Consider the following 103,681-nt stretch of genomic DNA (forward strand, 5'->3'; position numbering starts at 1 on the left):
AATGATTTTTTTATAGCAAAGTTGTCTGAATGGTTTCAAGTGCATTCTGAGCAGTGCCTTGTATTGCAGCTTAATTAGAGAAACAAACAAATGATGAACTTTGCAAATTTATCCTAAGAACTTGAATATGTTTATACTATGTGTAGCATGCTTACAAACTGCTGTCTTCTACACCTTTATACTAATGTGCAGTGTGCTGACAAACACAGGCAGATGAAATGACACCTGATCTTCTTTTCAGTAGCTGCATCCAGGAGATTGAACTGCAGGGACTGCTCCACATTTGAGAGGCTATGGCTGTGGCAAAAGGGAAAACAAGTCGTGTTCATGATGAGAAATATCTAGGATATAAACATGCATTTACATTTCAGGTAGAAAATTAGGAACCAGGATTATGGATCCTCCTAATAGAATAATTCCTGACTATAAGCAAGAAAACCAAATTAGCCATTTAATCTATTTACTTATCTATCTATCTATCTCTCCATCCATCCACATCCACCTACCTACCTACCTACCTACCTACCTAATTGAGGAAATGATGTGGGGTCGGTGAGGCGAGGAGTCGAAAGAAAGATTTCTTGGACTCTCAAGGTCTGGCAGTGGTGCTCTTTTATTTAGAGAATAGTACAGAATAGCATGGGGACAGGACCCATGGGCAGTGAAGAGCTATTGCTGCTGCTGCATGGGGACAGGACCCGTGGGCAGTCAGAGCTCCTGCTGCTGCCCCGACTTGAGAGTTAGGGCTAATTTTATAAGGCATGAGTATGCGACTTATTTTTACTGGAAAAAGAAAAGATGATGTAAAAAGTCATTAAATGATTTCAGTGCAGATGGGGTCTGGTTATTGTGCGGTCATATAACTTTAGATATGAATCTGGTCATATAGATCGGCATGTAGGTGAGGATGCCCTGGGCTTCTCTCCCTGGGGCAGCCCTAATTCATACCATAAAAATCCACCGGGTCATATAGTTTGGCATGTAGGCCAGGTCACCTTGGGCTTCTCTACCTGGGGCAGCCTTAATCCACATCAAAACCTTTACCTACCTAGTTCTGAGAAGAACATAAAATGTCATCCAGGAATTGTGAAAAGTGACCTGACAGCTTTTTCAGTAATGCTTGGAGAATTCAAGAGAAAAAGGTATTTTCCCTGTAAATGGCACCCAGGTGTCCAGAGAGAGCATTACAAAGTAGAAAATTCCCAGGAGACAAAAGAGGACCCTGGGCTCCTGGTTGGAGCCTTCACATAAATGTGTTACGTATCTAATCTGTCTCCTGCTATCAAGGAGAGCAGATGGAGACGGCTGTCCTATGTCACTCTCAGAGCTGGCCTGTCCCATGTCCCACGGAGGAGCCTGTTCACAGTTCTGGCTTTGCTCACCCTGACAGAGGGAGGGACCTCTCTGTGGAGAAAGCAATTAGAAACTGTCTCCATTCTGGATTGCTTTTAGAAGCCACTCTTTCCTTGCCAGTTTGTGTTCTCACTCAGTCTACCTTCACATATCCAGAAAAGTAGGATCTGTCACCAGAAGCTTTGTGTGCTCTCATAAGGGAGCCACTCAAGGGCACTGAAAGCAGGGACAGGGAAAGCCATAAGGGTTTGTACACATGGCTTCAACTTCCTGCCTGTTTGGCCCTTTCAACCCACTCCTGCATTAAGGTTTACTTCAGAGCTGGAGCAAATGTCTACGGGGAGGAGCCCTCTGGTGCCTTTTCAGCCAAATCACAGTTTCCTCCTGGCCTGAAGCTGAAAAGCAGCTGACTTTTCTTGGCTGGGAGCTTTCAAAAGCAGCCTGTGAATGTATTTCCAATTTCTGCTGTCTGCAAAAGCCACTATGGCACATGTAGCTTTATATCACACAGGCAATAGGTCTGTGACTGACCTTCCTATTCAATTTAGCTTTGAATATTTAAAATTAAGTTCTGTAAAAGCTTTATAGAACTCATTTCTCATTTCACCTGGGCTGTCTGCTACTGGGAAAAAAAATGAGGGGTGGGGTATGCTCCAGATAGAGCTGCTGGACGTGCCACTGACCTCTTGACTAGCAGCTGGACCCCTACAGGACCCCAGCTGATGCGGGCTCGGTGAGTCGAGGAGTCGAAAGAAAGATTTCTTGGACTCTCAAGGTCTGGCAGTAGTGCTCTCTTATTCAGAGAATAGTACAGAATAGCTTGGGGACAGGACCCATGGTCAGTAAGAACTGCAAAAATGGGTTGAGGGTAGGGCTAAATTTATAAGGCATAGGTATGTGAGTTATTTCTTTACAAGACAAAGGAAAGAATATGTAAAAAAAAAAAAGTCGTTAAAATGGTATCAGTGCAGGTGGGGTCTGGTTATTGGGTGGTACTATAACTTTAGATAAGAATCAGATCAGATTAAGTAAATGGCTGAAGCCACCACCTTAAATATTATCTTCAGCTAAAGACAAAGGAGGATGTTGGTGGTGGGGGAGTCAGTTACATGAGGTTACCAGACAAGCACAGTAAACAAGAGTAAGATTATTATGCAGACTTAAGTCCTTGCCTTCCCCATTAAGAGTTTCTAGAGATAAGTTCATCCCCCCTTCCTCCTGGTGCAGAGAGGGAGACACCCCCACAGATGGAGACTTCCTTCACAAATGCAAATGTCTCTCAACAAAGGGCAAGCAAATTCCACCCTTCAGAGTTTCCTTCCCATCTGCAGTTTTTAAAAGTAATCAGCCCAAAATAATCCTCATCATAAACCCCCCCGAACCCATTTGGCCCCAAAATCTTTTGGGGATATGGACGATGGTCAGTCTTCTGTAACTGCTTCTGGCTGTACAAGGTCATAGAGCTGTCCCTAAATGGGGCCATAGGTACAGGTAGGAGGTTCAGTGGACCAGAAGTTTCATCTGTGGAGTCCAAGGCTGACAAGGTATACAGATCCTCTGGAGATGAGAGAATCATTTGATGAGAGGTGTGCAGGAGGTGAAACTTTGTTGACACACAGAAGACAAACAACAAAATAGACAACAAATTATAATAAGAAATACAAGCAATATGATTAACCCAATGAATTAAGTTTTGATAATAGTCCAGAAACCTGGTCCTGACCAAGAGTTCAGCCAATCATTTAGAGATAGGGTAGGTCAGATGTGGATTTAATTTGGTGGCTCATATCAGATAGGAAGCCAGAGATATTTTGATGGTAGTCAGGAATATAGACACAACATTTGGTTTTTATAATGGCACAAGTGCCCACTGTGCTGCTGTCAAGATATCCATTGCCATTCGGTTTGGAGGACTGCCTTGTGTATTTGGGATACTTCTAAATCAAGCAGCGAATGGCTATGTTGTGTATCATTTAATGCCTTCATAGTAAATTTGTTTAGAGCTTCTGTGTGCCAGATGACACTTTCAATTCCTAAGTGGTGAAGGAAATTGGGTCAAGGTGATCATACCAGTGGAAGACAGAGCAAGTCCAACATTGTCTTAGGTTGGGTAGGTTAGCAGGGGAAGATATGGTAAATGTGGTTTTACCTTATATTCAGACAAAGCCTAGGGTGCATCGTCCAAGCCATCCAGTGGCAGCCAAGGCCATAAGTTGCAGCCACATAGCCACTGAGTGCCATTAGGGGCTAACCAATGTGTGCTGGGCCGTCTATCCCAGTCAGTCCCAAACCAATCAGTATTTTTTAAGGCTATGATAAGAGACTTTACCTTAGAAACTCATTGTTTATGATCCACCTGTGACAAGGCAAATCTAGTTAGTATTTGGGCAGTAGAGTTGAAGGAAAAGGTTTGATTGTGGACAGGGAACTCCCAGGTATTAGAGATGGATGGCCACAAGGAGACATTATGATTAGTAATAGATGAATCTCGTAGAAGAGAAGAGCTGGAATCTAATATCCATGCATGCGTACTATAGCTTCTACTGAAACATCATCTTTCTGTCTAAAATCAGCTCATTTTTACAAAAGATAGCCAAATTAAGATTAACTGGTTTCAAAATAAGTGTAGTTTCAATACAGCTTGGTCCAGTTATTTACATAAGTGCAGCAAGAATAGCGATTGATTATACAGGCTCTTTTAAATCTGCTTTGCTGGAATTTTTTAATGAGGAATCTCAGATTGAACTGTAAAGGCCTCTTGAGGCCAGAAAAGCCAAGTCAAGGACTTGCCGTCAGATTTTGTCTGCAGTACTTACAGATTTGGGTAGATTCCTCTCTTCTAGAGGTCCCCCCAAAATATTGGTTCCTTGCACCTGCCAGATAAGTGAGCTTCCTTACTTACCAGGTAAGATTGCCAGAATCGCTGTAAACAAGGTACCAGGCCAATATTTCCAAGTGGCTTTATTCTAGAAAGTCCAGTCTTCCCTTCATGAGATATGGTCATCATTTAAAGCTATTATTTTGGTGATGAATTTCTAACAAACATGAGCTTATTTGACTAGTAAACCCAGGCTCCATGCCTGCATTATATGCAAATACCAACAACTCTGACAAGACTGGTTTAATCAAACCAACAAACTTAAACAAGCTTTCATTTACCAAAGGTTAATTCACATCACGTTAACTTGAAAGACATTGGGTTAATTTCTACTACATTTAGAATTTACGTAAGTGCTTACTTCAAGCCAATTAAACAGAGCTCTTGATTTTGGCCATACTATCCAGAGGTGAAATACCACACACATATAACATACATATAGACACACATAGACAGAATCTCCACAGCTATTGTTTTAAAAATTACTGCCATGAATAAGGTAGCGTAATACAAAGCTCACCAGTTATGAATCCAAACTTTGTTTTGAGACTTTTTACCAATATTTGTGGAGAAGACACTCAAGATGCTAGATTTTTTTTGGCAAGGGCACGCTTATGGCCATTTTTTCCTTTGTCCCTCTTTTTTTTTTAAATTTAGTCTTAGGAATTAGTGATGGGCTAGGTAGTCCCCAGAGGATTTGCAAGCTCTTTGAGATAAGGGAAATGGGTGAAACCTGAACACTTCTAGAGATAATTTTCCAGCTTTGCAAAGATTTTCCAAGGACAGTTGCTCTTGATTTCTCAGAAACTGGGTTGTAACTCTAACTCAAATGACATTATAGGTTGATCTACCTATCCAACTGCATCATAAAGGCACAGAGAAACCCTTCAAGTTTTCTCCCAGCTGGAGTTTCTGGGGCATAACCCATCCAATTGAAAGTGTTTCTAATTAGTTAGAATGCACCCAAGCAGTGAGTCTCCAGGGATGCTTTGGGCGTTCCCCATGGCAGTAAAGCTGGTGTCCAACTGACAGTGGACTGGAGAAGGGTGCAGAGTCCGATTGTGGGTGTCACCATAGTTAGAAGATTTAGCCAAGTCCCACTCAGCCTGGGCACTTAGTCCCTGAGCCAGCACAAGGGGAGCCAGGGAAGCATGAAGCAAAGGCTGACTGGGGGCCGGGGCTCCTTGTGCCCGGGGTTGATAGTTAAGTCCCTGGCAAAAGCATTTCAAGCTTTCAATTTTACAGATGGTCCAGGTTCTGCTTAGGTCCAGCCTGAACTTAACTTCCACTTGGTGACAACAGAGGAGGTGATGAGCAAAACAGACAAAGAAAGGAAAAGAAGAGATCATACCTCACCCTCATGGCCTCTTCCAGAGGGTTATCAAGATAAGAGTCACACAACAGTTCCCATGCCAAGGCAGGCAACCCCAGCAGGACAGTTCACAGAATGAATCACAGGTTTCCTATCCTCATAACTGACTCAGTAGGTGACTAAAATGCTCAATGAGTCAACTGCCAAGAGAGGGCATCCCACTTGGGGTCACCGGGGTGATCAGGCCTGGAAACCCAAAGTTGGGGCTCCCAGGGGTGGAGCCTTTTACTCATTTAAAGATTTCTTTGTTTTTCAGTTGCAAAGCTCGAAAGAAGACCAAAATGGTCAATGTAACTCTAAGAGAGATGAAAGAAAAGGGTCCATTACCTTGAAAATCCCACCTGAACCTAGGGCAGTGTCCTACCCATTGTTCCTCCTGTGGGGTTCCTATAGCAAGGGGTGATGGGGGCGTCCCTCAGCATTGCATCCCTTGTATACCCTCTGTATTTTGCCTAGCAGTAATAGGTGCCTGGTGAATGGTCCCTAAGATAAGAGAAGAACATTAAAAGAGACGAAAGAAAAGGATCCATTACCTTGAAATCCCCCCAGTGGGATTCCTATAGCAAGAGATGATGAGGGCATCCCCCTGCATCACATCCCTTGTATATCTTCCCTATTATGCCTGGCAGTAATAGGTGCCTGGTGAATGGTCCCAGAGATAAAAGAATAGAGAAAAACAGGGAGGAATTTTCCACCAGTCTGGGGGACATTCTACCTAATTGCATCCTGGAGCCATTCTCTCAAGAAGGGGTTCCCATACTCAACCAAAGGTTAGAGTTTGGTACTTTCCTTGAACTGGAGTCCCGATTGGGACTTTCCCACGGTTTGGAGTATGGTCAGGAGCCATAGGGAGGGATACCAATCCAGCCTTAGGAAAAGAAACCTGCCACAGGAGTCTTGGAGATTGGCGACCGTCCTAATGACTTAAGCAGTTGACCCATGCTCATATAAAATCTATATGTTAGAGATAGGATTAGGAAGGAATGGATTGATTCATTCTTCATCACCCTGAGGCTTAAGGTACTGATTCTCTTCAAGCTGAATGCCATGATTTGCCCCATAGCGTAGCCATGGGCAGCAAATGTGGATCCAAACAGCTGTCCGAGAAAGTTCCCAATGGAGAAGTGAATTTAGATCCATCCTTGAAAAGAGAAAGGGACAAGGAAGAAAAGGGCACTTACCAGAACTTAAGCTCACAAGCCGATGAAGCAAGATACCTGGTAGGGCCACCGGAAGAAGCAATGTGGGCTCAGCAAGCCAAGGAGTGGAAAGAAAGATTTCTTGGACTCTCAAGGTCTGCAGTAGTGCTCTCTTATTCAGAGAATAGTATGGAATAGCATGGGGACAGGACCCATGGGCAGTAAGAGCTACAAACATGGGTTGTGGGTAGGGCTAAATTTAAGGCATAGGTATGTGAGTTATCTCTTTACAAGGCAAAGGAAAGAATATGTAAAAAAGTTGTTAAAATGCTATCAGTGCAGGTGGGGTCTGGTTATTGGGTGGTACTATAACTTTAGATAAGAATCAGACCGGATTAAGTCAGGATGTCCTATGCTTCCCGGAGGATGTTGGTGGTGGGGGAGTCAGTTACATGAGGTTACCAGACAAGCACAGTAAACAAGGGCAAGATCACTATGCAGACTTAAGTCCTTGCTGTCCCTATTAAGAATTTCTAGAGATAAGTTCATCCCCCCTTCCTCCTGGTACAGAGAGGGAGACACCCCCACAGATGGAGATCTCCCTTACAAATGTAAATGTCTCCCAACAAAGGGCAAGCAAATTCCACTACTCAGAGCCTCCTTCCAGTTTTTAAAAGTAACCAACCCTTGGGGCCAGCTTGGTGGCCCAGCGATTAAGTGCGCACATCGCTTCTTGGTGGCCCGGGGCTTGCTAGCTCGGATCCCCGGTGCAGGCAAGGGACCACGTGGCAAAAGCCATGCTGTGGTAGGTGTCCCACGTATAAAGTGGAGAAAGATGATCATGGATGTTAGCTCAGGGCCAGTCTTCCTAAGCAAAAAGAGGAGGATTGGTGGTAGTTAGCTCAGGGCTAATCTTCCAACCAAAAAAAAAGTAACCAGCCCAAAATAATCTTCATCACAGCTAGACCCTGTGGAAGTTCGTAGCCACAGAGATGTCTGAATTTCCAGCAGCTGAACACCTCCATGCTGAGTGAGAGATGTCTGCAGCACTTCCACTGGGGTTTATACACTGATGTGCAAGCAAATGTTTAACAACCAACACTCCAGAAAAAAATTATATATATAATTACTATAAATATATTTATAATTATATATAATATATATCAGTTTATTATAAGTATATATAGTTTATTATATATAAAGTAATATAGCAGAATTTGCAACTGATAGTAAACTATGTAATACTCTGTTGTAAATTCCATGTAGTCAATATGCTTTTGCTGAGTTTTACTAAATTTTACATCCATACCCAACCTATGGTTGTGATTCGATTATAATTTTTTTTCGTCTTCCCAAAGCACCCCCAGTACATAGCTGTTTATTCTAGTTGTATGTCCTTCTAGTTCTGCTATGTGATACGCCACCTCAGCATGGCTTAATGAGCGGTGGTAGGGCCACACCCAGGATCTGAACTGGTGAAACCCTGGCCCTGAAGCAGAGCACATGAATGTAACCACTTGGTCATGAGGCAGCCCCTTGATTATAATTTGACAAATGGTGCTATATCCTAATTCACTGACTCTTTCTCCAAAAAATTTATTGTCATTAAATCTGATATGTGACTTACTATGAAACTATTTCCAATCCTCTTATGTTAATTCACTGAAATCTCTTTGAACTTTGGCACTACATATGTGAAAACTTCACTTGTTTGTTGACATGAGTGACTTCTTTGCTGTTTTGAAATGTACCCAGGATTTGTTTTAATCAGGAATGGTAAGATACAGACACAGAAATGACTGCTATGAAGGAAGAAGTTTATACTTACAGATCCCTAGAAACAGGAGGCATGTAATGCCATATGAGACCACAGGGGAAGCCCCAGGCCAGTCAGAGGAGAGCAGAGTGAGGTGAAAATGTAGGCAAAGCCTTTACTGTGGTTTCCATGGGAAGGAATGGGCAAGGCAAGGGGAGAAGGCTCAGGTAGCTAGTTTGAAGAATTTCAGCAGGCTCTGGGCAGAGAAGCTGTCCTTAATTGTCTGGTACATGCTCCCCTCACTCCTCTGCCTTCTAACCACCCCTGGTGCTTCCCCATGTGGCCCTGCATGGCATGGTGTGCCTGGCCTCTTGAAATCTGTGAGTATAATAAGCTATCTTTTCAATGGCCTTGCCATACCTAAATAGTACAACCTACATCTTAAAACAAATAGGCAAGAGCTCTTCATACATTGGAACTATAATGGACTAAAGAACTGGTTAAGCATTGGTACTGGGTCATCATCGCTAAAGCTCCTACCAATGCTGGCATGATAACTTTATATCCTGCGTTGACTGAGCTTCCACAAAGGCCAGTCCTACTATGCGTGGCCCAGAGGTCTAGACAAGGATGGTGAATAACAAGCATCTACTTGGACTCCAAACATCGTCTCGAGGGAGGCCTTTTGCTGCTTGGGCCTCTGGAGTTTATCATATGCCAAGGGATAGCTCAATGAACCTGGAGGAAAAAATCCCATCACCACTCAAGAAAATGTTCACAGGGTTATAAATGGAAAAAAACCATATTTCAGAACTACTATTATTAAGCCAATAACTTTGTCTAATAATAAACTCACCTCTGCACAGACTTTTACATTTCCCTCATGGCATTTGATTGATCACAATAAATGAAGAGCTGCCATAACTGTTTTTGTTTGACCTATGAGGAAACATAGGCTTGAGGAGGCAGATGAACTGGGCAGGTCATACAGCAAACAAATGAGAAACTGGGTACTGTCATTTCCGTGTCTTGATGGCAAAGCCTAAATACCTTCTCTCAACATCTCTACTGCCTGGAAGAGACTGTAAATTTGTACTACGAGTTTGGCCTTAATTATGATTTTAATCCTTGTTCCAGAGCCTCCTCGTGTGGGGTGCTTGAGAGCCCTGAGACTGCAGTAACCCCAGTCCTTGCTCCCTCAAATCCTTTTAGCATCAAATGGCTATTTCCCCTACTGATGCTTCATTCCTGCCCCTTCCCTCATTCCCAAACCCTTTTGATTACAGACAGCTTCAGAGTTAATCGTTCACAGTCCTGAAAGCTCGGAGCATGGAGCAGGGCCCCTCCCTTCACAGTCGGCCTCTCAGGTTGCTGGCGGTGGGCCGCAAGGTCTGGATCTGCCCTGGGCACTCCTCACAAGGCAGCTTCCCGCCTCAGCTGGCTCTGGACACGAATCATCGTTTTCTTCCTTCCAGCTGTCAACTCTGATCCAGCAGAAGTCTGGTTCCAGAAATTCTCTTGTCATGGAGCTGAGAGAAAGGGTTGAAAAGAACAAGGAGACGACGAATCAGAGGGCGTGTGCTTGCAGAACAGCAAGAGGGAGAGGGGAAGGCAAATAAGTTACTTCCTAATGATCTTTTGGCATTTCAGGAAAACCAACAAAACCAAGAAGAGCACTGGGCTGGCCACTATTGTTTGTGACCACACAAGGGAAGACAGTAAGAGGATGGTAAAATCAGTGCTGGCAAGTGACGGATGCCCTGAGAACATCCTCCCAGGGAACAGGCCTGTTTCACAGAAGGCCCTAAGGTTGCTTGGCCTGGCCTGCCAGTGACTCTGTCACCCAGCAGAGGCCTGCTGCCTGGTGTGCGTGGAAGCCAATTCCATAGCACCGGCTTTGGAGAAAAGAAAATGTTTTATTGCAAAGTTGACCAACGAGGAGACAGGAATCTCCCTGTCTGTCTCTCTGATCCAAGGTTTGGGGCAAAACTTAAGGAATTAGGGGCTACTAAGCTCAGCCGGGCCTGTGTAAGCTGATTGGCTAGTCTCAAATCAGTCCGTACATGGTAATCAATCTGCTGGAAGCCAGATTTTCCTTATTGAAGGACTTCACGCTTCATAAAGGGCTCAGGTGGAACATTTCTGAAGATTCTTGGTTCTGGGGTCCTCCTGGGGCTATGGGTCCCCACCTGGCACATGTGCAGTGCTGCTTTGGTTATTGAGCAAGGTTTGATTAACCAACAACCTGTTTTAAGGAAGCAAAACTAGTTTAAGCTGGTCAATGTTTGATGTGCTGTTTCAGCTCCTTAATTAGGAGGAGAAGGTCGCAGGGTTCCTGCAGGACCACCATCACATGACTTCATGTTCACTGTATTGCTTGTGAAGAGTGCTGATTGCCCTGCAGGACCCAACCTTACCCTCCCAAACCATTAAGGTCAATGGGGAGCATCCCCAGTTAAGTACCAGGTGTAGGGAGACAGTGTGGGGTGGCCCAGACCTCCCTTGCTGCAGGCCTCCTGGGAAAAGGGTGAGGAGCAGAAGCACCCCAGAATCCCTCCCAGGCAACAGGACAGCCCACCCGGTCCAGCTTTGTAGGATGCAAGGCTTGGGAGTGGCCCAAACCGTGGGGTCCCACAGCCCTGTGGACCACATGACATCATTTCCCCAAAGCTGAGGTTCTATAGATTTTTTCATAGGTATATAAAAATCAAACAAAACGCAGAAACCTGATGGAAAGTCAGTGCAATGCTAACTTGAGATATGTTTAAAGGGTAGGAGTACAAGTTGCTTATGTTGCTTTCATTTATTTTCCAATTTTATAAATAAAATAAATATAACTGGATATTTTACATTTTAAAAAGCAGCATTTTCTCTAACCTTTCCACATCGAAATATACTTACGCCATAGAATATATGTTTTTATTACCACAGCATAATAGTTTTTTAAAATTGAAAGGCATGGGCAAGGTTGGGTAGTTGTGCTAAAAAGAAAAATGCTTATGAGGGAAAAGGGAAACCCTACAGGAGCCTGCCCATCGTCCAGCACGGATCTCATAACAGCATTGTATTGAGTGGAGGGTGCAGGGGAGACAGGGTTGTCCTTCCACTCCTGTCCCAGGAGACCTGAGGCCACTTGCTCCTCACTCAGCCCAGGTGTGCAGGACTCGGACTTTTCATCCCTGGAGACCTGAGGTCTTCCCCTTTCCTCTGCGTCGTTTCACTCTCCCGGGCGCTTGTGCCCTGAGGCTGCCCTGCCGATCATCCAGATCACTCTGTGTCCCGCCGGATGACACCCTCAGCACAGAGCAGTAAACAGGCCTCAGTACCCTGTGAATCCGACCCGTGGGGATGCCAGGGGTCAAGGTCATCTCCTCAGGGCCTGCAGACCCTTCTGGATCCCACATACCCACCCCGGTGAGCCCCTCTTCCATCCCTTGCTGTGCCTTCCTATGGATTTCAGCACCTGCGTTTGGGTTGCAAATTGTGGAACTGCCACTTGTGAGGGTGACCAAAGGCCTCAGCCTGGGCCTCAGCGGGGCTGCAGCTTGTCCAGTCCTGGAGGGTTCCCTCAGCCAAGAGGCCAGCAGGAGCTGTGCACACGCCTCCCTGAAGGCCTCTCTCCCAAGTCAGCAAACGTGGCTCCAGGTGTTCAGTCTCTGAACTGTATGGATTTAGACTTGGTTTTGGTGATATTCTTCACATTTAATGTTGGAAGTGTGTACATTAAACAACCTTTATTACCAATTGCTTTAAAAATATTTTTAAATAAAAGAAGAAGAGTCCAAAACAAAGATAGCTCTTAATAAGTTATGATGAGGCAATTACCCTAGTGACCACCACTGAGGTGTGGACGTAAATAATCCATAACCAATCTACAAGAGAAATTTCACGTGAGTTTATTCTGAGCCAAATGTGAGGACTAGCTTAGCCTGGGGCCTTCCTTCCCCAAGGAAGGAAGGGCACCAAAGAAGTGGGGTGCACAGGGTGATTATATCCCCTCAAAGAACATGTGTCACATATGATTGAGATGTCCCTTTTGCAATAGTCAGGAGACTGCTCTGTCGGCACAGCGATTGATGGACTCAGCAAGTAGCTGGTCTGCTGTCTTGAGTTGGGTGGTCACAGGCGAGCATAGCAACCAATCCTTAACCTAGGGAGAGGTGCTCATCCTTAAGGAAATGCCAATGTAAGGGAGGTTGTGCCTTTATCTTGAGGCCATTTGTTCTTGTCTTTGGGACACAGCAAAAGTTTAAAGCAGATATACGTTGCATGCTGAACGGCCATGGCAGGCCCTTTTGGAAAAACAAAGTCAGGCCGAATGAAGTTTACATCAAATGGCTTCCTCATATACTCCAATACATCCTATTGCTTGCCATTTTTATTTGCCAGAGAGCATCCTGTCTCACACACACTTCGTTGGACAAAGTTGTTGCAGATTTAGTGTATGCCACCTGTCTTATGTCCTTTCTGGGCATGTCATGGTCTTCAGTGCGATCGTTCCTCTTTGAGGGATCCTGGGAACAATATCACCTGAGGTTCTGCAGGATGATTTGCATGTCAATATTTCTCTGTCTGTAAATCAGTGTTTCTACCTATGAAATCCATGGCTCACAGCTTATTTCCCTAGGTGTCTTTAAATATGTTACTCTGTTTTCTTCTGACGCAGAATATTGCCCTCAGAAATGTTCACAAGATCCTGACGTTTTTTCCTTTAGGTATCATTTGCTCTTATTTTCCTAGATGCCCAAGGACTTCTCCTTTTCTTGAAAGTCTAATAATTCCGTAATCTTATAGAATGTGTCTTGCCACTGGTCACTCTGAGTCAGTGCTCAGAGCGCTCTGTGGATATCAGCTTGAGAGCATTTCCCTATTTCCAGGAAAGTTTTCTGAATTATAACTTTTAATCTTCATTTTGTGTCTCTGCTTTGGTTTTCTCTTTCAGGCATTCCAATTATTCATCTTCTATGCTTATCTTCCAATTTTGACACTTTTCTCAAATCTCTGTAAGCTCTTGTTAGCTTCCTCCTCAGCGCCCCTTCTCCTCGGCGCTGTCTGCTGCTCCACTTCTGCTTCTTCACACTTCATTAGGAAGGAATTTCTCAATTTTTTTCATATCCTTTCCTAAGGTCTGTTCTTTTATTTCTGAGTTTTTCTAATTCTAGTTTGTGATATCATTTAATATGTTATAGCATTTCCTAATGCCTTTTGCTTCATTTTCGGAAAAAGGACATTTTGGAAAAAGGTTCATGAAATACATCAAAAAGTAGTCCTTTCATTTTCTGGAGTGGCATCATTCTGAAATTACTCCCCTCTTCCCCCTTTAGAACTGTTGAAGCCAGGCGCCTGAGGGTTCCCATAGACGCGCTGTAAGCGCAGGATGGCCTTTGACCTTGTTCCCAGCACAGACGTAGATGAATCTTGTTAGTTTGCTGTTTTCTTGTTTAACTTGAGGGGTGACCTGGGTCAGAGGATTTGTGAGCTTGTTTTGCAGGAGAAAGAGAATGCCTTCAGGGAGGTTGCCTTCACAGATGGCTGGCCCCAAGCAGCCTTTGCAGATTGCCCAGGGGCTTACAGGGAGTGACCCCTTTGTTTCTCTGAACCTCCTCCTGCCAAGCCCCTTAGCCCTAGAAAATTCCCTTGCGTTTTTGCTCTGGTGAAGGCAGACATGAGTGAACCCACGCTCCCGCCTTCTTGTCTTGGCCAACTCGAATGGGGCGTTTCTCTGTCTCAGCACCTGTGTCTCAGTGTTGGGCTCGCTGTGCTTCAGGCACAAGAACTTGAGATTAAGAGGTTCGGTATCACTATTGCCTGGGATTCAACATCAATATTTTGCTGTGACTAAATTTTATATGAGATTTGTTTTCTTGAATTCGTAGAAAGCAGTATGACTTAAATAGCTTTTCCAACCTCAGAGCTCTCCCCTGTTGTTGCTGAAATGCTCAGACGTGTGGTGGCTCTCTGTGGGCCTTTCCTTAGCTCTGCTCTCTGTCCTCTGTCTCAGGCTCTGGTCTCAGTGCCTCTGCTGCACTGCCCTTCTCTCCTCGATGCTGTTCTCTAACACAGGGAGCAACTTGTGCAGCTTAGAAGGAACAGCTGCCGCCGTCTTCCTAAAATCTGCAGTTATATATTTTCAGATTCATTTAGCTTCAAAGTTATTTTCGATTACATACATATTTGAAAATTATTTCATTTCTGAATTACTTTTTTAACTTTTTTAATAAGAATTCTTTTGTTTTATTGAGGTCACATTAGTTTATAACATTATATAAATTTCAGGTGTACATCATCATATTTCGACTTCTGTATAGACTGCATCATGTTCACCACCAGAAGTCTAGTTGCCATGGTATTTTATTCTTATAATTATTGATTTTTAGTTTTTATTATTTATTTTAGTCATGGATTTTCTTTGACTTTTGTTTTTTATATTTGAGTCATTTGATTTTTGAGTTGTTAATTTTCATCTCATTTCTTTCTTTATTTACTTTTTAATTATGATAGATTATTTAGCAAACACAGTCTTCTCTGTGTTAGGTTTTTGGAAAAAGTAAATAAGATGAGGATCCCAGCCCAAAGAAGTTCACAGTCTTGGGCAAACTCAAATATATTACAGTGTCATAAGTGTTGTTAAAAAAGTATACAAAGGACATTCTCTGGGGTGACCAGCTCTTCCTAGGGTAGCTGATGAAGACTTCCTGTAAGAGGTGGCGTTGGGCTCTCCAAACAAAGAATAAGGGAAGGACATTTTGTGCAAGTGCAACGTCTGAAGGTTATCATTGTGTTTATTTTAGGTTCATCTATTTTCAGAGGGATTTGGTTTTTATCATGGAAATTTATTTTTAGTTTTTAGGTGGTTCTTTTTCATTTCTTGCTCTTTAGATTCCTAGTCGTGTAGGTTTAGAATCATGTCTAACTGGGCCCACAGCTTTATCAGCAAATGGCTTTTGCTATTATCAGACACAGACACCAGGCTCCCCCAGGGGAACTTGTGTATGTCACAGGGCCCCCAAGTGCTTGTCCCCGCTACATGTAAAAGCACTGCTTTGGTAATATCCTCGAAAAAGGAAGAACTCTTTAAATTTTCTTTACTTATTTTTTTAACAATTAAGTGCACATAAAAAACATGTCTGCCACATTATACCATGAATCCGATGACTGAGCATCTAGAAAACACACACCTAAGCTAAGAATAATGTGACTCAAAACACAAAAATGTTAATCTCCTACGAATGCATGGGCTCTTGCTCCAGGACTTCAGAAATGTGCTCCTAGGCTTGCTGTGCCCGGGGAGGCCCTGCGGCTCACTGGAGTGGGCTGTCAGTGCGGGAAGTCACTGAATCAGGTCACAGCTGCCCCCAAAGCACCTTCTCGTGACATCTCTCTTCACCAAAAGAAAAGAACTGCTGCATGCGAGGGCCTTCAAGACCTGGCCCCTGCAGCCCTGCCCAGAATCTTCCAGTAAAGGCTGGCTTAATTCATGGATGATGGAGTGTGTGCCATGGTAGATGAGCACTGAGCCAGTGTGACTGTGTCCCTTGGGCAACTGTGAGCATATTCTTCACCATTCTGGGCCTAGGCAGAGCTCGCTGGTAAAACTCTTGGTCTGAGTCACTTAGTGACTGATCAGCATTTACAAGCTTTGTGCTTGTCCTACACTTGCTTTCCTAATGGTGAGCAGAAGGCCCTGATTGCCCCAAGGGCAGGCAGAACCAGAAACAAGAATATCAAGTCAGAATATTGGAGAAGCGCTATGAGCAGGGGATGTGTAGCCAAGGGCTCAGGCGGTGTATACTGGGGGAGAGGCGGTGATGGCCAAGGTTCCCACCCAGGCGGAGTCCTGAGAAGTGGCAAGAGGAGGGCTGCGGCACAGACTACCTTCAAATGTGCACTCCAGTGGCTGTGGGATCAGAGTCTTTCCCTGGTTATTGAGGAAGGCAGCAAGTAGGACAGGAAGGCAGGCCCAGCTTTGCAGGCATGTGGCACAGCAATGCTTATCTTTGAGCTTGTGTTCTTTGACCAAGCCTCTGTGTGAGGACAGGAGTGGACACGCTCCAGGTGGGCACGTGCACCTGGGGGCTCAGGCCTGCAGGCACAGCAGGCCGTGGGAAATGTGCAGTGGAGCAGTTGGCCTGATCCAGTTAGATTCGGGCTCCTCTGCAGGGATGGTTTTTGAAGTGAACGTTTCAGATTTATCCTGACCCCAGGAGGGCCCTTCTTAGCTGTCTCTCTCCCTGGTTCTCTCTGGTTAACCAGCTGGCCTGATAAAAGTTATTTTTTATTTCTAATGAATCTACAAGTCTCCTCTTAATTGCTTTTTACCACAAGCTTCTTTACTTTTGAGGAGCTCTTCAGCTTTAACTTCTCCACATTCTGTTGTGCGTAAAGTCAGCTCCTTTGGGAAGAGCTTCAGATCTCTGTTGTATGCCCTGCTTCTCTCCCCGGAGAGAATCTCTGAGCAAGAGCTCTGGAGCTGAGGGTAGGGACAGGCACACTTCTCTGTCACCCTGCGTTAGGAGCTCAGCGCTCCATGATGTAGGCGGTAGAGCCGGTGGGAGCCTCAGGTCCTCCTGACCTGCCAATCCTGGCAGGGATGCTTTGCTTCACAGGCCAGGCCAAGGACAGCGGGGGCTCCCATGTTCTCAGTGCGCCACACCCAAGGCAGAGCCTTTGGCCAGAGTAGGAGCTGGGTGTACGAAAGAGCCCCAATCTCATGGCCACACTTGCCCCGAGCTTTCCCTCTGCAACAGGCAGCTGGGGGCAGGATGAGAAGTGCTGACATCCTGCCCCTCCCAAGAGGATGCTGTGACTAGGAGCTGGAGAGAAAGGGAGCCCTATGTCCTCACTGCAGCCAACTGGAGTGCACTTTCTGTCATGGTGGGCGGGGATGGGGAGGAAGCAGGCTGCAGGTCAAATACCACAGACTTGCTAGTCTTACCAAGTTTTTGTAGATTTCCTTGAATAATTTTTCTCCATTTGCTATATACCCATAGGACCATTTCTGGAGACTTCAATTTCTTTTAAATAATCTGCACAGTTTCCCTAGAGAGTTGGTCCACAGAGCCATGCTGGAAGTGGCACTCCTAGCCAGTAGTTTGGAGGTCATTTGCTATTCAGTAAAAGCTAATAGATACAGCGTAATAAGTACCAGTACTTTATAATTTTGGGCATTTACCAAGTCTGAAATCTTTGTCCATTTCTGCTTTCTCTTACTTCTTCTGGTTCTTATTTAAGGAGTTTTGTTTCCTTTTGTGATTGGTTATGTTTGACCACATGCTGGTTATTATTCTTGAAAAAATTAAGGATGAGGATTTCCTCACACCAAGAAGGAGGGTCCCACCCTCTAGAGCAGCACTGCATTTGTCCTTGCCAGGATCCTGGAGCCCCGTCAGTCACAGGCCACCTCAAACCAGACTCACAGTTTGATGCTGCTTGGCAGGCCCCTGGCAGTCCAACTGCAGGTGCAAGCCTACCCTTCCTTTGTCTTCTCCTTTCGCTGGCGGGTTCTTGGGCTTGAGGGTGAACACCGTGTCTTATCCTGTTAGGCTCTTTGGGATCCCAGTGTAATGTGGGGAGTGTTTCCCATACAAAGCCTGAAAATGGTTAATTTTATGTGTCGACTTGGCTGGGTCACCATGTCCAGACATTTGGTCAAACAGTACTCTGGATGTTTCTGTGGTGGTGTTTTTGGATGAGATTGACACTTAAATCAATGGGCTTCAAGTAAAGCAGATTGTCTTCCATGTGGGTGGGCCTCATCCACTCAGTTGAAGGCCTGAGCAGAACAAAAGACTAACTATCCCAGAACAAGAAGGTATTTTGCCAGCAGACTGCCTTCAAACGTGAACTGCAACATTGTCTCTTCATGGGTGTCTAGCCTGGTGGCCTTTGGACTTTGTATTAAAATGGACTTGTGGAATTTTAACTTATGCAGGTGACTAATGATGACACAGAGAGGCTAATGCCATTGAGAGAAGATTTTCATTACTTATATTTCCTGAGAGGAGACGGCACGCCGCACCACATAGGGCCACCCGATGGAGCACCAGTTTGGTCAGGAGACACAGGCGGGGGAGGGAAAGTAGGGCCCAGAGGCTTTATTGTGGTTTCCATGGAAAAAGCAACGCCGGGCAAGGAGATGGCTTAGGATTGGCTAGTTGGAATAATGTCGCTGGGCTCTAGGCTACGGGGTGTCTGCAGTTATCACGTAGCAGCCCTGCAGTGATTTAGGGCAGGGGAAATATTGGCTTGGTGTGTGACAGTTAGGTAAAGGAGGGGGCTGGGGGTATGGACTGGTGGCTTTGCATAGGAAAGGTGTGTTTGCAGGTGTTTATTATCTCTAGGAATGGGGCAGACTCTCCTTGGCCAGCAAGGCCCCTCAAGGTGTCAAATCATCATAAAATACAGAAAATAAAAAATATGATTAATACAGACTTGAACTGCAACATCGGCTCACCCTGGGTCTCCAGCCTGCCAGCGCACTCTGCGGATTTTGGATTGCTAGTCTCCATAATCACATGAGCCAATTCCTTAAATCAAGTCTCTCTCTCTCTCCTCTATATCTATCCTCTAAGATAGATGTGTACATATCCAACCGGTTCTTTGGAGAACCCTGACTAATACAACTTCCTTCCTGTTGCCTCTGCAAATGCCTCCTGAAGCCCAATTATGAGCTATAAGAATATACCTGCAGCGAAAGCAACTTTGGGTCTCAGATATTTTGGTTATACTCTGATTTCAGGCTTTCCCCCAGAATTTCGCCTGGCAGATTCCTACTCTCTTTCTACCTCTTCCATGCCTTTATGAAGATTTTTTTAAATGAATTAATCAAAACTTGTAATTTCTTTTTTTAGGAGGACAGTCGATCGGAATAATCTAGCCCGCCTGTAGCAGTGATCTCCCGTTGGCCCTCCGCTCGTACTCTCCCGCTGCTCCGTGGGATGGGGTGGGCAGCGGGAGGCATCAGCAGGTTCCTGTGCCCTCTGGCTGCACTTGGGTTCAGCCAGTGGGGAGCCTCAGCTGAAGTTCTGAGGAGGCATAGAGCAGTCAGGGTGTTTATCCCCATGAAACCCTTTTTGTGAGGTTTCCTTGCTGGCTATGTCCCCTAACTGCAGGTCCCCGCTCCTCTCAAGGCAGCCCCTCTCCGAGGCTCTTGCACCCTGTCCCTTAGGGCCCAGGGGTGGCAAACACTCTGCTCCTGCTGCTGGTACAGGCTCCTGCATTGGACCTGCTCTTTCCCTTACACTCCAACCATATGTTTGCAGTTAGTTCTTTTGTAAATAAACACTCCACAAATCATCCTACTGTAAGTGTGCCAGCTCCGTACTTTGTGATGTCCATGCAAAGTAATGATTGCATTCTTCTTTCATTTCTGTTGATCCTGTTATTCACCCATCTACTGTGAGTTCAACTAATAGTTCAACTATTATATTTTTCATATGGAATATTTTGACTTGCTCGTTTTCTGTGGTTTCTTTTCTTGGATCTTATTACTAATAATATTTTCCTATATCCATAAGGATTTTCATATGTGCTCATTAAAATTTTTAGTCTATCTCTTTCAATAACTCTATTTCAAATCACATATAATGTCCAGTCTGTTGTATTTCTTGTGTGACAATCACACTGCTCAGGAATGTGGCTGTTCTGGCATTTGTGTTCATATTCCCCAGTGGTTAGCTACCATCCTGTCACTCTGTGTGATGTTCTGCACTGGAGAAGGGCTGAAGTCCTGAGAAGTTCAAGGGGGAGCGGGATGGCCCCAGAGCGGATTCTTTAGCCCTGAAGAGCCAATTCTTCACTTCTTCTCCATACGGCCACCCACAAGGCAATTCCCATAGTTGGGGCTTCAATTTTAAAGCTTTAGAAGACATCACACTGGAAGGACCAAGTCTCCCCAGGCAGTAACACCTTGCCCTTGGGGGTAGAAGCAGAGGCATGGAGGGCACTGCTCAAAGGTGGCTGGTGAGACCTACACATGGCCACGCTGCAACACACTGGCACCCGAGAAGGATTAGGCAGCATTTACCACGAGGCTGCGGGTGGCGAGAGGCAAGAGCCGAACACGTGAGAGCTGCAGGCACATCCTCTCCTTGCCCTCCCTCTCCCCCAGCCACAGGCTATGCAAGAGAACCTGCGGTTCTCCAGGATTTCCTCACTGATTCTGGTTTCTGAGATCCATATCTTCTTTCATCTCCCCAGCTCACCCAAGGTTGATTTTGGGGTGCAAACCAGAAGCCCACTGGGAGCTCCTAGGGGCGGATCTGTTGAAACCCACTACAGACGCCACTCCCAGCCTGTCCCCCAGTCCCACACTCACTGGCCCTGCAGATCTGCTCTCTACCCTGACCTCGGTCTTGCTATTTGATATCTTTCCTTGCCACTGACCAGAGGGAATTGTGGGTCACACTTGGGACAGGTCAGCCCAAGCCTCTCAAAGGTAGCCCAAGAGAGGAGGTTGGACAGGGTCTAAGGTGTCTGGGTGTGGCCTCACCAAAGGGAAGGACAAAGACCTCTCAGCTCTCTTAAGAGATCTAAGTTGAAATCCATATTCTACTGTTTACTAACCGTGTGACCTCAGATGAGTTGTGTGACCACGTTAGGCCTCAGGTTCAGATCTGTGAAAACAGATCCAACCTGGATAATGATGCTGAGCACTGAGTGTGGTTCCAGATAACAGGGAAATGGGCGGGGGTTGAGCTGTGATTTGGCAGATCTGCAGAGTGGACTGGAAATGTATGTGCCTCTACTGAGTTATGGGGGCCCCAGGAACTTCTGGAAGGGCAAATAGTCCTGTCCCTTCATGCTCCACACAGAAACATGGCTGTGGATAGGCAAAGCAGAAGTCACCATGGGAGAAAATCCAGCACAGCCAGCATGAGGCCACCATGGGCTGAAGAAGAGTGGCAGTTCTGGGGACAGCGGGTGGCCACTGCTCCAAATCTGAACTGACCAAGTGTGGCCTCCCACCTCTGGGCCCAGCAGCCCTGCTGCAGAGCCCACAGTTGAGGCTGCTACCAGGAGAGGGAAGGCTTTTCTTCTCACTTCCGGACACTGCTGAGCTGGGGAGGAGATCTCTGCACGAGTGGCAGAGGGCATAGAGCCAGCAAGGTTCTGGTGACTGCATGCACGTGGCTTCACCTGTTCTCACCTGCTGGTGAGAGTCTGGGCTATTTGGGTGACAACAGGATTGTAAAGAATTTGTACAGGACACCTGATGGTGGACACAGTGGACCTGCAATGACTAGAAGCTGCTCTCTGATGATCAAAGGTTTGAAACTGGGGGCCAACTTGTTTTAACTGTCCTCAGTTAGTAGTCTGTTTGCAAAAGTAGTTAGATAGATACTGAATTACTAAAGCACACCTATAGATAACATCTCTGCTGCCTGGGTCACCATGGTAACGGGTAGAGTGCTTAAGTTTTTCAGGAACTGAAAGTAAACTCTTTGTCCCATTCAGGCTGGTTGAGACCACCAACTCATCATGCATGGATGACTGATAAGTGGCCTCCTGATGTCAGGGAGCTAAAAACTCCACCCTCAGATCATGGTGATGCTGCCATTCTGTGAATATGTGTCCTGTGAAGAGCCATGGAGTCTGACTACACTTGTGCAGATCAACAATTACCTCACCTCTCCTCACCTCCAATCATCTATCCCCACACTTAAGATCACCCTGCCCCTCTACCCCATAAATATGTCTAATCCCCATGTTTTGGGGAGGCAGATTTGAGACTTGTTATCCCATCTCCTCACTTGGCTGCCTTGTGAATAAACCCTTTCTCTTTGCAAACTCATCATCTCGTTTATTGGCATAATCATGCAGCGGGCAAAATGAACCTGATGCGGTAACAGGTGCAGATGGACCTGTGCAGGTGGTGGAGAGGACTTTCTGAGAGTTCTGCTGACTAGCGGAGATTCAGTGACCCAGACATATTTGCAGGAGGCAGCTCAGGACATGGCTTATGGGCTCAGTGCTGGGCCAGCAAACCTGGGGTGAACCAAGCCTCAACCACTGCAGGCCATGACAAGTCCACAGGGGGTGGTGGGCCCTGGAGACCGGGAAAGGATAGGGCTGTGGGTACAGGAGGTATAGGCTAAGAGCTGACCTCTGGAACAGAGCTCTGAGGACCACTGACCTAAGACTCTGGACCTCAGCCTGATGGACAGGGTCCTTCGCAGTCTACTTCAAATAGAACCTGTCAAGCAGAGGCTCTGTGACCTGTAGCCCTGAGAGATCCTTTTTCATCCCCAGCTCAGGACAAATCATTCATCTCCAGGAGGACCCCGTGCCCATTGCACTGGCGATCAGCACCCCGCTGGCCCTAGAGCTTGCTACTTCCTCCTTGGGCTGAGGCTCTGGCCCCTGAGCTGTGCTGGCTCTTTTGGAAGACTGAGGAGAGTGACTCAGCTCCAGTTAGCCAGCCAGCCCCTCGGTGTCCCTGTCCTTCCCACCCCAGCCCAGGGAGAAGGGAGACCTCCTGAAGTGAGGGCAGAAGTGGAGGGTTGCTCTGATGGGTCAGAAACAGGAGCAAGAAGCTTCTTTGATTATTTTTATTTTTTCAGGCCTGGAGCAGGGCTCAGATGGACAGGAGGGTGCAGAGATGGACACATTTAGGGAGAGCGCAGAACCCACTGGCGCTAATGCACAGAGGTTTGTTGGGGGAGGGCCGGGAAGGCACCATGGAGTCTGTCACAGAATCCTGAGGCACAGCCACCATAGGAGGAAGGTCTGTGAAGACACAAGGATGACGCAGGTCCTGTGCTTGTGGGCAGTGCCCAGAGAAACAGAGTTACCCAAAGCAGGAGGTGGTTCCTCAGGAGGAGCAATACTAGGGTCGGGACTGGGCGAGGAGCTCTGCTTCTCTCTGATCCAGTTGGCGAAATAGCTGACTTTGGAGAAGACGCTGGGGCCCACAGGATCATTGCACGGTGCGCTGAAGCTGGACAGCCCCATCAGAAACCAGGTGTTGTTGAGGAAGCAGACCAGGGGGCCCCCAGAATCTCCCTGAAGAAAGAGAGGGCATGAGTTTTGGGGACCAGGATAGAAGGGCACACATCGTTTGGGCAGTATGAAGAGATTGCCCTTGTCCCCCTCCAGAGTGGAGCTTAGGAGGCCTCATGTCAAGGTGGGGTTGCAAGTGAGCTGTTCTCATCAGAATCACCTGGGTGATTTGAAAAGTCCAGCCACAGCATCCCCCTGGAGACCTCTTGGATCAAAATCTCAAGGGTGAGGCCCCGGAGTCCATTTCACAAAGCTCCAAAGGGGACCCTGAGCAGCCTTCCAGACTGGCAGTCTTAGACTTACAAGAATACACAGTAGGACCCCAGGCATGGGATGCCAGCCTTCTGCCCTCCCACCCCCATGTGGGAGAAGGCACCACCTGAGGTCGCACAGGGCAGCTGTGGCAGGTGTGGAGGTCTGGCCTGCAGGCCTCCGGCTAAATCCTTAGCCCAGTATTGCATCCTACCTGGGCCTTTGTTTTTGACCTACTAAGGTCTCTAGTTTTTCCTCAGTTTCTTGGTTGAGCTTGTTTAAAAATGCCAAGCTCAGAGGAAAAGAGGTGATACCTGTTCCCAGGTTGGGGTGGGGTGGTTGGAAATGCAGGGATGCCCAAGGGGCTCCCAGGAGAATGCTGGGGACTTTGAGAGCAGGACTCTAAGGCAAGAAGGCACCTGCCACCATGGAGCTTAATGCTTCTGTCTCATAGACCAAAAAGTGGGGATCAAGGGAACACGGGACCCCTCCAGCCTTCTGCTGAAAAACATGATTAAGCACCCTCTGTGTGCAAGAGACACTGAGGTGACACACAACACAGATAATTCATCACACGTGTCTGTAGATGTGAGAAGCAGAACAGAGGCGCCCAGGGGATAGGAAATAACTGGGAAGAGCTGCTCTAACTGGGCTGTCAGAGAGCTTCTCTGAGCCAAGACAGGAGGGATGAGCAAGCCTGACTCTGGAAGATGCAGGCAGAGGTGGCCAGCATGCTGGCATGAGTGAGCTGGAGGATTGGCAAGGCCAGTCCTCAGCCCCCATAAGCTGGCGGGGGGAGGGGGGGAGGAACGCTGAACGACACTCAGCAGGGAAGTGATGTGATATGATACAGATTCCAAAAGGATGGCAGGATGGTCTGGGGCTGGTGGAGCACAGCCAAGCACAGTGCACTAGCTAATCAGGGAGACCAATCAGGACACGAGCGCAGCAGAAGGTATGACAAGGACAGACAAAAAATGGTGAGACAGGATTTGCCATATCTGACCCCTTCTCTCCATCTAAGGAAAAAGCAAATGAAGCCAGAAAAGCAGGATGAGTGCTGACTGGTGGGTCCTTGGTCGGAAAGAGGAGGAAGAGAGCAGGAGACACGGGACGGGCAGCCCTCAGAGTCTGCTGGAAGCTGTGCAGGGTGCACTGCTGAGCGTTGAGTGAGAGGAGGTCTGAGTGAGACCAGCAGGCCTGGGGAGACCCAGGCCTTTGGTTATCGTGGTGACTGTGCTCTGGAGTGGGCTGAGGCAAGACAGAAGTGAGGAGGCAAGAAAGAACAAGTGCAGATGCCCCTGGGCAAACACTGCTAGGAAGGCAGGCTGAGAATCAGAGCAGTGGGCAGGGTTCTGGGAGGAGAAAAGGTGTGTGTGGGTGTTTTAAGAGGGGGCGTCACAGCAGTATGTCTCTGAGCTGTTGGGAGATGGTCAAGGAGAGAGAGAAAGAGCTAGAAAGAGAGCTAGATGAGGGAGGGGAGGGAGGGGAGGGTGTAGGGGGAAGCCTGTGGGGCCACAGCGCCAGGGCGGGCACGGCTCCTCTAGGTCTCACCACGGTCACGCCGCCTCGCCTCGGGCTACCCACTTCCCTCTCTGGGCCTGTTTCCCCACTATGAAACAGAGGGTTATACAGAGTGGAAGAAGTCATTCAGAATACGTATATCCCATAATGCACCTATAGCCTACCATTCAATATGAAAGACAGACAATCCCATAGAAATCTTGGCAAAAAACTTGAAGAGATACTTTACAAAAAAGGAAATACACATATGAAAAAGCACTTATCTTCATTATTCACTAGAGAAATGCAAATTAAAAATCACACGCAATGGTTAAAAAGAAAATGGTGGACAACACGAAGCCCCCTGGAGCAACGTGGAGCGGTCTGCCCTTGCGCCCTCTGCTGGTGGAAGCGCGGACGGGCACCCGCAGGTGTGAGGCGGCTGGCTGAAATCTATGAGAGATGAACCTGTGCACATCTGATGGCGCAGTAATTCTACTCCCAAGCTTATACCCAACCGAAACCGGAGCCCATGTGCACTAAGCCCACACGCTGGAGTGTTCACGGCAATGCTATTTGTAATGGTCTCAAGTGGAAACTATCCAAATGCCGCCAACACTAGAATGGATAAGTAAAATTACAGCACATTCCCACAAGGAAATACTGTCCAGCAATAAGATAGACAATATGAACTACACACAAGATGGGTAAATCCCACAAACATAACATTGACTGAGAGAGATGGACAACAGTGCAGCCTGTGTGACTCCGTTTATCTAAAGCCCGACCCGACCCACAGAGCTCAGAAGCCAGGGCAGGGCTATTCTCGGGTAGTCAGTGACAGGAGGGAGGTATGAGGAGGACCCTTTGGGTGCTGGGGAGGTGAGTGAGTCAATTTCTAAAAATGCATCAAACAGTACATTTGTAAATTTGGTCCTTTTCTATGTATGTTATGCTTCAACACAGTTTTTTAAAAGATATGAAGACAATGAATGGAATGGACTAGTACTCTTTGGGGGCTTCTGCCCCTCGGCTCTGACATTCAGGCTGGGGTGGGCTTAGGAAGAGGAAGTCAAGGGCTGGGGCAGGGTCTAGAGAAGACACAGAGGGAGAGAGGACAGATGTCACAGGAGAAGAGAGGCAGCCTGATCTCCAACGGGAGAGATGGAGCCGCTCTCACTTACTCGGCAGACGGACTTTCCTTTCATCAAGTCCCCAGCGCATATCATATCCTCCTGTACAGGCCGTTGACCGGAGTTTGGATCCGCCAAAAGCATATTACAGGCGTCGTTGTTCATGATACCCAATTCTGCCTGTTGCAGTTGGCGGGGCGAATGCAGTACAGCTGCAGGGAGCAGGTGGTGGTCAGACGTGGGGTGGAGCTGGGAGAGAAGCTCGCTCCCCCTCTAACCTGCCTGCTAGTGGGGATGCTACTAATTCTAGCTAGCAGGATTGGGGAAGCCTCTCAGAGGACTTGCAAAGATGAGGGGAAAAGATGTTCAGGGCAGACAAGACAGCAAAGGTGAAGGCCTGCAGTGAAGGGACCAGGAGGGAGGTCATTGTAGCTGCAGTGAGGTGAGAGTAGGAGGTGACGAAAAGGAGGCAAAGTCCTAACAGGTCCAGAGCCAGCAGGGCCTCCTCACCAGGACATGGAGTTTGGGTTTCATTCTAAGCACAATGGGAAACCACTGGAGGGTCTACTTACATTTTAAAAACAATTAATCTGGCTATGTGGAAATAGAAGTAGAGGCACAGAGGGTGGAAGCTGGGAGTCCTGGCTTGGCCAACGTGTAGCACTGATGTACCTAATGAACGCCAGGTGGAGACAGGTACCATGACAAGAAGGACATGGCCCTGCCTCAAGGAGCAACTGGTCTGTAGGCACTTTCTATGTGGACTCTATCTCCAGATATCGCTCACAGGTCTGACCTGGTGTCCCCACACAGCAGCACAGTGTTACGGTGACAGCTGACTACTATGGAGTGCCTGCCCTGAACGGCCCTCATATGACCTCGGGGGCAGCTCAGGCCCAGCAGCCGCAGGCAGGGGAGGGTGTGGACGAGTCTCTCATTGACTTCAGCTGCTCCCTTTCCTGGTGGGTGCTACAGCCCATGACTTCCCCTCCTGCTCCAGCTCCTACACTCTGACCCATCCTGGGGAATTCTCCTTGCTTTGCCAGTGGTTCTTAATGAATGACAGTCCATCCCAGGAGACTGTCTTTAGAAATGTTGGACAGTTGGCTGTTCTCATGACCAGGCAGTGTGACTGACGTTTAGAGGCCAGGAGCTGGGATGCTGGCACTGGCCTGTCCATGGAGACACTCTGCCAGGTCAGGATCCTATAAGTCATGCCAAAGTTCATTCTACTCTTTTCACTCAAAGTTGTATTTTCCTAAATCACAAGCATTCACCCTTGTACAAAAATCTTTGCCCAAAATTTCTGCTCTCTCAGTCTAAAAATATACTAGCCCAGGAAACTGGCAGAACAGGCAGGTTTTTCTTGATTTAAGGGATGAACGAAGTGAGGTTCACAGAGGTAAACCTTAAGCCATAAACGCCCCAACTTCACCTCCCAGGCCAGAGAGCAGGCCTGCCTTCATTCCTTCCTGCAACCCCGCAGACCTTCCGTGGCACTGCAAGCTGTCAAGAGGTGCTGGATGAAGCCCTGGAGGGGGCTGACCCAAGCAGGACTTGCGAGTCAGGGAAGAATCCTGTCTGTCTGGGAATCAGAGAGCCAAGGTTCCTGATTCCAAAAGTTAGAGATGCTCAGACTTTCTGAACCATGGACTGAAGGAAACTTGAAGCTAAGAAGGACACGCTTTCAGGGATGGAAGGGCCCGCAGTGGTCACTGCACCACCCCGCTCCTTGGCCCTTGCCCTCCTCACCCGCCCCTCCCCTGCTCACTGTCCTCGGTGATCATCCCCCAGCCAGTAGCCCAGCAGGAGGAATGGGCAGGCACCGTCATGTTAGCCCCTGGGAGGCAGACAGGGAGGACGTGGGAAGTAAACTTTGCAGGCCGATGCAGTTGCAACAGGGTGATGTCCCTCGACATGAAGTACTTCTTGTTAAAGTCATTGTGGACGAAGAGTCGATACACTGTCATCATCATGCTGTGCTCGGTGGGCTTTTCTAGCTTGTGGTATCCTAGCAGGACCCGATAGTCCTCTGCTTGATGGGACCTGTTGTGGGGAGGCTGCGTTATCACCCACTTTCTCTGAGTCCTGAGCCAGCACCCTCACACTGACTGCCTGCCCCCTCCCCCCGCCCCCAGTAAGCAACGAGACCCCACCGTTATTCCAGAGGTTTCTCTTTCCTCCCTTACTAATATTCTCTTCAGGGGTTTGATTGCTGCCCATAGCATCAGGACATCGGTCCTTTGAAAGTTTCTGATGCCTTCCCAGCATGCCCCAGAATCAAAGGAGCAGAGAATCTTCATGCTGGAATGAAACACTGGGGACACAGCAAAGTGTACCCCTTCATTTTACAGGGAGGAGACGCGGCTTATTCCCAGCTCTGACCAGAACCCTTGGAAGGTCCCACAGCCTGGAGTGATTCTCAAAGACCCCATTTCCCAGCTCAGAATGATCCATCCCTCTCCTTGCCAGTCCTCACACGCTTACTCCTCTGAGAGGTGGTCCCCATCTGGTGACTGGTACTGAACAGGTCTTTGAGCAGCAAATAGAGCAGTACGTGGAACTGGACTTCTTGTTTCTGGGACACGAACAACTTTCCGACTCACACGTCCTGCTTGTGCTGTCCCCTACCAGACTCCACATGCTCAAGTCCTTCTCCCATAGGCCTCTCCAGCTCCAGTCCCTCCTCTGATGGGACCTGTGGCACCTCCCCTGACGCTGGCTCAGGGTCTACACTCTCGCACAATCTGGCCACTCTGTCTTGCACCACAGTACCCCCAGTGTCTCTTTCCTGATAGGACAAAAGCTTCAAGGTGGGTCTTGCATCTCCACATCCCCACAGGGGGCCTCACATGGGGCCTGGCACCCATGGGTGCTGAATAAATGAATAGAACCCAGTGGGGTATCAATGCCAGCTGATGCTCGCAGCTCTGGCCTCCAGACTTGGAGTGTGGCATTCTCTCTACACACTCTAGGCACGAGTAAGCCCAGGACGCACCTCAACAGCGGCCTACTCCCTGGAGCGTCTGAACCCCGTCCCCCAGCACCAAGGCTGTTTGCTCTCGCCTCACTCTGGCCTGTGGGCATAGTGTGGACCATAACTCCTCTTAGACACACAGTTCTACAGAAGTGACAGGAAGAGTCAGGTGCTGGTTAGACATGCAGAGTCCCAGGATACCTCCAGAGAGGAACATACTGGAGTGTGCAGGTGGTCAGGATCCAGGGAAGCCTCTGACAGTTGTGCTGGAAATGGCCTTCGGACAGCCTGGTTGGCAGGGGCAAAGTGCTTGTCCACACCAGGCCCTGACTGATGCTCCCCAGCCCTGGGAAGCGGGGACCCTGTGTCTATCACTCTGACTGACAGACTGAAGCCTGTACCGAGCACGTGGCCAGGGACACTGCACTACCATTTGCACAAGAGGAAACCGAGGCCCACTGCGATCCTGTGGACTGTCCAGAGCTGGGCAAGAGGCAGAAACCAGAGTGCACCTTGAGTGGGAACAGGATTTAGATTCCTGAGGCTTAGGGAAGATAAGGAGTGGGCTGGAGCAGTTACTTTGGAACTAAAGTCCGCTTTCCAGTATTTACTGATCATCACAATTAGAGTTCATTTCCACTTCGCTGTTTAAAAGTACCATAAAATGGCTGAGACAATCACACCATCTTGGTAAGTATTACCAAAGTGTGAGGAGGGGGCAGGACAGGTGCATCCCCAGAGGGAGCGATGAAATAAATGGCCTCTGTCCTAGGAGATGTGAGTCAGATATTCAGGAGACTGGAGACAGGTGGTGAGCAGGGGGCAGTCCAGGTAGAGGGGACTGCTGAGGCAAAGGCAGGGGCAACAGCACACACAGAGACACCTGGTGGCAGCAAGCCATCCCAGAACAAAGCCCAGGAAAGAAGCCTAGGACACCCCTCACCTCCTCTGTCCTGTCCACCTTGTGCTCCCTCCCCCAGCCCTCCCCAGCAGCTGGGCCATGGGGGAGATGCACCTTTGGAAGCAGTGGGCAGCAGAGATCACCCATTGGGCATCAAAGAGGGAGGCCCCACAGATGTGCTGGCCACGGAAGAGCAGGCTGGCCTGCCACGGCCACCGCTCGTCAGGGGCGTCCTCGCCATGGTAGATCTTCCCAGTGACTCCAGGCTGCCCGCACACTGTGGAGACAAGCCCAGCCGTGAGGCACCCGCATTGCAGACGCCAGCCCTGGTGCCTCCAAATGTCAGCATCAACAGGACCCAGGGCCACCACAGCCCCTCCTCCCACTTCACAGCTGGGGAATCTAAGGCCCAGGGTGAGGGGGGTGGCCCACATGACAAAGGGTCCCCAGCTTTGCTAATGACAGCAGTGCAAAGGGAGCCGCCCATGGGTCTGGAGGGGCGGCAGCTGTGGAGGGGCAGGACAGCACACGGGGCAGAGGCCCCAGCTGGAGGTAGTGCTCCCAGACACTTCCCCAGACCTTCTTTCCCGGAACTGGCACACTAGTGTTTGAGGTCCCAGAAACTGAGGGCGCAAAGAGGAACGCTACTTGCTCAGGGCCACTGATGATTAAGTGGTTGCACCCTTCCCACCTTAGCCCCCTATTCTAGGGAGACTGAGGCCAAATGGAACACACTCTGCCTCACAATTCCCCTTCTGAAGTAGTACTTCCCCATTCTTAAAATGAAGAGGGTGTGGGGGCCGGCAGGGCCAGGCCCCCGGGGACAGTGTGGGACCTTGGCCCTTGGACTGAGGAAGCTTGAGCTCCAGAGGCAAAGAGGCGGCCCGGAAGAGGAGGCGCCCTGGTCTCCTTGGCCTCGGCTCTCCCTGCCCCCACCTCCCATGCCTCCCGGGGACTCAGGGACTCCAAAGCTGGACCGGCCACATAGAGGTCCTCTTGCCTGCTGTGGAGGGTGGCGTGAGGGGAGAACACAAGAGAGGCGGGCGACTTGCTCCCTTCACTCGGGTCCACCCACTCACCGCTCGTAGTGTTCGTGGGTGACTGAGCGCACAGCAGCTGTAGGTGCCCCCAGAGCAGGGCCCCGGTCAGAGCGCAGGCTCCCCGCCATCCTGCGCCTGAGCCAGGAACCCTGGCGCTCGCCATCCGGCCGGTCCGCGTCCGGGATGAGCGGACAGCGCGGCGCGTGGCCGCCCGGAGGCTGACGGGCAACTGCCTCTTTCCGTGGGGAACTGCCCCCGACCTGGGCCAGGGCCCCAGCCTGCATCCCACGCGGGTAGCTGGAGAAGGCAGCGTACCACGTGCGCCCGGAGCCCAGAGCCGGAGCCTCAGGTCCGTGGAAGGCAGTCATAACCGGGAAGCCCCAGGCTGATGGGGGAAGCAGAGGGCACATAGGGTCCCTCGGTCCGGGGGGCCTCAGTTTGATGGCAGAGACATCAGGGCAGTTACGGCGTATGCCCAGGAATATACACTAATGGTCAAAGGTCAGATGCGTATATAATGTTACCAAATATTTCCAACTTGCTTTCAAGATCCAGTACACTCATTTAACCCCCTCCCCACCCCCACATGATTAGGTCAGTCCCACCAAGGATAATATCCCCTTCTTAAACTCATTCATGCAACACAGTATGACATAATTGTGGGGTGGATATCTCATCGTACTCTCAGGCCCCTCTCACACTCAGCAGGAGGGAATTATGCAAGGGTGTGGGTCACTGGGGGTTCCAACCTCTGGCCTCTAATGACTCATATCCTTCCCAAATGCAAAATCATTCCCTACATCCCCAGGTTCCCAAGAGTCTCATCCCATGACAATATCAACTCAAAATTCAAAGTCTCATCTGTTGGAGGAGGTCACCTAGAGGATGTCACTGCTGGTTGACCTGTAAGGTGGACCCTGGCAATCAGAGGCTTCTCACCCCCTCCCCTGTCCTTAGAATGTCCACTCTGCCCACTGTTCCCAGAGTGGGAGCTGCTTCAAGGACACAGCCTTGAGAGAGTAATGTGGTGTTGAGACCATCTGGACCGTGTACATGACTGAACCCAGGTAAGGCCTCTGTATAAACTTTTAAGATTCTGGTGGGCAGGTGTGGAAATCTACTCGTCTTGCAGCTGCCCAAGACAAGCCTCATAAGTAAGTTCCCTTGTTTGTTAAACCTGCCACCTACCAATCTGGAGTGGACTGCCTCATTCTTTGGTCTCTCCTTGCCCTCCGTGTAGAGGCCAGTTTGCAAAACAACATCATCATCTAAATCTAAGTATCATTATCTCATCAGCTCAAAGTCTAAAGTCTCATCATCTAAATCTTCCACGTCAGGTAAGGATGACGTTCCCAGCTGCAAGACATTACATACAGCTCTTAAGCACAAGTCTTCCCTGTCTGTGGACTCGAAAACTAAGGAAGCTACTTACCCCAACATTCATTGTATGTTGGGACACATACAATGCTGGGGCATGCATAGGATAACAATTGCAGACATTCCTGTTCAAAAAGGAGAGGGAGGGAAGATGGAAAGTAAAAAGGAGTTACTGGTCCATAAGTCTGTATATCCTACTGGGCAAACTCCATTAGATTTCAAGGCCTGGGGAAAATTCTCTGGGACTCTTGGCTCTGCCCTGTGGACACTTGGTCATCCTTGGTCATTTTTTGAATACTCAATCCTTTTATACTCTCTGAACTGTTTTGTTTGTTTGCTTTTCTTTCCTTCTTCCTTACTTTTCTTGCCCTTTAATGTTTCCTTAACCTCAGCAGGAAATCTTCAAAATCTATGAGAACAATTGTAGTATTCAGAGATTTCCATGAATGGAGTTCTAAATTTTTCTGTATAGGTCATTTAGTCCTAAATTAATTTCTAATTATTATGAATTATGCCTGCAATTATACTTACTATATTTTAAAGAAGAACTTAAAAATCTCGTTCTAAATTCATTTGAAATAATGGAGACATTGTGAAAGTCGTGAAGAAAATGATAATTGCGGACACGTGTTCTTTTTTATGGATGATAGCACACATTTGCACTTGAAAATTTCTCTCAGCTTGCTTCCCACTCGTAGAGGTCATTTTGTGCTTTCATTTTGTCCTTTCTTTGCCCCTGCCAGAACAAGACAGCAGTGTTTCTGTTGACACAAATGTCTCAAGAACTTATGGTCCTTGCATGAATTTCACTAGGTTTCACTCCATTAGACAAAGCCACATCCACAGATATTTTGATGAAATTCCTTCTCTAACTTGGCCTCCTGTTGAGATGTTATGTATGTATCACCACAATGAAAATCTGGGAAAAGAAAAAGCAATATGCAGTGTGCCTCTCCTTAATATAGTCAGAGACATAGAGGAAAATGTTGAGAATTTTGAAGAGAAGCTGGAGGAAGTGGACAGAATGGGGGCGGGGGGCAGAGAAGCATGATGACTGGGTCTCAAAGGTGGCACCCAGTAGTGAAGGCACTGCAGAACCCAAGAGTGGCACCTGGGTGGGAGCCAGGCATACCAGGCGCTGGGTCTGAGGACGAGGGGGCTGCCCACTGAGAAGCTGCAGGAGAAGTGTGTTCAGGGACGCTGGGAGATGAGACGGCCTTTGGAGAGGACAGGGTGCTCAGCATCTGGGCTGCTACTGAGGGTGTTCAGGGGAGGGAATGGCATGTCTGCCACCAGGACAGATGCCTTTCCTGCCTCCCACATGTCATCTTAACAACTATGAGCATTCCCAGTTTGCAGGTGAGGAAACTGAATCAAAGGAAAAGCGAGCCTTACACAGGGAGCACAGGTCCAGGACTCAAGCCCAGGTCTGCTGGCAGTTTGTCCCCCTGTGTCCTGCTCCTGGTCGATCAGAGCCCTAACCATTACCCCACCTGCCCCAACTCCAAGCTGTTTCTAAGGCAGTGCAGAAGACAGCTCATGTTCAGCTTGGGCATGGGCCAGGGCTGCCAGGGAGGCAGGGCTGAGAGAAGCCCGCTCCCCTACACGGGCTCCCTGTGTACATGCCCTCCATGTGACCTGGGGTCACACAGCTCGTCCAGGCATCAGGCCTCAGATGGGACTATGTGCAGTGTTACCTTCCCTTTCCAGAATGAAGGGTACCCCTCCCCGACCTGCATGGTGTCAGAAACAGGAAAATTCTGACAAATGTGTGATTCCTCGTGATAGAACAGTCACACTTCTAGAGAAACAGCGCGTGTGCACATCCAGAGACTTGGTGGAGCCTCCTCATCGCTGCTCTGCTTGTAGTATAGTGGAAATGGCATAATGGCCATCAACAAGCAAAGGGGAAAGTGGTGATGTGCTCAGAGAATGGACTGCTTTGGGGCATCTTCATAGAATGGGCTAGATCTGTGTGGTAACAATGTTGGCCTGCAAGGTGTAATATTGAGTGAAAAATGTAATAGCAGAATAAAATGACAGTACAATACCAAACATGGAAATCAATACTGTATACAGTTTGTGGATCATACATTTGCAGTGAAAGTTCAAAAACATGAACAGGAGGAACACAGAGCGAATTCTGGGTAGGTGCTGCCCTAGGAAGGTAGGGAGGGGATGGACCAGAGGATAGTGACAAAGGAGACTGTTACCATATGTGAAATGTGTTGTTATATGAAAAAACATATTTATCTATAATGTATGTGTGTAATGTATGTGTATAACACATATTTTATAAAAAACATACATTTTATATATATTTATGTATATGTAAAATATTGAAATGTTACATAAAAATGATTGGAAGCAAATATGGTAAAATATGAACATTTGTTAATTCTGGATAGTGGATGCATGAGCATTTGTTAATTTGAATCTCTCTGCACTTTTCAATTTTTCAACATATTTAAAATAGTTCACAGTGATAACAAAAGAACAAAGTGTTGTATATTAATCTTTAAAATTAAATACGTGAACAAAATAAATTCCAAGTGTGAACTAAGTCATAAAGGAAGCAGCAGGCTAACACGATCGAAAGGACTGTGAGCCCACAGAAGGGGGCGGCTCGGGAGCAGCTGGAGGGATGAGCTGGTGGGCCAGGCCAGGAGACGGCCAGGGGTGGGCTGGCAGGGCAGACGTGGGCACGGGTGCTCAAGAGGGCGGCGGGCGGCTGCCATAGGGGAGGAGCAGTCACTGGGCTTCTTCAGCTGGGGCAGCTTTTCAGGGTGCTTTTCCAGGGCTTTTGGAACCTTTGGGAGGCTTCTGGAAGGGGATGGACATGATGGTCCGAAGAGAACTATGAGTATGGATTAAAGAGGCTTTTCAAAGGTGTCACCTGCTTGCTAAAATCCAATGAAATAAAACTTACTCACTACCCCAGTGAGTAAACGAACAAAGAGTTCCTCTGACTACCCTTTGGAGAAAGAGTGATGGACATGCTAGGATGTGGACAGGTGAGATGTCAGTCCACCATGAGGAGCAGGAGGCACTCAGGTGTGATGTGGGCAGTGAGGACCAAACACTGAGGTCTTCCTGCCCCAGCCTCCCGCACCGTCATCCATTTATTCACGCATCCCCAGATTCCCTGGGTAGGCGTGCTGAGCCAGCAGCCACCGTCGGAAGTGGGAACTGGGCATGGATGCAAACAAGACCGACCCTGCACTCAGGGAGCTCAGTGTGGTGGAGAGTCAGGCCAACAACTGAACACAGAGATAGAATAGTAGGGGCTACAGAAACTATCAGAATTTTAGTTTATGTTTCCTCAATATATGTTATTCAATTATAATGCAAATCTGGGTTTAACCAGGAGATGCAGACAACATTGCAACATTCTTTGATATGGATTGAAAATCCGCTAATTCAGAAGATGTCAATATGGTCAAGATCTCTAGGACCTCAAGGAAAGTTCCTGAAAAGCACTGTATCTACCGATGGAAAGGTCAATTCAGGACCCATCTTTGGAGGAGATTTCTCTTCTATAAATCTAAATCTGGCCCGTCACAAAGAGACCTCCTCCTGCTTCCAGGCCTGCTCCAGCCCATCTTCCATCTGCATGTCAGTTCCATCCTTGTAGATGATAAGTCTTGTCTCATCACTGCTGTTTCGGTTGCCTCCCTCCCTCCTTCTTGCCACAACAACATTGCCCACATGCAGGACCTTGGCAGTGCCAGGACCTTGATCCACCCAGCTCTGCTCAAGCTGAGTCTCTCACCTGCCGTTTCCTCCCCCTCTTTTTCAGTTGTTTAAATCCACTGGCCTTAAGGACGAGCCATTTTAATCCTCAGTCTGGCATTTACACGACCCCTCTGTGTGACAGGCACTGGGGGTGAGCCGGTGAACAGGACAGACTCAACTAGGTATAGCAAAGTTAGACGCGACAAACACAGGGAAACACTAAGACAAGTTGTGGTAAACGGTATAAAAGAAATAAAGGGCAATATGTGAGTATAAGACAGAGAACTGTGGTCCATTCTAGGGGTCAGGAGACATTTGCCAGAAGAGTCTTTCTAACTGACATCTGGCTGATATGCAAAGAGGGTAGCAATTTTCCCAGACAGCAGGGGTCATGCATCCTTTAAGGAGTGGAAAGAAGGCAAGGGAGCTGGAGCAGAAGGCTGAGCGGGGAGGGACAAGGGATGGGCTGCACTTGGTCTCATCTATCAGGACAAAGATCTTAGTCTATCTTGAGAGCAATGAGAAACCAGTGGAGAGTTTTATTTAACGTAGGAGCAACATGCTGATGATGTGATGTCACGGTGATGGTGACGTTGGTGAGGAGGAGGAAGATTTTGGTGATAGTGATGACGGTGATGATGGTGATGATGAGGATGGTGAGGAGGTTGATGATGGTGATAGTAATGATGACGTGGTGACAATAACGGTGATGATGTAGATGTGTTGACTGAGATGCTGATGGAAACGGTAATGATGATGAAGAGCCAGTAACAATGTCTACTAGGAAGGCAGAGGCAGGAAGACCATCCAGGAAACTAGTGGATTGAGGATGGAAACAACATGATTTGGAGTGAGACACACATGCTCTGCCACCTATTTGCTGAGTGACCTTGAGAAAATGCATTGACCTTACATGTGCCTCAATTTCCTCATCCTCAGAAGGGTTCCTGAAGATGAAACAATGTGTTAAAAAAGTGCCTGGCACCTAGTAGTTGCAGTATTAGTTCCCTTTGCTTCTCCCTGACACACATGCTCGCAGCCAGCCTGTGATAATGAGGGCCTGGGATGGAGGGTCCCTCCACTGCCTCATTCCTGTAGCCTGGTCACGTGACAAGGCTAGTTGCTGAGGGACATTGTATTGCTGCCAGGAGACCAAGAGGCCCTGTTTAGATCATTCCTTCCAACTGGCTGCCTGTGGGAGCAGCTGTGTGAGTTGGGGAGTCTCAGGGCCATCTCTGCCACCCACCATTGTGCACACCCTCATGCCTCTAAGCTTCATTCTGATACCACAGTAAGTAACTCCTGTCCCACTGCCAACTCTGGGAGACACAGCAGGGGGACTCTACATGTCTTGGGAAAGATGGCTTCTGACTTACCCTAAGTCTTCTTGCAATGTGACCTTAGGCAAGGCACTTTTAACCTCTCTGGGCCTCAGTTTCCCAGCTGGAAACCCTCTTGCCAGCTCTAGGCGCAGCGTGGTGCTCCTCTGGGTCACCAGGCCCATCCCTGCAGGCAGTAGATGCTCCACAGTGAGGCTGTGTGCTGTCACTCTTGGCTCACTCCTCCACAGGGGGCAGGACTTGGGAGCCTGTCCATTTGGCAGTTTGAATAGATTGGCATCGAGTCTTTCGACAGTTTCGGTTTATCTCTAGCTTCCTGGAGTGTGCTTTCTGGCTGGTCCTGGGACAGGGCCAGTCCAGCATCCTGAGGCTTTTTCAGCACCACAAATGGTGAAAATTTTATTTCCCAAGTGATACGTAGCCTCACTAACCTGCGCTGCACACCTGCCCTGTGCCGGCACACAGGTGGTCTCACGGAGCACCCGGCCAGCAGGTGGTCATGATGAGTGTCGAAAAGGGAGGGGGACAGAGCAGTTAAAAGTTGTGGGGACAATGGTCAGAAAGGGGCAGTGCCAGCTCATCCCCATGGTGGCCAGCACATTTCAACCTCCAAGCTGACCCCAGGGGACCCCATGCCTGTGCCGGTCCGCATCCCCAGGAAGGGCAGCTGGGATGCGTGCCCTGGGCAGGTGAGACAAGTAGGGTGCTTCAGATGCTCTGTGGGTCATAAAGTGACTCTCAAGTGTGTGGTGGACTCCTGCTCACACTTAGAGGCTCGCTCATCGTGGGAGTTACTCCCCTCATGTCTCCCTGGAGCTATTTCCTGTCACTGCTATCAGAAGGATTGAGCTCCTAGCCACGTTTTTACTGGGGGGTTGTCATTTAACGGGTGTCCCTCTCCCAGGGAACCTGCATTCTAGAAAAGGTACCAGCAGGGAGCAAGACTGACAGGCAGGGGCTGGGAGGGGCATTCTGCTGGGCTGACAGCAAGAGCGACCTGCCTCCAGCCCAGCTGTGTGGCAGGCAGGGGCCCCCTCAGAACACATGTGTGGGGCAGTGCTCTGTTCCTCTTTGGGCCTGGGGCCAGTAGAAGCGCAAGGGGACACGCTGGGGGGTGCCAGTCCTGGCAGAGGGCTGGGGAGGCATGGTCAGCCCTCTGGCATTGAGGAGGAAGAGGGGGGAAGAAAGTCCTTAGTCTCCACCGTATTCTGCCCTCAAGACACAGGCACTGCTGCTCCTCCTGCAGAGGCTGTAACAGACGCTCACAGAGGGTACATCCCTGGGCTGGGGGGCTATCTGGGGAGCAAGGCCTTTGGCTGGCGCTAAAGGGAGGAGTCACTCATGCTCTAGAAAAGGCCCTGTAGGTGAGAAGAACGAGTCAGGGGTCCGACTCCTAGGTCATCATGCCAGCTGTCCTCGCTCTCCCAGTGTGACAGCCCAGGGCCGCCAGCCTCTCTGGGTCACATCCCTTCACTTCACCCCAGACATGTGCAGGCCGAGAGGCTCAGTCCATGGGCACACTTAGGAAAGAAGCCTTCTGGCAGTGAGTGTCAGCTCCTGGGTAGCCCACCGCAGGCCTCCAGGGCAGGTGCGTTGTCATCATGGACCCCAGCTGGGACCATGGAAGGCCCGAGGGACAAAGTGATTCAACCGGGACCACACAGTTAACGAGAAGAGGCAGAGCCAGTTTCCTCTGAAGTCCTCAGATTCTGCACTGGTGAGAAAGAGAAAGGAGGCAGGCGGTGGGCACCCCATGTGGTCAGAAGCCCATGGCAGAGGGAGGACACAGGGTTCTGGTGTGTCACCCTCTGGTGCTGGTCCAGGTGGCATTCATGAATGCGAGGCTGTGCCGTCTCATGGCTCAGTGTCTAAAATTCCTGCCTCCTTCTGATCCTAAGAGCATTCTGCCTGTGCTCAGGAAAGCACTGGCTCCCTGGCAGGTCCAGCCCCAGGCTAGGCATGGCGTCAGGGCCGGGGCCTGGAGACGGGCTGTGCAGGGGACGGCAGGCAAAGGCCGCAGGGGGCAGGGTCTCGGGAGCACAGAGCAGCGAGCGCAGCTCTTTCTGTGGTCATAACCAGGGGATGTGTGGAATGGAGAATGCGGTGGGAGGTGAAGGCTCACGTGTACCGAGCATTTCCCTCAGGCTACACACTGCACTAGGTACGTTAGCTCTGGATCTTTGCAACATATCCGTGAAGTCTGCAGGGCCAGCATTCACGTTTTGGAGATAAAGCAACAAATGTAGAGAGGTGAGGGAAGCTTCTCAAGGCCGCACAGCAAGGCTCTCCAGTGCGGGCAGCCTGCTCGCCTGAGCTGGAGTACCACCCGCCAGCCTCTCCACTGTGGGCCCCAGCTGAGTGCACAGAACTTGGCACGGCCCTGGACAGCCCATGACATTCCAGCTGCATGAGCCTTCCATTCTCTTCTCTCTCCCCACCTTCCTCTCCTCCCCCGTAGCTTCTATCTGGCCTCTGTCTGCCAGGCCGTGGCAGGGAACTTCCCCCACAGAGGGATCTTACACAAGGGCAGCTGCGTGCTCTCCCACATGTGGTCCTGTGTAGAATGGGTGAGGGACATACACACATATACACGTGGGGTCACCCCGATCTGAGGGCTGTGGCCCAGGGCTCCGTGAGGAAGAGTGTGAGCATATCTGGGCACCTCCAGCCTGCCCATCTCCTGAGACCCCTATCATGTGCAACCAAAGACAGAGGCCAGGCCCTGTGCACAGCCAGGCAATCCTAGCTCGCAGGCACCTGCCCTTCCCTTCTGGCAGGACGGCCTGACTCTGAATCCAATGTGCTGAGCATTCATGGTACACTCCTTGCTAGCCAACCAGACAGGTTTGGGGGACATTTATCAAGAAGTCAGTGACTAACCAGTCATGGCAATGGGCTGATGTATTTAGGTATACCAACACACACATGCAGGCAGGACAGCCAGCAGAGATGTGCATGAATGGGAGAGGCCATGTGTGAGCAGAGGTTTGCATTGTTGTTTCTATTTTTGTTCCACAGTCATTCCTAAGGCCTGCCTGAGCCCAGCATCTCTGCTGAGGAGTGGTGCCATCAGGGCCACTGCAGGGGACAGCCACCTCTGGGCAGGTACAGAACCAACCACCGGTGACAAAGCTTGCCACTGCTTCCAGGAAGCATGGGGGCCAGTGGGCACCTTGCCCCTTGGGCACCACAGCCTGACCAGACTCTGGCTGACTCACCAGCAAGCCCTCCTGCACACCCCAGGCAGCTAGCAGTGCCTCCGTGAGCCTCAGGGACCTCAGCATGCCAGTATCTGTGCTGCTCTGCCTCACCCTTCCCTCGAGCCTCCCGGCTGCAGCTGAGCTGGCTCCAAGCCCCCAGTGACCACCCTGCAGAGCCAGAGGCTGAAGCAGGAGCCCCACTGTCTGCTGTGGCTGATGTCCTGCTCTCAGATCTGGCCTACATTGTCATCCACATGCTCATCTCCTCCAGCAACCTGGGCAGCAAGGCCTGGGCTGCATCACCTGTGGTGTTCTCATAGACGCTGTCGGCGCTGCCCAAAGCAGCACCACACTGTCCTTCATGGCCACTGTGCTACACACCTGCCTGGCAGTCACTCATCCTCTGCACTCACTCTCCTTCATGCCCTGTAAGGCAGCCTGGAAGGCAGTAGACCTCATCTGGCTGGTGGCCTGCTTCTTCCTTACATTTCTCATTTGGCTCAGGGGGTGGCAGGATGCCAGGTGGGAGGAGCGAGGGACCTCATGTATCTTGCAGCTGAGCCTGGGCACGGAGCTAGGCTGTGGCTCTCTGGTCACTGTCACCCACACTTGGATCTTGTGCTTTCTGTGCGAGTTGTCTATGCACAGCTCTCACCACCTACTGCTTCTGGAGGATCTACACAGAGGCCAGGACTCCAGGTGTCTGGGTGCAGGGCTATTACTGGACCAGAGGCACCCTGCTTGACCACACACTGCTAACCACACTGTACGTTAGCCCAGTGGTAGTGTTTCCCTTGGACACTGTGCTGACCAAGCTCCACCACACTGGTGCCAGGCCTCAGGCATGGCTCATGGCAGCCAACAGTGCAGTGCTCATGGTGCTTCCCCATGTCACGCTCCCACATCTGCACACACTCTTGCCACTCGCAGCTGCCGGAGAGCATCTGGGGCCACTTCTCATCAGGAAACACAGTGACAGCTTCACCATTTCTCAGAGCTACAGGCTTCACAGTCTGGCAGTCTGAGGTTAAAAATTACATGTTGGATGCACCAGCATCCAATTATGGCCAACTCCTCAGAACTGTGAAATATAATTGTGGAACAGGACATTTAAGATGACCTCAATTGATGTTTTTCAACATTTCAACAGTTTTTAGGTAGAGAAATCTCTCTTTTATTGCTATTGAAACCCTACTTGAAAAAGGAAGGAAGTAAATGTGACTCAGCAGAGCTCTGGTCAAAGTGAGGGTGAGGTCCTGGCCTGTGCTCTCCAGCGGCTTCCTCTGCACCCACCGTGCCATTGACGGAGTGCCGTTGCTGGCAGACACACAGAAGCCAAAACGGTGCTGAAAGCTGGAACCTGGGAAGTAAGCAGCAGGTCTGCTGAATCGGGGACCATGAGCCTCCAGTTTGGCAGCTGCTCACACTGTGGGAGGGAGGCGAGCAAACCTAGGGCCCACCTATAGGGATGAGTTTCATGGAAACATCTATATAGCTGGGACCCCAAAAGATACAGTGTCAGAACAAGGACAAGTGACGACTATGAGAACAGCAAGGGAACTTGCCTGCCTTGATATTGGTGCCATGCAGAAGAGGAAGAAAATTCCTTGAGAATTTTTAAGCAGAGGCTATCCTTCAGAAAGGATTAGAGCTAGGTTTCAAACTATTTAGTGGTCAAAAAACCCTGCTTTGTGGCTGGTGTGGTTCTTCTGAAGGATCTGAGCTTCCACTCAGGCCTCAAAGAATTTCCACAGTAAAAGAACCTCAGAGAAGATGAGTGGCACTTAGTCAAACCCACAAAGCCACACAGGGAAATTAGGCATCACTAATGAGAGTGAGAAAGAACAAGCCAACAGCATCACACTCCAGCTGTGTGAATCATCAGATACTTGGTTAATACAAAAGTGTTCAATATGTTTTAAGACAGAAAAAACAACATGAAAATATGAGCAATGTGGGGCTGGCCCTGTGGCATAGTAGTTAAGTTTAGAAGAGGCAGAAGTTCACAGGTTTGGATCCTGGATGTGGACCCACACCACTCGTCAGCCACTCTGTGGCAGCATCCCACATAGAAAGTGAAGGAATGTTGGCACAGGTGTTAGCTCAGGGCCAATCTTCCTCAGCAAGAAAAAAAATATGAGTGAGGAATGATATATTTTTAAAATAACCAAACAGCTGAGGAAAAAGATTAGATAGAACTTTTAGAAATAAAAAGTCTAATAATTAGAATGGCAAAAGCTAGGCTAGATTTTATATGGGTTAAACAGTGTATTAGACACAACTGGAGAGAGATTTTGCAAACTGGAAGATAGGTTCGAATAAATTTTCTAAAATTCAGCCCAGAGGGACAAAGAGATGAAAAATATAAAAAAGAGATTAAGAGACCTTGAGGCTAGAATAGAAAATACTAACTTACAGCTAATTTGGGAATATTATAGAGAAAATGTGGAAGGGAAATATTTGAAGAGATAATAGCTGATAATTTTTCAGAATTGTTGGAATATATCAAACCTTAAATCCAAGAACTCCAACCAGTTACAAATAAGATAAATGACAAATAGTCCACCTGAAGCACATCATGTGAAACTGAAGGAAACCAAAGACAAAGACAAGATATTTAAAGCTGGCAGAGGTAAAGGAAAAGGAACAGGAATTAAACTGATAGCTGACTTCTAAAAAAGCAGTGGGAGCCTGAAGTAACGAAAATAATATGGTCAGTGTGATTAGAGACAGGAACGTTGACCTAGAATTCTATATACAGGAAAACGATCTTTTCAGAGAGCAAAATAAAGACAAAATAGAACACAAAATCTGAAAGACAAAATTCCTAGCAACACACATTAAAGAAATTTTAAAGGATGTATTTTTGGCACAAGGAAAATTGTTCCAGATGGAAGGTTTGAGATGTATGAAGAAATGGTGAGAAATAAACATTGAAAACTATGTGCATAAATTTGAACAATCATGGTCTGGTTGACTGTATAAAAGCAATAAAAATATCTAATTTAGGAGTTTAGAAAAAAGAAAAAATATTGTACAAAAATAGCACATGAGTTGGGAGGTATAATGCACCTCGATCATTTCAAAGCTCTAGCAGTCCTCAGGAGGAGGGCAGAAATACTAAGACTTTGCAGAGAAGCATGTTAGAATGCCTGAGGCAACCACTAACAGACTAGACAGAGAAGGTAACTTTCTAAATAATCTATGGAACAAATGAAATGAGTAAGAGAAAAAATAACCCAAAATAAGGCAAGAAAGGAAAAAGTATACAGAAAAGTCAGGACAAATAGCATAAAATAATATGATAGAATCCAAACCACAAATTTAAATGTACTAAAACAATAAATTTAAATGGACTAAAATTTGATGATGGGAAGACTAATGTCAGTTTTCTTTTAAATCAATATATGTAATTTGTAAGAGATAGCCCTAAATAAACAAGAGGGAATGCTTGAAGTAAAAAGATATGAAAGCAAATATTCATTAAATGTAGTCTAATAGAAGAGAGAAAGTTGACTTTAAAGCAAAAAAAGCATTATTAGAGTAAAGAGAGTTGCTGCATAATGAGATAAGGATCCCTTTATCAGAAGGATAGAAAAATTAACACACCTAATAACAGAGGCTGAAAATTTATAAAGCAAAAATTAACAAAATTATGAGGAGAAATTAACAAATCAACCCCGGTAGAGAAGAATTTTAAGAACATCTCTTCCTAATTGATAGATCAAGCAGACAAAATAAATAAGGATGTAGAATTTTGAACAACACAACTGTCAAGCCTGATCAAATGGACAAATTTAGAATATGTCACTCAACAATTGGAGAATACACAGTATATTTAAGCATGCCTGGAATTATTAATAAAAATGACTAGATCCTACTCTGTTAAGCAAGTCTAAGTAAATTTCAAAGAATATATACAAACCACAATGTCTGAGTCCAGTGCACTTAAGTTAGAATTAAACAATAAAAAATAATGAAATAAAATATGCTTGGAAATTTAGAAACCACAGATCTAAGCAACTCATAGACCAAAGACTAATTAATTAATAAAGGAAATTAGAAAATGTTTAGAATTGAATGATGTTAAAAATATTTCATATCAAAATTTATGACATGCCAGCAGAATTCAGAGGAAAATGCATAGTCATATATGGTCTATTCAAAAGGAAAAAGGCTCAAAATTAATGAGCTAGGATCCAGATTAAGAAATTGAAGAAAGAACAACAGGTATATATCAGATAGCTATGGCTGCGTCTCATAGCATCTTTACAAATATGATTAAGGATTCTGAAAAGGGAGGGTTGTCCTGGATTGTCTGGGTGGGCCCAATGCAATCACAAAGGTCCTTACAGGGAAATAAGGAGGCAGGAGAGTGAGAGAAGTAATGACAGAAGCAAGGGTCAGAGAGAGGGAGATTTGAAAATGCTACGCTTTGAAAATGGAGAAGGGGCCACCAACCAAGGAATCTGGGTGATCTGTAGAAGTGGAAAAAGGCAAGGAAATGCATTCTCTACTAGAGCCTCCGGAAGGAACAGCCCTGATATCATCTAGATTTTAACCCAATAAGACCCATTTCTGACCTCTGATCTTCAGAACTGTAAGATAATAAATCTGTACTGTTTTTAACAACTAAGTTTTTGGTAATTTGTTACTGCATCAATGGGAAACTAATACAGTGGGTTTGGTTTGGATGGCTCTTCTCTGCTCCCCAAAATGTCCCGTCTACCACAGGTTAACCGGGGCAGTTCACACAGCAGTGGAAGTTTCCAAGAGAACAAAAGTGCTCAGATGCTTGGCTGTGGCACACCATTACTTCCGCCGCATTCTGCTGGATCAAGAAGAGCACAGCACCACATGCAAGGGGTGAAACAATAGACTCTACCTCTTGACAAGAGGAGCTCCAAATCACATCGTAAGGGATGGAATGTCTTCATAAGAGCAATACTGAGAAGAAAAATTCGAGGGGGGAAAATATTAGGCTTATTGTAGTGATCTGTAACTACCTTGGAAAACAACAAGGTTGAAGATGCCCTTACTCTGTGACCCAGCAACTATATTTCAAGCTAGAGTCCCTAGAGAAACACTTGTCCAGGTACTCCATGTTTATAGCAGCACTGTTACTATTAGCTAAAAATGGAAAACAACCCAAATGACCAGGAATAAGAGAATGAGTAAATGCATTATGGAATATTCACACAATGGAGTACTAGACAGCATTGAAAAACAAATAAATAGGTACACATCAACACGGATGAATCTCGTAAGTATACTGTTATTGGAAAAAGGCAAGTCACAGAAGAATACATCCTTTCTGGTTCCATCAATAGAAAGTACAAAGAAATGGGGAAGCTTAAACAACGTGAAGTTTAGGAATACATGCTTATGTGGGGAAAGTATAAAAGATAGAGAATGTGATCAACACAAAATTCAGCAAAAGGTTATTTCTATGTGGGAGGGAGGAAGATGTGATAGGGCACAACCAGGTACTTCTGAACTATGGTTAAAATATTTTATAAGTAGGATCTACAGTGTTTGTTCCACTTGTTATATTTAAAATTACGTACGGTTTAGATATGCTGTTTAGTGTATAATGTGTCCCAACCAAAGCAATTAATAAAATAGACAAACTACAGTCTCTTCTTCCTCACCCTCCCATCTTTCCACCTCCCTTTGCCTATGAGAAGGTAAACACCTACAGAGGGGAAGGAATGTGCTCAAGGTCACATAACCGTGTACTGAAGACAAGACTTCTGGCTCTCCAGCTCCTGACCGTGTAACTTGCTGGTTTTAGAAGGCCAACAGTTAGTCTGTCAGTGTGGTGGCACTGAGCTTGACTCCCAGGCATGCTCCTCTTCAGTCCTGGTCAAGAGCATAAACTTGTCCTGGGCAACTGTTGTTGGTTGTTATTGGTCCAGAGGTGAGCATGTATCCTAACTTGTCCATCAATGGTGGGAAAGTCTTAGACCAGGAGACAAAACTCTCTCATCTGTGAGCTCAATGGAACCCATCTGTGGACACCAGAACAACAGAGTTCTGAGCTCTCTTGATACGTTTCAGGAAGCTGGAACATCCAGATACTGCTTCCCCTCCCTTACAGCTGGTCCTGCTAGGGTGGGCACATGACTCAGGCCTGCTCAGTGAGATGCCCCCACCCCAGAACTGGAATCAGGAGCCAGTGACAACAGAAGCAGAGATGGGAAGAGCATTTGGCTGCAACATCATCTTCCTGGGCAGCAAAGACCATCCTGTGCCTATGCTTTGTGGTCAGTGGTGCAGACCACTGCCCCATCTAGCCAGTGGCAGGGATGGGGCCATGGTTAGGGCTGGGCTATAGCTACATGGCCTCTGAGCCTGGTTCTGCAGGCCTGCTGGCAATTCTGAGACCTACGCAGGAACTTTCAGTGCATTTTTTCTCTGGATGAACCAGCCAGAGGAGTGTTCTGTTGCTTGTGACTAAGAATATGGATTTACGCAGAATTTGGTACCAGGAAATGGAGGTGTTATAAGATACAGGTTTAAACAAGAGCAAAGAAGACTTGAAGGCTTGGAAACTGTCCTGAAGATTCTACATATAAACTGGACAATTACCCCTACCAATTTATAAATTTAACATAATCCCAATCAATATTTATAACAATATTGCTCTTATGAAAAAAATGATGAACAAGGATAACCAGGAATATTCTGAAAAAGAAGAATAATGAGTGAGCACCAGTATTACCAGAGATAAAGAGCAATGTGGTACTAGGACATGAACAGTCAGGAGAAGAGAACAAAACAGAAAGTCCAGAAATAGTTCTAAATCCTATGACATGCAAGTTATTAAGCTATTGTCTCTCAGCAGAAACTCACTGTTTATACTTCTCTTTGTGACGCTGGGGCTGGGGACCACACTCTCCTTTGCCAGCTAGTCTCCTATTAAGGTCTGCCGAAAAGGTTCACTAGAGAGAGACTAGAGGGCAAGAGGGGGGATTAGATACTGATCCTTCCAGTTTTGCTCCCTGTTCTTATCTGCATCACCTCAACAACAGACCTTCACCTCAGCAGCAGAAATTGGGTCCACTCTTTCAGATTCTCTTTCTTTGTGGTCCCTCAGAAGTGCCTGCACCAGCCACACAGCACCTCTTCCTCAGAGGTCTGAGTTTCAGTGACACAAAACCCATTCTCTGAGCCTCTGGATTCTGATAACCTCAACTGCTTCTCTTTGTCCACAGTCCTTGGGGGGAACCTGCTTCTTTCAGTCATTGTCCCTGTTATTCTCTCAGGGTCCACTCCCACATATTTAAACTTGTTTACACAATTTCTTATATTCAATTATTTATGTTAAAATAATTAGTGTGGTTTTGTTTTTCTGACTGGTCCCTGACAGGTACTAAATGATAGATAGATAGATGGATGGATGGTAAAAGCACCATTTCATATCAGTGGAAAATGATGGATTATTTAATCAATCATATTAGGACACCTGGGAGGCCATCTAGATAAAAACAAATTTCACATGAAACAAATATTTAAATATAAAAATAAAACCATAAAAGGTAGTAGAATTTGTTATAATCTCAGAGTGGGGAAGACCTTTCTAAATGGGATACCGAACTCAGAAGTGTTACAAGGAAGTTAATACTTACAAGGAAGTATTAATTGATTTACCCATCTAAAACTATAAAATTCTACAAAAAGAAAAAATTCCGTAAGTGAAGTAAAAAGATAAATAGAGAATTGTAATAAAATATTTGCCACTGCTATCAAAAAGGGCTAGTTTCCTTAAAATATAAAGTCAATAAGTTTAAAGGTAAATAGCCAATTAAAATTGCCAAAGCAATACACAGAGTCCTCACAAAAGGAAATAGTCATGGTTCATAAACATATGAAAACGCACTTGACCTCACTCATAAAATAGAAATGAAAAATAAAACCACAGAGACATAATATTTCTCACTTATTGATTTGGTAAAAATCCAGTAAGTTTAAGAATACTTTCTGTTGACAAGAGTGTGATAAGCATAGCTTGTGAGAATGTCAATTGTTCTAACCTCTGGGGAGGGCAATTTGCAATAACTAACAATGTTTTAAATGCACAGAGTAATAACTCTGTGCTAGATACCATATCGTCTTGCCCATTTTACAGATTAGGAAAGTGAAGCACAGAGAATTTAAACACTTTCTGCAATATCACAGATCTAATAAGTGGTAGACAGTAAGGAGATTGAAACAGAAATCAGAAACCTCCCAAAAAATAAGACTTCAGGACCAGATGGCTTCCCTGGTGAATTCTACAAACATTCAAAGAAGACTTAATACCTATCCTAATCAAACTCTTCCAAAAAATTGAAGAGGAGGGGAGGCTTCCTAACTCATTCTATAAAGCCAATGTTACTGTGATACCAAAACCAGACAAGAATAACATGAAAAAAGAAAATTAGAAGTCAATATCACTGATGAATATTGATGCAAAAATCTTCAACAAAATACTGGCAAATCAAATACAACAATACATTAAAAAGATCATACACCATCACCAAGTGGGATTTATTCCAGGATGGTTCAACATCCACAAATCTATCAACATGATACACCACATTAAAAAAATGAAGAATAAAAATCACATGATCATCTCAATAGATACAGAGAAAGCATTTAACAAGATACAGCATCCATTTGTGATAACTCTGAATAAAATGCATATGGAAGGAAAGTACCTCAACACAATAAAGGCCATATATGACAAACCCACAGCCAGTATCATTCTCAATGGAGAAAAACTGAAAGCTATCCCTCTAAGACCAGCAACCAGACAAGGATGCCCACCCTCACCACTCTTATGTAACGGTGTTTTGGAAGTCCTAGCCAGAGCAATCAGGAGAGAAAAAGAAATAAAACGGTTCCAAATTGGAAAGGAAGATATGAAACTGTCACTATTTGCAGATGACATGATTTTATATGCAGAAAACCCTAAAGAATCCACAAAAAAACCTTAGAAATAATAAACAAAATGGTAAAGCTGCAGGATACAAAATCAACATACAAAAATCAGTTGAGTTTCTATACACTAACGAGGTAGCAGAAAGAGAAATTATGAATACAATCTCATTTACGATTGCAACAAAAAGAATAAAGTATCTAGGAATAAACTTAACCAAAGAGGTAAAAGAGCTGTATCCTGAAATTATAAAATATTGTTGAAAGAAATTGAACAATACACAAAGAAATGGAAAGGTATTCCATGCTCTTGGGTTGGAAGAATTAACATAGTTAGGAAGTCCCTTACTTCCTAAAGCAATCTGCAGATTCAGTGAAATCCCTATCAAAGTTCCAATAACATTTTTCCCAGAAATAGAACAAAGAATGCTAAAATTTATATAAAACAACAAAAGACCCAGAATAGACAAAGGAATCCTGAGAAAAAGAACAAAGCTGGAGATATCACTCCCCCAGTTTCAAAATATACTACAAAGCTATAGGAACCCAAACAGCATGGTACTGGCACAAAAACAGACACACAGATCAATGGAAAAGAATTGAGAGCCAAGAAATAAACCCACATATCTACGGACAGCTAACTTTTGACAAGGGCGCCAAAAACATACAATGGAGAAAGAAAAGTCTCTTCAACAAGTGGTGTTAGGAAAACTGGGCAGCCACATGCAAAAGAACGAAAGTAGACCATTTATCTTACACCAAGCACAAAAATTAACTCAAAATCGATTAAAGACTTGAATGTAACACCTGAAACCATGAAACTTCTAGAAGAAAACATAGGCAGTATACTCTTCAACATCAGTCTTAGCAGCATATTTTCAAATACTATGCCTGACTGGGCAAGGGAAACAGTAGAAAAAATAAGCAAATGGCACTACATTAAACTAAAAAGCTTCTGCACAGCAAAGGAAACCATCAACAAAATGAAACAACAAACTAACAATTTAGAAGATATTTGCAAACCACATATCTAAGAGATTAATCTCTAAAATATATAAAGAATTCATGTATCTCAACAACAACAAAACAAACAACCCAATTTAAAAATGGGCAAAAGTTCTGAACAGACTTTTCTCCAAAGAAGATATCAAAATAGTCAAAAGGCACATGAAAAGATGTTCAACATCATTAACTATCAAGGAAATGCAAATCAAAACTACAAAGAAATATCACCTCACACCTGTCAGAATAATTAACAAGACAGGAAACAACAAGTGTTAGAGAAGATGTGGAGAAAAGGGAACCCTCGTACACTGCTTGTGGGAGTGCAAACTGGTGCAGCCACTATGGAAAACAGTAGGGAGATTCCCCCCAAAATTAAGTATAGAACTACCATATGATCCAGCTATTCCACTTCTGGATATTTATCCAAAGAACATGAAAACATGAAAGCATAAAGATACTTGCACCCCCATGCTCTTTGCAGCATTATTCACAGTAGCCAAGACTTGAGGCAACCTAGGTGCCCATCAAGGGACGAATGGATAAAGATGTGGTATATACACACAAATGAATACTTAGTCGTAAAAAATTATAAAATCCGGCCATTTGTGACAACATGGATGGAACTTGAGGGTATTATGCTAAGCGAAATAAGTCAGATGGAGAAAGTCAGATACTGTATGATCTCACTCATAAACAGAAGATAAAAACAAAGACAAACAAGCACATAGAGACAGAGATTGGATTAGTGGTTACCATAGGGGAAGGCGGAGGGAGGAGGGTGAAAGGGGTGATTATGCACATGTGTGTGGTGATGGATTGTAATTAGTCTTTGGGCAGTGAGCATGATGTAATCTACACAGAATTCAAAATATATTAGGATGTACAACTGAAATTTATACAATGTTATAAGCCAATGTTACTGCAATAAAAAGAAAATAAAAAAAGAAAAAGTAAATGTAAATAAATAAATCTAATAGCTCAATCAGAGTGTAATAAAAGATAGGCTTTCTGATCTAAGAATCTAACCCTCTAGGAAATAAGAATGTATTTAAATGAACTCCTAAAAAGAAAAAGTAGGTATTTAGTTAAAAAATAATAATAATAAGTGGTAGAATTGGGAGTCAAATTCAGGGAGTCTGGCACTAAATGACATACTCACAAATACTATACCATATGAGTGTTTTACTCACACACATGACCCAGGTATTCTAGTCTTAGTTATTTATCCTACAGCTATAATTGCATATGCACATGTTATATATGTATGTATGTATGTATTTGTGATATAATTCACCCACAACATTGCAAGTGTTTAAGGTGTACAACATGTTGATTAGATACATTCATATATTGCTATATGATTACCAATACAGCTTTAGCTAACACCTCTGTCACAACACATAATTATTATTTCTTTTTGTGGTGAGAACATTTAAGATCTGGTCTCAGCAATTTTGCAGTATATAATACAGTACTGTTAACTGTAATCACTGTGCTGTGCCTTAGATCTCCAGAAATTACTTTCTTCTAGTTGCCAGTTTGTACCCTTTAACAACCTCTTCCCAATTTCTCCACCCTGCAGCCCTGGTAACCAACATTCCCTTCTCTGTTTCTACAACTTCATCTCTTTTGAATTCTACACATGGGTGTTATCATACAATTTTGGTCTTTTCTTTGTCTAACTTATCTCACTAAACATAATGTCCTCAAGGTCCATTCATGTTGTTTCAAGTGGCAGAACTTTCTTCTTTTTTATAGCTAAATAATATTCCTTGTGTGTATGTGTATACGTGTGTGTGTATGTGTCTATACCACATTTTATTTATCTATTCATCCATTAAAAAACAAAATTCAACTGAGTAAATTTGAAGATTTAATAGACTTCGTTAAATGATTCATGAATCAGGCAGCATCTCATCTGGCAAGCAGAGAGATCCTTAGGGATTACAAAACATGGAAGGCTTTTATAGTAAGGAGGGTGGGACAAGCACAGGAAGTTGTCAGCAAGGAAACAATGAAAGTTCATTGGAGGAAAGCAAAAGTTCAGGTGATGACAGCTTCCCGTTGGCTGCGCTGCAGCATTTTCCATTGGTTGGGCTTGTTGCTGGGCAACAAGGAAGTCTTGGAGTTAGGAAGGCCTGTAGAGGGAGCTCTCACAACGTACAACTTGTGGTCAATTATAGACCCCAAAAGAAAGAGATTAGTTACTGACACCAACAGGAATACATGCACCTTGCACTCCCAAACGATAAGTGCAACTAATTTACTACTCCAGTAGGAGAAAGAAAGACTTCCTTCTTGCCCAGCAACAAGCCCAGGTAATGGAAAATGTCTTCTTTAATCTATTTTAAGTTAATTTTTGTGGGTGGTCTAAGATAGGGTTTCAATTTCTTTTTTTTTGCATAGGATTGCCCAGTTTTCCCAGCACCATTTATTGTAGAGACTTTCCTTTCCCCATTGAGTATTCTTGACTCCCTTGTTAAATATTAATTGCTTGTATATGCAGGGGTTTATTTCTGGGCTCTCTATTCTGTTCCACTTGTCTGCTTGTCTATTTTTATGCCAGTACCATACTGTTTTAGTTACTATAGCTTCGACATATAGTTTGAAATCAGGAAGTATGATGCCTCTGGCTTTGCTCTTGTTTCTCATGGTTGAGTTTGGCTACTCAGGGTCTTTTGTGGTTCCAAACAAATTTTAGGATTATTTTTTCTATTTGTGTGAAAAATGCCATCGGAATTTTGATAGGAATGCATTGATTTATAGAAGGTCTTGGATAGCCTGGACATTTTAACAATATTAATTCTTCTGATCCATGAACATGGGTTATATTTCCATTTGTTTGTGTCTACTTCAATTTCTTTCATCAAAGTCTTGCAGTTTTCATCGTACAGAGCTTCACTTCCTTGTTAAATTTATTCCTAAGTATTTTATTGTTTTTGTTGCTATTGTGAATGGGATAGATATTTATTTTTCAGGCATTTCATTGTTAGTGTATGAAAAAGCAGTTGATATGCAGTTGATATCTGTATGTTGATTTTATATCCTGCAACTTTACTGAATTTGTTGATTAGTTCTAACATTTTTTGATGGAATCTTTAGGATTTTCTGTATAAGATCATATCAACTACAAATAACAACAATTTTACACCTTTTCCTATTTGGATTCTTTTTATTTCTTAGTCTTGCCTTATTGTTCTAAGACTTCCACTGCTATGTTGAATAAGAGTGGTGAGAATGGGCACCCTTGTCTTGTTCCTGATTTTAGAGGAAAAGCTTTCAATCTTTCACCATTGAGTAGGATGTTAGTATATTGAGGTATGTTCTTTCTACACCCAATATGCTGAGAGGTTTGTTTTTTATCATGAACGTATGTTGTATTTTGTCAAGAACTGTCTGAGTCTATTGAAATGATCATATTTATTTCATTTCATTCTGTTAATGTGGTGTATCACATTGATTGCTTTGCAGATGTTGGAGCATCCTTGAATTCCAAGGATAAATACCACCTGGTCATTCTGTATGATTTGTTTAATGTATTATTGAACTCAGTTTGCTAATATTTTTTGAGAATTTTTGCATATGTATTCATCAGGAATATTGGTCTATAGTTTTCTTTTTTTGTAGTGTCCTTATCTGAGTTTGGTATCAGGGTAATGCCTGCCTTGTAAAATGAGTTAGAGATTGTTCCTTCCTCTTCAATTTTTTGGAAAAGTTTGAGAAAGATTGGCATTAATTTTTCTTTAAATGTTTGGTAAATTCACCAGTGAAGCCATCTGGTCCCAAACTCCTCTGTGCTAGGAAGTTTTAGATTACTGATTCTATATCCTTACTCATTAGTGGTCTGTTTGGATTTTCTATTTCTTCATGCTTCAGTTTTGGTACATTGTATGTTTCTAGTAATTTATCCATTTCTTGTAGGTTATCCAATTTTTAGGCATATAACTCATAGTAGGCACAGTTCATAGTAGTCTCATATAATCCTGTGTATCTCTGTGGTATCACTTGTAATGTCTCCTCTTTCATTTCTGATTTTGTTTATTTGAGTCTTCTCCTTTTTTTTTCTTAGTCACTTAAAGGTTTGTCAATTTTGTTTATTTTTTTTTGAAAAACCCACTCAGTTTTATTAATCTTTTCTATAATTTTTCTGGTCTCTATTTTATTTATTTCTCTCCAGTCTTTATTTCCTTCCTTTACTAACTTTGAGCTTAATTTCTTCTCTTTTTTTACTTCCTTGAGGTGTAAGTTAGGTTGTTTTTTTGAAATCTTTCTGTTCTCTTAATATATGCATTTATTACTATAAATGTCCCTCTCAGGACTAGTTTTGCAGTATCCCATAGCTTTTTGTGTGTTGTGTTTTTATTTTTATTTGGTTCAAGATATTTTTTGATTTTCCTTTTGATTTATTCCGTTACCCATTGGTTGTTTAGTTTCCACGTGCTTGTAAATTTTCCAGCTCTTCTCTCATTGTTGATTTCTAGTTTAATATCATCATGGTCAGAAAAGATACTTGGTATTATTTCAATCTTCTTAAGTTTCCTGAGATTTGTTTTGTGACCCATCATATGCTCTATCCTGGAGAATGTTCCAGCTGAAGTTGAGAAGAATGTGTATTCTGCTTCTGTTCTTTTTTAAATTGTATCAGTTTCAGGTGTAAAGCTGTATAATTCAGCATCTGTCTATGCTACAAAGGTGATCACTGTTGTAAGTCTAGTCACCATCCATCACCATACAATTGCCCCTCTTCACTCATTTTGCCCATCTCCAGCCCCCTTCCCCTCTGGTAACCACTAATCTGTTCTCGGTATCTATGAGTTCTTTTTTGTGTTATTTTGTATGTTCATTTGATTTTTTTAGATTCCACATATGAGTGAAATCATGTGATATTTGACTTTCTCCATCTGATTTATTTCACCTAGCATAATACCCTCAAGATCCATCCATGGTGTCACAAATGACAACATTTCATTCTTTTTTATGGCTGAGTAGTACTCCATATATATACATTCATCCACCTTTGGACACAGGGTGTTTCCACATCTTGACTATTGTAAATAATGGCACAATGAACATAGGTGTGAGTATGTCTTGTCAAATTAGTGTTTTCAAGTTCTTTGGATAAATATCCAGAAGTGGAATTCCGGATTCTATGGTAGTTCTATTTTTAATTTCTTGAGGGTCCTCCATACTGTTTTCCACAGTGGATACACCAATTTACATTCCCACCAATGGTGTGCAAGTGTTCTCTTTTCTCCACATCCTCTCCAATACCTGTTATTGCCTATCTTTTTGATAATTGCCATTCTAACAGGTGTGAGGTGATAATCTCACTGTGATTTTCATTTGTATTTCCCTGATGGTTAGTGATGTTGAGCATCTTCTATGTGCTTGTTGGCCATCTGTATGTTCTTTGGAAAATGCCTATCCAGGTCCTCTGCCCATTTTTAAATTGAATTGCCTGTTTTTTTGATATTGAGTTGTATGAGTTCTTTATATATTTTGGATATTAATCACTTATTGGATGTATCATTTGCAAATATCCTCTCCTATTCAGTTGTTCATCTTTTCGTTTCCTTGATAGTTTCCTTCACCGTGCAAAAGCTTCTCAATTTGATGTAGTCCTATTTGTTTATTTTGCTTTTGTTGCCCTTGTCTGAGGAGACAGATCCAAAAAAATATCTCTTAGACTGATGTCAAAGAGCTGACTGCCTATGTCTTCTTCCAGAAGTTTTATTATTTCAGGTCTTACATTCAAGTCTTTAATCCATTTTGAGTTTCTTTTCGTATATGGTATAAGATAGTGACCTAGCTTCGTTCTTTTGTATGTAGCAGTCCAGTTTTCACAGTACCATTTATTGAAGAGAATGTCTTTTCCCCTTTGTATTTGTGCCTCATTTGTCATAGATTAGTTGACCATACAAGTGTGGCTTTATTTCTGGGCTCTCAATTCTGTTCCATTGATCTATGTGTCTGTCTTTTTGCCTGTCATACTGTTTTGATTGCTAAAGCTTTGTAGTATAGTTTGACTTCAGGGATCATGATTCCTCCAGCTCTGTTCTCCTTTTTTAAGACTGCTTTGGCTATTTGGGGTCTTTTGTGGTTCCATACAAGTTTTAGGATTATTTATTCTAGTTCTGTGAAAAATACCATTCATATTTTGATAGAGATTGCATGGAATCTGTATACTGCTTTGGGTTACATGGAATTTTTAAGATATTAATTCTTACAATTCATGGGAACAATATAACTTTCCATTTATTTGTGTCACCTTCCATTTCTTTCATTGATGTCTTATAGTTTTCAGGATACAAGTCTTTTACCTCCTTGGTTAAGCTTATTCCTAGGTATTTTATTCTTTTTGATGCAATTGTAAGTGGAATTGTTTTCTTAATTTCTCTTTCAGATAGTTTGTTATTAGTCTATAGAAATGTAACAGGTTTTGTACATTAATTTTTTATCCTGAAACTTTACTGACTTCATTTAGTAATTCTAACAGTTTTCTTTGAAGATTCTTTAGGGTTTTCCTGTCATTTGCAAATAGTGACAGTTTCACTTCTTTTTTTCCAGTTTGGTTGACTTTTACTTTTTTTTCTTGCTTAGTTGCTGTGGCTAGGACTTCCAACACTATGTTAAATAAAAGTGGCAAGAGTAGGCATCCTAGTCTTATTCCTGATCTTAGAGGAAAAGCTTTCAGCTTTCATCATTGAGTATGATGTTGGCTGTGGGATTGTCATATATGGCCTTTCTTATGTTGAGGTGCATTTCCCCTATACTCACTTTGTTGAGAGTTTTTATCATAAATTGATGTTGAATTTTGTCAATGCTTTTTATGCATCTATTGAGATGATCATATGATTTTTATCCTCCGCTTGTTTAATGTGGTGTATCACATTGATTGATTTATAGATGTTGAACCATCCTTCCAATGCTGGAATAAATACCACTTGATTATGGTGTATGCTCCTTTTAATGTATTGTTGAATTCAGTTTGCTAATATTTTGTTGAGGATTTTTATATCTATATTCATCAAGGATATTTGCCTCTAATTTTCTTTTTTTGTGGTGTCTTTGTCTGGTTTTGGTATCAAGGTAATGCTGGCTTCATAAATTGTGTTTAAAAGCTTTCCTTCCTCTTCAAATTTTTAGAAGAGATTGAGAAAGATTGGTATTAAAACTTTTTTGAATGTTTTGTATAATTCACCAGTGAAGCCATCTGGTCCTGGACTTTTGATTGTTACTAGGTTTTTTATCACTGTTTCAATCTTTTTACTAGCAATTGGTCTATTCAGATTTCCTATTTCTTAATGATTTAGTCTTGGAAGATTGTATGTTTCTAGGAATTTATCCATTTCTTCTACGTTGTCCAATTTGTTGGTATATCACTGTTTTGGCAGTCTCTTATGATCTTTCATACTTTGGGGGTATCAGTTGTAACTTCTCTTTCATTTCTGATTTTATTTATTTGAGCTCTCTCTCTAAGTCTAGTTAAAAGTTTGTTGATTTTGTTTATCTTTACAAAGAACCAGCTCTTAGTTTCACTGATCTTTTCTATTGTTTTCTTAGTCTGTATTTTATCTTGCTCTGATTTTTATTATTTCCTTCTACTAGTTTTGGGCTTCATTTGCTTTTTTTCTTCTTTCAGTTGCTTTAGGTGTAAAGTTAGGTTGTTATTTAAGATTTTTCTTGTTTTTTGATGTAGGCCCGTATTGCTACAAAATTCCCTCTTATGATCCCATAGATTTTGATGTGTCTATTTTTGTTTTGTCTCTAAGTATTTTTTTACTTCTTTGATTTCTTTGATGACTCATTGGTTGTTCAGCAACATGTGTTTTAGTCTCCACGATTTTCTGACTTTTCACATTTTCTTCCTGTAATTGATTTCTAGTTGTGGTTCATTGTGGTTGGAAAAGGTGCTTGATATAATTTCAATCTTCTTGAATTTGTAGAGACTTGCTTTGTGGCCTAGCATGTAACCTATCCTGGAAAATGTTCCATGTGGGCTTGAGAAGAATCTGTATTTTGCTGCTTTTGGATGCAATGTTCTGTACATGTCTATTAAGTCCATTTGGTCTAATGTGTCATTTATGCTGATGTTTCCTCATTGATATTCTGTCTGGACGATCTACCCACAATGTAAGTGAAGTGTTAAAGTGTCCTGCTATTACCATATTGATTCTAAATTCTCCCTTTAGGTCCATTAATATTTGCTTTATGTGCTTTTGTGCTTCAGTGCACGTGTATTTATAAATGTTATATCTTCTTGCTGGATAGATCCCTTTATCATTATGTAATGTCCTTTTTTGTCTCTTGTTAGTCTTTGTTTTAAAGTCTATTTTTTTCACATATGAGTATAGTCATACCAGCTTTCTTTTCATTTCCATTTGCGTGGAATATCTTTCTCCATCCCTTCACTTTCTGTCTGTGTGTCCTTACTTCTGAAGTGAGCCTCTTGTAGGCAGCCTGTAGATATGTCTTGTTTTTTAATCCATCCAGCCACTCTATGTCTTTTGGTTGTAAATTTAGTGTTCTTACACTTAAAGTAATTATTCACAAATCTGTACATATTGATAGATATGAAAACAATTTATTAATTGTTTTCTGGCTGTTTTTAGTAGTTCCTCTCTGTTCCTTTCTTCTCTTTCTCTCTTCCCTTGTGGTTTTATGACTTTATGTTGTGTTTAGATTCCTTTTTCATTTTCTTTTGTGTATTTACTCTAAGTTTTTCCCTTTTAGTTACCATTTGGTTCACATATAACCTCTTATGTAAATAGCAGTCTGTTTTAAGTTGATAGAAACTTAAATCTGAACACGTTCCAAACTTTACCTTTTTACTACCCCCCAATTTATATTTTGATGTCACACTGAACATCTTTTGCTTTTATACAACTATTTGTTGTAATTTCAGTTAACTTTACTACTTTCATCTTTTAATCTTCATGGTTACTGTACATATAATTGATTTACTACCTTTACGTGTGATTGATTTATATTTCCCTTTTCCAGTGAGATTTTTACTTTCATGTTTTCTTATTATTAATTAGTGCCATTTCTTTTCAGCTTAAAGAATTTCCTTTACCATTTCTTGTAAGGCCAGTTTAGTGGTGATGAACTCCTCTAGCTTTTGCTTGTCTGGAAAAAATCTCTCCTTCAATTCTGAATGATAACCTTGCTGGGTAGAGTACTCTTGGTTGAAAGTTTTTTCCTTTCAGCACTTTGACTGTATCATGCCACTTCCTTCTGACTTGTAGAGTTTCTGCTAAAAAATCTGCTGATAGCCTTATGGAGTTTCTCTTGTATGTTACAAGTTGTTTTTCTCTTGCTGCTTTTAGGGTTCTCTCTTTATCCTTAGCTTTTGCCATTTTAATTATAATGTGTCTTGGTGTGGGTCTCTTTGAGTTGATTTTATTTGGAAATCTCTGGGCTTCCTGAACCTGGATGTCTGTTTTCTTCCTCAGATGAGGGAGGTTTTTAGCCATTATTTCTTCAAATAATTTTTCTGGCTCTTTCTCCCTCTTCTTCTTGTTCTGGGATCCCCTATAATGCAAATGTTATTCCATTTGATGTTGTCCCAGAGATCCCTTGGTGTATTTCACTTTTTGAAGTTCTTTTTTTATTTTGCTGCTTTGTCTGAGTGAATTCCATTGTTTCATCTTCCAGCTTGCTAATTTTTTCTTCTACTTCATCCAGTCTGCTGTTGAACTCCTCTAATGCATTTCTCAGTTCAGTTTTTTTTTCATTTATTTGTTTGTTTTCAGACGTACATCATAATATATTTCAAATTCTATGTAAATTATATCATGTTCACCACCCAAGAACTAATTATAGTCCATCTCTCAGTTCAGTTTTGACTTCTATTTGGTACTTTTTTATATTTTCTATCTCTTTGTTGAAGTTCTCACTGTGTTCATCCATTCTCCTCCTGAGTTAAGTGAGCATCTTTATGACCATTATTTGGAACTCTGTATCAGGTAGATTGCTTATCTCCATTGTTTTTAAAGATTGGCACCTGAGCTAACATCTGTTGCCAATCTTTTTTTTCCCCTTCTTCTTCTTCTTTTCCCCAAATCCTCCCAGTACATAGCTGTCTATTCTAGTTTTAGGTCCTTCTGGTTGTGCTTTATGTGACAGTGCCTCAGCATGGCCTGATGAGTGGTGCCATGTCCACACCCAGGATCTGAACTGGCAAAACCCTGGGCCACCAAAGAGAAGCACACGAACTTAACCACTCGGCCATGGGGCCGGCCTCTTCATTTTAGTTCTTTTTCTGAAGATTTGTCTTGTTCTTTAATTTGAAACATATTACTCTATTTTACTCATTTTGCCTAGCCCTCTGTGGTTTTTTTCCTATATATTATGTAAATCAGCCACCTCTCCCAGTCTTGAAGGAGTGGCCCCATGTAGCAGATATTCTGTGGGGTCCTGAGGCACAGCCCTTCTGACCACCAAAGCCAAGTGCTCGAGGAGGGTTCCCTATGTGAGCTGTGTGCACCCTCCTATTGTGGTGGAACTCCAGCTGTGGTGCAAGAAGGGGTGGTATTGGGATCCAGTACTATTGTCAGGCATGGCTGAGACTCCTCTGGTGCATTGGTGGGCAAGTCTGGCCTCTCAGACTGGCTGTGAGGTGTGCCAACAACTGCTGTGGTGCTTTGGTGGGCAGGGTTACTGCCCTTCCTGGATGTAAGGTTCCACTGAGGTGCAGAGGTGGGCAGAGTTCTCAATGGGGTGCATTCACTGGTGCTAGCAGGTTAGAGGGAGAATTGCAAAATGGCACCTGCCTGCACTGACATTTGCAAGGTTGAGTGTGATTGGAAAAATTGCTCCAGCCACTGTCTCAGTCCCTGGGGAGAGTCCTGACTGGCTCTTGCCTCTTCAGAAGATGCTTTAAGGTTAGTAAATGGATCTCCTTTACCTATGGTCTTTGCACTTTCAAACTGGTGTCTTTGCACTGGTTTCCAGGTAGAGTGAGTCTGTGTGTGAGTCCTTTAAGAACCCGTGTTTTGTTCCCTGCAGTTCTATAGTTCTCCTGGACATAATCCCCTTTGATTTTTAAAGCCAGATATTTTGGGAGCTCGTCTCTCCTGTGCAAGATCTAAGGGTTGGGCTGCCTGATGTGGAGCTCAAACCCCTTGCTCCTCAGGGCAAAGTTTCATACCTTTTAGATCTCTCCTTAGTGTGGATTTCCATGGCTGGGGTGCGTTTTTTTTTTTTCCTTGATGAGACCATTTCTCTGCCTGTCTGACCCGTCTTGATGCTGTCCTTTTATTCTTCGTTGTGGAGACTCTGTTCATCCAGTTTCCAGGTCCCTTTCAGATAGAGTTATTCCTTATGTAATTGTAGATTTGTTGTGGCTGTGGGAGGAGGTGAGTTCAGGATCTTCCCATGCTACCAGCTTGAACACTCTCCCTCCGTGTCTTTTATTCTGCTTCTGTTGGATGGAACGTTCTATAAATGTCTGTTACATCCATTTGGTCTAATGTATGATTGAAGTCCAATATTTCCTCATTGATTTTTTGTCTGGATGATCCATCTATTGTTGAAAGTGGGGTACTGAAGTCCCCTACTATTATTTTATTGTTGTCTATTTCTCCCTTCAGATCTGTTAGTATTTGCTTCATATATTTAAGTGCTCTGACATTGGATGTGTGTGTATTTATGATAGTTCTATCTTCCTGGTGATTGACCCAGTTATCATTATATAATGACTTTCTTTGTCTCTTATTACCATTTTTGACTTAACGTCTGTTTTGTGAAGTCCACTATCTTTTGGTTTCCATTTGCGTGAGATATCGTTTTCCATCCCTTTCCTTTGAGCCTGTGTGTGTCCTTAAAGCTGAAGTGAGTCTCTTCTAGGCAGCATGTACTTGGGTCTTGTTTTTTCATCCACCCAGCCACTCTGTGCCTTCTGATTGGTGAATTCAATCTGTTTCCATTTAGATTTATTGTTGACTATGCTGTCTTCTTTTTTTTTTTTGAGTCTTTTTAATTTATTTTTTAACTTTTCATTGAGGTAACATTGATTTATAACATTACATAAATTTCAGGTGTACGTCATTGTATTTCAGTTTCTGTGTAGATTACATCATATTCACCACTCAAAGACTGTTACCATCCATCACCATACACGTATGCCTGGTCACCCCTTTTGCCCTCCTCCCTCCCCTCTTCCCCTCTGGCAACCACCAACCTAATCTCTGTATCTATGTGTTTGTTGTTTGTTGCTATTGTTTTTATCTTCTATTTATGAGTGAGATCATATGGTATTTGACTTTCTCCCTCTGACTTATTTCACTTAACATAATATCCTCAAGGTCCATCCATGTTGTTGCAAATGGCACGATTTCATCTTTTTTATGGCTGAGTAATATTCCATTGTGTATATCTACCACATCTTCTTTATCCATTCATCCCTTGATGGGCACTTAGGTTGTTTCCAAGTCTTGGCTATAGTGAGTAATGCCACAATGGACATAGGGGTGCGTGTATCTTTGTGCATTCTTGCTTTCATGTTCTTTAGATAAATATCTGGCAGTAGGTTAAAGACTTGAATGTAAGACCTGAAATCATAAAACTTCTAGAAGAAAACATAGGCAGTACACTCTTTGACATCAGTCTTAGTGGCATATTTTCAAATGCCATGTCTGACTGGCAAGGGAAGGGAAACAATAAAAAAAATTAACAAATGGGACTACATCAAACTAAAAAGCTTCTGCACAGCAAAGGAAACCTTTTCTTTTGCACAACAAAATGAAAAGACAACTTAACAATTGTAAGAAGATATTTGTAAACAATATACCTGAGAAGGGATTAATATCCAAAATATACAAAGAATTCATGAATCTCAACAACAACAAAGCAAACAATCCAATTAAAAAATGGTCGAAAGATCAGAACAGACATTTTTCCAAAGAAGAGATACAGAAAGACAACAGGCACATGAAAAGATGTTCAACATCACTAACCAACAGGAGAATGCAAATCAAAACTACAATGAGATATCACCTCATGCCTGTCAGAATGGCTGTAATTAACAAGACAAGAAGTAACAAATGTTGGAGAAGATGTGGAGGAAAGGGAACCCTCATTCACTGCTGGTGGGAATGCAACTGATGTAGCCACTATGGAAAACCTATGGAGAGTCTTCAAAAAATTAAGAATAGAACTGACTGTGTTATCTTATTAATTGCTTTCTGGTGTCATGCAGTTTCATTTCATTGTTTCTTTTTTCCTCTGTTTCTGCCTACCTTTGTAAATTAGTGATTTTTCCATGGTGATATGCTCTGTTTCCCCTTTCTTTATCTTATGTGAATCTTCTCTAGGTTTTTGCTTTGTGGTTGACATGAAGCTTACGTAAGACATACCATAGATAAAATAGTACATTTTAAGCTGATAGCCACTTAACTTTGATCACTGATAAAAATTTTACTCTTTTACTGCCCTCTTTTATATTTTTGATGTCATTATTTACTTCTTTTATATTGTGTATTCATTAAGAAAGTATAGTAGTTGTATTTTTAATATTCTTTTCCTTTGACCTTTACACTATAGTTAAGAGGTTAACACACCATCCTATTACAGAATTAGTGTTTTCTAAGTCTGATTGCATATTTACCTTTACTAGTGTTTTGTGTAATCTCACGTATTTTCATGTTGCTGACTAGCATTTTTTCACTTCAGCTTATACAACTCCTTTTAGCATTTCTTGCAAAGCAGGTCTAGTGGTGATGAACACCTTCAGCTTTTGCTTGTCTATGAACATCTTTATTTTTCTTGTATATCTGAAGGATAACTTTGTCAGATACAGTGTTCTTGGCTGGCAACTTTTTTCTTTCAACAATTTAAATATGTCATTTTATTCTCTCCTGGCCTATATGATTTCTGCTGTGAAATCCCTTGATAGCCTATTGAGAGTTCCTTTGTAGGTTACAAACTTTATTTCTCTTGCTGCTTTTAGGATTCTCTCTTTGTCTTTGATTTTTAACAGTTTCATTATAATGTGTCTTGGAGAAGGTCTTTTTGCATTAAGATAATAGGATGTGAAGTTGGATGTCCAAGTCTCTCCTCTGGTTTGGGAACTTCCCAGCTATTATTTCTTTAAATAAACTTTCTTCCCCCTTCTCCCTCTCTTCTCTTTCTGGAATTCCAATTATTCTAATATTTGCACATTTGATGGAATCCCATAGATCATGGAGGCTTTCTTCACTCCTTTTTATTATTTTTTCTCCTCTGGGTTACTTCAAAGTCTCTATCCTTTAGATCATTCATTCCATTTTCCATTTTGTTTACTCTGCTAGAGATGTTCTCTATTGCACTTTTCATTTCATTCACTGAATTCTTCAGCTCCAGAATTTGGTTTGCTCTTTTTATGATTTCTATCTATGTGTTACATTTCTCATTTTGTTCATGTATTGTTTTCCTGATTTTATTGAATAGTCTTTCTATGTTTTCTTGTAGTTTGTTGAGTTTCCTTAAAATGGTTGTTTTGAATTCCTTATCAGCTAGATTACAAAATTCCACGTCTTTGAGCTCAGTTCTTGAAGGATTATTGTCATATTTCGGTGATGGTATGCTTCCTTGATTACTCATGTTCCCTGAAGTATTGCATTGTTGCTTTTGCATTTGAAGGAGCAGACACCTCCTCAAATCTTTACTAGTTGCCTTTGGTGGGATATATTGTTCACTGGTCCTGTTATATCTGTGGCTTTCTCTGACCTTTTATAGATAAACCTGCTGTACTCTTCTTGCTCTTTCTTTAAGCTTTTTCGTCTTCTCTGGCTTTTACAATTCACTAGGTTGGCTGCTGGAAACCTGTCTTTTATTTTCCAGAGGTGGTGCTATAGATAAAATTTGTGGTTTCTGCTTTGCCCACAGGCCTTGGTCTGATTTTCTGAGAGCACTGTGTTTACTGGAACTCACTCTCACCACCACACTTGGGAGAATGCACGAGGAGTCAGCCATAGTGTAGGGGGAGGTGTGGGTTTAGCCCTCAGGGCGTCAGGTGCCCATGAACCTGGTGGGAGAATCCTTGGGTGAGGTTCTCCTAGAGGCTTGTGAGTAGACTTCTTGCTGGGGTCCTAAGCACAGTCAGCAGGAACCACATCCCTTTAATGCCCTTTGATATTTTTAGCTGCCTCTTTTCCAGTTTCCTTTGTCCCCCCAGTCTTCAAGATCCTGCTTCAGTACCCTGGGTGCTGCTGGAGAGAAATAGATTTCTGCAGCAGCATCCTACATAGAAGGGGTAGCAGGACACTCACTCATGCTCTCCCTTTCCCCCACAGAAGAGGTTGTCGTTGCCAGTTCATTCCCATGCTGTGCCACTTCAGGGGCAGGGAATAACTGGCAAAGTTCCTCTTACCCTCCTCAAAGTGTCCAAACTCATAGGTATTTTTTGCTTCAACAGAGTAGTGGAATCTTTCTTTGGGAAGTGGCTACAAAGTCTCTCTTGACTATGGGTGTCTGCCCAATTCAACACTGTCCAGGTTTCCCCTAAAGGTGGCTGAGAGAGGTTGGAGTAAGTTCTCTGGCTCCTACTGGTTCTGCGGCCCATGCCTGTTACCTGATGCACAAGTGGGCTGTACTTCTCTTGGATCCCTTGCCATATCATGCTGTATCCCACAACTCCAGAAGTACTTTTGTTCATGGATGGATGATGATTTTTAGTTGTTAAAAAGGGGACAAAAAGGAACAAGGATCCAAGATGGCGACGTGAGTAGTCCTCTTTGTCTCTTCCCTTTCAAATCTACAATAAATTGGACATTCATCGCACAACAAAGGATATCCATACAGGATCTCGGGACACCTGAGAGACCCATGCAGCTATACATCGGAAGGCAGTCGGACTTCCCTCCAGGAGGAGGTGGAGACAGGGGAAAATTCTCTGACCCCGACCGAGCAGCCTAGTACCTGCAAGCAGATTTCTTCCAGCGGATGCCCCCGGAGCATCGGCACACACCTAGGGCAGGAGGGAGTGCACACCGGAGGAGCGACGGTGGAAACAGGTGACCAGAGCCCCACCTAAGCCCCCCCGTAATTCCACCCAAACGCAGAGGGAGGCTTCAGAGTTGCACACCTGAGTCTGCAAGGAGAGCCTCTGCCCGCCATTGGCAGGGAGGCCCCGCCTGGCATCCACAGCGACCAGAGGGTCCCGGAGAGAATCCCAAGCGGCGCGGCAGCCCGCCAGCTGCCGCTGCCCACCCCACTGTCTGCCGGACAGGGCACAGGATAGCTGGAGATCCCCTCGGAGAGGACTGGGGCTGGGTAGAGCTCCAGCAGCCAGCTCCGCAGCCTGGGGAGGGGAAGCACCAGAGCTCGGCCTGGGCAGCAGACAAAAGCCTCTGTCTGCCATTAGCAGAGAGGTCCCTCCCAGCATTCACAACACCGGGAAGGTCCCGGAGAGAATCCCAAGCAGTGCGGCAGCCCACCAACTGCCGTCGCCCTCCCCACTGACTGCCGGGCGGGGTACGGGATTGCCGGGGATCTCCTCAGAGAGGACTGAGGCTGGGTGGAGCTCCAGCGGCTGGCTCCACGGCTCTGGGGGGAAGCTCCAGAGCTCCACCTGGGCAGCAGACAAAAGTCTCTGTCTGCCATTAGTGGAGAGGCCCCTCCCAGCATCCACAACACCAGGAAGGTCCCGGAGAGAATCCCAAACAGCACGGCGGCCTGCCAGCTGGTGCTGCCTGCCCCACCGACTGCCGCGTGGGGCTCGGAACTGCCGGAGATATCCTGGGAGAGGACTGGGGCTTAGTGGTCCTCCAGCGACCGGCTCCACGGACTGGGAGGGATACTTCAGAGTTCCGCCCTGGCAGCAGACAAAGCCCCTACATGCCATTGGCGGAGAGGCTCTTCCCAGCATCCACAACAGCGGGAGGGTCACGGAGAGGAAAATACCAGGCAGGGCAGCAGCCTGCCAGCTGCCACTGAAATCAAGGTCTCCAGCTATCCCCCCAGACAGGGCAAAGGGCTCCCCGAGATCCTGGAGGAGAGGACTGAGTCTGTGTGGAGCTCCAGTAACCAGGCTCCGTAGCCTAGGGGGAAACCCTTCAGTCTCACAACAGCCTCAGCGAAAGCCTCTGCACACCACTAATAGAGAGCACCCATCTGGCAGCCACAAGGCTAGAAGACCTTGGGACAAAAGTAGCATAGCTAGGTGAGCTAACCACAGACTGCAGAAGATGCAAATAGCTCTGCTGTGACCCATAGTGGACAAGTGAGCTTTTGTGCGTGCCGACAGTGACGGAGCTGCAAATATAAGTGATCCTGCCCCTAGCCGCTGGAAAAGCCCATAACACTGCAGCAGACCCCAAGGAGGGAGCACGTCTAGGCTGTCTGCAACAGTAGGCACCAGCAGCCTGAAGCACCGCCCCCCCGTGATGGCCCCCACAGCTGAAGAGGGAACCCACAGGACCACCGTGACTATGAGGAGGGGCCCAGGCCCAGTTAGCAACAGCTGATAGGCTTCCTGGATAGTGCAGTATAAACAGCTGCTCCCCCACCACACCAGTAGAAACAAGTGGAAGGAGTAACTAAACTCTATCTCTATGCGGAAGCACAAATCTACAACATCAAGCAATATGAAAAAAATATATTAAATCTCCAGAACCAAAGGAAAATAACAAATACACAGAAAACAATCCCAAAGAAAGTGAAATATGTAACCTAAATGACGACGACTTCAAAACAGCTATCATTAAAAAACTCAATGAGTTAAAAGAGAATTCAGATAGACAACTCAACGAGTTCAGGAGCTATGTCACAAAAGAGTTTGATACTGTAAAGAAGAACCAAACAGAAATACTGGAAATGAAGAACACAATAGAGGAGATTAAGAAAAATCTAGACGCACTGAACAGTAGGGCCGACAATATGGAGGAAAGAATTAGCGATTTGGAAGATAGGAATATAGAAATGCTGCAGGCAGAGGAGGAGAGAGAAGTAAGACTAAAAAGAAATGAAGAAACTCTCTGAGAATTATCAGACGCAATTAGGAGATGCAACGCAAGGATTATAGGTATACCTGAGGTAGAAGAGAGGGAGAAAGAGGCAGAAAGCCTATTCAAAGAAATAATGGCTGAGAACTTCCCAAACCTGGTGAGAGAGACTGAACTTCATGTGTCAGAAGCCAATAGATCTCCAAACTTTATCAATGCAAGAAGACCAACCCCACTGCATATAGTAGTGAAGCTAGCAAAAGTCAGCGACAAGGAGAAAATACTAAGGGCAGCCAGGCAGACGAAATTAACCTACAAAGGAACTCCCATCAGGCTGTCAGCAGATTTCTCAGCAGAAACTTTACAGGCTAGAAGAGAGTGGAATGATATATTCAAAAATCTGAAGGACAAAAACCTGCAACCGAGAATTCTCTACCCAGCGAAAATATCCTTCAAATACGATGGAGAAATAAAAATTTTCCCAGATAAACAAAAATTAACGGAGTTCATTGCCACAAAACCTCCTCTTCAGGAAATGCTCAGGAAAACCCTCATTCCTGAAAAATCAAAAAAAGGGAAGGGGCTACAAAACCAAGAGCAGAGGAGATAAGTAGAAGGAAAACAACAGAGAGTAGCAGCTCTCCATCAGACCAGATTAAACCATGGGACGAGAAACAAAGGAAATTGAAGAAAACCGGAAAACAAGACATAAAATGGTAGCGGTAGGCCCCCACATCTCAATAATCACCCTAAATGTAAATGGTCTGAACTCCCCAATCAAAAGACACAGAGTGGCAGGATGGATCAAAGAACAAGACCCAACAATATGCTGCCTCCAGGAAACCCACCTCAGCCCCAAAGACAAACACAGACTCAAGGTGAAGGGATGGAGAACAATACTTCAAGCTAATAATGAACAAAAGAAAGCTGGTGTCGCTATACTAATATCAGACAAAGTAGACTTCAAAGCAAAACAGATAAAGAAAGACAAAGAGGGACAGTATATAATGATAAAAGGGACTCTCCACCAAGAAGGCATAACACTTTTAAATATATACGCACCCAACACAGGAGCACCAAAATATGTAAAGCAACTCTTAACAGAACTAAAAGAAGACATCAACAACAATACAGTAATAGTACGGGACCTCAACACACCATTAACACCAATGGACAGAACATCCAGACAGAAAATCAACAAGGAAATTATAGAATTAAATGAAAAATTAGACCAGATGGACTTAATAGATATATATAGAACACTTCATCCAAAAACAGCAGGTTACACATTCTTCTCAAGTGTGCATGGAACATTCTCAAGGATAGACCATATTTTGGGAAATAAAGCAAGCATCAATAAATACAAGAGAGTTGAAATAATATCAAGCATCTTTTCTGATCATAATACTATGTAACTAGAAATCAACTACAAGAATAAAGCTGGGAAAGGGCCAAAAATGTGGAGACTAAACAACACGCTTCTGAACAAACAGTGGATTATTGAAGAAATTAAAGAAGAAATCAAGCAGTATCTGGAGACAAATGAAAATGAGAACACGACATACCAAATCATTTGGGATGCAGCAAAAGCAGTCCTAAGAGGGAAATTCATTGCAATACAGGCTCACCTCACTAAACAAGAAAAAGCTCACATAAGCAACCTCAAACGACACCTAACAGAATTAGAAAAAGAAGAACAAACAAAGCCCAAAGTCAGCAGAAGGAGGGAAATAATAAAAATCAGAGCAGAAATAAATGATATTGAAACAAAAAAGACAGTAGAAAAGATCAATGAAACAAAGAGTTGGTTCTTCGAAAAAATTAACAAAGTCAACAAACCCTTAGCCAGACTCACCAAGAAAAGAAGAGAGAAATCTCAAATAAATAAAATTAGGAATGAGAGAGGAGAAATCACAACAGATACCAATGGAATACAAGGGATCATAAGAGAATACTATGAAAAACTATATGCCAACAAATTGAACAACCTAGAAGAAATGGACAAATTCCTAGACTCCTACAACCTCCCCAAACTGAACCAGGAAGAAGTGGAGAATCTGAATAGGCCAATCACAAGTAAGGAAATAGAAACGGTAATCAAAAACCTCCCCAAAAATAAGAGTCCAGGACCAGACGGCTTCTCTGGAGAATTCTACCAAACATTCAAAGAAGATTTAATACCTATCCTTCTCAAACTATTCCATAAAATTGAGGAAGATGGAGTACTCCCTAACACATTCTATGAAGCCAACATCACTCTGATCCCCAAACCTGGCAAGGACAACACAAAGAAGGAGAACTACAGACCGATATCACTGATGAACATAGATGCAAAAATCCTCAACAAAATTCTGGCAAACCGAATACAGCAATACATCAAAAAGATTATACACCATGATCAAGTGGGATTTATAGCAGGGACACAGGGATGGTTCCACATCCGCAAGTCAATCAACGTGATACACTACATTAACAAATTGGAAAACAAAAACCACATGATCATCTCAATAGATGCAGAGAAAGCATTCGACAAGATCCAACATCCATTTATGATAAAAACCCTCAATAAGATGGGTATAGAAGGAAAGTACCTCAACATAATAAAGACCATATATGACAAACCCACTGCCAACATCATACTCAATGGACAAAAACTGAAAGCCATCCCTCTGAGGACAGGAACAAGACAAGGGTGCCCACTTTCACCACTCCTATTCAACATAGTACTGGAAGTGTTGGCCAGAACAATTCAGCAGGAAAAAGAAATAAAAGGAATCCAAATAGGTAATGAAGAAGTAAAACTCTCGCTGTTTGCAGACGACATGATCTTATATATAGAAAACCCCAAAGAATCCACAGAAAAACTATTAGAAACAATCGACAACTACAGCAAAGTAGCAGGGTATGAAATCAACATACATAAATCAGTAGCATTTCTATACATTAACAATGAACTAACAGAAAAAGAACTCAAGAACTCAATCCCATTCACAATCGCAACGAAAAGAATAAAATACCTTGGGATAAATTTAACCAAGGAAGTGAAGGATTTATACAATGAAAACTACAAGACTTTCTTGAAAGAAATTGACGACAACATAAAGAGATGGAAAGACATTCCATGCACATGGATTGGAAGAATAAACATAGTTAAAATGTCTATACTACCTAAAGCAATCTACAGATTCAATGCTATCCCAATCAGAATCCCAAGGGCATTCTTTTCAGAAATTGAACAAAGAATCCTAAAATTCATATGGGGTAACAAAAGACTGCGAATTGCTAAAGTAATCCTGAGTAAGAAAAACAAAGCTGGAGGCATCACAATCCCTGACTTCAAAACATACCACAAAGCTACAGTGATCAAGACAGCATGGTACTGGTACAAAAACAGGTCCACAGATCAATGGAACAGAATTGAAAGGCCAGAGGTAAAACCACACATCTATGGACAGCTAATTTTCGACAGAGGAGCAGAGGGCCTACATTGGAGAAAAGAAAGTCTCTTCAACAAATTGTGCTGGGAAAACTGGACAGCCACATGCAAAAGATTGAAAATTGACCATTCTTTTTCACCACACACCAAAATAAACTCAAAATGGATCAAAGACCTTAAGATTAGGCCTGAAACAATAAATCTTCTAGAAGAGAATATAGGCAGTACACGGTTTGACATCAGTTTCAAAAGAATCTTTTCGGACACTATAACTCCTCAGTTGAGGGAAACAATAGAAAAAATAAACAAATGGGATTTCATCAGACTAAAGAGCTTCTTCAAGGCAAGGGAAGACAGGATTGAAACAAAAAAACAGCCCACTAATTGGGAAAAAATATTTACAAGCCACTTATCCGACAAAGGGTTAATCTCCATAATATACAAAGAACTCACATAGCTTAACAACAAAAAAACAAACAACCCGATCAAAAAATGGGCAGAGGACATGAACAGACATTTCTCCAAAGAAAATATAAGTATGGCCAAGAGACACATGAAAAAATGTTCATCATCGCTAATCATCAGGGAAATGCAAATCAAAACTACACAAAGATATCACCTTACACCCGTTAGATTGGCAAAAACATCCAAAACCAAGAGTGACAAATGTTGGAGAGGTTGCGGAGAAAAAGGAACCCTCATACACTGTTGGTGGGAATGCAAACTGGTGCAGCCACTATGGAAAACAGTATGGAGATATCTCAAAAAGTTAAAAATAGAAATACCTTATGACCCAGCCATCCCACTACTGGGTATCTATCCTAAGAACCTGAAATCAGAAATCCCAAGAGTCCTTTGCACCCCTATGTTCATCGCAGCATTATTTACAATAGCCAAGACTTGGAACCAACCTAAATGCCCAGAAACTGATGATTGGATAAAGAAGATATGGTATATATACACAATGGAATACTACTCAGCCATAAAAAAGGACAAAATTGGTCCATTCGCAGCAACATGGATGGACCTCGAGGGTATTATGCTAAGCGAAATAAGCCAGACAGAGAAAGACGAACTCTATATGACTCCACTCATAGGTGGAAGATAACATATAGACAAGGAGAACTGATCAGTGGTCACCAGGGGAAAGGGGGTGTGGGGGGAGGGCACAAAGGGGGAAGTGGTGTACCCACAACAAGACTAACAATAATCTACAACTGAAATCTCACAAGGCTGTAATCTATCATAATCTTAATAAAAAAAAAAGGGGGACAAAAAGGAGAGACATATTGCACCAGCATGACGCAGACACCACTCCTTCACATGCACATATTATACATACTCAAGGATATTCATTGTAGCATAATCCTGGGAAATAACCTAATTTCCCTACAAAAGAGAAATGCCTAAATAAATTACACTACATCCATAAAATGGAATATAGACAGTCATTAAATAATTGAGGCATTAATTGCACTTACATGAAAAAATCACCAAGGTAAATCGTTGAGTATAAAAAACAAAGTGCAGAGGACTTTTTGTTCTACTAGTGATGGAGCAGCTTATATATGTCCACCACTCACACCATGAAATGACAAGAGCTGAACAAACTATAGGCAAAAACTACACTGTGCAGTGAAGAGAGGAACCAGAGCAGGCAGTATTTAAAGAACTACAAATCCTTGAACAAAAGAAAACTCATGAGGTGCATTCCACATTTAGTCCAGCTTTTCCCCCGAGGGGATTTTCCATGGCCCACAGAGGAACAGAGGCAAGCATAAAGAACAGCATAACTGGGCAGAGGATTTAAGGACCAAAGTCACAGACAGAAGAGAACTGCAGAGAAGTGAGCCCCAAAATCTCAAGATGCTGCCTGACTCCTAACTGTGCATGGGCTGGGCTGAACTCCAAGAAACTAGGCGAAAAGCCCAACAACAACAGCTGGGAGGAAAAGAGCCGATCAGAAGTTTCTGTAGCCACACAACGCTGGGAAAACAGAAGTTGGAGCTCAAGTCCTGGCAAGGCGGAATGGCCTCACTGCACATCCCATGCTGTCAGTCAAGACAATGGGAAGGACACCCCCTCAGAGCAAAGGCTATACTAGAAGAGCCACGGCAAAATTGGAGTCGCCTGCCTCTGGCAGTGAAATCATGCGTCAGCTGGACTGGATCATGGGATGTCCAGATATCTGGTTAAATATTGTTTCTGGATGTGTCTGTGAGGGTGCTTCCAGAAGAGACTGGCATTTGAATTGATAGACTGAGTAAAGTAGATTGCCCTCCCCTGTGAGAGTGGGCATCATCCAATCCATTGAGGGCCTGAGGAAGGCTGAATTTGCCCTCTGCCTGACTGCTGAGCTGGGACACCGATCTTCTCCTGCCCTCGGCACTCCTGATTCTCAGTCCTTCACATCAAGGATGGAATCTACACCATTGGTTCTCGGGGCTTCAAACACCACTACCGGCCTTCCTGGGTCTCTAGCTTGCAGATAGCAGACTATGGGACTTCTCACTCAGCCTCCATAATTGGGTGAGCAAATAACTTATAACAAATATCTTTCTATAGATATATATGTAAACATCCTTCTATAAATATTTGTATATACATGTATATCTCTTATTCGTCATGTTTCTCTGGAGAAGCCTAACTAATCCACTCCCCCAGGAAACTGCAGAACATATTCAGATTGAAGCACAGTGAGAAGAAAGATGGAAAATGTGGAAAGGGATTGGGAAATATATGGGACACAGTAAAGTAAAAAGTCAAATATATCTATATTTTGAATTCCATAAGAAGAAGTAGAGAGAGATTGGCAGGGAAGGAAGCAATACTAGAGAAATGCTAACCACAGATTTTCAAAATTGATGAAAGACATGAAGTTGCAGATTAAAGAAGTGAATACCAGAAAGGATAAATTTAAAGAAAACTACACATTTTTCTAAAACTGCTGAAAATAAAAGATAGAAAAATCATTGAAAGTAGCCAGAGGAAAAAAGACATATTACCTTAAAAGTAACAAAAATACTTCTGCAAAGTAATAGAATTCAAAAGAAAATGAAATGATATCATAAAGCCTGGAAAAAGAGAAAAAAACCTAGAAGTTTACACCTAGTGAAATTATCCTCAAAAATAAATATGACATGAAGCTGATTTTATTTTTTAAAAATTCATAGAACTGTTCACCAACCAATGTGAACAGCAAGTGGTGCACAAGAAAGGGCTGGTGAGCAAAGGCGTGTGCGAAGCACAGAAAGGAGCCAAGACAAACAGAGAGATAAGTATGTAGTAAATATAAATAAATGTCAGTTATTGAGAAAAGCAAGAATACAAGTATCTGTAGGGGTTAAAATACGTGTAGAAACAAAATCATAGTAATTACATTAAATGAAAATAAAGGACAAATATTGTCAAACTGGATGAAAAAATAAAGCCCAAACATGTGTTGTTTACAAAAGACACATTAAATATAGGGACAGGGGAAGACTGAGCGACCAGAGCCCAATTGAGGGAAAGGAAACTGAGATCTCTGGCCCCTCAGCGATGAAGATCTGGGTCTTTCCCCACCTGGCAAACCACTGGCCTAGTAAGTGCTGGTCAAGGCTGCAGGAACTCGAGAATGGGTGACGGAGGAAGGAAATGATTCACACCGTCCACCATCTTGGGGCCAGCTGTAACAATAGGGATTGTAGTTTTTGTTTTATTTCATTCTTTAAAGAACCCTCTTGTTTTATTTCTCTTCAGAGACTAGGGTTTTCCACTGCCTTCAAGGGGGCTCTGTGGCTCTCTGGGTTTGTGACTTCACACCATTTCTCATAAAAATGCAAAAATGATACCACAGGAGATGACTGGCCAGGCCGGGAGGGCCAGGGCTAACATGAGAGGGGCAAGGGGGCCCCCATGGGATGTATCGTAGGCACCATCTCACTGCTCACTCTCCGAGGCCTTTGCCACTTCTTTCCTCCAAGCAGCTTTGTGAGAGACTGTGGGAACATGGGCACCTCTGCGTGTGCAACCTGGAAATACGGTTGTGTTAAAGTTCTTTGGGGTGAATGAATCTTTAGTCAACAGATCACTTCCTCCTTCAGAAACAGTTGTTCATAGATTTTTCAGGAAATGAAAACGTGAGCTTAAGGTGACCACATGCACTCTGTGTCAAATAGTGGCCCCTCAGTGATGCAGAATTTCATTTGCTGCCTCTTTCTCTGCCTCCTTCTCTTTTTTCCTCACTTCTGCTTTCCTGGAATTGACTTTTTCAAAAACAGATATCATATGAGTTTTCTTGGGCTCTGCTTTCAAGGTTAGTAACAGATGAAAGAGGGAAATCCAGATCATTGTCCAGAGAGTTCCAAATATCCAAACGTTTGACCTCATGAATAAAAACATCTGAGGAGGGACTGAATTCAGTCCCTGAGAATGTAATTGCATGCACTGGTAGAAACTATTGGCTCCAAGGAATTATCTTACAGAAGATGACACTCGAGGAAAGAGGCCATATGATACATCCCCAGCTAAAATACCAGTTCCCTCCAGCCCCAACGTGCCTTTGCTCATGCCATCTGCCTGCCCAGAGTGCTCCACTCTCTCAACCCCAGCCTCCTCAGATCTCCTTATCCCTTCTCCAGAAAATCCCCCAGATCTCTGCAGCCAGCCCTCAAATCTCCTGGTGCCCACAAGGCAAGAATGAGTGACTTCTTACTCAACCTCTTGGTAGTTAAGCTTGTCTCCAAAACTAGACTGAGCTCCTTGGAAGGGGCACTGTGCCCCTAGACTGGGAGTGACTTCAGTGAAGTGATCACACTGGCCCATCTCATCCTGCGGCCTGGCTTCTGAGTATGACCACTCCAGAGGCATGGTTGGGAGCCTGCAGGGAACAAAGTCTAGAAGTTTCCTGGTAGTAAGACCCAGACCTGGCAAGCAGAAGGCAAAGTGGATGGCAGACAGGATACCTGACTGCAGTAAGCAACGCCAGAGGTAGGACAATGTGCACATACTACCACCTCCTGACTCTCAGCAGAGGACAGGGCTCCCAACTATCTCCACATGGCTTGCAGGGGCCTAGGACTGCTTCCCTGGCAAAGGTCTGTCATTGGAAGTCACCAGAGATGGGAGAAAGAATGCCTTACTTGGCTTGCTCCAGGAGTGTCCTCAGAGAGCCCTTGCTCTTTCCTGACCACCAGCCCAGGACTGTTCCTATCACCAGAGCCCTATCACGCAGCAGATGGATCCTTAGCATGATCAAACAAGGCAGAGAGATAAGAGGGCCTTTTGGGTTGTCCCAGAGGTTCCAAAGCTAGCTGGGGTCAGAGGACACTTGAAATGGTTATTTGCTCTTACAGAATCTATTGACTAGATTTAATTAAATGGGCTGTTTTCACTCTCAAGGAAGCATTGAGATTGAGAGTAACAGAGTATTCACCTGGGGAGGTTTATAATGGTCTGTGTTCTCCCACTTCTGGTGTCTCTTATCCATTCACAGAACATTAGAGCTGGCAGGGGCCTCAGAGCTTGGGTGGTCCCATCTCACATTTCAGATACTGGAACAGACACCTAGAAAAAGGTTGGAGTGGTGCAGAATGGAGGCTCACTTTGAGCATCCTGCCTGAAAGCCTGGCTCCCTCTTCACTTCCAGTTCAACACTGTCTTGATTACTGTAGCTTTATGATAAGTCTTGATGCCAAGAGATGTCAGGCCCACGATTTTGATCTTCTTTTTCAAAAGTTTTCAGCTACTCTAAGCCCTTTCTATGTCTATATGAATTTTAGAATCAGCTTGTAAATTCCTACAAAACAGTCTGCTAGGATTTTGATTGGGATTGCTTTAAATCTATAGATCAACTTGAGGGAGAATTGTCATCTTATCAATATTGCATTTTCCTATCTGTGAACAGGAAATATCTCTCCATTTATTTAGGTCTTTTTTAATTTCTCTGCAATGTATTGTAGTTTTCATAGTACCGGTCTTGAAACCATAAATGGTATTATTTACCATTACTATCATTGTAATTTCTGATTATTCATTGCTACTATACAGAAATATAGTTATTTTGGTCATATTCCCAGACTTTGCTAAACTCAATAGTTGCAGTAGCTTTTTTTGTAGATTCCATAGGATTTTCTACACAAACAAATAATGTTGTCTGTGAATAGAAGCAGATAGTTTTCTTTCTTTTCAGTCCTTATGCCTTTATTACTTTTTCTTGTCTTACTGCACTGGCTGGTATTTCCAGTGCAATGTGGAATAGGAGTGATGACAGTGGACACCCTTGCCTCGTTCTGGGTCTTAGGGTAAAAGCATTCAGTCTCTGCATGCTTTTGTAGATGTCCTTTATCAGACTGAGGAAGTTCCCGTCTATTTCTAGTTTGCTGTGAGCTTTTGTTTTTAAAAAATTATGAATGAAAATTAGGTTTACAAGCCAGGACACTTTTAAAAGTGAAAGTGGGCACTATTTATCATTATACCAGGTCAACAGCTCTAAATCTGGACACACAGGTATCCTAGATATTCTCTCTCTCACAGCAATATGCATCCTATGCCAATTCTCTAAATTTAGAAAGGAAGGTAGAAAGAAATATACCAGTTCCCTTAAAAACAAGTTTAAGTCCCATCATGCAAGATCAGCCACAGGCAGTAAGGCTGCGCCCAAGGAGCTCTGCAGTTCCTGCTGTGGCCCCACCATCTGTCTGCCTCTGAGGCTCACACACTGCTCAGCTGTCACCACCATGGGACACTGTGGGGCCTGTCCCTCTGCAATCTGAAAGGCCTGCTGGATCACAGAGGGTCCTTTGGATTCTTGTGGTTTAGCTGACCCAAACTTAAATTTTCAAATAATCTGATCAAAGGCCTGAGGAGAACAAAAAGGAAATGAATACATCCTGACACATCATCGGATGCGCTACAGCTGAAGCTCACTTATGTTCAGCCCAAGACCCAGTGGTTCTCTTGAGAGCTGACTGAGAGTGTGGGAGGAGGTTCCGAGAAGAGGGAGGGTGGCAATGCATTCACCCGTCTCTGATGCATGGTGAAACAAACACTCTAAGCAGCCTCCCTTTTGAAAATAAAATAGCAAGGCTCACTATTGAAAACATGTCTTAACTCAGTCATTAGTTGGGCAAGGCCAGAGCTGAAGACAAGCTGGGCTCCTGGGGGCCAGAAGGCAGAGTTTAGCCCCAAGGGTGTCTGCAAAACCCTAGGGCCTTGAGCTTAAGATCCAACCACTGTGAGTGGCGTTGGAGAGGGCAAAGCTCAAGGCCCCACAGTGAGGAATCTGAGAGGAAGCATCAGCATAGAGCAGGGCGCCTTAGTGTAGACTAAAACAAACTCTCTGAATTGAAGGGTCAGCAAAGAAACTTCTGTCTTGAACTTGGCAGTGGGTGGAGGGGAATTTATGATCAGACGTGAGCCATTTGCAGCCCCAAATCACAAAAAAAGCAATTATAAAATTTAAATTAAAGTGATCCCAGGTAGATACAGCCTCCAGAAAACTGGAAGAAATAAATCCAAATACTTTCTGAAGGAGGTCAACCTTAATGAAAGCTTCAAGAAATCCCACAGATAAAATTCAAGGAAATTGGTCAGTTTGCTATGAAAAAATGTCAGAACTCACATGAAATATTATAACATGACTGAGAACCACGAGACAAAGCAGACAACAAGATCAGACTACCAAGACCTCAGACCTGGCACAGACCATAAAGCAAGTCTCACAAATGTGAACAATCAACCAGAGACTAAACAATTCCAAGCAGATCTGAAGGCAGAAGAGACAGACAAGCAAACAAACAAATAAAACTTTTAGAAGTAAATTATATAATAATTGAAGTTAAAAACTCCATGGAAAAATTCAGAAAAGAGACCAGAAAAAATAATTAAGGAAATGAAAGATAGAGCTAAAGAAATTATCCATAATGCGACCCAAAAAGAAAAAAAAGTTGAGGAATGGAGAGCGTGAGAAGGGTTAACGTAACTAGATTCCAGAAAGAATAACAGAGAAAGTGGAGACGACATTTGAAGAGATGAAGCCTGAGAATATTCTAGAATTATTTGAAGTTGGCAAGCCTCAGATCCAGGATGCGATTGAGTCTAAAAAGGGATAAAGAAAAAGAAATCTGAATGTAGACACATCACCAGGGAACTTAAAAGCAACAGAGAGAAAAGATTGACTGCTTACAAAAAATCAGCAGATAACTTATGACAGAAATATATTGCTCAGAAGATGAGAAAACTAACAGACTAAGCTTCCAGGTTGTTAGATGTCTCTCCTAAGGCCTTTTTCTGGGCATGGGAGCACCCTCAGTTCATTTTCAGGACAAGCCAGGAGAGCCGACACCTATTGCCTCTGGAAGCTAAAGATACGTCCCAGCTCCTTCCCTTGGGTGTGAATAACTGAGAGGAGTGTTCTAGACTGAGGGCCAGCCTCCCTACAGAAGCAAATGGCTTCTCAACATAGCAAACCCTTTATCAGCTGCCTCCAGGCCACACTTACTACCAGTGCTTCTTGGCATCGCATCCCAGATAAATTGTCAGCACTTACATCCTTACGGCCTGCTCCTGGAGGAGCCCAAACAGGACAGGGTATAATATGATGATATCTTGCACTCTTCACCCTCTGGCCAGGCCCAGTGGAGGCCCTTCTTTCTGAGGAACGCCCCCCCCCCCCCCCCCCCCGCCCCACTCCATATGGTCATGGCCTGGCTATGACACAGGTTTCAAAGGAATGATAGCCAGGTACATATGGGTCCAGTCTATGCCCTTGTGCAGTGACCCCAGGAAGAAGCGCCTCCCAGTGATTTCTTCTGGGGAAAACAGTCCTATAGGGTAAGATTATAGCCAAGGACACTAGGTATCCACTCAGCACCAGGACTCTGGGTATTTGAGGAAGGGGTCTACACTTCTTTCAGGGGACTGTGTGGGGTTCAATGAGACAATGGCATAAACACACTGCAGATATCACAGGGGGATATTTTATTCATTCATGAACCACTGTTGAAAAGAAAGAAGAGGAAGAGCAAAGCCACTTGGCTTAAAGTATAAATAGATGATAATGATTACAGCAATTATTTTGTAGATAAAAATAAGCTGTAATTAAAGTCATAGGTAATAATAACATGAAAGATAGTGGGAAAGGATTGGAAGCAAGTTAATGCATGTGAAGTCTCTTGACCTTTCAGGAAGGAGAAGAAGGGTGATTAACTTTAGATTTTTCTAAAAATACATAATGTTAAGTATATGGTTTAAAATTTTAAAGCTAACTAGTAAAATGATAAAATGTAGATGGAAAGGGCAGATCCAGTTTTTGTGCAGCCTAGAAGTTATACAATTTTATTTTTAAAAAAAGCACCAAAACAAAATGAGCTTCCAAAGTGAATATTTATTTAAATGGGGCCCACCCAACTGAGGCATTCTAAAGCTTACATTTCATTAACTTCAAAGTGAATCTATCTCTATTAGGAAAAATAGGTAATAGAAAAAAATATCACTCAACAGACAGCAGAAAAGGAATCAGAAATAAAAAACATGGGGAATAACAGGGGCCAGCCCTGTGGCCTAGTGGTTAAGTTTGGCACACTCTGCTTGGGTGGCCCAGGTTCAGTCCCTAGGCATGGACCTACACCATTTGACAGCAGCCATGGTGTAGTGGCGACCCACATACAAAATAGAAGAAGGTTGGCATGGATGTTAGCCCAGGGTAAATCTTCCTCAGCAAAAAAAAAAAAAAAAAGCAAAACATCGGGAATAACAAACAAAACATGATATGGTAGAAATTTCCTTAAAAATGTCAGTAGTCACAATGTTAAATTTACCTACCCCAAAATATACATATATATATACATATATAAAAATATATATGTTTGTGAGTGTGTATAATCGTGTGTTTGTGTGTAGGTTTTTTATATCAGCCATGGTGATATATAAGAACTCAGAAAAAAAATCACAAAATCATTCATAATTTCACCACAAATACAATCATTATAACATTTCAGTATACATGTTTCAAGTCATTTTGATGAATATATTTACTCTACAGAATTAAAATCAGATCATATGTACTTTTACTATACTACTTTTTATTAAGGAATATTTCATGAATATTTTCCAAGCTAAAAACTATGGTATCCAACATAGCTTCAATGTCTGCTTTTTACCCACTATATGAATGTACCAAAATGTATTTGACCATGACCAGTTTGGGGGCAAAAAAGTTGTTTTCTATTTTAGGCTGCATTATAAGTAATGATATGGTGACCATCCCTGTGTTTTGCTGTGTGTCTGATGGTTTCCCAGTCCCTTTACCCACTTTATTTTTCTCAATAGCACTTAAATCAATCGACTTACTATAAATTTGTTTTATTTATTGTCTCTCTCCTCCAGTCAGAATATAAGCTCCTTGAAGGCAGAGCTTTTTATCTGCTTTATTCTCAGTGCCAAGTACAGTGCCTGGAATGTAACAGTCACCAAATAAATATTTGTTGGATGGGTAGATGGGTGGATGGGCACCCAGATGGATGGATAGATGGATGATGTAGCAGAAATATTGATGTGAAGAAGGTAATAAAATATTGGGAAATGGTGCCAAAGGAATCCAGTGCCTTAATGGAAGGAAGAGGGAGAGCCAAGAGAAGCTTTGACGAGTTCTCTTGATGATCAGGAAACAGTTTTGTGCTTGTGGATGCCAATTGTCGGGTGGGGTCTATGCTCATCAGCCAAAGTCCCTATCAGAAGTAATTCCCACTTTTTGGAATAGATGACCCCTACACCCCAGCCAGTCTCAGACTCTATCATTTTGCTACACAGGTGCCTTTTATAAGTTAAATGAGATTTTGCCAAAGAAATCAGTTCTCGATCTTTGTTTCCCAGTGTTTAAGGGCATGGTTGCTAATAAGAGTGAGAAGAACAAGAAATATAATTAAGCTGGAGAGCCCTGACATAGTAAACTGTTACAAAGTTACAGCAATCAAAACCATGTAAACACAGACCCCTGGCCCACCCTGGTACTTGCTGGTTCCTCTGGCCCTGGGTGGTTCTTGTGGTATCAGGGTTCTGGCAGGCTTCACAAACCCAGGCTGCTGGCCCACTCCGCTGACGGCTGGTTCCCTGGCCCCAGTTAGTTCCTGGGGCCCAGGATCCAAATCAGCACCTGCAAACACAGGCTTCAATGGGCACCCATGAACCCAAGCCCCTAGCCAGGCCCAACACCAGGCTGACTACTATGGACACAGGCTTTTGACTACTCCCAACACCAGGCTCTCCCCTGTGGACCTAGACTCCAGACCAGCTCCCACAGACCCAGCCTCCTGGTCCACCAAAGCTCCAGGCCAGACCCTCATATCTCTAGCCATGAGGATGGCTCCTATAGACCCGGGATCCTGGGCTGCCCTAGTGTTAGACCAACCCCTGTGGCCCCAGCCCCCAGGCCAGCTATGGTAAAACTAGGCTCTCAGCCATCCAAGTACTTTGTTGGCACCCTCACAGGTAGAGTGGGCCCACCCTAATGGCCCCTACAACCTGGTTGGGCCCTGCGGACCCTGGATCCAGGTCTGCTCACACAGGCCCAGGTCCCAGACCCATCACCACAGACTCAAGTACCAGTCCTACCCCTGTGAACCCAGGCTCGAGGCCTGCTCTCATAGACTGAGCCACCAGGCTGGTCTCTAGGTACCCAAGTACCAGAACTGCCTAGCTGCTCACCTGGGTACCAGACTTCCTGCTCAAGGGCTCCAGCAGCAAGTCTGCCCATGGACACCAGACAGCTCACCCAGAATCTCTGGATGAGCTGACTAGTGAAGGGCTTTGCTTGCCAAAGACAGTCTATGAAGACTGGAAGAGATGCCTGCTTCTTCAAATGTATAGACATCATGCAAGGCCACAAGGAATGTGAATAATCAAGGAAACATGACACTACCAAAAGAAACTAATAAAACTCCAATACTAACCTCAAGAAATGGATTTCTATAAACTGTCTTGGAAATAATTCAGAATAATCCTTTAAAAGATTCAGTGAACTAAAAGAAAACACAGATATTCAATGAAATGAAATAAGAAAAAAATTCATTAACAAAATAGAAGTTCAACAAAGGAATAGCAACCCTTAAAAAAAACACAGGGGCCAGCCCAGTGGCGTAGTGGTTAAGTTCGCACACTCTGCTTCAGTGGCCCAGGTTTCACAGCTTTGGATCCCAGGCATGGACCTAGCACCGCTCGTCAAGCCATGCTGTGGTGGTACCCCACATAAAGTAGAGGAAGACTGGCAAAGATGTTAGCTCAGCAACAATCTTCCTCAAGCAAAAAGAAAAAGAAAAGAAGATTGCCAACAAATGTTAGCTCAGGGCCAATCTTCTTCACACACAAAAAAACAACCACACACGGACCAGCCTCAGTGGCCTAGTGGTTAAGTTCAGCATGCTCCACTTCAGCAGCCCAGGTTTAGTTCCTGGGCACAAACCTATACCACTTGTCAGTGGCCATTCTGTGGTGGTGGCTCACATACAAGAAGAGGAAGATTGGCAGTGGATGTAAGCTCAGGGTGAATCTTCCTCGGGGAAAAAAAAAACCCCACAGAAATCCTAGAGTTGAAGACTACAGCGACTAACTGAAAATTCAATAGAGAGCTTTAGCAACAGACTCAACCAAGCAGAAGAAAGAATTAGTGAACTAAAAGACAAGTAATTTGAAATCATCCGCTCAGATGAGTAAAAAGAAAAGAGAATAAAAAGAGTGATGAAATACTACGTTAATTATAGAATATCATAAAAAGAAATAATATGTGCATAATTAGACTCCCAGTAGGAGAACAGAAGGAGAAAGGGGCAGAAAGCATATTTAAATAAACAATGGCTGAGAACCTCCAAAATCTGGGGAGAGATTTGGACATCCAAGTTCATGAAGCTAATAGGTCACCCCAAAATTTCAACCCAAAATTATTTTCTCCAAGATAGATTATAATAAAATTGTCTAAAACCAATGACAAAGATAAAATTTTACAAGCAGCAAGAGAAAAAATATTCTTCACATATAAGGGGAACCCACATAAGTCTCTCAGCGTATGTCTCAGCAGAAACCTTACAAGCCCCTTACAAGCCAGGAGAAAATAGGATAATATATTCAAAGTGCTGAAAGAAAAAACCTGCCAACCACAAATACTTTATCTGGCAAAGTTGTCTTTCCAAAATGAAGGAGAGATAAAGACTTTCCCAAAACAAACAGAAGCTAAGAGAGTCCATCACCACTAGACTTGCCTTACAAAAAGCTGAAAGGGGTTCTTCAAGTTTAAATGAAAGGACACTAATTAGTAACATGAAAACATCAAAATATAACACATACTGGCAAAAGTAAGTATATGGTCAAATTCAGAATACACTGAGATTGTAATATGGTGATGAGTTAAACACATAACTCTAGTAGAAATGTTAAAGGATAAAAGTATTAAAAATAACTGTAGCTACAATAATTTGTTAATGGTACACAATAAAAAGATGTAAATTGTGACGCCAAAAACATAAAATCTGGGGGGAGGCTGTAAAAATGGTAGAATTTTTGTATGCAATTGAAGGTAAGTTGTTATTAGCATAAAATAAACTGCTAAATGTATAAGACGTTCTATGTGAGCCTCAGAGTAATCACAAAGCAAAAACCTATAGTAAATACACAACAGATAAAAAGAAGAGTATCATAGCGTACCACTTTGGAAAATCATCAATTCACAAAGAAAACCAGCATAAAGGAAGAAAGAAAAATGGGAAATACAAAACAGGCAGAAAACAATAATATGGCATTAGTAAGTAATTATATATCGATAATTACCTTAAGTGTAAATGGTTTAAATTCTCCAATCAAAAGGCTTTAGAGTTACTGGATGGATCAAAAACCAAGACCAAACTACATGCTGCCTGCAGGATGCGTTCTTCAGCTTTAAGGACACACATAGGCTCAAAGTGAAGGGATGGAAAAAGATATTCAATGCAAATGAAAACCAAAAGAGAGCAAGAGTAGCTATACATATATCAGAGAAAATAGATGTTAAGTCAAAAACTGTAATGAGACAAAAAACGCCATTATATGATGACAAAGGGGTAAATTCATCAAGAAGATATAACAATCATAAATATATATACACTCAACATTGGGGCACCTACATATTTGAAACAAACACTAACAGATCTGAAGGGAGGAATCACAATACAATAAAGGAGGGGACATTAATATCATACTTTAAACAATGGATAGATCATCCAGATAGAAAATCAATAAGGAAACATGGGCTTGAACTATACCTTAGACCACATGGACTAACAGACACAGAACATTCCGCCCAACAGCAGCAGAATGGATGGCTTCTCAAGTGCATGTGTGACAGTCTCCAGCATAGATCAAGTGATCAGTCACAAACAAGTATCAGTAAATAAAAAAGATTGAAATTATACCAAGTATCTCTTTTGACCACAAGGACATGAAACTCAAAATCAGTAACAGGAGGAAAACTGGAAAATTTACAGATACGTGTAAAAAGAGAGAAGATTCAAATAAATAAATTCAGAAACGGAAGAGGAGACATTACAACTGATAGAAATACAAAGGATCATAAGAGACTCCTTTGACCAACCATATGCCAACAAATCAGAAAATCTAGAAGAAATGGATACATTCCTAGAAACATACCACCTACAAAAATTGAATCATAAAAAATACAGAAAATTTGGACAGACCAAAGAGAGATTGAATCAGTAATAAAAAACCTCCCAACAAACAAAAGCCCAGGACCAGATGGTTTCACTGGTAAATTCTACTAAACGCTGAAAGAATTAATGCCAATCTTTCTCAAACTCTCCAAAAAAAATGAAGAGGGAACACTCCCAAACTAATTTTATGAGGCCAGGATTACCCTGATACCAAAGCCAGATAAGGACAACAATACAAGAAAAGAACACTTGATCAACGTTCCTGATGAATATAGACATAAATATGCTCAAGAAAATACTAGGAAACTGAATTCAACAGCACATTAAAAGGATCATACACCATAATCAAGTAGGATGTAAGGATAGTTCAACATATGCAAATAAATAAATATGATACACCATATTAACAGAATGAAAGATAAAAATCATATTGTCACCTTGATAAGATGCAGAAAAAGCCTTTGACAAAATTCAACATCCCTTCATGATCAAAACACTCAAGAAAAGGATATAGAAGGAATGTACCTCAACATAATAAAAGCCATAAATGACAAACACACAGCTAAAATCATACTCAATAGTGAAAGTTTTAAAGCTTTCCCATTAAGATCAGGAACAACACAAGGGTGCCCACTCTCACTATTCCTATTCAACATAGTACTACAAGTCCTGGGCAGAGAAATTAAATAAAAAAGAAAAAAGAAAAGAAATAAAAGAAGTAAAAAGAAATACAAGAAGAAGGGAGAAGTAAAATTGTCTGTTTTCCAGATGATGTGATCTTATGTATAGAAAATCCTAAGACTCCACCAAAAAACTGTTAGAACTAATAAACAAATTAGTAAAGCTGAAGGTTACGAAGACAACATAAAAAAATCAGTTGCATTTCTATTCACTAACAACAAATTATCTGAAATAGAATGAAAGAAAACAATTCTATTTGCAATGTTATCACAAATAATAAAATACTTAGGAATAAATTTAACCAAAGAGGTGAAAGATCTGTATAGTGAAAACTACAGGATATTGATGAAAGAAATTGAAATTTCTTTTTTCATTAAAGATAAACAGAAAAATATCCTGTGTATGAAGAATTAATATTCTTCAAATGTCCATACTACACAAAGCCATCTATAGATTCAGTGCAATCCCTATCAAAATTCCAATGCCATTTTTCAACAGAAATAGAAAAAACAATCCTAAAATTTCAAAGGACCACAAAAGACTCCGAATAGCCAAAATGCTGAGAAAGAACAAAAAAGCTGGAAGCATCACACCTCCTGATTTCTAATTTTATTACAATTCTATTGTAATCAAAACAGTATGGGCATAAAAACAGACGCATAGACTAATGGAATGGAATTGAGAGCCCAGAAATAAATCCATGCATATAAAGTCAGCTAAGATTTGACAAGGGAGCCAAGAATACTCTGTGGGGAGTGGATAGTCTCTTCAATAAATGGTGTTAGGAAAACTGAATATTCACATGCACAAAAAGGAAATTGGAACCCTACCTTAGACCCCTTACAAAAATTAACTCAAAATGGATTTAAAAATTAAATGTAAGACCTCAAATTGTAAAACTATGTCAAACTAAGAACCTTCTGCACGGCAAAAGAAACAATCAACAAAATGTAAAAGCCACCTAAAAAATGGAAGAAAATATTTGCAAACCCTCTATCTGATATATCCAAAATATATAGGGAACTCATGTAACTCAATAGCAAAAAAATTAACAATCCAATTAAAAAATGGACAGAGGAACTGAATAGACATTTTTCCAAAGAAGACATACAACAAACATGAAAAGGCACTCATCATCATTAATCATCAGGGACACAAACATCAAAACCACAAGATCTCACCTCACACCTATTAGAATGGCTGTCATCAAAAATACAAGACGCAAGTGTTGGTGACACTGCAGAAAAGGAAGCCCTTGTACAATGCTGGTGGGAACGCAAACTGGTGTGGCCACTATGAAAAACAGTATGGAGGTTCCTCAAAAAATTAAAAAATGGAATTTCCTTATGATCCAGCAATCCCACTTCTGAGTTTATTTCGAAAGGGATGCAATCTTGAAGAAATATCTTCACCTCTATGTTCATTGAAACTTTATTCACAATAGCTAATACATAGAAACAACATTAGTGCCCACTGACGGATGAATGGATAACAAAAATTGTGTGTGTGTGTGTATACACACATATGCACAGTCATGTATCACTCACCGACGGATATATGTTCTGAGAAATGAGTCACTAGATGATTTTGTCATTGTGCAAACATTATAGAGTCTACTTGCACAAACCTAGGTGGTATAACCTACTATACACCTAGGCTATGTGATACTGATCTTATACGGCCACCATTGTATATGCAGTCCATCACTGACCAAAATGTTCTGTGGCACATGACGGTACACACACACACACATACACACACACAATGGAATATTATTCAGCCATAAAAAAGAAAGAAATCCTGCCTTTTGAGACAACACAGATGGATCTTGAGGGCTTTATGCTGAGTGAAATAAGTCAGACAGAGAAAGACAAATACCATATGATCTCACTTATGTATATGTGTGTGTGCACGTATGTGTGTGTATATATATCACATATATGTAGAATATTAAAAAGCTGAACTCATAGATATAGAGAGTGGAAGAGTGGTTGCCAGGGGATGGGGGATAGAGGAAATGGGGAGACATTGGTCAAAGGGTACAAACTTCAGCTATAAGATAAATAAGTTCTGCGCATCTAATGTACAGTATGGTGACTATATTAATGATACTGTATTATATACTTGAATGTTGCTAAGAGAGTAAATCTTAAATGTTGTTACCACACCCCCCCAAAAAATGGCAATATTGTGAGAGGATGGAGGTGTTAACTAACCTTATTGTGGAAAACATTTTGCTGTATCTATGTGTATCAAACCATCAGGTTGTACACCTTAAACTTACATATGTCTATGTCAATAATATCTCAAAACAGCTGGAAAAAACCCAAACAATACAATTTAAAAAGATTCCAATAGACATTTCTTCAAAGAAAATATACAAATGGCTGATAATCACATGAAAAAATTCTTAACATCACTAATCATTAGAGAAATGCAAATCAAAACCACAATGAGATACCACTTCACGTCCATTAGGATGGCTGTTGTTAAAAAACAACAAAAACACAGAAAATAACAAGTGTTGACAAGGATGTGGAGTAATTAGAGCCCTTACGCATTCTGGTGGGAATATATCAACTGGTGCAGTCACTGTGGGAAAAAGTATGATGGTCCCTCAAAAAATTAAATATAGAATTACCATATGATCCAACAATTCCATTGCTAGGTATACACTCATAAGAAGTGAAAGCTGAAACTTGAACATATATTTTTACACCAATGTTTACAGCAGCATTATTCACAATAGACAAAAAGTGGAAACAACCCAAGTGTCCATCACTGGATGAATGGATAAAGAAATGAGGTATATACATACAATGGAATATTATTCAGCCTTAAAAAGGAATGAAATTTTACCACATACTACAACATGGATGACCCTTTAAAACTTTATGCTCAGTGAAATAAACCAGACTCAAAAGGACAAATATCGTATGATTCCGTTTATATGAGTTAGCTAGAACAGTCAAATTCATGGAGAAAGAAAGTGAAATAATTGTTACCAGCAGCTAGAGGGAGAGAAGAATGAGCAGTTATTGCTTAATGGGTGTGGAGTTTCTATCTGGGGTGATGAAAATGTTTTAGAAATAGACCGAGGTGATGGTTGCATAACACTGTAAATGTAATTAATGACAGTGAAGTGTATACTTAAAAAGCACTGAAAAGGGAAATTCAACTGTTTCTGTATTTTGCCACAATTTAAAAAACGAAAAAGAAACAAATTGTGCTCAGTTTATTTTTTAACAGTGAAAAATTTTAAATGCAAATAATTTTAAATGAACAGGAAACCACCCAATCATAGCAGTAGCCCACTTCATCTGATAGTACCCCTAACGCTATCTTTTGTTTGAGATTGGGGAGCACATCTTTCCACAGAGGAACTGACTTGACTCCTCCAGTGCCTCTGCCCACGCCCATCCTTGGGGCCATCATCCCTCCTCCCCACCTAGCCACCTCCTCCAGATTGTGGCCCCTGAAGCCTGTTCTTCTCCAAGTTGACAGTCCCAGCCCTGCCAGCCTTCCTTAGAAATATGGGGTCCCCCTCCCTCACCTCCGAGTCCCCTCAGATGTAGGCCCCACAAGAAATTCAGTTCTCAGGCTGCCAACCTGGCCTTTCACTCCCCCACTGCTGCAGCTGACTGGATGGATCCACCCCGTAGGCTGTTGGACATTGTGTTCACAGTCAAGTGAAACCCTTTGCGTCTGGCAGGAAAGCAATGGGTATGGCCAGAAGGTCTGAGATCCTCCAACCAAGTGACCAGGGAGTGGGATCAGAGAGACCCAAGGGCCCATGGCAAGAAAGAAAAGGGTTACAGCCAAGCCCCAAAAATACGGATGAGAAAAGCAAGTCAGTGTATTATAAAAATAACATAAAGTAAGTTTAGGTTAGAACAATATTAAAGAAAAATCATCAGTAATATCTGAACAGGGACATCGTGGTGTGAAAGATCTTTCAAGGGGTCCTTGGAGAAGACCTATCTCATGTCTTGGGGAAAGAAAAAATTTTGTATATAATTTGTTTGTTTTGTTTTTGTTACCTAAAAGTAAGGATGTTTTTATACCCTCTGAAGGGACAAAGGAGATGACTCACACTAGCTCTCCTTGGCCAAAGGGTGACAGGTTGAGCGTTGGAAAGAGCTATTACCACTTATTGGAAGAGGCGGAGCCCATAACTATCCTCAAAAAAGGAAAAGTTTGGGAAATATAAAAAGTCCTTGTAACGCAGAAGAAGGGAGACCATTACAAGAGAGGCTGATGTTCCCTAACTTTAACTGGTGAGGACGCCGGAGTCTGTGGGAGTCCTACCTCGATTCAAGGAGGCTCAGAGCAGCCTTTGTTTCTAGCCAACAGGGAAGAACTGATGCAGGGAACTCTGATGGCCGGAAACTGCCAGGAAAAGTCACCAACAACATGCTGTGAGGGGGGCCTCTGGGGTCATGCTGAGTCAGGACTGTCCAAGTCAAGAAATGTAAGAAGGTGGGCTCATCCAAAGCAAGCGGATGATCCTCACTGGAGGAGGGGCCTGTGGCGGAGCCCCTCTCGACCCTGGGTGACTAAGTATAAAGAAGGCTGATGGGTTATGACGAAGCCAGCCCAAACCAAGGTGAGACACCTTGTGTTCAGGGTTTGTCTTGGACATGGGGACAGGGAGGGAGCCCATGATGCTCAGAGCAAGGCACGACCTTCCTCATCTGCCCGAGCCCTGACCTCCTCTAGGCCTCAACCCAAGCCTGGCCTGGGCGGTGGCCCCTGCGTTCTTCTGCCTGCACTCACCTCCGCTGTGTTGGATCAGCCCCCTCACCACCGTCCCCACGCCCCGTGGGATCAGCCGCCTCACCAGCACCACTTGTGCTTCCCGCCCGTCTCCACCTCACGCCCCCTCCCCCACGCTCCCTGAGCTATCCTGGAGTTACTTAATCCATCCTTTATTCCCCCCAGCGTGCAGACCCTCTGTCCTCAGCTCGTCGGGTAGAGAATCCTCACAACATTGCTGCTCCTCCCTCAAGACTGCGGCGGGGCGCAGGATCAGCAGACCTCGCACAGTGAGTACCCGGGAGGGAAGCGCCTCCTCTGTTCCCGTTCCTAATATAATCGGGACCAAGAGAGGCAAAGGCATTCTGTAAAAAAGGTTCTGGAAGACTCTGCTCTGTCCTGCATCCCGAGATTGGCCTTCCCCTTCTTCCAAGCGCGCTCCGAATCCTGGGTGGGACTCATAACTAGGCCCGTGTAACCGAGCCCTTCCGAGAGAGTTGGGATTCAATCTGCCTCCGCGCTACCCGCTGCAGGGCAGGGGCAAGCACACCTGTGCGCTCTCAGGGGTTCGAACCGGGGCGGGGGGAGACGACGGGGCGGCGGGGGGTCCCGGGAGCACGAGCGGCTGGGCCTGATGGATGCAAAACCACAGCCCTGCGGCGAGGCAGAGACACACAGAGACTGAGACGCCGAGAAGAACAAAGCGAGACCGAGCAAGGTCCGGGCCGCGGCGGCACGCCGAGGCGGCAGCCCTCCCGGAGCAGCCCCCGCCCCGGCCGGGGCTCGCATCCCCTCGCCCGCTCCTGCGCGGGGGCGCCTCCGCGGCCCACTGGCTCCCGGCCCGGCCCCGCCCCGCCCCGTCGCTCTCCTGCGGCTTAACCCCCGCCTGCCCGCCCCCTGCCGGCCCTTCAGCCCCTCCGGCGGCAGCAAGCCGGCGCTGGCCCTCGGCCTCCCCTACCGGCGGGCGCGCGCGGCGCCGGGAGCTGACCGTGGTGCTGAGCGCGCGGCTCGGGCTCGGGCTCGGGCGCGGCTCCCGGCCCTGCCAAGGCCGTGTCCTGCGACACTCCCGGCCCCAGCGGTAAGGCCTGGAGAATGTAGGCTTGGGGGTTGGGAGGGTGGTAGCGGTGATTTGGGAATTTTCGTGCGCTTTTTCGCGCGATGGACGGGCTGGGTGGAAGAACTAGGGTCTGCGCTCTCTCCAGCCTGAGGTATCCTGGACGGATGGTACGGGGTCTAGGGTCTGGGGGAGATGACGCTTTTAGGTCTGGGCTAGGGAAGGGGAGAAACCCTGTGCCCGCGGATGCGGGGGCAGGGAAAGAACGGATAAGACTGGAGACCCATCTTCTCTCGGCTGAGCAAGCCAGGAATGCCCAGAGACTCCCATAGAGGAGGTGGACCAGAACCTTCGCTCCCCGAAAGGGCCCTTTGTCTCCCCAACGTGGGGGTTGGGTGAACTGGTGATGTTCTCACTGCAGATTCTATTTCTGCTTCATTCCCACCCCACACCCATCCCAGAACACAGAGGCTTTCCCTCCCCACAATGACCTTAACTTCATTGCTCTGAAAGGCAGCCTCGACAGAGACAAACTATTGCCCCAAACATAGCCTTCCGTCCCCAGCCCAATGTCCAGGAAGTCCTGGGGCGGGGCTCCCCTCAAAGGCCTCTGCTTCCTTGTCACCATTCACCCCTTTGTATTTTACTGCTTGTGATTTTCATGGATATTGGGGGCGGGGCAGGGGAAGGCATGGCAAATACCAAAACTATTCATCAAAATTTTTATATCTCCAAACGGTTCTGTTGTATATATGTACCTCTGTGGTTTTTATTTTGCTGCATGAAACACCCAGTCACTTTCATGTTAAAAAGAGAAAGAAAAGCACAGAATTAGTTTTGCAAAGGGAAAAGAAAATCGTAGATAGTTGAGTTAAAGTTAGTCGTGTGGAAAAGCAGCCAATAGAATGACTTCATTTGCTCAGTTTGCAGTAAGTCCATATGCATGTGCATGCTCTGTGTAAGGAGCTGAGAGGGAAGGCCCACGCACGGGAAATCTCTGCCCTGCTTTCTCTCCACTGGATCCTGCTCTGGCTCCTAACCTGCCTTCTTGCCTCCACTCTTGCCCCTACTTTCCATTCTCACCTGCAACTGGAGTGATCTGTTAGAAGTGAACGTTGGCTTATGGCACTCATCCTTGATGACATGGCACTAGGATAAAGGCCTAGACCCTCCCTGTGGCTTCAGGCCAGGTGTGATCTGCCCTGCCCATCTCCTGGCCTCATCTCACTGGCTTGCTGCTCTGGCCACCTGGGCCAGCTTCCAGACCTCTAAATAGTCTCCTCCCTTGCTCCTCTGGGCCTTTCTGCAGCATGTTTCCTCTGCCTGGTATATACTTCCCATGTCTTTTGCCTGGTTGTCTTCAGCTGTCTTTTGGGTCTTGGTTTAAATACCATATCCTTGAATCAGAATTGATTAAATAAATACATAGTCTGGTCCCTGTTCTCAAGGGATTTAGAAGTTCATTTTCGAGATGAAAGACTTGGTCCAGGGTCTTGTCACTGAGACCAGTCTTAGAAAATGACATTCATAAACTGTAGAATTAAAATTCCCAGATCCAGCATCCTATTTAGGAAACATAGATGTGAATATATGGCTAAGATGTCTCAAAAACATAAATACTTCATTTAAATAAGTACTAGCTCACAGCCTATGACAGTTGGAGTCCTGAACCTTAAAGAATTTTCGACTTCACTGGGGATCAGTAAAACCAAGCAAGCCCCAGAGGGAGCAGCCAGTGATGCCTGAGTGCTACGGAGAAGAAGGCATCAAGCTGGGGAAAGGACAGGTCAGCTTTGTCCTTTGGGGAGGGATGTCGCACATGGTGGGAGAGTATCTCTTAGGTTTCATGCTGGGCTCCACCTTGGGGGTCTTTAACCACAGGGTTACAAAGCAGCGTGTGCATTTTTGCAGCTGAGAACCTGGATGCATTTGGCCTCTGCCCTCAGGCAAAGACAGTGCCAGCATCTGCCTGTCCAGATAAACCCCAGTCTATCCCTGAGAACTGTCATGGAAGGTGACTGTTCAGCTTGTCTCCAGTTGGGCAGTGAGCCCTCTGACCACTCAGGGAGTTCCCACCCATGTCACCTATGGGCTCCACATTTCCACAGAGTCAGGCTCTGATAAAATATTTTAATGCGGAAACTGACTGGACTGAACACACGCTGAATTTCATGTGATGGCTCTAGTATTTTGCAAGTCTCTGGTTCATTGTTCTGGACCTTAGCGCTTATTGTCCTATCGATATACAAAGCACTAAATGAACTCAGGAAACAGAGTTGGCAGTGTTAGTGACACTGAGTCCAGCTGTCTATAGCAATCACAGCTCTTTTGAGGGATCATTTTTCAAGTTTAGAGTGCGGTGAAATTTCCAGCTGCTCTTGATTTTAAATCAGTTGACTGTTCCAAGAATGAAGAATTTATTAAAGAGATTAGTATCAAATAAACCACCTTAGTTCTGGTAGTGGCAAAATTCTACACACAGTGAAATAATCTTTATCTTGCCTGCTTGAAGTTATTTCCAAGAGTACGGTAACAAAAAGATTTTTCAAAAACATAGAAAAGAATAAGTACAATAGAGATCTCATAATGAATATCTGCAAAATTTCTTGCCATATAAATTATATCACCTTCAATTACAATTTTTCTGAGTTTATATGAGCTACACTTTTGTTTTTAATCTTCATTTTCATTATGCTTTCCAAAATTTCTCATGAACACGCATTTATTGTTTGATTTTTATATTTCCCATGAAGGGGAGTTTGAACTGCTGGTTAATAGGATGTCTGTCATGGTTAAGAGCACAGGTTCAGAATCAGACAGGCTTGGGGTTCAAATCCTAGCTCTCACTTCCCATCTGTATGACCTGTGCCAATCCATTGGCTTTTCAGGACCTTAGTTTCCCCTTTTAGAATGGGAGTTACAATGGTATGCCCCTTATAAGGTTATGAGCCAAGCACTGTGCCTGGTTAGGTAGATGTAATCAGGACTCACATCCAAGTCCTCTGACTCCAGAGTCAGGATAGTGACCACTATGCTCTGTGCCGCAAAACCCGTCAGAACTGGGGAGGCTGTATCTAGGCCACAAAGGATTGTGGAGAGTGGAGTTGGGGTCAGCAGGTGCAGGGTGGGAAAGGCTTGGGCACATGCCACCTGGCAGGAGACAGAAAGGCAGCTTGAGGCACTGTTCCACTGCCCAGGATGCTACCACCAAGAGCTAAGCTGCAGCCAGAGCCCAGCTGGAGTTCTGTGGCTTTCCCTGGTGTGGTGCCTACTCCTGCTCCTATCCTCCAGCCAAAAGTCCCAGATGTCCCTCTGCAGGGGAGGAAGTGCTGCCCACAGGTAGGAGCAGAGTAAGGGCTGGTCAGCTTGCCCTATGAATCTCTATAGTGCCAGCTTGCCACCCCTTCTGATCCTTTGCTTTAATGTTGCCACTGGGCTATGAGGCAGCCCCTCTGCCCACCCCTGGTGCTCATGTTGAAGGGCTGCAGAGACTCTGGAGCTGACTCTGGTCAGCAGCCCTCTGGAGGCAGCTGCAGGGCTTCCTGGGCTGTGGGTGTGAGAGGTGTGCAGCTGACAATGCCACTTGCTTTCATGCCCACTCCATTCCTCCCTTGTGAGCTGAGGGGGCGGGAACGCAGGTGCTCTCTGTGGAGCAGGCCTCATGGAGAGTCAATGAAACTAGCCCAAACTCTCTTCTCTAGTCTCTCCCCGGCCAGACTGACAGGGCACCAACTGAGGGTCACTCACTGTGAAGGAGAGGAAGAGACCCAGGGACAGACTGGGCATGTGGGCAGGGTGCCTTGAGGACACAGCAGGTGAGAACCCGGGACGTTCTCAGGGGTGCTCTTCGGCACTGTCTTCTTTTAGCGGAGCTGTGTGAGGCTCCAGACTCACCCCAAAGGCACTATGTCTGAACTAGACCCTTGCTGCTCTTCCCCCAAACCAGTTCTTAGCACAGCCCCTTCCTTGCCTGCACTCACATCTCATCCTCCCCACTTCTCCTTGTCCCCATCTCTTGGCATGAATCCAGTCCTCAGTTTATATGACTCAGCCTGTTTCCCTTTCTTTATTCAGTTGCTGAATCCTGGTGTTTCTTCCTTTGAAAGACCCTATAACACTACCTTTCTTTTTCATGCTTGTGACTGCAGCCTCCATCTAGACCTTATCTCCATATAGTCAGCTCATTTTAGCTGCTTCTTGTGAGTCCTCTCTGCTCAGAGCCTCTCTCCTAATTTATCCTCTCCTCCACTCAGATGTCAAATGATGGTCTTAGACCACCAACTTCCTTATGCCATTACTTCCACCCACCCGCTTAGAAGACTTCCGTAGCTGGACATTTATCTCAGGGTAAGGTCAAATTCCCCAACTGTGCAAGGAGAACAACTTGGTAACACTCTTACCACTTTCCCACTCCCACATTGAGGACAGACATCAATAGGCGATCCCAGCTCCCTTTCTCCTTGAACTCAGGTTGGGCATCAGAAAACTTCTCTGGATCGTGCTCCAGGCATCACTATCTGCCAGTCAGGATGTGCACAGAAGGTGACACCTCCTGTTGTTTCAGTCCGTGATGTGCTGTGCCTGTCCAATCTGCCTCTTCCTGGCCTCATGCCTGCCTCGCACCATGATGCTCTCTCTCTTCGCAGTGCTCAAGCTCTGCATGCACCATTCGATGCTTGCCTGTTCCTTGCCTAGTGGCCTCTGTGTAGATTGAGGCACCTCCCTGAAGGGCAGTGTGTGTGTCTTCCCCTCAGTCTGATGACTGCCTGTGTCTGGCCCAAGAGGCAGGCCTGGATTCCTTTTGAGCTTTGTCTCTTAGATGAAGGAGGCAAGTTATTTATTGAATGCTCTGCTCCATCCACTCAGAAGGGCCATGGTACTTCCCATAAATGTGTGGTGCTCTTTGTAGAGTGCCTGGGCCTGGAAATGGGAGTCTAATGGGCAGGCATGCTCTGAAAGGATGTTTGGGCTAGTCAAGAGATCACAGGTCAGGGGCACCAGACCCCAGTCTGCTCTCATTTTGGTTCCTACTTTGTGCCTGGAGGCACGTGACTTAACTTCTCTGGGTATCAGTTGTCTATAAAGGCTAGAGCAGTGCACGTGGTGGGGGGGTAGCTCCCTTCTCCCTCCCTCCTTCTCCATGGAGGACCCAAGTTTAGATGTCAGAGTTCAGCTCCAACACCGCTGTTGAGCAGAGCAGGCAGAGGTCTTCTAGAACCACAGGCCTCCACTCTGGTTACTAAGTGCCTCTTGCTTTCCTCCACAGCAGCTAGGGGCACTGGCAGCATGGAGCTAAAGAGAGGAAAGACCTTCATCAAATCCAGCCTGCAGATTTCCCACGAGAAACCCCTAGACCCAGCAGCCACTGTCCTGGCCAGGGAGGATGCAGGCCCCTGGTCAGTCTCACCGGAAGGGCAGCAGCAGCCCCACGGTGAGAAGGGCCCCCAGGTCAGCCCCAGCACCCAAGGACATGACAAATGTTCCAACAAGGGGGGACAGCCAGACCCTGAGGTGGGTGCTGCAGCTTTCTGTGGGGCCACCTTCAAACTGGTGCGGAAGAGCAAGACTCACGACAATGTGCCTGAGGCTGGCCGGGCGGGCGCAGCCACGGGGCAGCTGGTGGGCAGTGCAAGCTTCCCAGGGCCCTCCGGCAGCCAGCGCATGATTGACTACCGCCACTTTGTGCCCCAGATGCCCTTCGTGCCAGCCGTGGCCAAGAGCATCCCAAGGAAGAGAATTTCCCTGAAACGACCCAAGAAGTGCTTTCGGAACCTCTTCCACATTCGCAGAAGCAAGACTGAGAACTTGGCCTCGCTGGCGACCAGCGGGAAGAGCCTTTCCTCCCCCGGGGGCCCCTCAGAGGCTGGAGGGCAGCCAGGCAAAGCCTTCTTCCCCTGGGGCGAGGGGCTGGCGTCCGATGGCCTGTGCCAGGACCTCTCTGACAGCGAGCTCTTGCCTGACTCTTCCTTCGACCTCTGCAGTGCCCTGTGTGAGGACGTGGCCTCACTCAAGAGCTTTGACTCACTCACGGGCTGCGGGGAGATCTTTGCAGATGAGAGCTCAGTGCCATCCCTGGAGCTGAATGAGGGCCTGGAGAGCCCAGCCGGGGCATCGCAAGCCCTTGAGAGCAAGGTTCCCAGGGGCCCCTTCCAGGGCAGTGTGGAGCAACTGGCTTCGCCTGCCCAGAACGAGATGTCTGACTTCGCCACGTTCTGGGACAGTGTGAATCAGTCAGTGAAGCAGCAGCAGCGGGTCCTCCTGGGCCCTTGGCTGGGGGTTCCCCAGGGGACAGACACAGACCAGCCCAGACTGGATGCAGCTGGTCTTGCTGAGCTCCCTCTGTGCCCCTGCAAGGACCCCCACAGTGGCTCCAAAGCCAGTTCCGTAGACACAGGCACCCCCAAGAGTGAGCAGCCTGAATCCCTCTCCACGAGTGACGAGGGCTACTATGACTCCTTCTCACCGGGCCTCGAGGAGGACAAGAAGGAAGCCCTGAGCCCAGGTATGCCTGCAGCTACCTTCCCCCGGGACAGCTACAGTGGAGACGCCCTCTATGAGCTCTTCTATGACCCACGTGAGGGCCCTATTGGCCCGAGCCTTGATGATGAGCTGTGCGTGTCCGAGAGTCTGTCAGGGCCAGCACTGGGGGCACCACTATCCATGTGCAGCTTCCACGTCGGGGCGGAGGAGAACTTGGCTCCAGCGCTGGGCCCAGACCTGCTCAGCCAGGGCTTCTTGCAAAGCTCCTGGAAGGGCAAGGAGTGCCTGCTGAAGCTCTGTGACACTGAGCTTGCCATCACCATGGGCATCATCAACTGGCTCCGCCGTGGCCCTGAGCCCCGCAGCCCACCTACCTCGGCCCCTGGGGAGCCCACAGCCCTGTCCGGGGAGCTGTCGGGGAAGCTGCGAGGTGACTCTGAGAAGAAGGGCCCAGGTCCAGCAAAGCTGGAGGGCAGGGGGTCCCAGGCCTCAGAGGCAGGTTGGATAACCGTGGGCTCAGCACCCAGCAGACAGGAGCCCTGGGCAGGTTCAGTCACCAAGGACCTGCTTGCTGGAGAGAGCGAGGTTCTAGCAGGGGCTGAGCGGGGGGCCAGCTCGCTGTCCAGGGACCCATCTCTGGATGGTGTGCAGGTCTCTGGGGAAGAAGGGACACAAGGCCACCCTGAAGGCTCATTCTCCTCTGTGGGGTCTGCAGCCTCTGCAACAACAGACACTTCCAGCAAAAACAAGGTCCCAAATCCCTCAGCCTGGCCTGGCTCCCAGGAGCCTAGGCCATCTGGGAACCTGGGGTGTTTGCAAAGTCCCTGGAGGTCAGGTCTTGGTGGAAGCACCCTGGATGCAGAGCCCACCCTGACAGGCTGTGTGGCTCAGGTGGCAGCACTGCAGATCCACCCAGACTGCCAGCCCCCTGCTGCACAGCCCTCAAGGCCAGATATGGGCAGTGGGCTCTGCGGGCAGCCTCAGACTAGGAGCCCTGACATTCTGCAGCAGAGGCAGCCTAACAGCTTCCATAGCGTGGCTGCCATCTGTGTCCTGCCCTCCCTGGGCAGCCCACTCCACAGCCCACAGGACCAGAGGTGCCCGGGCCGCATCCTGGACCTGAGCCGGCTCAGGGTGGAGCCTACCAGGCTGCATGCCCAGACCAGTGCCTCTCTGGAGGACCTTCCCCTGCAGCTCAGCTTGAGGGCCCCGGAACAGGCAGCACACGGGGGCCAGCTGGACTCGTAGCCTCGTTCAGGCCCTGCTGCCGGGCTGAGCCCCCGGGGCCACCTGCTCACTTCTGACAGCCAGCAGGAGGGCCCCCCCGCAAGTGCTCCAGAAAGCCGCTGCAGCTTCCTGGCCCTTGAGGGCCTCCTCTGCAACCAGCTAGAAGTGGGGGCCCTCCGGCCAGCCATGGCTGAGCCCCACCTGTAGGATGGGCTTACACTCACCAGGAGCTGTGTCTTTGTGGGCACATTCAGGAGAATCTAAGACCCAAATCTCCATTGTTTGTCCCTGATGTGAGAACTGTGTTGGCTGGTAAGGAGGTGGCAGGATTCAGGCAAGTGGGGTGGGGCATTTGAATGTGGAGGCATCCATGCCTAAACCCACCAGCTCAGCCAGAACAGGTACAGGACAGCCCAAGGCCAAGGACAGTTGCAAATCTGCCAGTACTCTCAAAGTGTGCCTCACTGATTTCCCCACAAGGAAATGAAGAGTCCAATCCTGGGGGTTGGCTGTGAAGTGGCCACCCTGGCTGCTCCTCGCACAGCATGTCAGAGAGAGGAGCTCGGGCTTGATGCTGATAGGAAGGAAATGGTACATATTGTAAACCAGAGCAGAGCAAGCCAGTAAGTCTGCACAGGGGTTGAGAATAATAAGCATGTGGAGTGGGAGACAGGCAGATGGAGGGCTGCAGATGAGCTCAAGAGTGCCCACGGGCCCCTTGCAGCCTGCTCTCTGCCCAAGACAAGCAGCCACAACATACTGGGGCTGAGGGCTCTGTGGGAACAGGAAGCAAGACCAGCCCTGTCTCAGCAAAAGCCTTGGAACTGGCAGATGCCGTGATTACTGTGCAAACAGGGCTGCCCAGACCCTGGGGACCCTGGTCCATGGGTACCGGTGAATTCTCGGTCACAAATCATCCCATAAAAACAATAATTTCTCCCAACATGACTCTCTAACTGAGCCATGGTTGGCAAAATTCTCTTTAGGAAGAAGTTGATTGATTTTTCACAACTCTGCCATTCTCGCCCCTCCATACTCTCAGCATCCCTGACTCCCCTTCAGGAAAACTCACCTCTGAATGGCCTGTACTCCTTAAACCAGAGAAGGCACAGCACCAACACCCAGAATTGTGGAGGGAGAAGGTGGCCTGGTACTCAGGAAGGGCAGGGGTCCTCTCTGGTCGGCATCAGGATGGCAGGTGCAGCGACAAACCGCCCATCAAGGTTCTCTTTGGTTAGGTCCTGCCTCAGGCAACCTGCCACAATGAGATGCCAAGGATGGATGGATGCCGCAGGCAGCTGTGAGATAGTTTCTGGAGGAAGGGCCAGCATAGAAAGGGGGTGGGTCAGGTGATGGGGGCGGAATTCTGGAGAGAGGGATGCAGTCTCACAGCTGACCCATGCTGGTGCCTTTCTCAACTGTCTGGGGCTTTGTTTCAGGCTAGAAAATGTTCCATGGCCCTTGTTAACAACTGCTCACTGAGGCCTACTGTGTGCAGGATGCAGACAGCACATCATAGGTTCAGAAGGGCCCAGCAAGGCTCCTCACCAGGCCCACCTAGACCTGGGACACCGAGGAAGGTCAGGACCAGCCTTCCTGGGAAGCCAAACTTGACCTTTGCAAACCATCACAACAGCGTTCTTGAGCGTCGCTGTGAGCAGGCTACTCACAGGACAGCTCACCTCATCCCTGCCTCACCCTGAGCACAGTTGTTCTCCTCATTCCTCAGACATGGAAACCGAGGCATGAGTGCTGATGCAGCTTGCTAATGGACACACACAACTAGCATGCAGCATTGATGGGGTTTGAGTCCTACCCCCTGGTCAAAAGGTCCAGCTCTTCACCAGGCTCTGGAACTTCTCTTGCTGAATGCCTGCAGCGAACGCCTCTCTCAAACCTTCATCCTCCTTTCTTTCAGGGCACAGATGTCTGAACACCTCTGGGTGCCAGCTGCCTGTTTCCCTGTAAGAGGCTGAGAGCCAGGGGTGGGCGCCCTACATTCAGCCACGCCCTGTCACTCTGTACTATGCCTGAGCAGAGCACTGTTCAGTCAATACTTGTGGGAATAATGAAATGTCAAAAGGTTGCACGTGGTTTTATGATTTCTTCCTGATGACAAGCCTGTGTCTGGAGAGAGCAGAGTTAGGGTTTTACCTTGGCAGAAGTTCTGATGGAGTGTTTCCTGGATGTATCTGGTGACTGGTAGTGATGGGGGAGAACCCAGCCAGGCCCAAGGGCACTGGGAAAGGCAGGAACAAAGGTGGTCCAGGCATGGTCAGGAGGGGCCTAGGGTCAGGATGACAGGAACAAAGGGGATCCAGGACCCAGAGGCCATGGCGAGGTGGTGTCTGCAGTGACCTGGCAGCAGGACAGCAGAAACAAGGAACTGGGGCCATGCCTATCTAGGAAAAACCACTGGCCCAGTGGCTCTCGATCTGGGGAGCATCTTAAGCAATCCCTGCATCCCAGAGATTCTCACTCTCAGCACTCTTGGAGGAGGTCCCAGCAGTGGGCTGCTGGGTGCCTTGCTGGGGGAATGGAGGAGGGTAGTATGACCTTCCTCTTGCAT

At 44.9% G+C, this 103,681-nt stretch overlaps 3 protein-coding genes across 12 annotated transcripts; 2 read left to right on the forward strand and 1 right to left on the reverse strand.

Moving 5' to 3' along the window:
* Positions 1 to 23,033: 23,033 nt before the first annotated feature.
* LOC103542868 (serine protease 40-like) lies at positions 23,034 to 31,687 on the reverse strand. Of its 2 annotated transcripts, XM_008509797.2 has the most exons (5): positions 31,344 to 31,643; positions 30,379 to 30,541; positions 28,158 to 28,432; positions 26,438 to 26,598; positions 23,034 to 23,501 (listed from the first exon to the last, which is right to left on the reverse strand). In XM_008509797.2, exons 1-5 carry the CDS (start codon positions 31,465 to 31,467, stop codon positions 23,187 to 23,189), a joined length of 1,038 nt encoding a protein of 345 aa, XP_008508019.1. In that variant the 5' UTR covers positions 31,468 to 31,643; the 3' UTR covers positions 23,034 to 23,186. The 2 variants fall into 2 exon arrangements, with proteins under 2 accessions (XP_008508019.1, XP_070437029.1); XM_070580928.1 differs by lacking the exon at positions 30,379 to 30,541 and having other exon boundaries at positions 31,344 to 31,687.
* On the forward strand, positions 31,525 to 103,198 carry AMER3 (APC membrane recruitment protein 3). Of its 9 annotated transcripts, none has more exons than XM_070580919.1 (5): positions 31,525 to 31,653; positions 32,262 to 32,371; positions 91,943 to 92,202; positions 92,538 to 92,641; positions 98,672 to 103,198. In XM_070580919.1, exon 5 carries the CDS (start codon positions 98,692 to 98,694, stop codon positions 101,131 to 101,133), a length of 2,442 nt encoding a protein of 813 aa, XP_070437020.1. In that variant the 5' UTR covers positions 31,525 to 31,653; positions 32,262 to 32,371; positions 91,943 to 92,202; positions 92,538 to 92,641; positions 98,672 to 98,691; the 3' UTR covers positions 101,134 to 103,198. The 9 variants fall into 9 exon arrangements, with proteins under 9 accessions (XP_070437020.1, XP_070437027.1, XP_070437022.1 ...); XM_070580926.1 differs by having other exon boundaries at positions 98,675 to 103,198; XM_070580921.1 differs by having other exon boundaries at positions 31,639 to 31,805.
* GPR148 (G protein-coupled receptor 148) lies at positions 38,389 to 41,981 on the forward strand. Its single transcript, XM_070581097.1, is given in 6 exon segments — positions 38,389 to 38,445; positions 40,862 to 41,111; positions 41,114 to 41,164; positions 41,167 to 41,238; positions 41,241 to 41,584; positions 41,586 to 41,981. Coding segments are annotated over 6 exon segments (1,170 nt in total).
* Positions 103,199 to 103,681: the final 483 nt, after the last annotated feature.

Source organism: Equus przewalskii, chromosome 17 (genome assembly GCF_037783145.1).
Source record: "Equus przewalskii isolate Varuska chromosome 17, EquPr2, whole genome shotgun sequence".
NCBI classification, from domain to species: Eukaryota; Metazoa; Chordata; class Mammalia; order Perissodactyla; family Equidae; genus Equus; species Equus przewalskii.

Excerpts from the sequence above, each read along its gene's own strand:
- AMER3 (XM_070580919.1), top strand. The coding sequence starts at position 98,692 with ATGGAGCTAAAGAGAGGAAAGACCTTCATCAAATCCAGCCTGCAGATT.
- LOC103542868 (XM_070580928.1), bottom strand. The coding sequence starts at position 31,672 with ATGACTGCCTTCCACGGACCTGAGGCTCCGGCTCTGGGCTCCGGGCGC. Across the intron at positions 28,433-31,343 it reads ACCCACGAACACTACGAGCG|GTCCCATCAAGCAGAGGACT; the intron begins GTGAGTGGGTGG and ends TCCCCACAACAG. Across the intron at positions 26,599-28,157 it reads GGGGATGATCACCGAGGACA|CTGTACTGCATTCGCCCCGC; the intron begins GTGAGCAGGGGA and ends TGCTCCCTGCAG.